General features: G+C 36.4%; 5 protein-coding genes and 1 pseudogene across 8 annotated transcripts; 4 read left to right on the top strand and 2 right to left on the bottom strand.

The window, feature by feature from the left end:
• Positions 1-27,534: 27,534 nt before the first annotated feature.
• On the top strand, positions 27,535-29,850 carry LOC107812515 (transcription factor bHLH30-like). Its single transcript, XM_016637644.2, has 2 exons — positions 27,535-28,197; positions 29,159-29,850. The coding sequence occupies exons 1-2, from the start codon at positions 27,928-27,930 to the stop codon at positions 29,645-29,647; spliced, it is 759 nt and encodes a 252-aa protein (XP_016493130.1). The 5' UTR covers positions 27,535-27,927; the 3' UTR covers positions 29,648-29,850.
• A 5,178-nt stretch (positions 29,851-35,028) lies between these two features.
• LOC107812510 (ABC transporter G family member 10-like) lies at positions 35,029-37,215 on the bottom strand. The gene has a single exon (XM_016637634.2). It carries the CDS (start codon positions 36,871-36,873, stop codon positions 35,062-35,064), a length of 1,812 nt encoding a protein of 603 aa, XP_016493120.1. The 5' UTR covers positions 36,874-37,215; the 3' UTR covers positions 35,029-35,061.
• A 6,215-nt stretch (positions 37,216-43,430) lies between these two features.
• On the top strand, positions 43,431-49,265 carry LOC107812514 (uncharacterized protein At1g03900). Of its 2 annotated transcripts, none has more exons than XM_016637642.2 (9): positions 43,431-43,543; positions 43,627-43,745; positions 45,800-45,831; positions 46,853-46,953; positions 47,273-47,345; positions 47,532-47,563; positions 48,321-48,411; positions 48,573-48,684; positions 48,772-49,265. In XM_016637642.2, the coding sequence occupies exons 2-9, from the start codon at positions 43,641-43,643 to the stop codon at positions 49,087-49,089; spliced, it is 864 nt and encodes a 287-aa protein (XP_016493128.1). In that variant the 5' UTR covers positions 43,431-43,543; positions 43,627-43,640; the 3' UTR covers positions 49,090-49,265. The 2 variants fall into 2 exon arrangements, with proteins under 2 accessions (XP_016493128.1, XP_016493129.1); XM_016637643.2 differs by lacking the exon at positions 43,431-43,543 and adding an exon at positions 45,000-45,145 and having other exon boundaries at positions 43,614-43,745.
• A 3,212-nt stretch (positions 49,266-52,477) lies between these two features.
• Positions 52,478-57,273, top strand: LOC107812513 (uncharacterized). Of its 3 annotated transcripts, XM_075223278.1 has the most exons (8): positions 52,479-52,647; positions 52,954-52,984; positions 54,296-54,555; positions 54,784-55,027; positions 55,119-55,460; positions 55,571-55,672; positions 56,381-56,542; positions 56,955-57,273. In XM_075223278.1, coding segments are annotated over exons 3-8 (939 nt in total). In that variant the 5' UTR covers positions 52,479-52,647; positions 52,954-52,984; positions 54,296-54,468; the 3' UTR covers positions 56,957-57,273. The 3 variants fall into 3 exon arrangements, with proteins under 3 accessions (XP_075079380.1, XP_075079379.1, XP_075079378.1); XM_075223277.1 differs by lacking the exon at positions 52,954-52,984; XM_075223279.1 differs by lacking the exons at positions 52,954-52,984; positions 56,381-56,542 and having other exon boundaries at positions 52,478-52,647.
• Positions 57,274-57,529: 256 nt separating this feature from the next.
• Positions 57,530-60,673, bottom strand: LOC107812512 (protein trichome birefringence-like 28). Its single transcript, XM_016637635.2, has 4 exons — positions 59,768-60,673; positions 59,183-59,357; positions 58,854-59,038; positions 57,530-58,633 (listed from the first exon to the last, which is right to left on the bottom strand). The coding sequence occupies exons 1-4, from the start codon at positions 60,100-60,102 to the stop codon at positions 58,120-58,122; spliced, it is 1,209 nt and encodes a 402-aa protein (XP_016493121.1). The 5' UTR covers positions 60,103-60,673; the 3' UTR covers positions 57,530-58,119.
• A 16,870-nt stretch (positions 60,674-77,543) lies between these two features.
• LOC142165370 (F-box protein At1g30790-like) lies at positions 77,544-111,798 on the top strand (annotated as a pseudogene).
• Positions 111,799-144,179: the final 32,381 nt, after the last annotated feature.

The following is a 144,179-nucleotide window of genomic DNA, read 5'->3' as shown; positions in this document are numbered from 1 at the left end:
TTTGGCCGAAATAAGCTATCAGCAACTCATCCTTGCCGCCTGCCCCTCTCATTTTGCTACAGAATCCCCGCAAATGTGCCATGGGATCACCGTGCCCTTCATATAAATCAAACTTAGGCATCTTGAACCCAGCCGGGAGTTGGACGTCCGGGAAAGGGCATAGATCTTTGTAAGCTACGCTGAATTGGTTTCCCAAACCGTGCAGGTTCCTGAAGGACTGCTCCAGGCTTTTGAACTTTCTCAATACCTCATCCTGTTCATGGGCTTTAACCGGCTTTTCAATCTCTGCCGGTACCTCCAAGTGCGGATTGTAGGCCTGTGGTTCGGGGGCATGGAATGTAGGCTCAGGGGGATAATATTGCGTATCCTGAGCCTGAAACAATGGCTCACTAGTCGTTCTTTGCAGGGTGGCTGATGTGGGTCCCACAAAAGTGGGAATATTTGGTGTTGGGAGAGGTTGATGGGGTGGTGGAGCTTGGGAATCATGAGGGCTTCTTTCTTGATGATAACGGGGATTTGGGAGGCTTGTGGAAGGGCCGGAGTGAGGGTATTCCGGCATGTGCCCCAGTGGCTCAGGGCTCTTTTGTGCTTTGGCTAGAGCTAGCTACATTGCATTCATCTCTAGTCCCATCCTTTCAATCTTTTCCATCGCTTCTTTTAACAACTGGCTCATCGGCCTTTCTTCCTCATTACTATTTTCTGAAGTAGTCATGCTTGTTGCTACCGGTCCTTTGGATCTGGTTTGGTAAGAGTGTGTTGCCAGAATTCTTTAACAACTAACTGTCTGGATTCAGACAACAACAAACTTTGTTAGCGTTAGAGCTTAACAGATTTGATCATAACACATAGAGGATGCAATGCTCCTAGGCAGTTAACCGTTTCTACATGCTTTGCTTCAAACAACATACGTCATCTCGGCTTGCTCATTTGTCCTTTTTTTTAAGTATTTTGGGAAACCCTGTGTTTTATTTTATTGTATTTTCTTTTCTTTCTTTATTAAAAGCGGCTGAATCTTATGGGGATTGCCTACGTATCACGTCCCCGCGCGAATCAGACCAGGCGTAGTTCTGCCTTAAAGTAAAAACACATAAAAATTCTTTTGGAGTCACTTAATTTCATTATCAAAATTTTGCTATTACGCATTACTTCAAACAAGGAACAGCAATAGTACAGACTCCACAGGTCTTAACCTGTTTTGACTAAAAGAAAAGAAAACAACATATGGGAAAGCAACAAAGCCACATAAACAGGACTCGACCAAAGATTAATTCTCCAACTTAGGGGCCCACGAGGCATCATTCGGCCTTTCCGCGGCCCTTGGCGTGAGGTCCCTCTGCAAGCTCTTCAGCTCGTTCATAATCTTGTGGACGCAGCCCATGATAGAAACAAGGAGGGTCTTTCGAGGTATTCGCTCACATGCTAGGCATTTCATGTAGATGTAATGCCCAATCTCGTCAATCCTTCCTCGAACGTTGTCCCTTTCAATGAACAATTGCCTGATTTATCGGTTCTTCAATCCCAATGCCTGAGCATTGTCGGCAAGTTGATCCTGGAACAACTCCATTTGTCTTTCCATACAGGCCATCGCGTCGTAGCAATGTCTTCTGTCGGCCTGGGCGTCTCGTGCTTGTTTGATGATCCGATCATGTAAAGTGGAGTTCGTTTCCCTTAATATCCCGATGCTCATTTCACAATCTCTCATGACTTGTTGCTTTAGCTTTCCGATTTCATCTCGGTAGCCTTCTTCTCTTTTTAACCAGCCCCACTCTGCCTGTGAGGATTCGTCAAAGCCTTGGATGTGAGCTCTCTTAGTTGGTCTCCGATGTTCAAGCTCTCTTCTGTACCACGGGAGGTATTTCGGAGACACTTCGCCCTTAGCCCGATCTCGTACACATGTATTTACCTTCAAAGTTTGGCATTCATTCCAGATCCTCCGAACGAATGCTTCAGGGAACTGCCCACCAGGTCCGATTTCAATCACCTGGCTACTGAGATCTTCTTCCTTCGGGATTATTTGGTATCGTCCCAACTGCCTCAACACCCTGCATGGTGCGTAGGGCTGGATACTTTGGAGACCCATCAACAACAAATAAGATTCGGTGGCTGACATGTGTATAACCTCATCTAGGGGTAGCCACTCGAATGCCCACTCTATCTGGTTTGCTGAAACAGAGCGCAGTAGCGTGACCCATTCGGCGACCCCTTCCAGCAATTTGAACCCGTTGATCCTGGCGGGGAACTCTTCTATACAAGTTTTTTGCGATGACCCATATTTCAGAATTTGAGGGCAACGGCATAGATGATCTATCACCCACATTTGTAGTAGTACATTGCATCCCTCAAAGAAACTTCCTCCGGCCTTGCAGATGGTGAGTGCGCGGAAAATTTCTGCATTTATCATTGGTGCCAGAGTGCTTTTTTCTTGTCTGATCAGCGTATTGACTACCCCAGCGATTTGTATGTTAATTTTTCCATCTTTTCTAGGGAACACCAAAAACTCCAGGAAAGCTATCATAAAAGCAATACATCTATATTTTTCCTATTCTAACCGGCTCTCCCCACTGCAGATCTTACTCTCGGGATTGTTGAACCCTCCCAGGTGACCGTATCTGTCGTACAGAAATGCCAAACTACAAAACCCTTTTGATAACTCCGAATTATGTACCGTTCTGCGGATCTTTACGATATCCAGGAACTTGTGTATAGTTACGGTCCTTGGTGCAATGAGGTACTGTTCTTTCATAGGGACATTAGGTCGTCCAATATACCCTGCTAATTCCTCTAGTGTTGGAGTGAGCTCGAAGTCTGAGAGGTGAAACACATTGTGTGCCGGGTCCCAGAACGAAATTAAAGCCCTGATAACGTCTCATCGTGGCTCGATGTCCAGTAATCCAACCAAGTTTCCCAAGTATACTTTGACCGTATCTTGCCGTGATCCTCCCAAGTTGTTCCACCATGTGCGCAAGCCCAGAGGAACTTTGTTTATAATGGCCTCAGACGAACTCCTACTTGTGCTCATTCTGCACATTTATTAAGGTGATTTATTAAGGTGAAAGAAATAACATATGTATATACATACATGGGCGTATATATATAATATTTTGGTAAAACAAAATCGGGGAGTTGGACCCGATAAGGGTTGCCTACGTATCCCACATCCGGTGGGAATCAAACCGACGTAGTTCGGGTAATTTAAATGAACAAGCATCTCTTCTTCATTTTTTATTGCAAGACGAACCATTTTTGGAAACAAGGTAAAATAACTCTTTATTTTTCAAAAAGATAAAATAACCTATTTTTCAAAAAGACTCATTTTTTCATTTTCTTTTCGACAAACGATTTTCCAAAATAAAGATAAAATAACCTATTTTTCAAACTAAAATAAAATAACTCATTTTTTCCTTTTTTTTTCTATTTTTCCTTTTCTAAAATAATCAATTAGCACCTTAACTGTTATGTCTCTTTTTGTTTCCTTTTTTCCTCTTTTTCTCAACATTCCCAAGGTTCAGAAACCAGTCAACATGCAGGTTTGAAACAAATATGTGTACGCAGCAAGTAAGATGCATCAGGATGGTCTTTTCTGTTTCAGGTTGCTATTCCTAGACGGACCCAACCCCTGTGTTGAGTCCCCTAAGTCAAAATGCACATGATGCAGACAAGCGTTCCTACTAGGGATCCGGCATGAAGTCTCGTTATTCTATGTTCAAAACCTGGGTCAGTGTTCTAGACAGTGTACCCGAGCAGACAACTCGAGTCGAGGAGGGGGCTACGTACTAGGGACCCGCGGGGTCGTCCGACTTTGTAACTTGTCCGGCCTCTTTCTTATTTCAAGGTATGACACTAACAGAATAGGGAGTCTCGGCCGGAGAGCTTCTCCTCGGAGGAAAGAAGAGAAGGGTTTTGGCATAGTTTATATATAGTTCAAATAATATCAAAGCGGTAAAAGCATCATTTAGCACATTGAGTTAAAACATGTAATAAAATCAGATAATAAATAAAGCCAAACAATAACAATTATTCTGAGCTCGAATTCTTAACCCTGAACCAGTGGTTCTGGGTCATTGAGTCTCTATGTGGATGATCTACTTGTCACACCTCCTTTTTCCGCACCCGCGAGGGCGCAAGGGAGTTTTTCCAATTAAAGGACAATCGAAACGGGATTGGTTTATTTATTTCAGAGTCGCCACTTGGGAGATTTAGGGTGTCCCAAGTCACCAATTTTAATCCCGAATCGAGGAAAAGAATGACTCTATATTATAGTCTGCGTACCAGAAATCCGGATAAGGAATTCTGTTAACCCGGGAGAAGGTGTTAGGCATTCCCGAGTTCCGTGGTTCTAGCACGGTCGCTCAACTGTTATATTTGGCTTATTTATCTGATTTTGTACAAATGTGAACTTATGTGCAAATTTTATCTTTTAACCGTTTTCACAATTATTATTATTAAGAATGTGAACATCGCTTAAAAACATGTCTTTGGACTGCGTCACATGAAATGCACCCACAATCCGGAACATATTTTATTCGACGTTTTGGGATTTTGGATTTGGGTCGCATGAAATGCACACCTGAGTTTAAGAAGATAGATTATTAAAGGCGCGCCTAAAACAACTAGCGTCTTGTTATTTTGGGGAAGGCCGTAAAATTCGCTAAATGGCACGTCCCGAATTCTAAATATTTTAATATATATATACATTTAGAGGGCCCTGCAGCTTTGTACATTTTTGTTTGTCGAGGCTCGTCTCATTCTTATTTTTAAAAGGAATTTGCAACGTCATGGACACACATCTCAAACCACATCACAATCAATGTACCCGTGATTAGAAACACATTTCGACTCCGTTGAGATTTGGATTTAGGTCACATAAATGAGCACCCGAGTTTAAGAAGGTAAGATTATTAAATACGCGCTTAAAGAGACTATCGCATTATTATTCCGGGAGGGTCGTGAGATTTGCTAAACGACCCGCCTTGGAAACTGAATGCTTCGATATATACATTCAATGAGGGCCCCGCAGCTTGTGCATTTTTATCTGTCGAGGCTCATCTCGTCCTTATTTTAAAAGGATATCCTATAGCAACTACGTTTCTTGTCGCGTTTGTCTCTACTAATTGAAAACAGAGATAGTCCTAGTTAATTACATGCTTGCAGATTATTTATAGCAGGATTCAAAATGCTTTTACACGATCAGAATCACGGCCGCCTACACAGGCTGCATCCCGAATATTATGGGCCCAAACCCAGCCCACACAGTATCGGCTGGGCCTGGGCCACTGCCTTTCTGATGAAAGCCTGCCGAGTTCATTCGATTCGGGCTCGACCCTCGTGAGGTCGAGAAGTGCAGGCTTGCACTGTTTGCTTTTAAAGCAATGGTTTGCCAATTATAAGGAGACAATTTATCAAAAGGGAGCTGAAATCAACTAACATAGATAGTTTGATGCAGTTAAGGATATGCTGAACATAATTAGATGAAGTCTAAGCTACAACCTACTGCATTGGGAATACTTTTATTTATCAGCCTACTTATACAAACTAACATTCAACTACTCTACATCGATATTTACTAGGCATGCAAGCTACTTCCAGTATCGAAACAGGGATGAAAACTATTAGACATTACATGATATCCAATATAACAGTCTATATATATAAAAAAAACATCTTCAGATCTTCTCTTTTGTATTCATGCTCAACTTTCAAATTACATTGATAGTGTATTAGTCGTGTACCTGGTATAGAAAGCAAAAGAAGAAGGAGAGTGATCAGCTGAGTAGTATACAAACAACAGCAACAACAGACAAACAGCAACAACACAGCACCAACACAGCAATAATGCAGTAATAGTCCACAGGCAAATAGCAGCAGTTTCCACCACAAGGAAAAACCCAATAGTTGGTCGAGCAACAATTAAACAATCCCAGAAAACCCAGAATGGTGACCCCGCAGAAACACAGAGTATTTAATGTAACAACACCAGCAGTTCACCAATCACAAGCAGCTCAACAGATAACCAACAGCAATTGGCAAAGACAGCTTGACCAGTTTAAATTCTTAGACAGTTTTCAAACAATAGTTGGTTCAATATCCTGAAATTTCTTCTGTTATTCTTCTTTCAGTTTTTTCTCAGTCACAGAATCTCTCTGAAGACTAAAAAATGTCCCCGCCCTTTTTAAGTTCTGAAACAACTCTATTTATAAGCTGAATGCAAGACCCTAGGGGCTGCCTAAAACTTCACAGCCTAAGTGACTGCCCATCCCCTTTATTTCCCATGCCTAAGCATCTTCTTGATGCAAGCCATTTTGTTCCCCACGCCTGGCTTATTCCTCTTGTTCAAGAGTCATGGGTTCATTTAAGTATTCATTTTAATTCCCATGCTCTTATGTCTTGTTCCCCATTGGCATTAATTTAATCCTAATTCAGTACCCTATTTGTCAGCTCACTTAAACTAAGCTTTTTTGTTCTTTTCAAACCCCAGACTACCCCTGTTAATCCTTGGTTATTACTGCACTAACCCTCTGCAACAACGGGGCATTTTGAACTTCTAAAAGTTTAAAATCGAAGCTGCCCTAGACTGAATCTTTCAGTTGTTTTGTAATGCAGTTATAGGCTAAATTCAGGCAATGTCGAGCATCCAATTAACAATCAACAGGTTCGTTCACTTACGTGAAGTTGTATGAATTAGAAAATTTGAACATTCAGTCGTAGGAAACTAATCGACGACATTTATCGAGTCGACTATACTAAATATAACAGGTAATAATCAGTCGTTCATATAAACAACACGTACAGGGTCCCGAATGGCTTTAGACAACTTTTATTTAATTACTGGGAACCTATATGAATTAACTATTTGACGACTAATCTAATTGACGAGCATGTATATCACCAGATGTATTCACATATACAAAAGAACAAACGACCAAATAAAAGGTCTTTGACAGAGATGGAAGAAATTAGAATGAAAATCCCAGAAATACCAAATAATCACAACAGAACATGCTAACAAACTCAATCAGTATTCAAATAAAACAGAAAGGAAAAAAAAGGAAAACTTACTGAAAATGTTCAAACAAAGCCGACCCAAGTCCGACTTAGCTTTTACCATTTGAGGCCGAACAAACTTTAATCGGGGTATTCTCAAACGAGAACACCTTGATTAAGGTCTATTAGACCTCAAACCCCTATTAAGACTGGCCGGATTCCCCAGATTCCGGTGTTCTAAGGTTTGGATTCTCAGATTTGAGATTCTAGGAGTTGTGGGTAGATTCGGACCAAACCAAGCTTGGTCTGGTCACGAGGGAGGTCAGGGGAGTGTCTGGTACGAATATGGTGTGGTTTGGTGTAGATCGAGTTTTGTCTCGAATCTTCAAATCAAGATTCGAGATGATGGAAGGTGATTCGAGGCTAGGGGGTAACAGATTTGGGTTTGGGGTGGTGAGGTGCATCAGGGGTGTTAAGGGGGTGGTCACCGGCGTCCTTGCCGCCGGGTTCTGGTGAAAGGGAAGCCATGACGGCTGCTAGGGTTTCGGGGGTTTGGGATCCCTTCTGAGATAGATGAAGGAACGGGGGTGGGTGTTTGGATAGGGGGCGGGGTAAAAGGGTTAGGTTTATATATGCCTTGGAGGTTTAGATCCTGGCCGTTGGATCAAATGAGATCTATGGCCAGGATCTATTCACTTAGGAAAGACGGTGTCGTTTGGGTGTGATGGTGGGTGAGACCGGGTAAGGCTGGATCGGGTCAAAATTTGACGGGTTTAGGGGAAGGCCTGGGTCCGTTGGATCAAAGGGGTTGGACGGCTCAGATCAACTTGCCTGAAACTGCGTCGTTGAGGTGAAATGAGCAACCTGATCAGGACCGTTCGTTTGAGTCAGATCAACGGCTCCAATAGGGACGCTGATACGACGTCGTTTGAGTCCGTGCTTGGGCAGGCCCAACTTGGACTGGATCTGTGCTTTGGTCATGGGCCTCGTTTCGGGGCCCAATCAGATTTTCCCCACTTTTTTCTTTTTGATTAACAAAATTTTAAAATAAAATTCCTAAATAAATTGTAAAAAAAAAATTAAAATTAAATTAAAAACAAAATTACACACATATTGGTTAACACTTATAACAACTAACACACATTTTAACATTAAATACAAATCACTCAATGACAAGACATATATTTTTTGTTGATTTTCTTTTCTTTTTGGAGTAACTTTCGTGAAGCAAAAATCACGTGCTTACAGCAGCGACGACACAGTAGGGCGTTTGGTCGAAGACGATGACAACGAAGTGAAGCAGAAGCAGTCGAGGCAGCTGGAGGTAGCAGCAACGAGCTGGGATGGTTGTTGGCGGAGCTACTATTCGTATGGAGGAGATGAAGCAACGGCCATGAGAGCTCGCACTCGAGCTCGAAGAAAATGGTGAAGGGTTTGCCATTGTAGGAGCTTGGATGAGGCAGAAGATGGAGCAACGCAGCAGCCATGGGTCCGTTTGAACGTGAAGGAGAAGGTGGTGGAGGGTTGTTGGTGCTGCTGCCATGGACGTCGATATGGAGCTCGAAGGTGGTTGTTGCCATGGATGTCGATATGGTTTCGACGAGGACGGAGGCTGGGCGAGATGGAGCTCGAAGGTGTGTGCGTGTGTGTGTGTGTATCGACGTGGGGGAGGGGGAAAGGGCAGCAGCCATGGCTGGTTTTTTTCTTTGGGAGTGTTGGAGAAGAAGAAGAAGGAGGGGGTGGGGGCGGATAGGTTCTTGGTTTTTTAGGGTTTTTTTGTATCGTTTTGTGTAAGATAGGGGGGTGTTGGGTATTTGGGTTATGGACTGGGTCGACCCGATTTGAAATGGACCGGGTCATAGGGAAGGTTGGGTATTTTTTGGGCTTGTGGCTTGAATTTGAAGAAGAGCCCAATTCCGATTTTCTTTATATTTTTGCTCTCTTTTCTTCTTTTATTTTTCTAAACTAAATTCTAAAAATCCTTAAATTATTATTAAGTTATAAAAGCGCAAATTAACTCCCAATAATAATTAACTCACAATTAAGTAATAATTAAGCATAAAATTGTACATTTGTACATTAAATGCTAAAAATGCAAAAGATGCCTATTTTTGTAATTTTTAATTTTTGTAAAACAAACTTAATTACTAACAATTGTAGAATTAAATCCTACATGCAAAATGTGACATATTTTTTGTATTTTTTATTAATTTAACAAATAAACATGCACAGACAAATACAAATAATTATCCAAAAATGTCACAAAAACTCTCAAAATTGCACACCAAGGAAAATCATTTTATTTTGAATTTTTTGGGAGTAATTCTTTCATAGGGCAAAAATCACGTGCTTACAGCTGCCCCTCTTTGCCCAAAGACACGAAGGGTTTTCGTGCAAAGATAAAGTGAGCGATTTTTGCTCATCCGAGTACTCCGTGTGAAGCATTTTTTTGAAAAAGATTTAACCGAGCATTTGCTTCAAATGTTTCCTACATATCCCTGGCTAAAGGGGAATCAGGTTAATGTAGTTCGGGAAACTTTGGTAGCTGGGACTACCATGGGATTGCGATGCTCGCTGTTACTGCTTTTGCTGTTGCCGCTACTGCTTTACCGACCTCCTTATTACAACCAAAGGAAATTGAAAACTGAACTAACTACTTATGCCTGTCAACCGCTAGTTACAAGATTCCTATCTATAATTCTTTTGCAACTTGATCTTGGGTCTTAGCTGATTCTGCTTGTAGACTTCGATCCGAATCTTAATGCTCGCAAGTTGTAGGCGCTTGTTTATTTCTGCAGTATTGAGTGAAACGGGATTTGCATAAAAATTTCGTGAGTTAATTGCCATAAAAATTTATAGGATTGATGAGGGGATTGGAAAACTCCAGTCTAAAAAGCGCAACTCAGGGATTGGAGCCCTAATGTCGCAAAAGGTAAAAATGCGCAACTCAGGGATTGGAGCCCTAATGCTGGCTAAAGGAAAGTTGCTTAACTCAGGGATTGGAGCCCTAATGTTGGCTTAAAGAAAAATTGTTCAACTCAGGGATTGGAGCTCTAATGTCGGCTAAAAAAAAGTTGCTCAACTCAGGGATTGGAGCCCTAATGCTGGCTTAAAGAAAATTGCTCAACCCAGGGATTGGAGCCCTAATGTCGGCTAAAGGGAAAATGCTCAACTCAGGGATTGGAGCCCTAATGGCGGCTAAAAACAAATTGCTCAACTCAGGGATTGGAGCCCTAATGCTGGCTAAAGGAAAAACACTCAACTCAGGGATTGGAGCCCTAATGTCGGCTAACAGGAAAAATTCTCAACTCAGGGATTGGAGCCCTAATGTTGGCTAAAAGAAAAATGCTCAACTCAGGGATTGAAGCCCTAATGCTTGCTAAAGGAAAAACGCTCAACTCAGAGATTGGAGCCCTAATGTCGGCTAAAGGGAAAAACGCTCAACTCAGGGATTGGAGCCTTAATGCTGGCTAAAGAAAACTGCTCAACTCAGGGATTGGAGCCCTAATGTCGGCTAAAAGAAAAATGCTCAACTCAGGGATTGGAGCCCTAATGCTGGCTAAAGGAAAACGCTCAACTCAGGGATTGGAGCCCTAATGTTGGCTAAAGGAAAGTTGCTCAACTCAGGGATTGGAGCCCTAATGCTGGCTTACAGAAAATTGCTCAACTCAGGGATTGGAGCCCTAATGCTGGCTTAAGGGAAATTCGCTCAACTCAGGGATTGGAGCCCTAATGCTGGCTAAAGGAAAAATGCTCAATTCAGGGATTGGAGCCCTAATGTCGGCTAAAAGAAAGTTGCTCAACTCAGGGATTGGAGCCCTAATGCTGGCTTAAAGGAAAAACGCTCAACTCAGGGATTGGAGCCCTAATGTCGGCTAACAGGAAAAACGCTCAACTCAGGGATTGGAGCCCTAATGCTGGCTAAATGGAAATTGCTCAACTCAGGGATTGGAGCCCTAATGCTGGCTAAATGGAAATTGCTCAACTCAGGGATTGGAGCCCTAATGCTGGCTAAAGGAAAAACGCTCAACTCAGGGATTGGAGCCCTAATGTCGGCTTAAGGGAAATTCGCTCAACTCAGGGATTGGAGCCCTAATGATGGCTAAAGGAAAAATGCTCAACTCAGGGATTGAAGCCCTAATGTCGGCTAAAAGCAAATGTTGGGGATTCTAACTAACCCTCTCTTTTTTGAGTTTTCTTCTTACTTCCTTTTTTGTTTTGTTTTTATTTTTTATTATTTTTTCATTTTTGTTTAGTAAAATGCACGAGAGAATTTTGGGGAAACTTCCCTTTTGGGTTGATTCCTTATTGCAAAGTTGTTTCTTGCATTCACGTATTTCTTTTCCTTTTGGGCGGCACCTGCTTCTTGCACGGTTGCTTTGGATCGCACCTGTTTCAATTTTCTAAACAAAGAACAATTGTCAGTTTGAAAATGGTGGTTGGTTCGATGGCCTTGATTGTTCCAATTGCTCGGTCCCGTCCTTATTCCTGTTGAGAAACTCTGTCGTTGATTGGTTTCACAAGCGATCCCCTTTAAAACTGATCAGACTCGCATTCTCGGATTTTGCGATGATTTTCCCATGTAAGGCTTTGGTTCTTCCATCCCATTCTGCTTGGGGATTTTTACCGAGGCAGGCTCAGTGGAGATTTTTATTGGGGTAGACTCAGTGGGGATATTTACAAGGTAGACTCGTTGGGGATTTGCCGGGGCAGACTCTTTACGTATCCTTTCGGAATCAAGTCAGACGTAGTTCAGGCTCAATCAATGTTGGGTTTTTTTCTTTTTCTTTTTTTTTTCTTTTTTTTTCGGAGCATCAGGGATTTTTTGATCCTCAAACCTAACTGCAATGGCTAATCGCGTGGGACTTAACCTTTCCAACTTTATATTTTTTTTTTCTTTGTAGGCCTTTCTTTTCTGTCTTCTTTCTTCCAACTTCAATTTTAGAGCATTTGGGGGTACCTTGGTTTCTTCGACTTTGCTGAGGCGATTAGCCATGTGAAACTCAACCCTTTCAACTTCAACTGCTTTTATAGGTGCTTTAATTTTATCTTCTCCTTCCAAGAGTGTTGATTCCTGAGCATCAGCCGCCATGGCCAGTCGAGGTCGACTTGATACACCTGCTGAGGCTGGGTGCCTTTTGCACATTAGCGTGTATCAAATGAAAGTCCTGTAAATCAGTCTTGCCATCCTTTCTTTGTCTTGGTTTTGGAAGAGTGTTAGACATAAAAGGATCCAAAAGAGAAACAAATAATTGAATGAAGAATGAGTTTAAAACTAGAAGTGTCCCTTTCGGGGAAAGTAGAGAAGGACTTATCTGGAGTACATGCGGACTTCAATGAACATGACATGCCTTTTGGACTGGATGCATGATCTGTGTAAACCGTCCGACTCTCAAAAATTCATCACCACTTTGCCTTGAATACTGAGGAACCTTGCCAGGACTTTGTTGATGCTGATGGCTGTGAGGATCTTATTTTCGGTCATGGGCGCCCTTTGTGGGTTTTCACGAGCGGGCATTTTTCATCCCATTTCTTACCATCTCCTTATAGTGCCCGTGTGGGTTTTCACTAAAAAGACTCTCATTTGATTTCCTCTGCTTACCGTCACCTTACGGTGCCCGTGTGAGTTTTCACCAATAAGTCTCTCTCATTTTGTTGTATCAGACCCAAATAACTCCATCCTCCCATTTTGAACCGCTTTGCCGATTGATCAGAAGGACTTGAACAAGGTTTGGGGTGAAAAGAATTTGGATTGAACTACAACTTTGGAACCTTTTGGGCGGGATCATTGCCGAACCATTATAACTTCTGCCCCAGTTTCACTTTTGGGGGACTTCTTGGATTTTTGTTTTTGGATTTTTTTGTTTTTCTGATTTGCTTTGTTTTTCACTTCCCTTCCCTTTTTTTCATTTTCATTGTCTTTTCTTTTTTGTATATATATTTTCTCATTTTTCCAATTCTTTCTTCTTCTTTTTTCTTTCTTTTTCATTTCAATTTCTTTCTTCTTTTTTCATTTTATTTTCAATAATAATTTCAGGTTCCAAAGAGGGTAATCAAAGAAGAGTAACCAGCTCAAATGGGTTTGCAAAGGGTTGATAGTGTTTGGGTAGCGAAAATGAAAGCCTTCGTCATCTCAACCGGAAAAGATTTTATTATATAAAGGATCCAACATAGTACCTTTTGACTGCATTTGCATTGACAGTTATTTCAAGGACGTTTCCTTCGATGTGTCCCAAGTACAACGCACTCTTTTGGCAGTACTCTTGTTGCAATGTATGTACCTTTCCAATCTGGACCCAATCTTCTTTCAGCTTTTCCAAATCTTTGTCTTGTTTCCTTAAGCTATTCTTCATTGCGACCCAATTATTGATTCATTATTTCGAGGTCTGACAGAGTTTTAAGATCCGGGCATGAAGTCCGCAAGCATGTCATATTATTGAAATCTGCATTTAATAGAACTAAAGAGAATGAGAAAATTGACAAGATTTAAGAAAAGAGACATTCCGGGAAAATGAAATATCAATTTCATTTGATTTTTTGATTTTTTTTTGTTTTTTTTTAATTTTTGAAGATAGAAGGGTTTACATCGAAAGTAAGACAATAAAGTAAAACATCTGGATCACACCCTGAGACAATCCAGATGCAGAAAAGATAGCAAGACTGGCTACCGAGACTCCCGTCTGATGGGGAACTTTCAGGCTTGGCAATCATTTTTTTGGCTTTTCTTCTGTCTCGGCAATGGCTACAATAGCCTTCAGTGTCGGATCAAATTCCTCAGCTTCACAGATCATTCCGTCTATTGGCCCATTTGTGAGAGTTGGCAGGGGAATGTTCATCATATTAGGAACCTTTTCGTCCCGGAGAACGATTCTTTCAGCTTCAATCAAGTCTTCAACTGCCATTTTGAGGGTTCAAATGACCAACAATTCTTTGTACCGTGTCCCACTTATCCAGAGTGGTATTCACATCTAGTATCAGCTCGATGCGGGGGGGGAGGGGACTTGGTGTTTGGCCGATTTGGGGCCACTAGCTGCAGCAGACTTCGCCTGACTAGCTTTTGGAACAAGCCTAAGTATGATTCACCAATAGGGGTGAACTGATTCCTTTTGAAAGACTCTCTTGGGTGAGGATTGTACTGAGGAACATTTGATTGGGGACTATATGGAGCTTGGTAAGAATGGGCATTTCTGGGAGGTGGAGCTCAGTTTTGTGTATAATGTTGTGGCCGCGTGCAGGGCTGCATGTTCATCACCGCATACACACAAAACCAATCACCTGAACAGAACCTGGTTAATTTACTCACACACACAACCTTGTTAGTTTTGAGGCATTTAACATATGGGAAATCACACGTTGGGATGCAATGCACCTAAACAGTTAAATGCTTTTACCATGTGTTTGAACGGGTTGCATGTTTCATCCCGGCCTTAAACTAGCCCTCTTCACTATGTACCTCTTTTCTTTTATTCCTGCCTCTCTTTAACCACTCTTGATCTTGTTTTTGCCGCTCTTTTATTTTTTGCACCCTCTTTTTTTGTCACTCTTTTTCCTTCTTTTTTTCACTATTTTTTCTTCTCTTTTTCACTCAATTTTCTTTCTCCTTTTCTTTATTTTTTCACTCAATTTATTTTATAGCTATGATCGAATCCGATGGAGATTGCCTACGTATCATGACCCCGCATAAATCAGATCTTGCGTAGCTCGGGACAAACAAGTGCAAAAATAAAGAAACAAGTGTTCATTTTGCATTGTGCTCATCCTGCACATTTATTAAGGTGATTTAAGCAAAAATGATTTGACTATATTTTAGAAAGAAAGATCCGATTTTCGAACACGGCCTTTCAGCACTTCGGGGATGAAGATTTTAAGGCTGTGAGGGTCAACTTGATCAAAACTCTAAAGGATGATCGAAAGTGGCCGTTTATGCAAAGTCAGCCTTCCGCCGTCCCTTTCGGGAACATTTGGCTATTTTTGACAAAAACAGCATCACTTGATTTATTTATGACTCTTTTTTTTTCAGAATGGTGACCCGACATTGGGAACATGGCCTTGCAGAGCCTCGAGGACGAGGATTCTAAGGCTGTTGGGCAAATTGGTCAAAATTCAAAGAATGACCAAAAGCGGCTGTTTACGCAAAGTCAGCCTTCCGGTGCGTCCCTTTCGGGAACATTCGGCTTCATTTGACAAAAGCGGCATCACCCGACTCATTTATAATGAAATTAAAATTCTGACATTTTGGCTATTTCTGAAAAAGGGGAGGTTGGACCCGATGAGGGTTGCCTACGTATCTCACACCCTGTGAGAATCAAACCGGCGTAGTTCGGGCGATCATGAATAGAGTAAGTAAACTAACTCTTTTTTTTCTTTTTGGAATAATTTTTTTAAAAAAAAATACTTTAAAAGAATAAAGGTTTTTTTTTGGATTTTTGTTTCTTTTGGATTTTTCTAAAAAAAAAATCTTTAAAAGAAGAAAAGGATTTATTTTTTTTGGATTTTTGAATTTGACTCTATTTTTATTTTTTGAAAGAAAGACTTCTAAAAATTCATTTTCTTTTGATTGGAACGTTGAGAATTTTAGAAGTAAAAAGAAAATATTTTTGTTTGAATTTTCATTTGTTCTCTCTTTTTCTAAATAAGAAAGAAAATATTTTCTTTGGATTTTGGATGTCGCCTCTTAATTTTCGAAAAGGCACTTTTAAGAAAATATTTTGGATTTTTGAGTTTATTTATTTATTTACAAAAGCACTTCTAAAGAAAAGCGAAAATATTTTTGGATTCATATTTTCAAAGTTTTTATGGATATTTACAAAATAAAGACAGCTAAAGAGCAATTTTTTCTGGATTTTTGTTTCTGATATTTTTTTGGATTTTTTGGAAAAATACTTCAGAATGAAGGAAATCCGTATTTTAGATTTTGATTTTTATTGATTTTTCTTTTTTTTGTATGAAAGATATTAGAAAGAAGGAAACCACTTTTTTTGAGTTTAAGGAAATATTTTCAAAGAAGGGACTGGAAGAAAATATTTTTGGATTATTTTTTGAAAATTGGGGTCGGAACCGATGAGGTTTGCCTATGTATCTCACATCCGGTGAGAATCAGACCCGCGTAGTTCGGTCGATCAGACGTAGAGGAAATAAATTAAACCCCTTCTGAATACAATCTTTTAAAGAAAAGGAGAAAATATTTTTACTGGTTTTTATATTTTGTTTTGTTTTTTTTTTTATTTTTGAAAAGAGATGTAGACTAAAGAAATATTTTTTCTTTGAACTTTTTTTTTTTTTTTACCTTTTTTTTGAAATTTCGAAAAATCTTTTAAGGAAGTATTTGGACTATTAGTCTAAATTTATAAAAGATATACAACAAAAGAAACAACATTTTTTTGAATTTTGAATTTTCCCTTCTTTTTTTTTACTTTTAAATAAATATACATATTTGTTTTGGATTTTGAAAGTGATTAAAAGGATTTTTTTATATATATATATATGTTTTTTTTTAATAAATCAAACTAAAAGACAAATTTTGTTTTCATTTTTTTCTTTTTTTTTAAGAAAATTCCGGCGAGGTTTTGACACTACTTGGACATTGGTTTTATTTTTTCAAAAATAAGTAATTATCTCCCTACGCTGTTATTTCTTCTCTTTTTTTAAAGTTTTTTTTAGAAACCGGTCAGCATGCAGAATTGAAGCAAATAAATGCGCAAAACAAACGGGATGCAACATGATGATCTTTTCATTTCAGGTTGCCTGTCCTAGACGGACCCAACCCCTGTGTTGAGTCCCCTATGTCAAATACAACATGATGCAAATAAATGTTTCTACTAGGGATCCGACATGAGGTTTTGTTATACTAGGTTTATAACCTGGGTATATGTTCTAGACTGTGTACCCGAGCGGACAACTCGAGTCGAGGAGGGGGCTACGTACCGGGGACCCGCGAGATCGTCCGGCTTTGTAACTTGTCCGGCCTCTTTCTTATTTCAGGTATTGACACTAACAGAATAGGGAGTCTCGACCAGCGAGCTTCTCCTCGGAGGTAAGAAGAGAATGGTTTCGGCACAGTTTATATACAATTCAGATAATATCAAAGCTAAAAGATAACATTTAGCACGTTATGCCCAAACATGTAATAAAGATCAAATAATAAAGGCAAATATAATAATTATTCTAAGCTCGAATTCTGAACCCTGAACTAACCTTCTGGGTTCTTTTCCCCAGCAGAGTCGCCAGAGCTGTCACACCTCCTTTTTACGTCCCCGCGAGGGGTGAAGGAGTTTTTCCAATTAAAGGACAATCGAAATGGGATTTGTTTATTTGTTTCAGAGTCGCCACTTGGGAGATTTTAGGGTGTCCCAAGTCACCAATTTAATCCCGAATCGAGGAAAAGAATGACTCCATATTACAGTATGCGAACCAGAAATCCGGATAAGGAATTCTGTTAACCCGAGAGAAGGTCTTAGGCATTCCCGAGTTCCGTGGTTCTAGCACGGTCGCTCAACTGTCATATTCGGCTTGATTATCTGATTTAATACATATTGAACCTATGCGCGAATTTTAACTTTTAACCGCTTTTATCACTATTATTATTTTTATCAAGAATTGCAACATCGTGGAAACACATCTCGAACCATGTCACATCAATGCACCCGTGGTTATTGGCATATTTCAACTCTGTTGAGATTTGGATTTGGGTCACATAAATGTGCACCCGAGTTTAAGAAGATAACATTATTAAATACGCGCCTAAAGCGACTAGCGTATCATTATTTTGGGTAAGGCCGTGAAATTTTCTAAACGGCCCATCCCGAAGTCTAAGCAATTTTAAAGCAAATATCTACTGAAGGCCCCACAATTTTGTATTTTTATTCGGCGAGGCTCATCTCATTCTTATTTTTAAAAGGATAATCTTAGCATGACTACATTTTCTATTTTTCGCTTTCTAAAATAAATGAAGAAAAAGGTCCTACTTTATTTACATACTTTCGAGTTATTATAGTCAAGTTTCGAAAGTGAATCGTTTAAAGAATTTACATGGACAACGGATATAATGTTCTATATACAGACAGTAAAAGAAAGAAAATACTACATTAAATTACAACTTCAAATCTTTCTCATTTTTTTGCATTCATGTCTCGAGTGGCTTACAAAATGAACCAGTGTATCAGTTTGTGTACCTGGTATTTGGGAAAGCAAGGAAAGAAGATGAAGATCAGTAGAAGCAGTAGTAGTGTAAATACACAGCAACAACAGCAACCTAACAACAACAAATTCGAATCAGATTCAAGGCCCAGAAAACTTTGAGGAAAAACCGAACAACTCAATAGAATAAACCCAAAAGTTTGTAAGCAAACTAAACATCAACAAACCACGCGTGTATTAAACCCGAAACTAAACTCGCTTCTCTTTTTTGTTTTTGTTTTCTTTTTTTTTTAAACTCTCTAACACTCTTGAGATTTTCGGAATGTCTTCCTCTCTCAAAATAATCCTCAAAAATCTTTCAAGTTCAGTCTAAGTTTTTTCTCTCAAGTCTTGGTCCCTTTAAAATGTGTCAAATAACTCTATTTATAACAAGACTCTTGTCTTGAATTCCCAACCCCAAATATTTTCCCAATTGCATGCTTTGTCCCCACTACTTAATGTTTTCTTTATTTTAAACCGTTGTCCCCCATGCTTAGCATAAATAATTACATTATTCTCACCCCACTACATTATGTCTTGTCCCCCACTATATTAAACAATTATATCAACCCCAACCCATTACATCTTGTTCCCCATGCTTAACATAAATAATTACATTATTCTCACCCCACTACATTATGTCTTGTCCCCCATTATATTAAATAATTATATCAACCCCATCCCATTACATCTTGTCCCCCATGCTTAACTTAAATAATTGTTCAAATGTTCAATTCCAAAAATACCCCTCCGACCTTACCGCAATTGCCATTTTACCCCTGAACGTACTGAAATTTACCAAACTACCCCCATCAGCTATAACCAAATCACCTAATCAATCTCAACCAAAGTACAGCAAATATGACCAATTTCTAAACAAATTCAACAACAAATCTCATGAACACAGATTGAATCATACAACTTCAAATTAATGGGAATAAGTTAACCATATTGGGAACCAATCCTGGTTAACTTAGACCAAAAATGAATGAGCAAAGAGACAACAATATCAACAACAAAATACATGATTCAAACTAAATCAACAAGTCAAAAACCAAAACATAAACTCACATTAAATCACTGGATTAAAAACGAACTTCAAACAAAGATGAACATGAATTAAATCTATTTTAAACAACAAACATGACGGATTCAAATGATTTAACCAACATTAACAATTTCTGGAAAAAAATAAATACATAACAACACATGAAACAAACTGAAGAAATAATTAATTAAACTTCAATTTGAATCTAGCGACATTAAACTAACAATTTCGCATGAACAAACTGAAAAATTAACAAAACAATGAACACGAACAAAACAAAAATCAAACATTTACCGATTTTAGATTCGAGAATATCAAAAACAAAATACGGACAAAAGTGAAACTCAAACCCACTAACCGGATCGGAAACACGAACAACGACTGACCAACGACGAACTCGAACTGTGTATGGACTGTTTCGACAAACCTCGACCAAAGCTTGAATAAGCGAAATGGTGAGTCTCGTTTTTGGACTGGAGGCGCCGGAAAAAGTGAAGCAGCGTGATTTGGTTTTAAGTCCAGCTATTTGACAAAGCAGCAGTGTCGCAGCCCAAGCAGCTGCTGAACGAGCTAGAGCAGCAGCAACGTAGCGGAAAGGGCATGGTTTTGGGAGTAGCAGCGACGACACAGTAGGGCGTTTGGTCAAAGACAATGACAACGAAGTGAAGCAGAAGCAGTCGAGGCCGCTGGAGGTAGCAGCAACGAGCTGGGATGGTTGTTGGCGGAGCTACTATTCGTATGGAGGAGATGAAGCAACGGCCATGAGAGCTCGCACTCGAGCTCGAAGAAAATGGTGAAGGGTTTTCCATTGTAGGAGCTTGGATGAGGCAGAAGATGGAGCAACGCAACAACCATGGGTCCGTTTGGACGTGAAGGAGAAGGTGGTGGAGGGTTGTTGGTGCTGCTGCCATGGACGTCGATATGGAGCTCGAAGGTGGTTGTTGCCATGGATGTCGATATGGTTTCGACGAGGACGGAAGCTGGGCGAGATGGAGCTCGAAGGTGTGTGCGTGTGTGTGTGTGTATCGACGTGGGGGAGGGGGAAAGGGCAGCAGCCATGGCTGGTTTTTTTCTTTGGGAGTGTTGGAGAAGAAGAAGAAGAAGGAGGGGGTGGGGGCGGATAGGTTTTTGTTTTTTAAGGGTTTTTTTGTTTTGTTTTGGTTAAGATAGGGGGGTATTGGGTATTTGGGTTATGGACCGGGTCGACCCGATTTGAAATGGACCGGGTCATAGGGAAGGTTGGGTATTTTTTGGGCTTGTGGCTTGAATTTGAAGAAGAGCCCAATTCTGATTTTCTTTATATTTTTGCTCTCTTTTCTTCTTTTATTTTTCTAAAACTAAATTCTAAAAATCCTTAAATTATTATTAAGTTATAAAAGCGCAAATTAACTCCCAATAACAATTAACGCACAATTAAGTAATAATTAAGCATAAAATTGTACATTTGGACATTAAATGCTAAAAATGCAAAAGATGCCTATTTTTGTAATTTTTAATTTTTGTAAAACAAACTTAATTACTAACAATTGTAGAATTAAATCCTACATGCAAAATGTGACATATTTTTGTATTTTTTATTAATTTAACAAATAAACATGCACAGACAAATACAAATAATTATCCAAAAATGTCACAAAAACTCTCAAAATTGCACACCAAGGAAAATCATTATATTATGAATTTTTTGGGAGTGATTCTTTCATAGGGAAAAAATCACGTACTTACAGTATGTTTGGGGTTGCCCATCGGAAGCTAGAGTTTATAATCCACAAGAAAAGAAACTAGATTCTCGAACAGTAAGTGGTTACTTTATTGGTTACCCAGAGAAATCTAAAGGGTATGTGTTTTACTGTCCAAACCATAGTTCGAGAATTGTTGAAACTGGTAATGCAAGATTCATTAAGAATGGTGAGGTTAGTGGGAGCGTTGAAAAACAAAGTGTGTAAATAAAAGAGGCGAGGGTTAATATTCTATTACCCACGAATGTGCCTACTTTCACACAAATACCAAATATTGTTCCAGTTATTGAAGAATACTTTGACAAAACCGAGCATTTGGATGAAACACTTCATGAAGAAACTAACTCACAAATATCTGACACAAGTGAACCACAAGAAATGCCATTAAGAAAATCTCAAAGAGTTAGAAAATCGGCTATTTCGGATGATTACGTGGTTTATTTGCAAGAGTCAGATTTTGACATTGATCTTAATAAGGATCCGGTTTCATTTTCACAAGCCATAGAAAGTAATGAGTCTAAAAAATGGATTGATGCCAAGAAGGAAGAGTTAAAATCCATGGAATACAGTAAAGTCTGGGATCTTGTTGAATTGCCAGAAAGTTCTAAAAGAATCGGGTGTAGATGGATCTTTAAGACCAAACGTGATTCAAATGGCAATATTGAACGATACAAAGTCAGACTTGTTGCCAAGGGTTATACTCAGAAAGGAGGCATTGATTATAAAGAGACCTTTTCGCCGGTCTCAAAGAAAGACTTGTTAAGAATTATTATGGCTTTGGTGGCTCATTATGATTTAGAGTTACACCAAATGGATGTGAAAACTGTCTTTCTTAATGGAGATCTCGAGGAAGAGGTTTATATGGACCAACCAGAGGATTTCGGAACTAAAGGAAAAGGTCAAATGGTGTGTAAATTGAAGAAGTCAATATATGGACTTAAACAAGCCTCACGATAATGGTATATAAAGTTTAATGATACCATAACATCTTTTGGATTTGTGAAAAATACCGTTGATCGGTGTATATACCAAGAGATCAGTGGAAGAAGTCAATATATGGACTTAAACAAGCCTCACGACAATGGTATATAAAGTTTAATGATACCATAACATCTTTTGGATTTGTGAAAAATACCGTTGATCGGTGTATATACCAAGAGATCAGTGGGAGCACGTTTATATTTTTAGTCCTATATGTTGATGATATTCTACTTGCTGCTAATGATTTAGGCATATTGCGTGTGACTAAAGATTTTCTCTCCAAGAATTTTGAAATGAAAGATATGGGTGAGGCATCCTATATGATAGGAATAGAAATATTTCGTGATAGATCACAGGGATTATTGGGATTGTCTCAGAAAGGCTATATCGAAAGAACTCTAGAGAGATTTAATATGAACAATTGTTCAGCAGGAATTGTTCCAATTCAAAAAGGGGACAAATTTAGTCTCATGCAATGCCCTAAGAATGATGTAGAACGAAAGGAAATAGAATCAATTCATTACTCTTCTATTGTTGGTAGTCTGATGTATGCTCAGACTTGCACAAGACCGGATATTAGTTTTGCGGTCGGAATGCTAGGAAGATATCAGAGTAACCCAGGAATTGATCACTGGAAAGCTGCAAAGAAAATTTTGAGGTACCTGAAAGGAACGAAGGATTACATGCTCATGTATAGGAGATCCAAGTATTTGGAAGTTGTTGGATACTCGGATTCAGATTTCGCTGGATGTATTGACACTAGAAAATTCACGTTTGGTTATGTGTTCCAATTAGCTGAAGGAGCAATATCGTGGAAGAGTGCCAAACAGTCTGTCATTGCTACATCCACAATGGAAGCAGAATTTGTGGCATGTTTTGAAGCCACAATTCATGCATTATGGCTGCGAAACTTTATTTCAGGACTTGGGGTTGTCAACACCATTACCAAGCCGCTGAAAATTTATTGTGATAATTCTGCAGCAGTATTCTTCTCCAAGAACGATAAGTACTCCAAAGGCGCCAAGCATATGGAATTAAAGCATTTGGCGTTAAAGTACTTTACCGTCAAGGAGGAAGTTCAAAAACAAAGAGTGCCACTTGAGCATATTAGAACAGATCTCATGATTGCAGATCCGTTAACGAAAGGTTTACAACCAAAGATATTTAAAGAACATGTACATAGAATGGGTCTTGGCTGTATTTATGATTGATGTATTTATGATGTTTTGACACTCTGAGCTCATTTATATGTTTCTGATATACATTAATAATTTCCTATTTTTCATAATGATGTACACATTATTGTTTTGAGATATTACAGGATAAGTCTCAATGAGACATTATTGTGGATCATAATATTTTATAGCTTATGGACCTGGTACAATGAGTTGCTAATGTTGTAGTATATGGAAGGGAGTATGTAGACATATTATATATAACCGCCATAACTCACATTTAGTAGTTTATCATATTATGGTATTTATGATGGACATTATAGAAGAGATTTGTTTATGCGCAACTAATGTTCATATATTAAATATTAATATTATGTGATTATTGGGCCAAGTGAGAGAATATAAGTTATTTTCCTACGTGTATGTGGCCCAGTAGGTTAAGACCCATAATTAATATTTAATTAATTATCAAATCTCATCTGTCCGATTGGTTACTTGATGGACGTACCAGATTAAGTGAGAACCTCTATAAATTGGTCATCTCCCCACCCATTAGGGTTACCGTATTTTTTTTCTCTCTTCCATTACTAAAACCGGCGGTAACGTAAAGTTAGGGCAAGGGGCGAGAAATCAATTAACGATTAACGCTTCCACTTCAAGATAATAGATTCCGTATCAGGTATGTTTTCTGTAACGATTTTGTGTAAGATTATCATGTTCAAGATCCTGGTGTGAGTTAAAGTTTATGCTTGGAGAAAAAAGCAATTAAAAGGAAAGGAAATGTATACTGTTATGGTCGATTACATTGCTTAATATATTTATTTTGATTATACACATTCAATATTAAGAGGATATTTAAATTATTTAGCTAGCCGTCAATCTACGCAATTTACCCATACAACTTGAAACTGACTATGTTTTCTACACAAGCAATATAATGTTAAAGGAAAATGAAAAGTATAACCAGCTGCTTAATTCAAAGTATTGTCTATATAGCATAGCTTTTATGGGGTTTTGAACTTACTATTTAATTTTTGATATGAAGCATAAATATACATATAAAAATTATTGAAAATTCAAAAATATATTAACTTCTGAGCCCATTATTTTAAATGTATACTAAGTAATGCTAAAATCCTTGCGAGTTCAACCTTTTTATTTTGAATCCTGAATCTACCTCTAAACTTAAAGCTAGCTATTAAAAGTGTGATACCACTTGATCCTTTACTTGTATAGTTCGGGTGTGAATAAGAGCCCTGTGGTTGGATTGGTGAACATAAAGTTTTACATCAATCTAGGTCAAAAAATCTTCCAAATCTGAATTGAAGATTTAATTGCTCTTTTTTAGGTTGGGATAGATCTGGCCAGATGAGGACAACAGGATGCTAAAACTACAGACATTAGCAAGATCTCTTCTAGATACTAAGATCTAAAAACCACAGCCACATAAAATTCACAGGCAAAGCTATACTATTAATTAATTTCAAAGGCTAAACCTACTTAGACTAAAACTCATAAGGTGCCAAAATCTAAATCTTGGTTCTTGTGTTTTAACTTTATAATAATAATAAAAATTACCATTTTGTAGAAAAATGGTACTATCAAAACAAAGAGGATCAGCCCAAAGTTGGATAAAGACAAGGGAAACTCGAGTACTTAATTAGAGGAAAGTGGTAGATAAGAAAATGTAAATTAACAGGGCACCTGTCCAAGTGGAGCTTAAAATAATTAATAAGAATTAATTTAAATAACTATTCATTTAATCGCTTAAACTAAAAATAATCAACAAATATATATATATATATATATATATATATATATATATATATATATATATTATATTATTTGTGTATCAATTTAAAAAAATAATAATAAATTTGACCGGTTATTTGGGACGAAGATCCCTAATAACGAGTCTTTTTTAGTTGAAGGGTCTCAATATTAGAGTAAAAAATGGAGTTGGTAAGTGAATGATTGGCTCTTTGGCAAAATGATGAGATAAGAGGGGTTAGTCACCCACAGGAAAGTGGCCCCTACCAACTGCATTTGTCTGATGGCCTAACTTGACCATACACACAGATACACACTATGTTATTGCATTTTCATTACTTTGGTAAACAAATTATTTCCTCCAAGCATTTTGTCAAAATATGACCTTATTAAAAAGGACACAACAGGCTAAGACAGTATTCAAAAAAGGTACTGTGCTAAAGAACAAAGAGTACTTAATGGAAGTCCCTTTAGGGAAAAAATATATTCTTTAGCAGCTAGGAAACAATTATAAGTTAATTCCATGAAACTTGTTTTTTCTAGATTATCTTTTGACTAGGAGTTGGAATTGGGAGCCTTAAAGTAACGTAAAATTGTTTTTGTGTGATTTATAGGTTCGAGCCGTAGAAATAGTTATTAGCGCTTGCATTAGACTAAGTTGTCTATATCACACCATTTAAGGTGCGATACTTTTCGGACTTTGCATGAACGTGAGATGCCTTGTGCACCGAACTGTACTCTGTCCTTCTTTGACTAAGAGTTGGATTACGGGGAGATATTCATTTTCTCCAGAGTATAAAAGTGCAGAGATATGGAGAAACTCAAAGAGGAAGCCCTGTGATTTGAGAACATGCCAAGAAACTTCACAGATTCTGGCAATTAAACCTTTTAACATAAGCTTCTATAAGAAAATTATCAATTCACCAATTTTGGTTGCAGTTCTTAATTTTTTTGTTTTTTGACCATCCGATATTCATAGTTCACTGGTTCGATTAGTTCTGCTTTATGCTGGTGCAGGGGATAAAACGCTTTCTACCAAAATATTTTTCGTTTTCCAAAATTTGACTCAAAATTTCTAGTTAAAGATAGAAAGATCTTTATCACCATACGCGTCCCACCATTCAATGGTACAACTCATAGCATCAAATATAGAAAAGACTGATCAACTAGAAGAATCAAATAGTAGTTAAAACTAAGATGTGAGCAAATAACAAAGGTTGAAAATTTTAATGCTAAACAGATAACAAATATTACAGTAGCTTTGTCTTAAAAAAGAATTACTCCTTTTTAGTGGGTAAACGACAAAATAAAGGAAAAAAGAGGACTCCTTTTAATTATAAAGGAAAAAAAGATTTGAACTGAAACAACTCTGAAGCTTCACTCAATCACTGGCACATTCTTTTCACATATAGCACTTTCCCCCCTTTTCTTTTTCCCTCTCACTATATCCAAAAAGAAAGTTAGAGAAAGCCTATAAATATTTGGAAGAGCAGCCTTAACGTAACTGGTAAAGTTGTTGTCATGTAACTAGAACATTATGTGTTTGAGCCGTAGAAATATCCTTTTGCAAAAATACATTGTAAAACTGTGTACAATAGACTCTTGTGCAGGGGCGGACGCAAGATTTTTCGTAAGCGGTGTCGTATTTAAAGAAGTGAACAAATAGATAAATTACTGTCACGATACACATAAAAATAATACAAATTTGAATCTTATTAAAAAAATGAATTCAAGTATAATACTACAACCCTCCTCGACAAGTTTTTATTGTTTGAAATGTATTCAGAATATTCTTGCTAGACATGATAGTAAATGCTACCTTTTCTATATATAATACTAAGCAATCACTTAAAAACTCTTTAATTATTTGACTTTACAATTTGGGTTAGGACCAACTTCATCTTCCCTCAAGAAAAAGATAGAAAGAAAAAAATAGTAAGAAATCTTACCATGCAACATACTTGAAGGAAAAACAAGTTTTTTTTTTCAGAAAACAAGATGCTCAAGTTCGAACCCAGGACCTCTCCTAAAAGAGGAGTGCATGACCAGCACAGCTAGCGTGAAGTATTTGTAAAGTTGTTTCATTTTCTTTATTTAATAAGATATTTTTTGTACATATTAATAATTTACAGCGAATTTTTTCGGTGAAGCAGTGTCGGATGGCACCGCTTACACCAAGGTGCATCCGCCCCTGCCCTTGTGGTCTGGTCAGGGACTGATGTAGTGTTTTAACGCCGGGTTCAATTGAACTCATAATTTTCGATGCGGAGCAAAAAATTATGTGTAAGATTTCAATAAAATTGTAAAAATAATAGATACGAACCCATAACTTTAAATATAATTGGTTCAATGCTAAAAACCTTAAAAGTTGAACCCATAGAGTTTAAATTCTAGATCCGCCTCTGGGTCTGGTCCTTCCCGGACCTCGCGCATAACAGGAGCTTAATGTACCGGGCTGCCCATATCAATATTTGCACCAAGATTTTATATTAAATGTCACAGACAGCTACTGTTCTAAGATTTTAATTTGGAACATTACAAATTTTTTATATGATTCGGTAGTCATTGCTGTCCCTTTAGCCATTTTAATATTATAATGAATTAGACTGTTGTACAGTCAGAGGCAAAAGATTTAGGGTTTAAATAGAGTAATTGCCAAAACCAACTATTATACCGTGACTGTCTTATCAATTAAAGTGTCACTCAGTTTTTCTGTCTACCTCTTCTATTTGAGGGACCCTTCAAAATCTCTCTGTTTATCTTGCAAGTGGAAGTTGGCTTATCACAAATTCTCCAATAATGTTTGAATTCAAGAAAATTTTCAATGTTACATATATTCTTGATCAGAAACTTTGTCAATAACCAAAAAGTTAGTTTTTTTTAGTGATGGAAGTTCCAGTTTGTAGCGGAACTGAAATAATAAGCAAACCTAGTCCAAGAATTTCTGTTTGGTCATCACCAACTAACCGTCCACCTGGTTTTCTTCTTTAACAACAAGCTGTAGACTGTAGTTGGTGTTTTTACACACTTAGTGTGTGTTTTGGAGAAAAAAACAAAGATGGAGTTTTTCAATTCTTTTAATGGGCATTATGAGGACTATGGTTTTCAGGGGATAATGACAAATGGGTCAACTTCATCTTCATCATTGATTTTGGATAATGAAAGAGGAGAGCTAGTTAAGGCAATGGTGAGACCAGGGGAAAAAGGGGTTAATCCAGAAAAAGCTTTGATTGCATTGAAAAATCATAGTGAAGCTGAAAGGCGGCGCAGAGAGAGAATTAATGGTCATTTGGGTACTCTGAGAAACCTTATTCCTGGCACTAATAAGGTAATTTCCTTTATTTAGTTTGTTTTATTTCAAGAATCAAACTTTGTCAGCTGTTTTATTTTCTTATTTTGAAGAGGGATTTCTTGATGTATATTGAAACTTGTGAAGATATTGATAAGCTTAAATTAGTTTGAGCAGAACTAAAAGCAGTCCCAGAGTTGTCTTTAGATTGAATTATAAGTACAAGAGGAGATTATTGTGTTTTTTATGTACTATACTTTAGATGTTAAGTGATTTCTTTGATTGATTGGATTGTTATGCAGCATCCTAAGTTAAGTTCTGTAACTAGAAGGCGAGCCTTAGCGTAACTGGTAAAAGTTGCTGCCTCTTGTGACCAGTCACATGTTCGAGCCGTGGAAATAGCCTATTGCAGAAATGCAGGGTAAGACTGCGTACAATATAACCTTGTGGGTCTATTGGTCCCACCTTTCCCCATACCCTGCATAGCGGGAGCTTAGTGCACCAGGCTGTCTAAGTTCTGTAACTTAAAGCCTCGGGATTTAGGGCTTCCCTATTCTTGGAAAGAGGGGCTGCCACTAGTTTTATGATAAGCAATATTAGATAAATGGTTTTAGAAATCTGGTTTGATTTTGCATGAAACACATTTCTAATTATGCCAGATTACTATACACAGCTGTATTTTAGAAGAAACTTAGATCTTAGCCAAGAGGCCGAGAAAGATATAAGAACAGGACAAGTTTCATCCATCTTATGTCTATCATAAATACCCGTACTGTTAAGTAGGGAAAAAATTCTTTTTCTTGGTATTTAAACTCATTGTTATATGCATTACTTGTATGTTTAAGAGGGGTAAAGGTGGGTGGGTTACTCCTAACTTATTTAAGATTACTTAACCTATTGATAATGACGAAGTTGCAGCAATTTTAGTGCCATTACTATTATAGATACCCTTTGAAGTTTCTTGAGTTTAATTCAAGCTGAATTTCATTTCATATTATAGATGGATAAGGCCGCTTTACTTGCCAAAGTCATCAGTCACATAAAGGATTTGAGAGTGAATGCAGCAGAAGCTACCAAAGGTGTTCTAGTTCCAACAGACATCGATGAAGTATGTGTCGAACAACAAGCAGAGGGATCTGGCGGAGCCACTTATTCTGTCAAAGCATCTCTGTGCTGTGAATATAAGCATGAGCTTATTTCTGATCTGCGACAAGCTCTGGATACTCTCCCCCTAAAAACTGTAAGGGCAGAGATCGCTACGTTAGGGAACAGAATGGTTAGCGTTTTCGTGATTACTGAGGGCGATGAAGGGAATACTAATGAAAGGTGCCAGCTTCTTGTAACTACTGTTCGTCAGGCTTTGAGGTCAGTGCTTGATAAATTTTATGCCTCTGAGGAGTTCTCTTCGAGAAGTACACTGTCAAGCAAGAGACGAAGAGTTTCACTCCTCGATTCTTCGAGCTCATCTTCTTTAGGCGATTTCTGGTGAAAAAGGCATCCTATTTACTGCTTTTTATTATTATTATCAAGTATTAATGTCGCGATCACAGGTTAATTAATAGCATATGTTTTAGCATGCATACCCTCTGATTAAATGGATGTGCATGCTCCTACATATGTCTGCCTTTGTAAATGGTAAATGTGTTGCACTAAGTTGCAACCAGAAAATATATATAAAAAATAATTCTGATGTAATCGGTGATTATAGTTCCTTCTCTTTTCTGATGTCGATGGCCAGAAAATTTATAAACAATATTGTGTAGATTTCTTTAAAAATACAAGTTGCCATGGGTATTGTCATGGTGTATTTTTTGTTTATTTGCTCTAAAATATTCAACCTTATATATATTCCTACTACATTGTCAGAGTCAAAAGAAAGGCTGGTGCTGGATTGATACTCCAACCCAAGTGCTATAATTGTTGGCTTGTGGCATGCCTTGTGGGTTCAGCAGTCTTTTTTTTTTCCCCTTCTTTCCAGTATAACCATCTCGAAGTTTACTGTTCGGACTAATTCACATTCGCATCAAACCTATCGAAAAGGTCAGCCAAATTCACTGCTGCACAATCATCGGCCGAGCTGTGTGTGGGGGATTGTAAATATCCTTGCATTGCATATTTAGGCTTCATGAAAATATTCAAATGCTAGAGGAGCTATCAAAACTTCAAAATTACCTTCTACTACAAATCAGAATTTCTATTATTAATGCATTGTATAATGTCTGGACCTTGAATTAGATTGGAGAGTCTGATAGGAAATCTAAATATTGTGGAAGGGGGCGGAAGATACTTTATTATATACAGAGTAACTCACGAAAATCTCTGAGTGCTCAAGCATCCAGTCAATTGAAATGAGGTTCAACAAAAAAAAGAATAGGACCTATTATTCCTACATGTTCCATTAGTAACATTTCCTCGAGATGTTACTGCAGATTTTGCCGATGTTTAATCTTTCCTGATTAGAAATCATATAGGAATTTCTATAAAATGAGCGAATTTATTGGATTGGTTTATTAATAGTTTTTGATCTTTTTGACTCTGAACCATTGATTCCACTATTATTAGTGAGGAATAACGGAACAATTCCTTTATATTTATAGAGATAGGGGACATAATTCATATGGATATAGTAAGTCGATGGATATAGTAAGTCTTGTTTGGGCTGCTTTAATGGTAGTCTTTACTTTTTCCCTTTCACTCGTAGTAAGGGGGAAGAAGTGGACTCTAAGGGTCCCTACTAATTGAGTTAAGGAAGCAAACTGTATCAATATCAATTGTTTTCTAGATTGTTACAACAGGTTTTGAACAAAATACAAATATCTTCATTTTGAAATTCCATTGGACTCGACTGGAGTAATGTATTATAGGAATCATCCTCTTTCAATCAAAGAGCTAATTCAACGATTCCCATATTTGTAGTTCGAAAGGAAGAGGATCCCATGAAATTTATTCGAACCTAATTCTTCCGAAATTTTCTATTCCAATCAACGGCCTCTTACCAGGTGATATTGAGGAGGGCCGGACCCTTTTTTTTTTTTAATTTATTTGTTTCTCTCTTTACTGTTCAAAGAACAGGTGGTTTTGTTTTGTGTATACGCACTTTGTATGAGAAAGAAAGGATATGTTACAACAACAATAAACCCATTATAATTTCACATGTGAAGTGTGAGGAGAGTAGTGTGTATCTTAGTAGACCTTACCCCTACTTTGAAGGAGGCGAATGTGAACTGTGAAGTAAGATTCAAAATTTCTTTCTTAGTTCATTTTAAGTAAATTAAGATTATGCTGCCAAGCCTCAGAAGGTTAGGTTGTTGAATAACAAGAATCAATGGTGAATCTCCAACTCTTCATCCTACTGTCCATTTGACTTCTGGCTAATAACCACATCTACTGCTCTTAGCTATATTGTGCCAAGTCATATTAGCAGGCAAATTCAATCGAGTTTATGTTCTTTGTACTGATAATTATAGATTGGCAGGTTAAATTTATCCACAATAATAGGTGAGAGTCTATTAGTGTAAAAGCTTTTTTATACACCAGTATATATAACTCACAATTAGCGAATTGATAAGTCGGAATTGGCGAATCGATTTATAAGTTGCATTAGCAAACGCAATTTATAAGTCGCAATTAGGCCCAAGTCGCAATCGAGATGCGGTTTACAAGTTGATTTTATAAGTCGCATTATGTAAATATGATTACATTTGTTAGCTTGTATTGTCAACGACTCCCTTTTATTGTTTCCGTCTATCTTAAGTCGCACCCTATTAATACGTTTTACATAATTCTTGTATTTCCTTAAAAACAATACAGCACTGGAATTAAATTATCCAAAAGTGCACACTTTGGAAAATTGGCCAAGCGTTTTTGTAATTTCAAAGAGGTTGTGCTTTTCCCATCCTTTCTCTTTTTGAATTGTACCCAACTCATAAATAAAATCTGCAAAAGTAGGAAATTCTTTAACTGGTTTCGCTGAAAAATATTAGTAACTGGTTTAGTTGAAAAATATCAAGTGCAAGGTACATGATGCGACATTTCAGCCTTTTGACGTTCAACCAAGTATCTCAATATAGGAACCAAAGCCCAATAATGCCCAACTCTTACCTTCTGAAATTTTTTAAGGACCAAGCTCTTTTCTGCTACGAACATGTTGTAATTTTTACTTTTTCGTTGTATATAACAAGCACAGGTAGAACTTGGATTGAAACTTACCTATATTCTTATAATAATGTGAAAAGAATCAACTTTCGTTACTATATTAAGTAGCACTGCACCGCAGAGGCGGATGCAAAGTATGGGCACCGGCTTCCCAGTACTTTTAGCGTGGAGCATAAATTTATGCGTAAAAATTCATTAATATTGCAATATATAACAATATGAGCTCCTAATTTTAAAAATAAAATGAGTGCAATGCTAAAAACCTTAAAAGTTGAACCCATAAAACGTAAATCTTAGATCCGCCTGCATCCTAACTGCAGTGCTAGTTATCCTTACCGGTCCAGATAGATGCTTATCAAGGCAAAAAACATACCCGTGTTTACACCAAACGAGGCCTTTTATCCTTAAGATTACATATCAAAGTGAGAGTCACATCACTTGACCATAGTTTATAAATTTTTATATAACGGACAAACGCCTTATATTTATTGATTTGATGTAGTTAAATTGTTTCTCTCAGCGAGCCTATTCTACACTAGCACATGCTTGGAAACTAGAGAGTTTGTGGTTCAGTAATACTTCCTTATTAATAGGACCTAACTTATCATACATTAATAATGTAATATAGCAAAATGTACAGTGTTAGTATAGTTTAACCAGATGTATATTACTTACCTCTTTTTTGTGTTACCGACTGACTTTTGTTTTACCAAATTACTCATAATTGACTTTTTCTTATAGTGTATTTTTTTCTTCATGGATATTGTTAATCATTGATGTAAGTTATCTGGCAGAGAAAGCATAAAAGAGCAACTCAGTATACAAAGTATCCAACATTCACGCAGGGACCGGGGGAGGGCCGCACTCTAAGGAGGTGTGATGTAGGTAACCTATCCAAATGCAAGTATCAGTGACTGATTTCATAGCTTGAACCCGCAATCTATAGGTCACATAGAGACAACTTTACCATTATCTGTTGCTCTAAGGTTCCCTTCCAGGTAGAAAAAAAATGAATAAATAAATTATCTTAAGGTTGGCTTCTTGGTTCTATTTTTACCCAATGCAAACTCAAATTGAGGTTTGTCAATCCAAAGGGTTGACAAGAGCAAGTTGGGTGTAAATTTTTTTTCCCTAAAGTATGAGAAGATCATCCACTGTAATTTAGTAAAATTGTTCTTTTTCCTCTTCTTACCATGAATTATTGGACCAAGTACATTGCTTCTTAGAGTGTGACCCAATTGTATTCGAGATGTCGGCAGATTAGGCAGCTCTAAGATTTTTTATATTTCGCGAAAGGCAGGTTGAAACTAATTAGCTTTTGAAGACTTTGTCAAGTCTTTCGCTGCAATGAAGTACCAAAATGTGAAGTGTTCCTTTCCACAACATTAAAAATAATGTTATATGATTAAATTATTTTATGGCTGTTTGACTCAAAAGATTTTAAACTCTTTTTAAGCAAATCAATCAAAGAAGATGAAGGGGTTAATTCTAGTTAAGGATAATTGACTCTAGATCCGAGATGAATAATATGAATTAGAAAATATAGCCGGATATAAATGTTGACGGCGATTATGGCCAGATTTAATAATATAAAGAAAGATGCATTAAGTAACAAAAATGTGAATAAAGGAAAAGATTCACCCGATCTTCAGTGAGACGGATCTTCTTTCATTTAATAAAGGTGAATGATAGATAAATACAAGAACCTTAGGACCCTTTTGGATCTGATGAAGATATGGGATCACAGATCCTCTTCTTTCTTTGGAGAGGAGTGTTTACATATTTTCTAGAAAGAGGAAGAGAGAGAGCCCCCCGTGGGAATTTCCTTTGCTTGTTATATATAGTCGAAATAACCCTCTTACCCCTGCCGCACTTGACGTGTTTGGGTAAGTGGGGTTTCCTTGTCGTGGGAAGGCATTGCCCTCGTTGTTGTGTCGAATGCCTTAAAGGAGGGATGGGGTTAACTCTATTGACCTCTTCTATCCGGTGGCAAGAATGGGGTCGTGCCACCCTGGTCGAAGTGGTCAGATTTTAACCAATACAATGGCTACTATTACTAGACAAGTTGAGTCATCTATTGTATCTTTACCTAGTTCATTGTCATAGGTAGAGGTGGCAACATAGTTAAAAGAAAATAATTATCTATCCATATTATCCATAAAAAAATTGGCTGGATAATGAACCATTTAAGTCGAATATGGATAAAGAACCATATTATCCACTTAGAAAATAGTTAACCAAATGGATAACTAATGTGTTTAATTTTTACATTTGGAAAGCCTCAAATTGGAGTTCCTCGAATTTGGAAGACATGGAATTCTATCATAAGTGATCATATTTAAGAAGCCATGGATAATATGGATATCCATATTATCCGCCGGATAAATCCATTTTTTATCTGTCTTAAATACGGGCCGGATCGGATAATTTATCCGTTTTGACCCGCTCATATCCGACCCGACCCGCCCGGCCTAGTCATAGGAAAGACATTGTCATTTTTCTTTCCATTTAATATCACAAATGATGAGTTTTTGTGCTCTCTTTTTGCGGCTGATAAGCAAGTTGGAGTTGAAAATTAACAACTATTCTTGAATTTGAAGTGGGATGGTGTCATTTGGAATTAGCATTTTGGACTATTTTGCATGAGAAAAAAGACTGAAATATGTTGCAAGAATATGGAAAAGTCTAAAAAAAAAAAAACTAATGTACTGAGATTTTCATAGATGAAAGGAAATTTAGTTAGTCATTTCAACATTTGTTTCTGATAGATCTATACCAGAGAATCACAAAACACAAAAACCTGTAACCAAAGATGAAACTTAACATAATACCTATGTTAATCCACTTCTGTGACTCCTCTAAACCGCGTCGCGCCAATAACTGTTCACCATACATTAAGCAAACTCCATCAACTTTCTGTACACACTTCAGTTTGCCATTCTCTCCTCCATACTCATTGATCAAGAAACACTCAAATGGATACTTAAACAGACTCAAATAGTGCACAAATAGCCAGAAAACTGGAATTGATTCCTTCGATATAAAGTACCCCGAGAACAGGAAAAATGCACCTATTAGGCAACCGATAAATGACATTCCTAGAAGGAAATTTGGCACTAGTGCTGAACATGCTGCAACGAACGAATTCCCCATCGCGAATATCATCCATGACACGAGAGTATAGTATGCGAATGCACTGAATTCGTACCTCAATCCGACTAGCCAGTAAACTGGTATAGCATAGAGAAGAGCAACTATTAGAAGGAAAGGGAGGAAAACTATAGTGTTTGCTATATTGTAGGTGTAAATTCTGTAGGCTCCTCTAGATGTTTCCCTCATTAGAATTCTCCTCTCTTCTAAGAAAATTGGTAAAGCTTCTGTGTTGGATGATAACAAGAATGTGAGACTAAAAGCAAAGAATCCAACTTGAGATTGCAGCTCCAAATTCTTTGTGTTGCTATAAGCATTAAAAAATATTGATCCCAAAATTAGTCCCACAAGTAATGCTTGGATTACCTTAGCCAAGAAAAGTTGTTTGGTTCTGAAAATATTCCTGCAGAATCTCTGACTCAGAATTAGTACTTCCTTCAATGGAGAATTAGAGTAAAGAACTTGCTTTTCTTCAGCATTTTTGTTAGGCATATTATCAGTTTCTGTTTCACATTTTTCAATGTCACTTTCTCCAGAATGTAGGCTTTCTGCTAAACTTTCTGTAATATCAATTGCAAATTCAAGAACATTGACATGCTGAGGAATGAAATGTCCAGTGGATTTAAGCTTCTCTTCAAGTAGATGCAAAGATCCATTGTGAAGGACAAATCCATTTGATAGCAACACAGCTTTATCAAACAGTTCAAGAATCCGAAAACCAGGCTGATGAATGGTTAATATAATTGTCTTACCTTGATTCTTAGCCATGGTTTTTAGCAAATACATTAAATGAAAAGCTGAAGCAGAATCAAGACCTGAAGTTGGTTCGTCGAGTAGAATAACAGCAGGATCATGGACTAATTCAACCCCAATTGCAACTCTACGTTTCTCACCACCCGAAATTGTCCTGCTTGAATCACTCCCAACTTTCATACTACCAACATGTTCTAAACCAAGCTCATTCAACAACTTTGTTACTCTATCTTTGGCCTTATCGTCCCCCTCACAAAGCCTGAATCGTGCACTATACATCAAAGTTTCTTCAACAGTGAGAAGTGGGAAAAGAGCTTCATCTTGTGTAACATAGCCTGATATTCTCCTGAAATTTGCAGGCTTCATTGGTTGGTTATTGACAAGAACATGACCAGAAAATCTCGAGGGACCGACATTTCCTGCTAGAATATCCAACAATGTTGTTTTTCCTGCTCCACTTGGACCGGCAACTGCTGTAATTTCCCCTGGTTTGGCTTCACAACTCACATTCCTTAGAATATAATTACTAGACTTGTTGGTAGCCAACTTTTTGACTAACCATTTAAACTCATTATATTTTGGAGGTAGTTTGTAGGAAAGATTTCTTGCTTCAATTTTGTATCTATCAGAATTTGCTGTCTTCACAGGTAAATCCATGGGGAAAAAAAGATAGAAAAATAGCTTTGGAAAGTGAAAGTAAAGAAGGTAGATGGACTAACTCAACAAAAATGGGCACTTTTATATACTTGTTTGCCAGTAAACTAATGTCAAAATATTTGCATGCATGTACTAAGTATGAGACTTCAGACCTAGACCTATTCTTGGATCATGGGATTATTATAATATAAGCTGGCTATTATATACAGTTTTATAACACAAGAGGGCACATGAATTGTGTTGAGGCATGGAAATGCAAGTCATGAAGTTGGCTAAGTAGTCATTTTTGACAGTTTCAAAAAGAATTTGCAACTGAAATAATGGAGTTTGGTTAATTATTTTGTCTGGTTCAATATTATTGTGAGTTAGGAATTTGGCAATTTTCAGGACTGACAAAAATGGATAGAAGTTATACTTAAATGAATAGACCTTAAATAGAGGAGTTGGTGTTACCAATGATATAGGATAAGGTAAGAGTACTACCATTAAAATCTTCATTTATTTGATATGCTAAAGTCAGCACTGACACTTACATGAAAATTTCTACTTTGTGGTTACGTTCTATTTTACCAAGCAAACATGTATCATGTAGCTATATTGACACAATAGTGTGACTAGTTCGTTTTTAATTTAGATCTGGTGTTTTGTGTGTATATTGTAACTGTTGGACGAGTTGGATATTTATGATGCACATAGCATGTGATTGTGAATCTTTTTCACCTCTTGAACTGTTAGGAAGTATCTAAATTCCAAATAAAATGTGATGAATTAGTTATTATTTTTTTTTTAAAAAAAAAGAATGTGTGAGAGATCATGTGTAGACCTTTTTGGATTAGAATAAAGTACGACAAAAGTTGTATAGAGAAAAGCAAAAGGTGGTCTTATACGATTGATCATTAAAAGTTTGGAAGATTTTATATTCAAGCTCTATATTTCGATCGGTTTAAATCAAAGTGAAGGATAAATATTAATTTGAAAAGGCGAAAAGAAAATTACATTTATCTGAATCAGAAGTATAACATAAAACTTTTTTTTTCTCTTCCTCACATAAGGTAAATATAGAAAGTACTACTCCTGCGACTTATTTGAGTAACTTTTATTGAAATGAAGTAATATCATGGAAGCGGTGCACTCGAATAAATCGGGACAAGAAAAAGCTGCACTTTTTTATTATGAGTATTTATTTCCAGGCTGACATATATGTAGTAAGATAAATTACTAGAAATAAAGTTTTCAGTTACAATATTCTATGGCAACCTTTTTAGTCATCATCAGAAGTAAGTGTCGAGTTGCCATAAGAAGTGATAGTTTCAGCAGCGAACTACTTAAGTAGCACATTTTGTTTACTTTTTGTGGCGATCTTTGTTGCCGCAAAAACTAATTTATTTTGTTGGTAAAGTTTGTGGTAACTAAGCTCGCCAAAAAAAGTAAGTTAATGTACAACAAATATATTTAATGTAGGACGCCACTCAAAACGGCGACCTCCTTTTGATGGCGACTAAATAAAGCCCACAGAAAGTCGTCACTGAAAACCTTATTTTATGTAATAATACTACCAAAAGTTCTATGAAACAACACATATTTAATAGGAGTAATCAATTATATTAATTTAATTTATTGAATATTAAGATCCTCAAGTTGCTTAAGGCGTAGAGGGTCGCGAGGTTTGACTTTTACACCTAAGTAAAGAAAATTTTAAATTAAGCAAGGTGATCAATAATCATATGTAACACGAGATGCAATTTTTTTCTCATTTCTTGTTAGATTAGCTTAGTGTTCTGAACTTCACAACCATTTTAAGTTAAATTGTGAGGGGACGAAGTTGAAGATGTTAAATGATACTCTCTCTTTTACCTTAAAAGAACTATAGTATAATGCAATACCTCTCCGACTTTTCGAACGTCCAAATTACATTCCTATTTTCAACCTGCATGCGCGCAAATGACTGCTTACTCGTGAATATTACACTCTTTTAACTAGTTCATCCCATAATTTAGCACTATATAAAAATAGGGTTTTCAAACTCCTTTGACATAGGATGTTACAACTTAACGACCAACCTTTCCCTAATTGCTGTAGACATCACATCTAGTTGACAATTTGCTGATTAAAATACTAGATAAGTGTAATTAAACTAGTTAAATGTTTTGTACATAAACTAATTCTTATGTTCTCCTAAGATACAACAGTCAATTAATTCGGAGCTGCAGCTGTTCTTGTTAAATAGCCATGCTGTAATTTGTGACAGATGTTTTGAGTTTAATATCTTTGGAAAGTGATTTCGTAACTCCATGTATCATTGCGGCGGCCAGCGCCCGTTTGCTTGACTATGAATAGAGAGAGAAGTTAGTTTATTTGGCAAATTTATTGTTAGGCTAAAGTAAACTTTTTACGGGTGTTTCTGTGTAATTTATAGGTCACAGTTTGAGCCATGAAAGCAGCCACTAATGCATGGTAGACTATCTACATCAATATTCTTTAGGTGCGACCCTTTCCTGGATCCTTTGTGAATACGGGATACTTTGTGCATCAGACTATCCTTTTTTTTTCTTTGCCCTAAACTAATCTTTTTAATTGATGGAAATACATTGATACATATGGATAATATTAATATGCGTATATAGATGGTACATACTCTACACAATGATTGTGGATAGGTTAGATGAAGTCCAAGATTCACCCCTTTAATAAACGGGTTGAAGTTTGAGAAAAATACTTCATTTTATATCAAAATTAAATAATTTAATTTTAAAAATAAAAAAGTTAAAGTAAATATACGTATTACGAGTTTTCATTAAACTGAATAATTTTTCACAAAATTGGCCCTAATCTTCCCAGTTTACCAAGACTCTTTTTTTTATATTTTTAAATTGAAGTATTTCCAGCAATCGTACAATCTAATTAGCTGAGTCTAACTTCTTTTTTATTTGAATGATGGTTTTCAGCAGAACTAGTACTGCTTACTCAACAACTACTGGTTTAGTTGGTGAAATAATATTCTCTTTCTGGATATCTTAGACCATTCCTACTTCTAATTTCTTTATTTCTACGACAAACAAAAAGGAATGGATACATCTTAGGCCTAGGATATTTATATTTAAGACCATTGTGTAAGCAACAAATTTTCTATATATTAGAAGAGAAAGATTTTTGACATGTCTAGTTAGTGTCTTTTTAAAAAAGCTTGAGGATAATTCAGTCATTTAGCATATTTTTATAGGTGGCCCTTTTTTACCTTTCACAAATACTAGGTGTAGTTTTTTGGTTTCTTTCTCAGCCACCCCATCCTTTTCCCATCTTCGGTCCCAATATCTTCTCCATCGTTTTTTCCATGGATTCTAGAGCATTGTTCTCACTCTTTCCCTATTGTAGCCTCTGGAATCACATGAGTTTCCTTCGTTTGTCACTCGATTTTCCGTCGTTTGTCACTTCGAAAGCTTAACCCAAAGCACGAACAAACTGTTGCAATTCAGTCTTACTTTCCCTCTTCGTTATCGCTCTGTGTGCTCTGTTGCTTCTTGGCCACAAGCCCACCTTCATCCTCCGAAATCTCTTTGTTTGTGGAAGAGTTAGGCTTCAAGGCAAAGCTTTTGTTCGCTGCCAAGTCACGCGAGAAAAGAGGAGAAAAATTGTACGTGATTTTTGAGACAAATTCACTCGTTACTAACTCATGTTATATAGATTGATGCAATCTGATAAAAAGAGGACCTTATAACACAAGTCTAATATATGATGCTACAAAAGAATAAAGTGATCAACCAGAGAGAAGAAAAAATCAGCACTCTATACGAGAGAACAAAAAATTGAGCCCTCTTTGGGGAATAATAAATGCAAATATAGATTACCACTTATAAAATTCTCCCTATAATGAGAAGAAGATTCTGCGGTGGATGAAGCGGAGTGTACGTCTTGGTTTATCATGAAAATACCTCTTCCGAGTTTTACTACTTCTTTTACCTTTTTAATGCCTACTAAATGTCACAATTAATTTTATCATAGTACTTCTATCAATTCCATATATTCACCTGCAAATATATATTTTCATAATTGGTTGGTGTTTATTTGATTTCGAAAGCTATATAAGTGGTAATATAGTCTTCTCTTAAGCTGATGTTTTTGAATGACCGATGTTGGCTATTAAGTTGGACAATATAGCATGTTGCTCACAGTTGATGTTTAGGATGTGCTTGTGTTGTGCTTGAAATTACAACAATATCTATGTATTTGGGTATTATCTTCATAATAGTTAATTGTGGTTGGACTGAACAATTCTAGAGCCATACAATATTCTTATGTCATCTTTTTTACATATTTTTGTATAGGAAAGTTTCATATTACTTCCATGTTGTATAGAAAATAATTTTTCTTGTGGATATCCATATTGGTTTCTTTATGGACAACTGTTTTCAATGAGAACCATTACACACTTAAACATAAATTCTTAGGTATATATTTTCATTTTTTTAAAAAAAAAATAGATAATATTTTAATTCCGGTTAGGTTGAAATCGTGCTGGTTTATGTCCAAATGTTGACCATATTTTTTCTGCCTATTTAACTAATTACATAAGTTATGTTAAAGCTCTAAATGACTATTTTCTAATTTGAGTTATTCTCTCAAGGAAAAAACATATGACTTTTCTGGAAGGGTCTGAACTAAGAGAAAAGTTCTTAATCATGATGTATATATCAAAAAGCAAGCACATAATAGCTATTATTTTGCCAAGATTAATCTATTTGAGAAAGGAGAGAAACATAAGATGCTTTAAAGATAAGGAACTTCAGTTCAACATGTGAAATATCCTACTCTTTTTTCATGAGCAAAACTTCAATTCAACATCTGAAATATCCTACTCTTTTATACTTTTGGTGTAAAATGTAAATCTTTGAATATTAATAATATATAACTAATGCTTGATTTCATTAATTTTCTCAATAGCTGGAAGCACTTTTATGCCTTTGGTATTTTGTCATAATGAACATTTTGGTTGATACTGCTGGATCTGCCGGTCTTTGTCTGATCATTGTGAAAAAAAGGTATTAACTTGTTTATTGAGAGAGAAAAGCCTCAATTTTTAACTCATATGTGATTAATTTATTTGAAGACCAAAGTGATTCATTGAGCTTAGGTTTGATAACCCTTTGTGTTATAATTTGTTTTCTGTTTGTGGGGTTGATTTGTAGGATTATGATGGCGAATTTTGTAACTGTACGAGGCATGACGGATTTGGTCCTATACATTATTATTTCTGCTAATGGCTCCTGTTTTCAAATTGGAGTTTAACTTGCCCAATAGGATGTTGTCCAGTATCTAAGAGTTAGAGAAGACTTTACAGAGTGCTGTCATTTGAAACAGTTGGCTCTTCTAACTAAGAGTGCATGGGAATAATAACATTCTAATATATTTCGGCTTCACACTTCATGTACAATTTTTTTCATGGAACAGGGAGAGTTGATGCTTCAGAGATATACAATTATCTGTAATGATTACCAACCTAAAAGATGTAAAATGCACTATATGGAGAAACCCTCCAATGGTAGTGTCTGTGTAATTTTAGTATGGAGTGCTTCATGAGTATTTTTTTAAATATTTGTATCTGAGACTCAAACTTCTGAGTGCGATTGGATGCTTATAGCTGAGGCTCAAAACTCTTTTGAGTCATGACACATGACAGACATCCTATATCATTAACTGATTATTCTAACGCATCCTTGCCCCAAAAAATGAATTTTAAATCTAATATATTGGGCCCGCCTAGTATCACAAGTACTGAATGCTAATAATAAGTGAAGCTAATTACTCAAAAAAATAAATAAGAGAGACATTTTATTGCATCAGGTTTAAATTACGTTGATACTTTAGATATTGGTCATTATATTTGTGTTCCGCAATTGGAGAGGTCATTTTTTAAAAAGAAAGTGTGAACTTTTAAAAAAAGTTAAAAGAAATGCACATGACTAATTAGAACGAAATATAATTGATCGGCACTCCCGAACAATCACTGGAATGTAGAGCCGAAAGCCTTTGATCCTTTGTTATAACAAGATAACCGTACTACAAGTTGCTACTGAATCTCATCTTTTTCATAATGAACTAATGCTAGAAGCACATTTTGATTTAACACTATGTCATACCAAAAAAAAAAAAAAAAAAAAAAAAAAAAAATGGGAGCCATGTCTAAGTTAAACTTGGAGATGAAAGACTTGTTTGCTTTGTCGATAGTGAAGTAACACTAAATTCGTAAAATTATTATCCTAGGTTGAAGTTGGTAAAATTATTATCCTAGGTAGAAACAAGTTAATAGGACCATTTTACTAGTATTAGTTTAACTCTTATATTCTTCATTCATTCTAATTTATTCTTCAGAAAAGTCCACAAAAATCACTTTAAATTGTAATTTTATTTTTTTCTAATCAATTCACTAGTTTTCTATTGCATTTTGTTCAGTCATGTGAAAAAAGAATCTCTATTATAAAAATATTCTACCCAGCTTACACCATCAACAACGACAAAAATGTTTTAAAAAAATTAATTTGACACTTAACAAAGTGAATAATAAAAGAAGAAAAGGAAAATAAAAAGGACATTTGCCCTCTTGGAAAAGAAACGCGAAAATTAATCAAAAATCCCAAACAAGCCCCTTAAGTTTCATAAAAAAACTCTAATACTGGTGAGTTTCCACTTTTACTCTGATCTTGCACTTTCAATTGAATGGAATTGGAATTAAGATTTTGTGCATCAACTGTATAACAGATTAGATTAGATCAATGGAGAAAGAAAAGAAAATAACAGAAGAAGAAGGGAGCCCAGAAATTGAAGAAGAACCCATTGAAGTCCCTCTCTTTCAAGTTCGTGAATGTTATGTTTACTTGGTAATTTATTTTTTCTCTCCCTTTTTCTTTTATTTTTTTACTGTTTCTTGTAAATGTCGTCCTGGGGTTTGGGAACTTTAGCTTCTTGATTCTTTGTTATTCCAATTTATTAATACCCATTTGAGTTGGACTTGGATCAGTTATGGGTATTAGACTATACTTAACATATGTAATCTTTAACCATTTTCCTTTTAAAAAGACACATTATTTGACAGTATTTAGATCAAATGAGTTCGAGTAGAGTGGCATGGATATAGTGGATTCGTATAGCTGACCCAACTAGTTTTGGTTTTGAGGCGTGGTTGATTGATTGATTGAGTCTTTCACTGTTTTATTTGAGATATCTATTACCTTTAAATGGTTCTTGTGATGTGTATTAGATTTTGCAATTTTTATAGTAGCTTTCAAGATGCCTTTCTTTTACTTCTGGCTCAGTGGTAAGGTAATTCTTCGATTGTAATGTGGTTTCTCTTTTGATTGAAAAGTTGTGGCAATTCTTTTGTACACCATTGGATGTATGATGTTATTGGACAGCCTATTTGATTATTGGATTACTGAAAGAAGAATGATTTTCTTGGATAAAGATGACGTCCCTATTTAGGCAGTTAATGGGAAGTCAAATATTGGCTCGTGAGTTTGGGGTGATACTGATGCCTATCACAGATGGGTTTGTAGTGGTGCCATTGCTTGTGCCCTATAGTGGCGTTTTCATCCCGTCTTGTTTATCTTCAACATTGACTTCATATCTTTTACTTGTGTGGCATTAAATGGTTACTTGTGATATTATTAGCTTTTGCAACTTCATCAAGCTGCCATTTTTATAGTTTCTAGCCCTGTGGTAAGATCATTCTTCTATTCGGATAACTGTACTGCTTTGGTGTTGTAGTGGGACTTCTGTTTTGGTAGAAAACTTGTCGCTAAATTTTCTTTCACCATTCAATATATGATGTTTTCGGAGAGCTAGTTTTTATGTTGGATTGGTGAAAAAGGGCTGAATTTTTTTCAAAAGACATTAGTCTTTTAGAAACCTAATGGGGCTGGTTTGAGCAATGGTTGATAGTTCCTATTTAGGCAGTTATTTTGGAAGTCAAATATTGGTCCATGATTTTAGGGTGATCTTGATGAACACACAGGACTTTTAGTGGTGGCATTGCTTGTGCCATAGTCGTCTTTTCATCTGCATTGTTTATCTCCGACATTGACTTCAACCCTTTTTCTAGTGTCTTGATCATTTTTTTTTGAACAATCTTGCAGATATAAAAGAAAATTAAAGAGTGGTCTTTTGCTTGTAGCAAACCTCCAAGTAGTAGTAAATAATTAGATTGGTTTTCTTGTCCTGGAAAATGTTGGTCTTCTCATCCTATGAGCCCATATCCATAAGTAGCATCATAGTGCTCAAGGTAACTTTTCAATATATACTTGGTTTAATGTTGAAAATTTGGAGAAAAGTTTGCTAAAGAAAAGTGACAAGTTATTGAGTCTCATTCCACCTTCTGGATTGACTAAATAGGGAAGTCCTCAAAGTGGTTCCTAAACATCTAACTTCACTTTTGGAATGCGATATGTGGAGTGTGTTATGACCAGTGAAGCCCTATTCCTTTAATCTTTCTCTGGAATAACACTTTATATGTAACTCTTCTGATAGTTGCTGTCTTTTAAAGTGGGTCTTACTGTAGGAGTTTGGGGACCTTGAGCCTCAAAATTTGCTCCTAATAACTGAAATTTGTGTATTTGCATTGTAAACTTATCCTTGATCTGGCTGATAATCCTCATCTATCATTTTATCCTTTTCTATTGACTTTTATAGTTTTCATTCTAACGATAAGAATGGAATCTGTATACACTGTAGTCCTTCTCAACCTATCACAGCTTATGCTAATTATTGAGCTCGCCAACTCTATTGGATAACTTTTGACCCTTGAAGGACCCATTTCATTCATCCGTTGTTTTTCCTTTGCTTGGTGGGATATGTTTGCATTGGCTGCAGTTCTGTCATTGATAGATTAGAAAGGAAAACAACTCAAACTAACATTCATATATTTGCCACTATGCAGATCCCTCCGAGGAAAACTGCAGCTTCATACAGGTTCAACCAATTGAATTCATCGAAAATTCTTGATTCATGCACTTAATGTTTCATTCATCGAAAAGAAAACTTTATTAATTCAATATCTTTTAATGTTGGTCTATTCCTGATGACATTTCCACCTAATTATTTGAGTATATATTTCTGTGATTTAGTCCTCCAAATTTTAGGAGATTCTTGTAAATAATTTAAGTAAAAGCCATTGAATGAAAAATAAAAGAAAAATTCATCAAAATAAAACATATAAAAATAGACAAATAACTGCATAAATAGAAGGTGAATCAATGAGATCATGATAAGCGAAATTGAAATTTACTTCATGAGGAAGTGTTAGTAACATCGGGATAAATGTCATATAGCTGATAAAAAAGATATATGTCATATAGAGAATCTTGATGTAGCTTTTTCCCTAACTCTATGCAGTAACTATTTGATGTAGCTCTTTGCTATTTCTTTCTTACATCCCTGTTTTCATGACACCTATATTCAATTGAAGAAAAATCATCTCTCGCGATACATGTGAAACTTGCTTGTGTGGTGGTTAAACAGAAACAAACATATGGACGGGGTCAAGCATGTGTGAGCAATGTTTCCGCTGTTGGGTTTAATGTCTTCCAGGCACAAGATATGATAACCATTTGATAGTTTCATACTACATGGATTGTCAACAATTTTGTTTTTAGGGAGGTTATGATCATCTTTGTTTGTTATCTTCTGTGAAATCCTGCAAAATTTCTTGGTTGTTCTGTTCGGTCGGAGTAAAAAAATTTTGATCTGAAGAAACAATGAAAAAGAGCTATATATTGTAATTGTATGTGTGATATTATGACTTTCTTCAAGTCCTCTTGATGGAATTCCTATATTGATTTTGTTGGCACAATAGTGATTTGCTCCTTCTTTATGTTGAGCTGCATGTGCACTTCATATAGATCTTTGGTTGAGAGAGACAATGACAACCTTCTTTAATTAGCTGTTTGACATTACAGGCCAGAATATTTCATTGACTTTAAGCTCTTTGTAGGGCTGATGAATGGAATGTTAATAAATGGGCATGGGAAGGTACATTGAAGGTTTTAAGCAAGGGCGAAGAGTGCATCATCAAACTGGAAGACAAGGAAACAGGTCAGTTTACTTGCGGATTAGCTTTTTGGAAAATCTCTAATCAAACAATCAGCGGAAATTCTCAATCTCTTATTTTACACCTCTATCCATGGTGTACATAAATGCACAAAGTGGCTATAAAAGAATTTCTATTATTTGTACTAAAAGCTACTCTAGGAGGAATTACTATTTTATGCGGTGCTAACAATTTAATAACAATCTTTATGGCCCCACAATGTTTCAGTTTATTCTCCTATTAATTGTTACTGTAGAAGTTGGGATAATTAAAATGTTTTTTATTGACTTGTAATCTCCTTTCTTACTTGTACATTGAATGCAGGTGAATTGTATGCTCGGGCATTTCTCAGAGATGGGGAACCACATCCGGTGGAGCCTGTAATCGATAGTAGCAGGTATATATAGCTTCTGATCAATATGATTCACCTCCTTTTGATTCTATTGTCCTGATTTGTAAGCAGTCTAATGACTTCTTAGACTTCTCTGCCAGATTCTAGCTGTTTCTAACGGTGTTATTAGTTTACAAATTCAAATTAACAGTAGCTGCTCCGGTACTCACTGTTTATTTTCTTCTCTTGCAGATACTTTGTTCTTCGGATTGAAGAGAATATTGGTATCTACGATGCTCTCATATTCTTTCAGTTTTGTAATTTTAATTCGTTATAGTAGAACAGGATATCTGTTGTATCATTTTACCTTTAGTTCATGTAGAGCATGCATTGTTTACACTCACACACACGCACACACATGTACATGGAACAAATCTGCTGATACTGCGGCATTAGAGGTTGAATAAACCCAAATTATAGCTCCCTGGGGCAATGGGGGGGAGGGGGATGTAAAAGATCTTACAAGAATCCAGGTCAGATTTTTGCGTAGGTGTGTAGTTGATATTCTGTTATTAGCTTACCAGATTTCTGACACAAGATCTTTATGGGTCCCAAAAGTAGTTGATTCTTTTGTGTCACCTTATACGCTTATCAGGTTATGGGATGCCAGTTCAACTCGAGGTACACATGTCTCAAGTGTAACCTAGGAGCAGTCGAGGTTAATAGTACGGAATTTTCTGTTCTTCTGGGTTTCCAAACATAGCATCTGCTTATGTACCATAACCTGTTTCATAGTCATTACTGCAGTGACGCTATTAGGTCCATCACAAACTTTACACGTTAGAAAATGCTTATGTATATTGCTGTTTGGAGTTGCATGCGTAGGTTTTCAACCATGCTATAATCAACCGTGATCCGTGATGCTTACGACCCTACTTCCGGTGTTCTTCAAGACAAGCTAACCAGAAACTAACATTCTTCTTATACTTTAGCTTCTAATCCTTTACTTCGTACTTTAAGTGTAATCCTTTACTTGTACAGGTGGTCGCCTCAGGCATGCTTTTATTGGCATTGGATTTCGAGAAAGACCTGAAGCCTATGACTTTCAAGCTGCTCTTCACGACCATATGAAGTATGTTGCTTTCTCGTCTTCACTATGCATGTTCCCTTTTGCCTCTCTTTCCATAGTCGTTTTTATTTAGGATCGATAGGAAATAGTCAATTTAATGAGGTGCTTCTTATTTGTTATGTGTTTAATGTCTTTGTTGATCTGATCCAAAAAATGCTAAACAGATACCTGAATAAGAAGAAAACTGCAGAAGAGATGGAGCAACAATACCAGAAATCCTCATCAGTTGACTACAGTTTGAAAGAGGGAGAAACCTTGAAACTTCAAATAAAGAATGTTAGTATTTATGGATCCTGTCTTAACATATTGACCTGTCATTATATTACTCTGCCATCCAGTAACATCGGCTGTTTTTGGCAACAGAAAACTGGTGGCAGCACCATAAGGTCCAAGTTCTTTGAGCAGGGTCTAAATAATCTATCATTGGAGGAAAAGGCCAACCGAAAGGATTCGACAATATTAATCAAGCCACCACCACCTCCTCCAGCACCACTTTCACCTGTTGATACTGCTGCAAAATCTCCCCCAGTATCACCATCCAAATTTAGTCTTGAGCAATCTGCTGAAACCAAGGACTCCGCGTCAGCAAAAGAGCAGCCAATTAAACCAGAATCACTTAAAGATCAAGGTCCCCAAGATGTTGAAGATGATGACTTTGGGGATTTTCAAGCAGCTGGATGAATGTTTTGTTGGAAACTCAGTACAATTGGAAAACTAAAGTTCAAAGTTCAAAGTTCATACTAGATACTGTTGTTGAATGCCTTGGTACATATGATGTGTATTATAGTTTTCACTCCATATCTTTATTGTCTTTCTTATACACCTTTTTGCCTAAAGAGCCTTTCATTTTCTTTAAAGCAACTTTTATCTGGTGGGAGATGCAAGTTCTCTGCTAAAATCAATTGATGTACCCTATGAACTTATTTTTTTAATCATCTGGTGTCCGGAATCTATCAGCCCATTAATCCGAATTTGTACCATGAAAAGTCAACGAAGGCTTGAACTCGATATCTTTGGTTAAATGTCAAGAATTTTTTCCCATTACACCATACTCTTTGGTGATTTATGAACTTTTTATTTTATTTTGTGAAAGGACTTAACGTTGTTGTATTTGAATTATCTTGTGTTTAGTTTCACCAACAATCGAGGTGAAACCTAATCTATACAAAGAATCTTACGGATTATCTACTATAACTAATAAGTAGTACTACTATTTATTTAAATTCATCGTATCAAAACATTCTTTTCCTTATTAAATGTTAAAACAACTGTTATAAAAATATTTCCTTTTGGGCTCCAGTTGACTTTTGAGCAAGTGGATCTTCTAAATTAGTTGATTTGCAAGTGCGCTTTTAAGACGCATTCTTGTTCACCAATTTCAAATGTTTCTTTATTGTTCAAGTGAAGGAATAATTAGTTTTGAATGAATTTATTAATTTAGGAAGATGATAAAATTATTTTTCCCTAAATTTCAAGATTCATGCTTCAATACTTGAATCTTATCCTTAGAATTAGGGGTGTCAATGGTTCGGTTCGGTCGGTTATTTTATAAATTTTACACCATACTAATTTTTCGGTTATTCTATTATGTATAATCAATATTACACTTTTCGAAACCGTCACAATCATATCGGTTTCTCGTCGGTATCGGTACGGCTCGGTTTATTTTCGGTATTTTTTAAAATGTCATATAAAAATCAGTAGTAGAAGTAAAATGCAATAGCATACGTACTTTTATAGAATTTAGCAAAATTCTTTAGATATTTTTAAATTTTTAAGGGTTATGAATTAAGAAAATATGAAAGATGGCTAGAGTATAGATCCATTAACTACTCTACAACAACGTAAAAGAAACTAAACAAATAAATATAAAGAAAATATAAAGCACTAGAGTGGAAAGATATTAACGAAGATGGGTCTGATACTCAAGAATAAAGTCTATACAAGATTAAATATTCAAAAAGATAAATCTAAATCATACGAAATAAAACGTAATCAATACATTGTAGTTTGCTACTCATAATCGATACAAATACCTTGTATCTTGCTAGTGAATATGTTGGAAATGATTTAGTTTCAATGAGAGTAGCATAATAGGTTTGGAAATTATGATTTTGAGTTTATTACTTTTTGACTTGTAATTATTTTCATAATTCTAAGACCCAAGGAAAATTTACTGTTTTATTATTTTTAAACTTAATATATAAAGGGAAAATGCATAAGTACCCCCTGACCTATACTCGAATTTCCAACTACACACTTTTTCTTTGCGGGAATCCTATTACCCCCCTAAACTTATTTTAAATGTAATTATTTGCATCCTTAACGATGACAACCAAACTCTTGGCAAGTGGTGAGATACACGCGCCCCACATATATTTTTAGTACTTTTTTTATTCTTTCTTCTTTTTCTTATCCTTTTTTCTTATTTCTTATTATTCTCATTTTTATTTTGTTATTTCATTCTCTTTATTTTTGTTTTGGTCACCGGCGGCATAAAATGGTAGCCGTCGGAATTTCACAAACACCATTTTTTCCGGCGATTTTTTTTTTCCGACAACAGATTTTTATCCCGATCTAAGTGTGTTTTGTTTTATATATATATATATAATTTTTTTTGAAAGTATAATTTATGTGTGGGAGGAAGAGCAAAAGAAATAAAATTGAATGTAAGCTGAGAAAACTTTTTCCAGCTAAAATTTCAATACATCATTTTTTTTCCGGCGTGGGAAAGTTTTCCGATGATGAATTTTTCCCCCAAATCTGAGTGTATTTTGCTTTGCTTATGAATAGATCTTTTTGAGAGTTTAATTTTTGTGTGAAAAGAAAAAATAGAAGAAAAACCGTTAGACAAAGTCACCGGTGAATGAATATCCGCCGGAATTAGAGAAGAAAGGAAAAAAAAGTAAAAGAAAAAAGACAAAGAAAAAGAAAAAAAAAAGTAAGAAAAAATGGTAATAAAAAATAAAAAATAATCTAAAAAATCGTTTTTTCCTTCTTCTCACTCTCCCAAGGGAGAGTGAAATACACACACTCTGCCACGTCAACATTAAGGGTGCAAATAATTCCATTTAAAATAAGTTTAGGGGGGGGGGGGAGAGTAATGGGATTCCCGCAAAGAAAAAATGTGCAGTTGGGATTTCAGGTATAGGTCATGGGGTACTTATGCATCTTTTCATATATAAATATATTTTTCACATGTAAATTTATTTGGTAAGGTTCGGTTTTTTTCGGTTTATTTTCATAAAATAAAAAACCTACCCTAATTATCGGTACGGTTATAGATTTATATAAAAACCTACGGTTTTATTAAAAGAAACCTAAAAATGAATTCGATACGATACGGTTCGGTCGGTTTAGTCGGTTTTTAAATATCATTTGACACCACTGCTTAGAATAATTATCCCCATTCTACTTGATGTTGATATGGGTGATAGGGCCCCAAAAAAGGCACGAATATAAATAAGCTTTGTCAATATGTCAATAAATTTTCTATTTTGAAAGAAAGGTTTCAAAACGAACTTTGTAGAGTGAAAAAAATCGATTGAATTGGATTAACCAGTAGGATGATCCTTTACCCTTTTTTGCTTCTTTTATTAAATCAATACAAATACAGAAAAATAAATTTTCCTTTCACTATTTATATTTATAGCGTTTGTAAATGTATTAGCAACCTTATGCAATCTTTTCAAAAATTTTAAATTATTTGAATTTGAAAATGATGGGATATTTCTTTCAAATTTACTTCAATATTTCTTTTTTTTTTACAAAATACTAATATCTTATATACTAATCAAGACCTTTCATTTTAATTTATATAGTTTGATTCAGTGCGAAAATCAAGAAAAAAAATTAAAATATACATTAACATTTTAATGTAGATAAAACTTTCGAAATTTGTGTTTGAAACAATATATTATAAAATATACATTAAAACTTCTCATTAAATTAAAATAAAATGTTTGTGATTATATTATTTTTAGATAGAGAAGTGTCATTCATTTTCTTTTTGCGCACACGTGTCAAAAATCCATGTAGAAGAAAACTATGTGAAGTCCGTCTCAACTCAACTCTGTGTACGTTTCAGAATTTTCCTATTCAAGAAAACTCTCTTACCCACTCCGTTTCTCTATCCCACTTCGTATTTTCTACTTTTTGTTCGGAATCCCTTTCTTGTAAAAACTTGATTCTTTTTGTATTCCGCTGAAATAATTGTTGGTTTCTGCTTCTTGCTACTACGTAAGTTCCTCTACTTCAACTCTACTAATCATTTTTCCTTGTTTACCACTACCCCTTTTTGTCTTTCCCTTTTTCCTTTCTTTTTTGTTGATAAAGACCCCCTCTTTTTTGGATTTATTTTTTTAATTAGTACGGCTTTCTCCTTTCTGGGCTGTGCTTCTTGATCGTGGTAAAAATGATTTTTTTTTTTTTTTTTGGTGTTTTTCTCTGAAGAAATTGTGGGAAAAAATAGTTTATTTTTAGTCTATGCTGAGGATTGCTCTGATTTTTTTTGCTTATGCTTATCTTATAAATGGATGGATGCAGCTGTTTTGGATATTGAAATTGTGGGGTTTAGGTAAAGTAGCTTGCTTTCTTCTCTTTTGTGTGTGATTGTTTTCTTAGGTGTTTGGAATGCTTTTCTTGGAAACTTGGTATGAGCCTGGTTTGGCTAATAAGGAAGCTCTTAAACCCTCTTGACTTTGGATGACCAAAATGGCTTTGGAATCTTGAGTTCTGCAGATATTCTATTGCCAAAAAGGTTCATTTAATTAAATGAAAAACGTTTTCCACAAATTTTGCCCATACTAATCTGTTAAGAATAGTTTTCTTAGGGCCATAAAAAAGAAGTCTTTTAGAGCAGTTCTGAGTTTTATATGCTGAAGGCATTGAAAAGCCACTTTGCTAAGTAACCCCTTTGATGCATTTGGCTGTAACATTATACCGTTCCCTTATCTGTTTCTATGAGGAGTTTGGTTTGCTGTTGGATTTGTGAAACAACGGACATAAGTTTTTGAATGTCGGAACATGGGGAATACTTAACAGGTGAGCTTATGAGATAGCTATTAGATGGTTAGTCGTTTAGGACCTATATACGTTCTATTTTAGATGTTTCAATTTGAGTCAATTTGTTAATTTGTCGATCTTCCTACTCCGGATAATGTTTTCAACTTGTCTATATCATAAGATGAAGAAAAAGAATATAATGAATGAAGGGGTTTGTGCTATTTTAATTTTCTGATATAATTAAATGTTTTATTAGAATAATTTCTACCTGTCTGGTGATTCAAATGCATGATGTATGTAATTTTGCTTATGAAAATTTGATCCTATGAGCGTATGGAAAATATGAACTTCATGCTGAAGATTGATATTCAGTTGTATTCTTTTTTATAGTTGGGAATTTGATTTTGTTCTTCTTGGTGATTTTGATGGGGTGGCTCATTGTTAATTTTGAGCGGCCAAACAATCAATTGTAGGAGATAAATTCTGGTCTTATTACTGTTCTTACCTAATCCTTATGTTGCATTCTTAACATGTTGAGAAAGATTAGCGTAGAAAAAGGGTGTGGTTTTCCTTGGAAGGAAGTGCTAATAGAAATCTGTCTTTAAGAGAAAAATTGTGAGGGCTTGTCATGCTTTTAATGTGAAGTCATTAGCAAGTAAGGGTGATACTAAAATAAATATATCTGTTGAAAAGTTTCTTTATTTGTCTTAACTCTTAAATCCTGTATGCTCCTAATATCAAGGAGGCTTAACATATTAAATAGGAGTACTACATTTCCTTATTTTTTTGGGTAATGACGTTTGGTGTCTCGTTAAGAAAGAGGGCAGTTGAGTCGGCTTAAATTAGTCATCATTGATTAACAAATTCATTGTTCTTGAAACAGGTTGAAATTGGTGGCTGACTTAGCTCAAGAGAACTCTATAATTGTGTGCAACTCATAAGAAAGTCCATTCTAATAGTGCAACAACTTGTCTGAAATTTCTGCAGCTGGGAAGCTATAAAACCTTGCGGAACTAACTTGATAGAATCCCTGTAAAGTTGACAACCTATTCCACGATGGACTTGAAAGCTATATCATGGGTTGGAAACATATACCAAAAGTTCGAAACTATGTGTTTGGAGATGGAAGAGGCTATGTACCAGGTGAACTGCACTCTTTCAGTTTCTATTCCCTATTTAATTATTAAATATGTTCGATATTACTTGTTTCCTTGTACTTCCTTGAGTTAATTTGCTTATAGCTGAAATTCTGCATCCTGCATGTTGCTATTTTGGCTGTTGTCTGAAAAATTGTACTATCTGTTATTGACCCTGCTAAGTTTTGACCAAATGGGTTATAATCAGCATAACTAAGAGTGTGATAAATTACAGGACACTGTTAAATATGTCGAAAATCAGGTGAACACTGTTGGTACGAATGTCAAGAGATTCTATTCAGAGGTGCTGCAAGATGTTCATCCTCAATATAACATTGATCCTGTGAAAGTCGCAGCTGCTGACTTGTCTCTGAACCCTTATGCTCACTATGAAATTGACAAGAAGCTGAAAGCAAACCTTAAGGGAAGCACCAGAGGATTCAGTAACAAATTAAATGATGACACTCAAGTGATCAAGGGTACAAAATACAAGTGCTGATTATTCATCATTTACTATTTAATCTCTTTGGTCAGACAGATCTGCTAATATTATTTTTCCTGAGATCTCAGGGAAAAACAAAAGCGGAGGAGTCTATAAACGTCAAAATGATGGAATCAAAGAAATTGTTAGAGACAGCCACCCAACTAAGAAATCTGATGCTATCTGTCTTGCATCAGGCGATGCAATTAAATTAGCTTCAAGTGCTGAGGTTAGAGGCGGTTTTGAAATGGCATCGGACCATGTAACTCTGACTTCAGCTCTGGCCTCAGTTAAAGGATCTGACTATGGAGAAACGGCAAGTAATGTTTGTGACCACACTATAGAAACTAATGTGCCAGCAGCTGGTGCTTCAACTAATTCTGCGGCGTCTGTCAAGGCATCAGTTGAATCCGTTGGGAAGAAGCAAGCAGGTTCCAGCTCTATCTCAGTTGGTGGCTTTTTCACCAGACTCTTGTAGTATAATGTCTAGCAGTTTTCTTCACTTCTTATTTGCTCTCTTTTACTTCTACATTGGCAACAGATACATGTACAAAGGAGCTGGCTTGTAATACAAGATTGGAAATTAGCACAAATACTCGGAACAATGATTTTGCTACTGAGGATATCAATGAGTCCCATGAAGGTATTGACAGATTCTAGTTATCAATTAAAACTGAAGAAATATTGTGTGTGTGTACCTTCCCATTTTGCGGTGTAACACTGAATCAAGAGAGACTGCCGTGTACTACTTCTAGGAAAACTGTATACCAAGTGGTACCTCATCAGATGTTATAATTAATTACCCAAAATCATGTTATTATAGCATAAATATACATTGGATTGCGGGAATGAGTCACACAGAGATTAGATTGAACTAAGTCGGCACACCTGTAGGAGTTAAATCAGCTAACAAAAGTTGGTTCATCTCAGTAAGGCCACACACTGAGACCTCTTGGGACTGCTGGAGGTTAGATGCGCAGTCGTGCTCCTGAAAATGAGGAGTCAGTATGTGCTATTGACCATTTATGGTTTGTCAGCCATTATAAGATTATATAGTTGCACTTCACCTTCTTTCTTGGGAATTTGGAGAAAACTACAGTGTTTGCATCACTCTTCCTTCATCCCAGCAAACAAATGTACTCCCCATCCGCATGTCTCACTCTGTCAAAGAAAATTTAGAAGGTCCTTAGGTCGTCTTCATTTTCCTATTCTATCCACTTTAAGATCAAATGCACCAAAGGGATGTTTGTGAGACTAACCAGCATGTGTCTGCCTTTCAGATTACTTCATTGTATCTAGGATTATCATTTTCTCAAACCTATTTCTATAACAACATTTTACTCTTTTACAGGAAGGTCAGATAATTTGCCTTCTGATTTGTCCAAGTATGACATTAATGAGTCGGAAGTGGAATTTGTTGAGAAATTTGACGAATCCCAGTTGGAGGAAACATGTGTCATGGTCGAAGGGGACAGGATTCATGTTCCACTGGGCCCAGTCAAACAGAAGTCATGCTCTTCCTCATCCCCGTCCTCCCCCCCCCCCCCTCTTTATATATACACGCACACTACTCCCGCCATCCCAATTTATGGGGTGGTGTTTCACTAGGCATGGAGTTTAAGAAAGAAAGACTTTTGGAACTTGTGGTCTAAAACAAGCTGTAAACATTTGTGTGGCTTTAAATCATCTTATTAGGGGTAAAATGGAAAGTTTCAAGTTGAATTATTTGTAAATTAAGGAAGTATGACACTATTTTTGGGATAAACTAAAAAGGAAAGTATGACAAATTGGGACAGAGGGAGTATATTCTTTCTTGTATTTACTCCTTTAATTCATTTTTTGTTTTAGGAGGGGCCGGGGGGTGTCAATATTGTTTGAATGTGTCTTTTAGATCTTTGTTGACTGTTTTTATCATAATTTCTCAGAAGAAGCTTCGGGAGGCATTCTCCACAAGAAAGAGCTTGACAAGGAAAGAGTATGAACAACTTGGAGCACTATATGGAGATCAACTGTTTAACCAAGAAGCTGAAGACAAGGTGATGCCTGTTCTTGCCATGAATTCAAACACTAAGAAGTTATCTGCTAATGATCATCCTGAATCTGAGTGGGAGATTCTGTAGTTATGATGATGCTGTAAATAGTATTGTTGCTTTTCCAATTACTGCATGGCGTGCTTGAGAAACAAACATTGAGAGATGATGCACCAACTGTTTATGTTATAATCCCATTAATTGCTTTATAAAATTGCATACGGTATCTATAATCCGTTCCTCTAGTAGTGTAACCAGTAAATAATACATAGCCTTGGAGAAACCAACCTATATCTGAGGTATGGCCATCTTGTATCCAATCTTGGCATTCTTATAAATTACTAAGATATATGAATACTTTTTAAGTGCTGAATCTGTCCTTGAATTTCCATGTCTGTTGGCTTTACCCTTTCTTAAAAATATGTACGTACTTCAAGTCTTTAGCCGATTCACCAAGGAATATTTTGGTTGCTTTTGTTGGATTGCTTACTACTAGATTGGATTGGATGTCAACAAATGGAGGCACTCTTTGTAGTAAATGGACTAATTTCTCCTTTTGATAACTTCTTGTTCTTTGCCATAACGCACAGAGTTGGAAGGGTATGTTGGTGATTTGTATGCCTATGTAGTAGATTTTCTATTATGTAGTCCTATTTCTTAAGGTCTCAACCCAACCGAGCAGTAGTCATGTGGACTTGCTCGATCATTCCAAATATCACATTGCCAAAGAGTTGCCGAGGGTCTATCGAAAACAACCTTAGGGTAGGGGTAAGGCCTGCATACACACCACCCTCCCTAGACCCCGCTTGTGGGATTATATTGGGTTGTTGGTCATTTCTGGAAGTATGTAGTTTCTCTTCTGGATTCATGTGGACTTGGCCAACTAAATTGTTAGTCAAGGTTTTCCTGTACATTTTAGAACTAGGTAAATGTGCACAATAATAAAATGTTTTCTCTGCAGCACAGTTCAACATAAACGTTACAATTACTGCTATATATGCTCCCTACAGTACTGATATAGCAACTAATATGTAGCTTACTGGTAGTCAATATCTGATTTTCAAGAAACCAAATGCGATAAACTATGGGAATCAGTGGGGTGATCCAAAACCAGAGATGCATATAGTAGCCTGTTCCATGTATCAGGCAGTCCAGGTAGGCACCAATGGCTGCAATCAGCAAAACTCTCCGGTGGCTTTAATTTCCTCTTCACCAATTCTTTTCCTTTCTTTTTGGCGTAGACTGATGGATGTGCATCTACGCGGTGCTCTGAGAGCTCGGTAATGTTTAAGTATCTTACAGGGATTCTCATTTGTGACAATGTTCTTTCAACAATCTCCGTCAGTGACTCAGAAAAATGTGTTGCATGGGACTTGTCAGTGATGAGTTGTGTTTTATTGTAACATCCATTTTGAGCTTTGTGTTCTGGAGAAATGCTTCTGAAGAAAACTGTTGTTTTGTTCAAGTTAACATTCTGATCTATCCAGTCTGCCCAGGTCCTCATTGCTACCTCAAATGCTGATTCTAACTTCAGCTCATTAACTAATCTTCCCTCGTACTCGAAAAAGTCCCACCTGCATGCAATAAGCATCCAATTGCATCATGGACTTGCGGTTTAACTGTATATATAGACTTTGGATTCAAGTCATATACACTGATACTGTTAAGAGTGTTTTAACATGGCTTGTCTTTATTTTCAGGTAATGGTATCTATAATTATCTTTTAAGTGACTTATTGTGTCACTGGAAGTTAAAACTCATAAACTTTTAAAAGAGAGGTCTTTAGTGACTTACGCCTTCAACTTTCCAATATGCACCCACCAGTGACCTGTGTTGAATACCATAATATCAGCTCCTTGCCAAAGCCTAGACGATGGATCGAGTTTCTCCAGCCTCAAAACCTTAGGGGCACCAGGTTTGTTTGATTTGAACTGGACCAAAAATGGGCTCCAGTAGAACTCTACAGTAACATTGTAGTCCTAGAAAAGCAGAAAATTATTGTTTTCTGGTATGAACATAAGAAAGCATGACCTAAATTCACAGGTATTATACCATTAGACATGTCCAAAATTACACTAAGAAGGCACTTGTAGTGAAGGAAAGAAGTCTCTAAGTTGATTTACCTTAGCTTTAAAGACTTTGTAGGAGCCACTCCTAACATCAACATGAGCCCTTGAAGGAGGAATTGTAGAATAAAGAAGACAAGCGAGAGATTCCCACTGGTTTCTGTTTAGTGAATCTCCAACTATTATTACCCTCTTTCCTCTAAGCCTCTCCAACATATATATGCCATTCAAACTGCAAAAGAACCACCAAATTTTGCAAAAGAAAAAAAGAGTTTAACTTCTACGTAGTGATAGTGCAAAAATTCTTCACATTGTCAGTGTAACAACAACCTATGTTGCTTGGACTCTTTGAAAATGTCGGTGGGTGCGTGCCAATCCTCCAAAAGTAGTGCATTTTTGGAGGTTCCGACACAGGTGCGGCACCTGTTTTGGAGAGTCCGAGCAATATAGGTAACAAAACAATAACATACCCAGTATAGTCAAACATGTGGGGTCTGGGGAGGGTAGTGTGTATGCATACCTTACTCTACGTTATGCAGGTAAAGAGGCTGTTTCCAAGAGATCTCTCGGCTCAGGCCACATTGTCAGTGTATATAAGTTAAAGAAACAACAAACAAGAAAATGAACGAACGAATTTTCTACCTTGGGATGACACAGTGATGAGCTTCCCAAGACCAATTTTGATAGTCAAAATCAGGCCTTCCATTCTTTTGGCAGCTCACTTGTTCGCTAAGGAATGGACATTGTTGTGCTTCATAATATGGGCTCTCCTTTGGTTTATAAACCCATCTTCCCTCAAATATATTGCACTTATTCTTGCTGTTTTTCTGGATTATATTCCCTTCATCTTCTCCACTTCTTGCCTTGAAATAACCTGCCTCATTGTGCTTAAGGCATATCAAGAAAATGAAGCAGCTAATGAAACTACCACATGCACATAGCATCCATATCTGACTAATTTTTGAGCTGGTTTCCATTTTGATTGATTTTCTTGTACGAGGAGTAGTAATTAAATAATAATGGAAAAATAAACGAGTGGTTTGCAGGTAAATTGAAGTTTGTTCAAGGTGATAAATTGTGAAGTTACTTAAAATCTAACTGTAATTTGTGAAGCTGGTGAAATAGAAACTGTTGACAAGTTAGTCAACTACCCTAGTTATGCTTTCTTATGTAACTAGTTGTCCTGAAAATGACCTGAAACTAATTTCTGACCATTTTTCCTTCGTGCTAATAGAAACCAGGTGGCACTTACTACAATGCTATGGTATAGACTCTCTGCTCAGAGGTATAATCGATGGCGACAATTCAATTTTTATTATGTATGGAACTATGGAAAATAAATCAAAATACCAAATCACTGTTATATCAAACATTCCTCGTTTTCCCTATGGCATCATTATGTGAGTTGATGTTTTTGCATTCTTGGTACTATAGTCCAATTCCCATGAAAAGGTTCAGTGACTATAAATAGATAAAAACCAAAGATGGCTAGTTGAACATGCAGGAAAATTCAAGAAGAAAGGAAGTTTGAATGACAGAGAGACCAGAACATTTCAAGAAAACATTGCCAATTATATGTTGAATTTACTAAACACGGTTTCATCTTCTTTTGTGATTTGTGTTATGTCCTAAATTTCTAACTTTCCCTCTAACAAATTGAGCAAGCAGTGGACACTACTTCTTTCTCTTTTTTCTCCCTCTTTCGTCTTTCAAAATAATTTTAATGTGACGAAAATAATATTATAATTTCACTGTTATCCATAAATTTAGTGGCTTCTATGTTATAGCGAGTTCAGTTAATTTAATGTGACAAAAAATAATTTCGTAATGTTATTGTTATAGTGAATAAAGTTTAATGATCATACGTGAAATTACTCTTATTTTTTTCATTGTGTCTGATGATGTCACGCCCCGAATCCGGGGAGGCATGGCTAACACCCGGTGCCGTAGTGGCCCGAGCGAACCACTTTGTAACTGATCATTCATTCCTTTTTATAACTATCATGGGCCAATTTGGCCACAACTCGTAATGTAAAATTATAAGTGGGCAAATGTTATATCAATGAACCATCGTTTATAAAATATGAATACATATAGGCCTCGACGGGTCATATGACGTACTTCTCATGCATTGCATTCATGTACATTGACCCATGACCAGATGACGTTATATACGCGTATATATGTAAATATATGTATATGGGATATGGAAAAAGGTTATGGCATTATATACGCACCACCACCTGATCAGCTGGTATACGTTGATGATTTTGCCCACGGTGGCTGAGATGATATGATGGGATACCCTTAGAGGCATGATGAATTTATGAACACATGTACCTATGCACTACATGACATTCATACGTATATGCATAACACTATAAGAATTTCATGATTTACAGAGTCATCCAGACTTACAGGTCTCATCATTTACTCTATATTTCTTCCATGTCTTTAATTAATGTCGACTTATTACTATGTTTCAGTTCTGCTTTAATACTCGGTACATTATTCATACTGGCGTCCTTTTGTTGGGGACGCTGCATTCATGCATCCAGGTATAGACAATCAGTTTGATGAACCCTCATAATAGCCGAGGTTAGCATTCAACGAAGGATCAGTAAGACTCCACCTCATTTGGAGTACAACCATGTCTATAAGTCAACGTGTCAAAGTTTTGCTACAGATTTATGGGTAAGCCGGTATCCTGTCCCATTTTATAATCTTAGAGGCTTTGTAAACACAGGAATGACCCGTCGAGGCCTATATGTATTCATATATAATACTCGTAATGTAAAATTTTATGTCATATCTCATATACATATATTTACATATATACGCGTATATAATGCCATCTGGTCATGAGCCAATGTACATGAATGCAATGCATGAGAAGTACGTCAATAAAATCTCTCGGAACGTCATAAGACCATTATGCCCCGGTATTCCTCTGATTAATATCATCAAATAAACTTTATTAATTTACGTATTTTCTGAGACCCATGAACAGACGATTGAATAATAAAACATATGGAAATTCAAGAACACAGACATCTCTAATACCTCTATGAATAGATTCATTTATGGAATTTGCGCATTTGCTCGTTTCATTCGTGGTGTATAGACCATGGGTCAGTGTAAATGAATGCAATGCATGAAATGCATAAGAAATACGTTAATAAGATTTTCTCGGAATGCCATAAAAATCAACATACCTTTCGGATAAACTTTATCAAATACGTGTTTTTCTTTGGCTCCTTTACCTTGGGCTGTCCAACATTGTCCCTCTGTTGCCTCACTCTCAAACTGATAGATCTCATACGATGTCCCATTAAACTACAAAATTTTAAGGCTGTTGCACGAAATTAGAATTAGATAATGAGAAGAGAAGGCAATCATCATATGCACAGTTTCATGTCGAGAAGTAAGCATTAACATTTTACAAATATAGTGCCCTAAAATCATATTTTTCCTTTCTAAGTAGCATGTAAATACTTTCTATGATATTCGTATATGTAGTATCTCTAATGTCTTTGCTCAAAAAAATACTTTCGAGTATATGCAGAATCAACTGAGCAGAACAATAGAGCTACTGAAAATGCACTAACAGAGGACTGAAGAGTGTGATTAGAACAAAACTCGGTCTTGATCAATTGCAACTCTTATATGAAATGATATCTATTATTATATCTTAACAGAATTTATAAGTTGTTGGCACTAAGGAAATTTCTAGAATTCATTCCTCAACTAGTGTGTTTTCTACTAAACAAACTGCTATCTCATGAGACTCTAACATTTGCACTGTCAATTTCCAATTATGATAAAACAGAATCTCACACATAATCTTTACGAAATCAAACTAACAACTAACACACATACATTCCCGAATTTCAAAGAAGATCAAAGAGAGAGATGATTGTTACAATTTTCCATTTTTGTAAGAATGCCAAGTCCCATATCTATAATTTTGCCACATAATAGTCACTTCTTTTGAAGGTGGCTTGCTGTCATGTAATCCCCTTATTGGGGCATTTAAACTTTATCCAATAATTAATTAGGTAATATCCCGCTACCCGATAATTAATCAATTACCCGCGTAATTAAAAGTTGTCTCAAATTAATTAAAATTCTACTTATTTTTGATACACTTTATGTACCTACCATCATAGTCATGTGGTACTATATAAAATAAATACATACACTATTTATGTATTTTTTTATTAAAATATCCATGTAAAAATACATATATTTTCTCAACTTCAAATTTTCGTAATCTCATCTAAAGAGTACAAGTTTTCGTACGCTTAATTTTTTTGAAATGGTAAAAAGATAACCTTCTTTTCTTGTGAGAAAATAATTTATATCTTTATAATAAAGAAATTCTTTTTGACCTATAAATTTTCAAAACGGAAAAAGGATAACTTTTCTTATGATAAAATACTATCTACTCTTATAATAAATAAAATCTCATTTATAAACTTCCACATGTCATGTATTTAATTTAAAACTTATCACAACCATATAAAATCGTATCTATCAACTTTTACCAAAAATGATTTACTTCAAAGAAAATACATATCAAGCCAATATATAGTAGTTTCAAAATTCTTCAAACTTACAGGGTCTTACATCCATAGCTTCATGTATAACCTTAATCCCTTCCAACTCATATGTTATTACTTCGACGAATCCTAACGTTAAAGTACGGGATGTAACAAATGAGTTTCAAAATCTATTCAATTTACCAACCTGGATCTAGCATACGTCTTATGGGTTTATCCAAGTCCAATGATTTTGGCTCGGACCCTATTTTATATATGTGACAAAGTTTCACTAGATAAGTATAAATGTCAAATCCAATAAATCAAATTCCTTCTGTTAGGATTTCGAACTTGACCCATAATGTTAAAAAGCCTGGATTCGCCTCTGATTAACACAAGGGCATCGTATCTTTTGAAAATTAGTATAAGTAACATTCACAACAAGCCTCTGCTAACCACAAGGTGATTTATTCTGTAAAATATGGGGATATCATAGCCTGCTGGAGTAAGTAGTACTTTGATTCGCAATGAATAGAGATAACAACGTCTGGGCCAATATAGTAAGATGATGCAACTATGTGTCCACGTCTATTATGAAAGGAGGTGCAGCATCAACGAGTTGGTAGTTTGTAATCGACATTATCCCGAGGGTAGTTTGGATCTCAAGTTGGTATGTGATTCCAATTTGAGCCCCCTTAGTTTGTTTGATGGGCTTAAAGTCTTTTAATCTATGTTTTGATGATTTAACAAATTTTTTGTATAGAACCAGCTAAAGGACCTGAAGTATGCCTGATACAATCATTCAAGTTCATCAACTCAAGATAATCTGGGCAGTGTGCCTTCAAATTCATAAGAACCAGATTAGGGACCTGATCCTTTGGTGCTCCCCTGACAGAAGTATAAGTCAACTATACAGCTAGAAAGCAACTGCAGAAAGTGACTGCCTGCAATTGTACACGCGACAGTGCAACAGATAGTGCATCAGTCAATTCCCATTGGGAAGAGGCATGTACCAACCAAGAATTGACATCATCCTTGGGATGTCTTTGGTAGTATAACAACATGGCGTAAGTCACAAGTTATTCACTTGAATTTTTAGTGATATTCTTGCAAGTGCTAGCAACAACCTCTCTCAAGAACAAAGCTGGTGCAACCTCAAGACCAGATCTAAAGATTGAAGATATCATAAGTCCGTAGGTTTGTTGAGTCTTTGTTATTTGTTCTTCATTATAACTCATATCTTGCTTTATTAGAAGCTTTGTTTTAGGAAACTCTAAATCATAAACCATCTGAGTTTGTATTGTGACTAGAGTTAGCCATAGGGTTGAAGTCTTTGTAACTAGTGAGTGACAAAGTGGCTTGTGATAAGTGTATTACAAGTTAGAGTGATTGAAGTCTTTGTAACTAGTGAGTGACAAAGTGGCTTGTGATAAGTGTATTACAAGTTAGAGTGATTGAAGTCTTTGTAATAGAGTCATTACAAAGTGGCTTGTAATAGTGTAGTTACAAGTTAGTGAAGTTGAAATCCTACCAGTGTAGGTCGTGGTTTATGTCCCCTTGAGTTGAGATTTTTCCACGTAAAAATCTTGTGTCTCATTTACACACTGGTTCAGTAGTTAGCACTGTGGGAACTGATATAAGAACAGATTTCTATACAGTTAGTGAACTCATATAAACTAACAATTGGTATCAGAGCGGGTTCTTTTTAAAAGGTTAACACCTAGAAAGGATCTCAATGGCTGCTCCACCTAACTTTGAGGAAGGACAATCAACCTATAGATCTCCTAGATTCAATGGTCAGTACTACGGCTAGTGGAAAACTCGTATGCATGATTTTATAATGGCTGAAGATTCAGAACTGTGGGACGTCATTTGTGATGGTCCATGATCGTAGCGGACTCAACCTAAGGAAGAGTGGGCGCTAATACTTTTACCCAATAGTGGTATCGGGGTCAATTTTCCACAGGGAGCTTCAATTTGGAGTTGAGTGTTTGTATGGTCTAGAACTATGTTTTAGCTCCTAATTGATCTTCTAACATTTTTTTGTTTTCTTTAGATTATCAACTACAATTTATCAACTACAAGTTTAAAGCTAAGTTAGGCTAAGATATTGATTCTAAGTTGTATGCAATATAGAGAAAGGCACTAGGGTCGTGTCATGTACCTAGGTGGTCAACTAACGGGTAGAGATTCCTAATGCAAGAATGATGAATATGAGACTTATGCTATAACCGTTGCACTTTTGCACCCACTCTCACACCTCTCGGTAGAGAGAGCGATTTTGCCCAATTGACTCTCTCGAGACCAATTGGGTAGGCCAATTTGCCCAAGCAACTTATGGTTCAAGTTGGGTAATTACTCTCTCGAGGTTTAACCCGTTAATTGGGACTACCATTCTCATGGGTCCATCCCAATTTCTTGTTGGAATTAATCTTGGGGTCATACACTTTCTTTCTCAAGAAGAGTCAAAACTCACTACGCTACACTTAGTGTTTGCAACCACCAAATCTTAATGAAAACATAAGATTAATCCCAATAACAAATACCCAACATCATTCATGCACTAAACAATCACATCCGTTAATTACCCACACTAGGGTTGAGCCACAACCCTAGCTAATGCGTTTAGCTAGCCATAATAGAAACAGAAATTGAAGAAATAGTAAATGAAATTGACATAATAATTAACTACAATGTTAATCTACTCAAATCCACATTAATACTAGAAGAAATTGCCCAAAATAGGCTAAAACTATGAAGTCTCGAGTTCAGCTGCTATCTGGTAAAAACAAAAAAAAACTCTCCCTCTAAAAAGTAAAATGTCCTATTTATACTACACAGGAAAAACCGGACAAAAATACCCCTGAGGGTCTGGCGCGGACCACGCACAAATGACGTGCGGCCGCGTAGAGGTTTGGGTCTTCATATCTTGCTTCTGACACTGGGGACGCGGACCATACAAATGTGACGCGCGACCGCGTAGGGTGTTTTGGTCCAAATCCACCCTCTCTGAACTTCATCCATGCGGACCGCACTGATTAGGTGTGCGGCCGCGTGGGCTTTTGCCTTGAATGACTAAGTCTCTGACAATCTTAGGCGCGGACCGCGTGGAAAGGAGAGCGGACTGCGCATCTTGACTTGGAAATTGCATGGTCTCTGAACTATCCTGCGCGGCCGCATGGCAAAGCAGTACGGACCGTGCAGGTTGACCTTGAAATAACCCAGCCTCTGAACTCTCCTGTGCGATCGCGTGACACATCAGTGCGGACCGCACATGTCATTTTGTTCCCCACTTCAGTTGTCTTTTGACACTTGGCAGATTTCACTCCTTTTTGAGCCGATCTTTGGTATTTGTCATCTTGTCGCTCAAACCTGCAATCAAGTGCAACTTGTAAGCATTTTGGGACTAATTTATGGCAGTTAATGCACAAAGCTTTGGTAAGAATGTGTATAAAACATGTAGAAATCACAGTTATCAACTCCCCAAACTTAAACCTTTGCTTGTCCTCAAGCAAATAAAATGAGACCTACCCCTCAATGGAAAACACCCAAGTAATTCCTGTTTATCCTAAAGTAACCTCAACAAGCATCAATTGGGACTAACAATTGCCCTCAATGCGAATGCATCATTAACACATATAAACTTTGAAAACTTGTAAATCAAGTGTGACACAAGAGCATCAAGAGTTGACACATTTCATCAAGGAACCTTTCTCAATTTCTTTGGTCATTGTGGAACCCAAACTCACACATCCTCGACTTTCCCTAAGTGAACCTCACCTTTCTAGAATATTTGCACACAAATCGAGGTGAATGGACTTCTTTCTCATCTCTCACAAAGAAAAGGCCCTAAGTTCGGCTCTAAGTACCATATATTTGCCCCTTATGTAAGTATCCACTAATGTAGGCTTCCCTCAACTCAAGATCATATAGGGCTTTTGAGGAGTCATTGTGAAGGCTTTGGGTAAATGTAGGACATGTTTTTGTTCAAATGGGTTCAATCTTCCCTTAAACACTTCTTTTGATTTATTTTGGCACACTTTCTTGACTCAATTGAGTAATTCACTTATTTCAAGGGGTTAGAGAGACACATTATCGCTCTTTCTTTTGCACTTCAAATCCTTTCTCCTTTTTACCACTTTTCCACACCTTTTTCACTTTTTTGTTGTCCTTGGATTTTCTTTTTGGTTCTTATTCATTTTTGTCTTTCATTTTGTCTTTTTCTCTTTTTCATTGCCTTCCTTTTCTTTTTCTTTTGCGCCTTTTTACCACATTGATGCCTTTCTTGTCTCCCCCCCCCCAAACTTAGACATTTGTCATTTACTCAAGGGAAGATTTGGGTGCCAAGAGAGGGTCTCATTAAGAACGAGTATAGGCTTGTAGCTTGGTTCATGAAAGAAAAAGGTTTAAGGCTCAAAAGGGGTGAACTAGGGATTATTTCATTGGTAGGTCATGGAAATTGTTCAAATTTTGCATTTTGGATCAAGGAGAGCCTATAATCACGTCTTAAGTCAAGTTCCACCTATAATTTCGCCTCAACAAACATTCAGGAAAAGTTCTAGGCCATCGGCTCGGTACTTGGGCTCACGATTCGAATTCTCACTACACACACTCAAGGATTGCCAAAGACGGAGTCGAGGGCCCACAACGACCTTAGATATGATTCAAGCACACAATGACCCAAAATGACCACATGATGATTGTTTGGTCAACACAAGAGTCTCAAGGCCACAACTTTCACCATCCTAAACACAACCTAATGTCTTTGACCATAGGATCAAAGGCAAATGTGCTAGGCCCAAGTGAAGCTTTGCCTGAGGTACCCTTAACTACAAAAAAAAAAATCAGAAACGGACTCAAACCAAGGGCTTATTGCAAACGCCAAAACAAAACAAAAAGGCTACGAGCCTAACTTTGCAACTAAAACGAAGAATTTTAACGAAAAATAGAAAACCAAAATGAAAACCGAATGAATATGTACAAAAGGGGAGTAGAATATACAACCAGGGGAAATGAATATATACATAGAGTTTAAGAGCATCTAGAATGAACAGTTATATACAAGCCATCTACAACTACGAATGTGCTGAAAGTAAAAGAATATATACAGTAATCCAACAGTCAATCAAAATAGTAGGGCCACACCCCCACGAATAAAAGCTAGCATTGTCCTCAATGTTAACTATCAAAATAAGCACCAAAATGAAAGAAAGGATATAGCACGGTCCCTCAAGCCTCATCCGTCACCCTGTGCTGGTCAGTGGCTCCTAAGTCCTCTGTACTGGCGGGGACCTCAGACTGGTCCCCAGCCTGCTGCTGCTGTGCTGCTGGGACAGGTGCCTGCTCAAGAACTGACTCATCAACTGGTGGGGCAGTGGAGGGACTCTCCTAAACCGGTGCTACCTCAATCATAACTCCATTAGTGCTAGGGAGTTTCCTCTTTTTCCTCGGCCTCTACTCCTCCTCCTGTACCTGTGCTACTGCTGGCTCTACAGCCGGATCCCCAAATAGTAGGTCAATTGACAACTGATCCGCCATGAGCTTGTCCACATCCACTCTCAACTGTGTCACTGACTCCTTGGAAGCCTTCTGCTTCCTCAGCTTCTTGTGCTCCCAAGCCAATTTCTCCAACGCTTTGCCATGTGCCCCAACCACTTTAGTCAAGGCATCCTGCGTCACCATCATCTTTTCCTGGTTGGCTAGGATCTTCTTCAGTGCAACCTCAATGGAGGAAGGAATCTCAACAGTAACTGGTGCTCCCTGTGCCTGTACAGCAGTGGTCAATGTAGACAACTTGGATGTCGCAGCTGATATCCAGTTGTTCAAACTGGCAAGGGAATGGGTGAGCTGGTTTGTGGTGAACCGGTGAGTCTTTGATGAAGGGACTACCGGGTCAGCTGCACTAGAAGGACCAGCTGCTGACGACGGACCTAGAGGCAATGCCTCATCAGTAGCAGGAATGGTGGAAGGCTCACTGGGCTACTCAATGACCGCTGGCTCCTCAGACTGGCCAGGTGCGGTGGAAGTGGATGCCACATTCTTCTTGCCCCTCTTCGGGTTGTCTGGACCCAACTGACTATACCATGAGTACGGAGCCACCGTAGGTACCTTGACATCATATTTCTTTTTCTTCACTTTCAATTCTTTGAAGTACAAAGAGAGTGTGTTTGGGAAGGGGTAGTTTGTTTGGGTCTCCTGACCAACTGTAGAAATCACTCTCGACATAATATTACCCACATTCAGAGGGAAACCCGCCATGATAGATGCTACCAAGACAGTACGAGGAAGGGGAATGGAGTGATTATGTGTAGACGAGTCAAGTCGACTACACACGAAAGTCAACCACCCTTTGGCTTCAAAGTTCAGGGTATTCCTAAAGATCTTTTCTTGTGCTTTCAACCAGACTGGGACTGTACCCGGGGCTACCAAGTGCTCGGCCAACCAAGGGTGAACCTCCTCTTTCATTGCTAGCTTTTCTAAATATTGCGATTCATCATCTTCTTCGAACCCCAGGAATTCATTCAACGATTTGCCATCAAACACAACTGTCTTGTCCCTCACTTTAGTTGCTTTTGAGTCCCGAACTATATGGTGAACATTTCTGTAGAACTCCTTTACCATATGCCCATTCGCCATCTCAACACATTCTATGAAGAAGCCCCAACCCTCTCTAGTGCGGAATTGTGCTTGCACATGAGGGTTGAGAGGGACAAGATCGGCATCTATGAACTGCCTCTCTGGAATCAGTTTCCTTTTGGGCCATCACTCCCGGAATTTGTGGAAAGCAACCTCACTAACAAACCTGTCTGCCCATGCCTCCGGTTTTCTAGTACGCTCTATCCCCCCGACCTGTGGCTCACCTCCCTCAGCATACCTTCAACTCTCCCCAGATAATGAAGCTGTGGGAGATGTGGAGTATTGCTCTTCTCCTCTTGTTCTACGTCTTCCACATCCTCCACTCCCACATTAATAGCATCTTGTGCGTTTAAAGCCATTGGTACCTGAGTGAATTAACACAAATAGAGTAAGTAAAAAGAAGGAAAAAAAGCAAAACACAAAACTAGCTAACAAATAGTCAAACACCGTAAAGCTCCCCGGCAACGGCGCCAAAAAGTGATCGCAGCGGACTCAACCTAAGGAAGAGTGGGTGCTAATACTTTTACCCAATAGTGGTATCGGGGTCAATTTTCCACAGGGAGAGTGTTTGTATGGTCTAGGACTATGTTTTAGCTCCTAATTGATCTTCTAACATTTTTTTGTTTTCTTTTAATTATCAACTACAAGTTTAAAGCTAAGTTAGGCTAAGATATTGATTCTAAGTTGTATGCAATATAGAGAAAGGCACTAGGGTCGTGGCATGTACCTAGGTGGTCAACTAACGGGTAGAGATTCCTAATGCAAGAATGATGAATATGGGACTTATGCTATAACCGTTGCACTTTTGCACCCACTCTCACACCTCTCGGTAGAGAGAGTGATTTTGCCCAATTGACTCTCTCGAGACCAATTGGGTAGGCCAATTTGCCCAAGCAACTTATGGTTCAAGTTGGGTAATTACTCTCTCGAGGTTTAACCCGTTAATTGGGACTACCATTCTCATGGGTCCATCCCAATTCCTTGTTGGAATTAATCTTGGGGTCATAGACTCTCTTTCTCAAGAAGAGTCAAGACTCACTACGCTAGACTTAGTGTTTGCAACCACCAAATCTTAATGAAAACATAAGATTAATCCCAATAACAAATACCCAAAATCATTCATGCACTAAACAATCACATCCATTAATTATCCACACTAGGGTTGAGCCACAACCCTAGCTAATGGGTTTAGCTAGCCATAATAGAAACAGAAATTGAAGAAATAGTAGATGAAATTGACATAATAATTAACTACAATGTTAATCTACTCAAATCCACGTTAATACTAGAAGAAATTGCCCAAAATAGGCTAAAACCATGAAGTCTCGAGTTCAGCTGCTATCTGATAAAAACCAAAACTGAAAAACTGCACCTAAAAAGTAAAATGTTCTATTTATACTACACAGAAAAAACCGGACAAAAATATCCCTGAGGGTCTGGCGCGGGACCGCGCACAAATGACGCGCGACCGTGTAGGGGTTTGGGTCTTCATATCTTGCTTCTGACACTGGGGACGCGGACCGCACAAATGTGACGCGCGGCCGCGTAGGGTGTTTTTGTCCAAATCCACCCTCTCTGAACTTCATCCACGCGGACCGCACTGATTAGGTGTGCGGCCGCGTGGGCTTTTGCCTTGAATGACTAAGTCTCTGACACTCTTGGGCGCGGACTGCGTGGAAAGGAGAGCGGACTGCGCATCTTGACTTGGAAATTGCATAGTCTCTGAACTATCCTACGCGACCGCATGGCAAAGCAGTGCGGACCGTGCAGGTTGACCTTGAAATAACCCAGCCTCTGAACTCTCCTGTGCGGCCGCGTGACACATCAGTGCGGACCGTACAGGTCATTTTGTTCCCTACTTCAGTTGTCTTTTGACACTTGGCAGATTTCACTCCTTTTTGAGCCGATCTTTGGTATTTGTCATCTTGTCGCTCAAACCTGCAATCAAGCGCAACTTGTAAGCATTTTGGGACTAATTTATGGCAGTTAATGCACAAAGCTTTGGTAAGAATGGGTATAAAACATGTAGAAATCACAGTTATCTGTCCACATGTTCCTATGAAGAAGCTTGGAAAAACTGGACCAATGGTGCCGAAAGACAGAAAATAGTACAGTGATATTGACAGAAAAGTTGTAGAAAAGAACTATCGTGCCAAGAAAATCTTGGTATGTGGTATAGGACCTGATGAGTACAATAGAATCTCAGCTTGTGATTTTGCCAAGAAAATATGGGAAGCATTGCAAACCGCGCACGAAGGAACTACACAGGTTAAACAGTCCAAGATTGACATGCTCACCACTGAGTATGAGCTCTTCAGGATAAAGGATGATGAGTCTATACAAGATATGCACACTAGATTCACATCCATCATAAATAAGCTTCATTCACTTGGAGATGTTATTTCCAAAAACAAGCTTATAAGGATGGTCCTTAGTGTTCTACCTAGATCATGGGAGAGTAAGGTAAATGTTATCACTGAAACTAAAGACTTACAAACTCTAACCATGGATGAGCTGATTAGAAATCTGAAGACATACGAGATAAAAAGAAAGAAAGACAGTGAAAGAAGAGAGTCGAAGAAGGAGAAGAACCTAGTGCTCAAGGCTGAAAACAATGACTCAAGTGAAGAAGATAGTGATATGGCCTATCTCACTAAAAGATTTCAAAAGATGGTTCGAAGGAATGATAGTATACCTAAGAGAGGCAGTTTAAGCAAACAAAGAAACTATGATCTCTGTCACAAGTGCGGAAAGCCAGGGCATTTCATCAAAGACTGCCCACTTCTGAAACAAGAGCATTACAAACACAACTCTGACACAACAACAAAAAAGAACCCGGTTCCTGACAAACGTTTTAGTTGGAAAAGTGCAGCTGACAATGTTGTGAAGCAATCTCTTGCTGCATGGGGAGACTCGTCCAGTGAATCAGAAGGGGAACCAGATGCAGAAAACAGTTCCATGATGGCAGTGGAAAATGAAGCAAAGGAATATGATTCACTGTTTGCATTAATGGCTCAGTTCGATGATGATGAAAGGGATGATAATGATGAGGTAAATTTTAGGGATGTTCAGGGAAATCTGAAGTCCTACTCTTCTAAGAAATTGATGTCATTAGCAAATGTTCTAATTGATGCATATTATAATCTTAATAATGATAGGGATGTCCTGACCATAGAGCTAGGAGATGCTGAACAATCTAGAGATGATCTGGTGGTTTGTGTAGTTGATTTAAATAAGACCATAAGCAATTTTGAAAAAGAAATATAAGTTCTAACTGAAAAAATAAATATTGTAGAAAATGAGAAAAATGACTTGATGGTAGTGGTTGTTGACTTGAAAGAAACCATAGAAAACCTTAGCAAAGAAAAGAACACTCTAGAAGAGAAAATTGCAGCTACTGAGCAAGAAAGGGATGACATTTTGGTGGGAATCACAAACCTAGAGGAAACCATTGGGGGACTCAAATCATAACATAGGATTGTAAGTATTGGAAAAGGGAAGGAAGTAGCTAGTGAGACACACATCAAGATTGAGAAGGAATTAAATGATATGGAAACTAGTCTATGTGGTGAACTTGAGAAAAATAAGCAACTTCAAGCTGAATTGGAGAAAGTAAAAATTGATCTTGAGAAATCTCTGAAGTGGACCTGATCCTCAGATGTTGTTACTGCCATGTACTTCAACAATAGTGGAAACAGGTAGGAAATCGGGTTTCAAAAGGAGAAAATTCCTTACAACCCCCACAACAAGTACACCACTGTTCCTGATAACTGGCTTTATACCCACTGTGGGAACAACATGCACTTTAAAAAAAAACTGCCAGGCCAGGGTTCAATCTGTTCATAAAAATAAAGTGTTTGCTGAAAAAGTGACTACTAAAGGGGGACCAAGTACCACTCACAAAAATCGCATCTTGCCTGCATAGACTAGAAAAGCTCTTATCCACCCTTTTCCTCACCACAAGGGACCCAAACTCGTTTGGGTTCCTAAATCTAACCCATAATTTATATGTGCAGGAAACAGTGAGAGGAAACAGACTGCAATAGAACATGGACAATGGATGCTCAAAGCACATGAATGGAAACACCATAAATTTCCTCTCACTGAAAGCCCTGCAAGGAGGGAATCTATCATTTGGAAATAAAAAAAGGGTACATTCTCGGAGTCAGAAAGGTTGGAAAGTCTCTTTCACACTCAATTGAGAACGTGTACTATGTGGATGGCCCGAAGTATAGTCTCTTAAGTGTCTCTCAAATCTGTGATATAGGGAACAAAGTGGAGTTCTGGTCTAAATTGTGCACAGTTACTAATCTTGTAACTGGCGAAGTGGTCTTAGTAGCCAAAAGATACAAGAACATCTACGTTGCTGACTTTGAATCTCTGCAAGTTGGTGATATGAGCTGCTTGAAGGCAACTAAAAATGATGTAGAACTTTGGCATAGAAGATTGGGGCATGCAAGCTTCTCGCTTCTGAATAAACTGATACAGAAGGACCTGGTTCGTGGTCTTTCAAATTCAAAGTTCAAGGAGCACAGAGTGTGTGATGCATGTGCAAGAGGAAAATATGTGAAATCATCCTTTAAGCCAAAGAAGGATGTTAGCACATCAAAACCACTCGAACTCCTTCATATGGATCTGTGTGGTCCTATGAGAATACTAAGCAGAGGTGGAAAGAAGTATATTTTTGTGATTGTGGACGACTATTCAAGATTTACTTGGACACTGTTTCTTAGAACAAAGGATGCAGACTGGATTACGAGAATGTAAGAGGAACTACATCAATTTGAAAGAAACAAGATATGGAACCTGGTACCTAGACCCTCATACAGGACCATCATAAGGACCAGGTGGGTATTAAGGAATAAGCTGGATGAACATGAAAATACTACAAGGAACAAAGCAAGGCTTGTTGTCCAAGGATATAATCAAGAGGAAGGGATCGATTATGATGAGAATTGTGCCCTAACAGCTCGCATGGAAGCTATTTGGATCATCATTGCCTTTGAATCACATATGGGATTCACCTTATTCTAAATGGATGTGAAGAGTGCCTTTCTGAATGGTTTTTTCAAGGAAGAAGTCTATGTCAAGCAACCTCCAGGTTTTGAATGTCATGTACATCCTGAACATGTTTTCAAATTGGATAAAGAACTGTACAGATTGAAGAATGCCCCTAAAGCCTGGTATGAGAGACTATACAAGTTTCTCTTGGAAAATGGCTTCACAAGAGGAAAGATTGACAATACATTATTTTTGAAGAAATGGGGAAAAAACCTGCTCATTGTTCAGGTTTACATGGATGACATCATATTTGGGGCTACAACTGACTCATTATGTGAAATATTTGCTAAACTCATGGGAAGTGGGTTTGAAATGAGTATGATAGGGGAATCATTGGATCTCTACTCTACCTTACTTCCAGCAGGCCAGACAATGTATTTAGTGTGGGATTATGTGCAAGCTTCCAATAAAATCCTAAGAAATCTCATCTGAAGACTGCTAATAGAATTCTGAGATATCTTAAGGGCACACAGGTCCTGGTTCTGTACTATCATTCAGGTGACAATTTCAACCTTATTGGTTATGCTGACGCTGATTATGCAGGCTATCTGGTGGACAGGAAAAGCACATCTGGAATGACTCATTTCCTTGTATCATGTTTTATCTCATGGGGTACAAGGAAACAAAACTCAGTAGCTCTCTCAACAGCTGAAGCAGAATATGTTACATCTACCTCGTGCTATGCTCAATTAGTGTGGATCAAGCAATAATTGAAAGATTTTGGTGTATACATTGATTGTGTACCGCTTCTATGTGACAACACCAGTGTTCTCAACATGGAAAAAACCTGGTTCAACACAAGAGAACCAAGCACATTGATGTCTGACACCATTTTCTCAGGGACAATGTGGAAAAGGTCTTATTTGTATGAGATTTTGTTGCCCAGAAGATCAAATTGCAGATATCTTCACCAAAGCTCTGAGTAGGGAACACTTTGAGAGAAACAGGATGGCACTGGGGTTAGTTAAACCTACGTAAGAACCTGGTTCTGCTCACATGACCATGAAAGTCTCATTCAGGTAAAATTGGCTAAAGTGTTTTCTGACTAGGCCTAACTCACATCTATACCATTGCAAGTAAACACGCATAATGATCATAAAAGCTGAAGGTACAGTGTTGAACTACGGAGGAGAACTGCAAAACCCTTTTACAAAAATAGGTCAGGAACCTGGTTCATGTACCACAGGTTAGTAATAATGTGTTTTTCGCATGCTTTTTCAAAAAGATAGAAAAATTGATTCAACTGCCACATCATCACTTTTCAGAGTCTGCATAACATGTTTTGTCTCTCAAATCCTTTCACTTCCTCTGCACGTATTCCTACAAACCTACTATCATTTCAAAACTCTTCAAAACCCGTTCCTCTCCCCTCTCATAATTAGCTCTTTCTTCCATAAAACACTCACACTCCCAGCAGTTCTGAACAATTATCTCTATTTGCATCTCTTTAATTTTTCCTTTAGAACTCTCTACCACTTTTCTCACCATGGCCAACGAACAATCATCTCCTTCTCCTACCATCAACACCACTCCCACATCCCACTTCTTCACTATCCCTGATACTACTGTACCCATACCGGTTTCTTCTTCATCTCCAGTCACCTCTACTCCTCCGTCAAATCCTGTCTCACTTCCATGTGTTGCAAACCCTACTTCTCCTCCTTTTTCTGAACAAACCAAAAGTGCTACTCGTCAGGCGTCAGAGGTCTCTGAGGAAGATCCCGATCAGTACTTGAACTCCTCTATTCTAAACTCAGTGGCTCCCACAGAGTCACTAGAAAAGGAAGCGGCACAAAATATCATGGCTATCGCTGATGAGAGTCTTATGAATGAAGGAGCCTCCCCTCTGCTTGAATCTCAGGGGGAAGAAACTCCATTCTTAGGGGATGAAAGGACTCTGATGCTTTTTGAGTCTCCGTTTCATGACACCGTCATAGAAAAATCTGTTGGAGAACCTGATTCTCCTTTAGCTAAAACAAACCAGGAGGTTGCAGAAGAAAGAGGCTTTTGAGTCTGCCATGCAGAAGAGTAAGTAGAGTATTAAGAAGAAGAAGAAGAAGAGGTTGATGAAATAGGGGAAAGTTGTGGATGAAAAACACATTCCAGTAGTTGAGGTTGATGAAGATGATGTGGAGGAACATAGTTCCTTAGTGAAAAGATCTACAAAAGTCTAAAAGTATATGGTTGAGGCTTCAGAGGAAGCTGTGGAAAACAAAGAAGAACATCTGGGAAGAGTGGTGGTAAATCCAAGAAGGTTGTGGTTGATAAAGATTTGTTTGAAGGTGATACCATGGTTGTTGCAAGCAGGAAGGAAGTCTGTTAAAATGTCTAGAAAACGAAAGCGGGAAACTATGGGAGGACCTGGTTCAAAGAAGACCATTCCAAGTGACAGTGGCCTTGGGCAGGAGAGAATGAGAACTCAGAAAGTCTTGTGGGGTCGCATGTTTAACCCAGAAATCTCGGAGATGGCAGGTATGAGACAAGTTCTTGACTTAGGCAACAGGTGGAGAACCTACGGGAGAAACTGCTTGGGGAACAACTGTTTGCAAATTCCCGCATGGACCTGGTTCTCAAAACCATTGTTGCCTCATCCTCCTAGACTTCTCTTCTTGTACAATGCTTGTTTTCCTTTTTGCTTCTCTTTTCTATCATGTTGTGTGCACATATGTGGCATGAGTTGGCTTTGTTAGACATCTTCACGTCGTTTTGTCTGACTGTGACTTTTTGTTGATGCCAAAAGGGGGAAGAATTGATTAAATTGAAATTGTAGCAAGTAATTAAGGGGGAAGCATAGAGTTAGGGGGAACATATGCGGTTCATGGTACCTTATCTGGTTAAGTCAAATAGTCATCAATTAAAAGGTTGTAATCATCAAATAGGGGGAAATTGATGGGCTTAAGGTCTTTTAATCTATGTTTTGATGATCTAACAAACTTTCTGTATAGAACTAGATAAAGGACCTGAAGCATGCCTGGTACAATCATTCAAGTTAATCAACTCAAGATAATCTGGGCAGTGTGCCTTTAGATTCACAAGAACCTGATTAGGGACCTGATCCCTTGGTGTTCCCCTGATAGGAGGATGTGACGACTCGGCCGGTCTTCTTAAGAATTAACGCCCCGATCCCCTATTAACTGGTTTTCCCAAGTTTATTTATGCTATTTTGATTTACCGTGATGTTCGGTTTTGAGTTTCGGAAAGTTTTGGGACACTTAGTCCCTAAATGAGAGCTTAAGTGTTGGAAAGCTGGCTGTAGTCAGAACAGTGCAAAGACGGCCTTAGAATGGAAATCTAATAGTTTCGTTAGCTCCATTAGGTAATTTCAGGCTTAGGGGCGTATTCAGATTGTGTTTTAGAGGTCCGTAGCTAATTTAGGCTTGAAATACCCAAAGATCGAATTTTGAAGTTTCCGGTTCGATAGTGAGATTTTTATCCGAGGGTCGAAATGGAATTTTAGAAGTTCGAGTAGCTCCGTAGTGTTGAATGTGACGCGTGTGCAAAATTTCAGGTCATTTGGACGAGGTTTGATAGACATTTTGATCGAAAGCGTATTTTTAGAGTTTTTGGAATTCTTAGGCTTAAATCCGATGAAAAATAGGTGTTTTGATGTCGTGTTGAGCGTTCCGAAGATTGGAACAAGTTTGAATGATGTTTTAGAATTGGTTGGCATGTTTGGTTGAGGTCCCGGGGGCCTCGGGATGAATTCGGATGGTTGATGGAAAGATTTTTGGAGTTAGAGTTGTAGCTTCAGCTGGTGGTTCTGTCATAACCGCACCTGCGGTTTGGATTCCACAGGTGTGGCACCGCAGAAGCGGCTCAGTGGCCGCATAAGCGGAATTTGGGAATTTCTTCAGTAACCGCAGAAGCGGTACCACATCTGCGGATTTAGAAGTCGCAGATGCGGAACCTGGACATTAAGTGAAAAGTTGCAGGTTCGACCTTTGGTCCGCAAAAGCGGGACCGCAGATGCGGAAATCGCTGGGCAGAACATATAAATTCTTGCCTTCATGAAATTTAGCTATTTTTCATCTTTTTCCATACGGGAAGAAGCTTGGGGAGCACTTTTCAAGAGATATTTTCAGAGGAGTTCATTGGGGGTAAGGTCTTTGGTCCCTAAACTCGTTATTGGAATGATTTTTATCAATTTAAGCATGAAAATTTTAGGAAAATCAGTGGTAATTGGGGGGTTAGGTCTTGTCTCATTCAAAACCTTTGAGAAGATTTGAGGGACAAATTGAGGTCCGATTTTGGTAATTTTAATATGACTAAACTCATGAGAGTGCGAGGTTTCTGGGAATATAAATTTTACATGATTTCGAGATGTGGGACCGAGGGGCGTTTTGATCATTTTATATAATTTCGCGTATTAGTTTAGAATATAATTGTAAAATCAGTTACTTGAAGTGTTATTTACATTATGCAATTGAATTGAATAGATTTGGGCCATTTGGAGTCGAGTAATCGTGTCAAGAGCGTGGTTTTAGATTGATTTTGAGCCGGTTCGAGGTAAGTGGATTGTCTAACCTTGTGTGGGGGACCTTCCCCTTAAGATTGGTATATTTGGTAATAGAAATGCCTTGTATGTAAGGTGATAAGTGCGTACTTGTGCTAATTGTTGGAAATTCGGTCTTCATTATGTAATCACTAGTATGTTTCCTTTCCTATATATTTTTATTTACTTGCACTATTAAGCCTGTTGTTAGCTTGGGAAAGCATGTCTAAGTGACTTAATTGCTTTATTTGTTCAACCTGCCTTACTTGAATTCTGTGCAACATGCTAGGCTAGAGTCACTTGTTGCCTTAATATGAGATTTTGCCATTTCTGTATATTTTTCTGTTGCTGCCGTGTAATTATTTTGGGACTACAGATGTGGGATTGCGGTAGCTCCCCCCCCCCACCTTGCCTGTTTATTTGGGACTACGGATGTGGGATTTCGGTAGATTCCCCTTGTCTGTTTATTTGGGACTACGAATGTGAGATTCCGGTAGATCCCCCTGCACAGTATATGGAACTACGGGACTGCACCTAGTAGATTTTTCCAATACTGGGTATTTACATTTGGGGACTACGAAACGGGATTCTGGTAGATCCTCGATGCATTATGAGTTGGACTACGGGATGACACCCGGGAGATCCACTAGACATTTACATTTGGGGGCTACAGGATGGTATCCTGGTAGATCCCCGGTTGCTATCTTTGTGTTGAGATGTGTTCCTTCAGTGAGTATTTTTGCCTCTGTGCTAGTTGTTGTTGCTCTTTCTATTCTATGCTATTTCTTACTGTTGCACTTAATTATACTATCTTGTTCTACACTGTTATACTTTGTATTTTATTTGACCTCAGTAGGGCCCTGACCTTCCTCGTCACTATCCGACCGAGGTTAGGTTTGACACTTACTAAGTACCGCTGTGGTGTACTCATTCCCCTTCTGCGCATGTTTTTCATGTGCAGATCCATGTACTTTCACTCTGTCTTATCATCCTTGAGGCGAGGCGCTTCTGTAGAGACTTCGAGGTATATCTACTGCGTCCGCAGACCTAGGAGTCCCTTTCTATCTTTCTATAATAGCATAGCCCTTCAGTACTTTCCTTTTGTTAGACATTTCTGGAGTTAGAGCTTCTTATGTATCTCTTAGCTTGTGATTCATGGGTTTCCGGGTCTTGGAAGTATGTATTGGTTTGAGAGTTAAATATTATGTATGTTGAGCGGCACTTTTAAATACTGTTTTAGCATTCTTCATTCTGTTTTAACTTGTTTTTATTCCGCACTTGGTTTATCTTCCGCAATTTAGGCTTACCTAGTCATAGAGGACTAGGTGTCGTCACGATGGTTCATGGAGGGAGAACTGGGGTAGTGACAAGTTGGTATCAGAGCTCTAGGTTCATAGGAGTCATGGATTACAAGCCGGTTTATTAGAGTCTTGTTGATCGGTACGGAGATGTCTGTACTTATCTACGAGAGGCTATGTAGCTATTAGGAAAATTTCACTTCATATGATTTCCTTGTCGTGCGATATTTTGACATCATAATTCTTAACCTCTGTCTTCCATTCTCTCACAGATGGTAAGGACTCGTGCTACCAGAGAATGATCAGACACCCGCGTCCCCTACGAGAGCCGTCGGAGGTCGGGGCCGGGGTAGAGGCCGAGGATGCACATGTGGTGCAGCCAGAGCACCTACGCAAGCTGCTATTGAGGAGCCACCAGCAGTTCCAGCCAGAGCCCAGGCACCATATGCGCATACTGCTACTACTACTCCAGCACTTCATGAGACATTAGCATAGTTCCTGAGCATATTTGGTACATTAGTTTAGGCGGGGTTGATTCAGGTTGTACCAACTACTTCACATATCGGGGAAGGGACCCAGACTTCCGCCACCCCCACTCCAGAGCAGCGAGTTCTCGTTAGTCGAGTTCCAGATGTCATAGCGACACAGCTGGTGGTCCCAGTTCAGCGGGTGGTGAGGACCTCTCGCTGAGTAGAGGACATGTGGGTCCAGGAGAAAGATGACAAACGAGGTCAGGATAGAGAGTATAGGTAAGTAGGGAGACCTCGTAGACTAGAGAGATCCGCTGGTCCTTATTTTGGAGGAAGAGTACAGCATGGTAGAGGTTTTGTAGGTCAGCCAGCTTAGTTTGCATCTCAAATTTCATATAGTGTTTCAGGTGTTCAGGGGTCTTGGAGTACTCGTACCGCACAGTTTCCACTGCCACGTCAGCCGCGAGGTTGCTTTGGGTGTGGTGACATATGCAATGTGGTAAGGTATTGCCCTAGACATGGGAGGAGTGCACCTCCACAGACTTCTCAGCCACAGCGTGCCCCGCAGAGTTCTCAGGCTATGGTTACAGCTCCAGTTGCTACCCCACCTGCTCAGCCAGTGTGACGACCCGACCCGTCGTCTCATGAGTAACTGCCCCGTTTTCCCCATTTCCTATTTCTTTATGCTTCATTATCAGTGTTGGGTTTGAACGAGTTGATTTGGATTGGTTTTAGTAGGAAATGAGACACTTAGTCTCTTTAAGGTAGGTTTGTTTTGGAAAAGTCAACCGGACGTTGACTTATATGTTAGAGGGCTCGGATTTGAATCCCGATGATTCGGTTAGCTTCGGGGGATGATTTGTGACTTAGGAGTGTGATCGAAAGTAATTTTGGAGGTCCGGTGTAGAATTAGGCTTGAATTGGCGAAGTTAGTATTTTGGCGAATTCCGGTTGATAGGTGAGATTTTGATCTGAGGGTCGGAATGGAATTCCAAGAGTTGTTGTAGCTTCAATATGTCATTTGTGAAGTGTGTGCAAAATTTCAGGTCATTCGGACGTGGTTTGGTTGGGTTTTTGATCGAATGCGTGTTTTGGAAGTTTTAAAAGAACTTAGGCTTGAATTCGATGTAATTCGATGATTTTAGTGTTAGTTGAGGTGTTTTGATGATTGGAGCAAGTTTGGATGATGTTTTAAGACATGTTGGCATATTTGGTTAGAGTCCCGAGGGGCTCAGGTGAGTTTCAAAATGGTTTCGGGCCATTTTTAGGCCAATTTAACTTGCTGGATTTTTGACAGCAAGGTTCGAAAATTTTGATGCGAGGAGCATAATTTGGAAGCTTATATCTCGTAATCAATAAGGAATCGAAAAATGTATAAAACATGAAAGTTGTAAACCTTGTATTCTAGTTTCCAGAAATATAAACCATTCATCATTTGGATATTTGTACAGAAAGTTATAATCGATTGGATAAGGGCTAGTAAAGTTGTTTTGAAATTTTCCAGAAATTTCGGATGCGAGGAGGCTAATTTGGAAGCTTATATCGCAAAATATATATGGAATCGGAAAATATATAAAACATGAGAGTTGTAGCCATTGTATTCTAGTTTCCAGAAATATAAACCTTTTATCATTTGGATATTTGTACAGAAAGTTATAATAGATTGAATAAGGGCTTGTAAAGCTGTTTTGAAATTTCCCAGAAATTTCTGATGCGAGGAGGCTAATTTGGAAGCTTATATCTCGAAATATATATGGAATCGGAAAATAAATAAAACATGAAAGTTGTAGCCCTTGTATTCTAGTTTCCAGAAATTTAAACCAGTTGTCTTACCGACTTTTGTACAGAAAGTTACGATCAATTGAATATGGCTGGTAAAGTTGTCTCTGGTGGACTTTTAGTGACGAAACTGGACTTTTAGTGACGGGCGGACAGAAACTTAAGGACCAAAAATGCTGATTTCTTCATTTTCGTTTTGGGATTTTTGGAGCTCGGTTCTTGGGCGATTTTGAGGTGTTCTTCACGATTTCAACTCAAGTAAGTGTCCTATACTCGAAAGTGTTTATATTACATAAATCCATGGTTATTTTCATCGTTTAATTCGGATTTAAATGGAAGAAATCAAGATTTTTGCAAAATCTTCCAAAAATGAAAAATTAAGATTTGGAGGTCGAGTTGTTGTCGGAATTTGATAATTTTGGTATGGTTGAACTCGTATCGGAATGGGTTGTTGGATTTTATAAGTTTCGCTGGATTCCGAGACGCGGGCCCCACAGGCGAATTTTGAGTGCAATTTCGGATTTTTAATGGAAAGTGTAGAATTCCATATGGAATTAATTCCTATAATTTTTATTGATTGAATCGAATTATTGTGGCTAGATTCGAGGCATTCGGAGGTCGATTTGAGAGGAAAAGGCATTGTGGAGTAGTATTTTGCTCGGGTTTTTGTTAATTTCGAGAATTTTGGTATTTTTCGATTGTTTTGATTGGGCTTTGTTCCCTTATCATATTATGACATATTCGTTCTGATTTTGGATAGATTCGACGCACGTTGAGGCCAATTCGAGGGGCAAAGGCGTCGCGAGCTAAAGAAGTAGCCGGTTCGAGTTGAGTAATTGATGTAAATGATGTCCTGAGGGTTTGAAACCCCGGAATTTCACATCGTAACGCTATATTGAGGTGACTTGCACGCCGGATAACGGGCGTGGGGTAGAGCACCATTGGGGATTGTGACTTGGTCCGTCCCGAGAGATGTTTTTACCATGTTTTCTACTTGAACTAAATTGAGAATCATCCTTACTTGGATTTTACTGTTACATTTGGGCTTCTTGCCAATTATTCGAATCCTTCAGGGATTGATATCACTGTTTTCGCATACATGCATATCATTTGATCTCAGTCCAAGGTTTTTAAATATTGTTTTGCAAACTCAGCCATCTTTCTAAGATTTGAAAACTTAAATGGTATTTTTAAATGATATTTTGGGCTAAGAACTACTGTTTTACAAATTCCCAAGGGGCTTATGATGGTTTCTGGACTGAGCATGGAACGGGTTGCGCGCCGCAGCAGTATTACATTGATATTTAGGCCGAGAGCCTGGTTGAGTACATTGATATTGAGGCCGAGAGCCTCGTTGATTATACTGAGATTGATATGAGACCGATGGCCTAGATTTGATGCCACGAGATGGCTTGATATTGCGCTTGGGCTGTAGGAGCCCCTACAGAGTCTGCACACACCCCTAGTGAGCGCTATCGACGATAAATAAATGGATGGCTCGGGCTGCACGCCGCAGTGGGTACTAGAGTGTACCATCATATGCATTGCATTGCACTCATGCATTTGTTTTTTTATCTGTTATACCTGTCTCAGTATTTGGTACTCTGACTTAATTGACTTGTTGCTTCACTATTTGTTGTTTTAAACTGCCAGTTATAGTTTACTTTGTAATTTTTTCATGATTTATTATTCTCAGCCTTTATTTATGTTTATTACTTACTGGATCGGAGTACTCACATTACTCCCTGCACCTTGCGTGCAGTTCCAGGTACACCACAGGCTAAGTGAGGAATTGTTTAGTTGAGCAGGCAGTATCGGGGAGTATTAAAGTAGTTGCATGGCGTTCGTAGCCTTGATCTCTCCCCTCTATCTCTATCTTTTATTCCGTATTTTTCCTAGATAAACTTGTAATAGGTGGATATTCTGTATTAGAGGCTCATATTCGTGACACCGGATTCTGTTGGGCTATGGTGTGGTATTTTAATCGAACTTTCGCAGATTTTATTATTAATTATACACTTGAATGAAATGACTTAGAAAATTCTCTATGATATTTATCTATAATGTGAATAAGAATTTGGGATAATGTTGTTGAATGGTCGGGCTTGCCTCCAGTTGCTACCCCACCTGCTCAGCCAGCTAGAGGTAGAGGTCGGGGAGGTAGAGGTCGCCCTAGAGGGGGAGGCCAGGCCTGATACTATGCCCTTCCTGCCCGTACCGAGGCTGTTGCCTCCGATTTTGTCATCACAGGTATTATACTGGTTTGTCACAGAGATGCATCGGTTCTATTCGATCCAAGCTCCACTTATTCTTATGTATCTTCTTATTTTGCCCCGCATTTGGGTGTATCTCGGGATTCTTTGAGTTCCCCTGTTTATATTTCTACTCCTATGGAAGATTCTCTTGTTGTGGACCGCGTCTATCGGTTTTGTTTGGTTGCTCTTAGTGGTTTTGAGACCAGAGCCGATTTATTGTTGCTCAACATGGTAGATTTTGATATTATCTTGGGCATGGACTGGTTGTCGCCCCATTATGCTATTCTTGATTGTCACACCAAAAACCCTGACGCTGGCTATGCCAGGTGTACCGTGTGTTGAGTGGAAGGGTACTTTAGATCACACTCCCAGTAGAGTTGTTTCTTTTCTTAAAGCTCAGCGTATGGTTGAGAAAGGGTGTGACGTGTATTTAGCTTATGTGAGAGATGTCAGTATTGATACCCCTTCAGTTGATTCAGTCCCAGTAGTACAAGATTTTTCCGATGTGTTTCCAGCTGATCTTCCAGGCATGCCGCCTGATAGAGATATCGATTTTGGCATTGATCTATTGCCGGGCACTCAGCCCATTTCTATTCCTCTATATTATATGGCTCCTCCTGAGTTGAAGGAGTTGAAGGATCAGTTACAAGAATTGCTTGATAAGGGTTTTATTTGGCCTAGTATATCACCTTGGGGTGCTTCCGTCTTGTTTGTGAAGAAATAGGATGGTTCTATATGTATGTGTGTTGATTATCGCTGTCGCACCTCCTTTTTCCGCGCCTGAGAGGGTGCAAGGGAGTTTTCTCCAATTAAAGGACAGTCGAAACGGGATTTGTTTGTTTGTTTCAGAGTCGCCACCTGGGAATTTTAAGGCGTCCCAAGTCACCAATTTTAATCCCTGAATCGAGGAGAATATGACTCTGTTTATTATTCTGCGAACCAAAAATCCGGATAAGGAATTCTGTTAACCCGGGAGAAGGTGTTAGGCATTCCCGAGTTCCGTGGTTCTAGCACGGTCGCTCAACAGTTATATTTGGCTTGATTATTTTGATTTATTAAATACATTTTTATTGCATGATTTTATTGTTACCACTTCTATTTAAATTGTTTATAATTAAAGACTCTTCTTCGAATCGAATCACGCGTACGTGTATTCGTTTTTAATATTTTTTAACGTGAAAATCGTGTCACGCGTACGTATACACAATGATATTGATAATATAATTTATTTATTTTTTTTTCGAAATTTTTATTTATTTATAAATAGACTTAAGTTCGAAATTGTGCTTAAAATAAAATTAAGAATGTCCGTCGCTCTTGTATCATTAAATATTGAACCGCACATCTCGAGTTATATGAAATTAATAATGATATTCTCCGAGAAATTCCTTTTATTAAATATTCGATCGAAGTTGCGCGAACGCATAATCCGAATTGCCTTTAGAAATATAATTAGGTTACGCGAACGTATCCCTAATTACAAAAATATTCTTGATGGTAGTATAAATTTGTTTACAAATTGTTTATTATATCCACTTATTTTTATATGAAAGCCATAGAGAAACATTGATTTAGACGTCTCTATATTTCTTGAAAAAAACATTCAAAAGTTATTATGTGTTCACTGCAAATCTTATTTTACGCATATGAATTATATTCCTCCAAGCCATTCAAATTATAAAGAATTAATGATATGAAAAAGAAACAAACAACAGGTAACTAAAAAATACTATCATTTTTTATCGTGGATACAACATTAATATATCAAAAAATCGAATCGCATATAAAAATGGAAAAAGAATTAATTTGATAAACAAATTAATAGTTCCTGAAGAATTTTCATTGTTTCATTTAAGGCGAACTCTTCTTCTATATATCTTTTACATAAAATGCCACGATTCGTTTATAAATCCTATGTCCTTCTTATGTATTTGTTTTAGTCCAAAGTTGCAATGGTTTGGTTAATGTTTGCAATGGAAGATAAGAGTCAAGTTGATAAGAAAGAGAACTATTATACAAATTGATTCAATAAAATTACATCACATGCAATATAGTTATACGTTTGAACCATTCCTAATATTGTATCAACTCACCTTCCACATATGATTATATATATACTCATCATCATGCTATATATGAACATACAACTTTTATCAATCTAAAAAAATCAGATTTTTTTTACAAGATATACTAATAATGTAATTTATTGATACTTCCATTCTACTTTGCATTTAGCTAACAATATTACGGGATGTAATTAATGGCCCATTTTATGCCATGTTCGCTACCTTGATATTTTAATCATGACTTCACTTAATGAAAATTCCGAAATAGATGATATTATTACAACACTTAAACGAATTTTAAGAGGTAACAATTATCTTATATTCATTACGCCAAACGTACTACTATATTAATCAACTGAAACAAAACCAAATTTTTAACTACTAAACTTGAATGAATGGAAAACAGAATTATAATTCCCGAACTTCATTAATTTGTCATGTTGAAGCTTTTCGTGACATGAATTTACAGATATGTACCTGATATTGGAAGCAAAAGAAAATGATGATGAGAATCAGCAGCAATAATAACAGTACAATAGCAACAACTGCCCAACAATAGTAACAACCCAGTAACAGACCGGTGGAGTAGTAATCCCAAAAACAAAAGCTTTAAGCTTTAAATGAAACAACAACCATTAATACTAATTTCAAACAAAGAAAGAAAGCAGTAGATTTTTTAGCTTTTATTTTTATTTTTGAAAGCTTAAATATTTTTCGGAATTTTTCTCTCTTCTATTCTCTGTCCGTTTTTTTCTCTCTATCTGTATTCTTCTTCTCTCTATCTAGTTTTTCCTCTCTTTTTTTCCACCCTTCTTCCTAAATTTTCTCTTCTATTTATAGCAAAATTTTCGAAATTTTCAGATTTGTTTTTTATTATTTTATTATTTTTTTAATTAAAAGAAATCCCACTTACAAATTGCTTTTATTTTTTTAGAAAAAGAAATCCCACCTTTATTTACTTTTATTTTTAAAATTCCAACTTTAATTACTTTATCTTATTTAAAATCCCACTTTTTATTTTTTTAAAAGAGAATCTCACTTTATTTAACTTTTCTTTAAAAAATAAACCACTATCTTTTCTTTTTCTTTTAAAAATGCTACTTTCAATTACTTTAAATTTTTTAAATTTTCAGATATCTTTATATTTATTTTTTAATTCCAACCTTCTTTTACTTTTAAATTTTTTAAAACTTTTTACTTTTTTTTAAAAATTTTCTACATTCTTTTACATTTTTTTATTTTTTTATTTTTTTATTTTTTATTTTTTTAAAATCATTTCCGAAATTACTATATATATATATTTTTTTTAAAATAAAAATAATAAATAAAATAAAATATTTTCGGATTTTTTTTATATATATAAAAAACAAAAAATAAAACTATTAATAGTGATAATTCACTTTTTTTTTTTTGGTTTTGTTTTGTGTTGGACAAAAATGAAGAAGGGGTGTTGGGTTAATGGACTGGGTCGACCCAGTTCGAAATGGACTGGGTCATAGGGAAGATTGGGCCATTTTTTGGGCCTATAGCTTGAAATTGAAGAAGAGGCCCAATTCCGACTTTCTTTATATTTTCGCTCTCTTTTCTTCTTTTATTTTTCTAAAACTAAATTATAAAAATACTTAAACTATTATTAAGAACTAAATTAAGTTATAAAGGCGCAAATTAACTCCCAATAACAATTAACGCACAATTAAGTATTAATTAAGCATAAAATTGTATATTTGGACATTAAATGCTAAAAATGCAAACGATGCCTATTTTTGTAATTTTTAATTTTTGTAAAACAATTTTAATTACTAACAATTGTAGAATTAAATCCTACATGCAAAGTGCGACATATTTTTGTATTTTTTATTAATTTAGCGAATAAACACGCACAGACAAATACAAATAATTCTTCAAAATATCACAAAATTGTACACCAAAGAAAAATCATTTTATTTTTGAATTTTTTGGGAGTAATTCTCATATAGGGCAAAAATCACGTGCTTACAGCTGCCCCTCTTTGCCCGGAGACACGAAGGGTTTTCGTGCAAAGATAAAGCGAGCGATTTTTGCCCATCCGAGTACTCCGTTGAAGCTTTTTTTTGAAAAAGATTTGACCGAACCTTTGCTTCAAAGGTTTCCTACATATCCTGGGCTAAACAGGAATCAGGTCAATGTAGTTCGAGAAATTTTGGTAGCTGGGACTACCGTTGGACTGCAATGTTACTGTTGTTGCATGTTATTACTACTGCTTACCGATCTCCTTGTTACACCGTGCTTAAAAAAACAAGAAGCTAGGCTAGAGTACAATTTGTTTTTGTTGCCTTGCTTCCTTGTCTGCTTGCATTTCTTTCGGTGTTTTACTTCTTTTGACACATGTACTTGAGTTTGTACTGTGACCTCTTGTTGCAACCTTCTGTTTCCCGGTGCCGGGGAATTTTATTGTTTCCTGCTGGGAATTCCTATTGTAACCCTCTGTTTTATTGTCCTTTGACTTGATTTTGAAATGTATGCCTCTGTTATCTGGGCGGGCTCCCAATTTTAATACTTGAAAATTAAAGACTTGAAATGTATGCCTCTGTTATCTGGGCGGGCTCCCAAGTTCAATGCTTGAAAATTAAAGACTGAAATGTATGCCTCTGTTCTATGGGCGGGCTCCCAACTTCAACAACAACTTTAAAAATGAATGTCATTCCTCTCTTCAACCAATACATCGCCATTCTGTTCTTCAGAGGGGGCTCCTGATTTCAACAACTTTAAAAAATAAAATCCTATTCGAGGGCGGATGAACCCGAAATATCCTATTCGAGGGCGGATGAACCCAAAATATCCTATTCGAGGGCGGATGAACCCAAATATCCTATTCGAGGGTGGATGAACCCAAAATATCCTATTCGAGGGCGGATGAACCCAAAATATCCTATTCGAGGGCGGATGAACCCAAAATATCCTATTCGAGGGCGGATGAACCCAAAATATCCTATTCGAGGGCGGATGAACCCAAAATATCCTATTCGAGGGCGGATGAACCCAAATATCCTATTCGAGGGCGGATGAACCCAAAATATCCTATTCGAGGGCGGATGAACCCAACAATATCCTATTCGAGGGCGGATGAACCCAAATATCCTATTCGAGGGCGGATGAACCCAAAATATCCTATTCGAGGGCGGATGAACCCATAATATCCTATTCGAGGGCGGATGAACCCAAAATATCCTATTCGAGGGCGGATGAACCCAAAATATCCTATTCGAGGGCGGATGAACCCAAAATATCCTATTCGAGGGCGGATGAACCCAAAATATCCTATTCGAGGGCGGATGAACCCAAAAATATCCTATTCGAGGGCGGATGAACCCAAAATATCCTATTCGAGGGCGGATGAACCCAAAATATCCTATTCGAGGGCGGATGAACCCATAATATCCTATTCGAGGGCGGATGAACCCAAAATATCCTATTCGAGGGCGGATGAACCCAAAATATCCTATTCGAGGGCGGATGAACCCAAAATATCCTATTCGAGGGCGGATGAACCCAAAATATCCTATTCGAGGGCGGATGAACCCAAAAATATCCTATTCGAGGGCGGATGAACCCAAATATCCTATTCGAGGGCGGATGAACCCAAAATATCCTATTCGAGGGCGGATGAACCCATAATATCCTATTCGAGGGCGGATGAACCCAAAATATCCTATTCGAGGGCGGATGAACCCAAAATATCCTATTCGAGGGCGGATGAACCCAAAATATCCTATTCGAGGGCGGATGAACCCAAAATATCCTATTCGAGGGTGGATGAACCCAAATATCCTATTCGAGGGCGGATGATCCCATTTTCAACATCTTGGAATTGTCTTACCTCCGACTGTTTTTCTCCAAATCTTGTTGTCTTGCTATCTCTTAAAACTTGAATTGATTTTCTCGTTCTTCCGAGAAAATTTTCGACCATGGCAGAAAATCTTCTGCCCTAGTTTTGATGCTTTTCCTTGTTCTCCAGGTGGACGCCTGACTTCTGATATTTCAACTCTTCTTCTTTGTTCTCCAGGTGGATTCCTGATTGCTATTTCAACTGTCCTTCCTTGTTCTCCAGGTGAACGCCTGATTTCTGATAATTCAACTGTTTTCCCTTGTTCTCCAGGTGGGCGCCTGATTTCTTCTTCGATTTTTCATCCTCATTCTCCAGGTGGACGCCTGACTTCTTTTCCAATTTTTTCATTTTTTTTTTATTTATTATTATCCTAGGAAAATTCATCAGACTAGGATTTGATATCTTATCTTAGGAGAAAGATTCATCTTACTAAGATTTTATCTTGGGAGAAAAATTTCATCAAACCAAGATTTTGACTCTAGGAGATAAATCGTCAGACTAGGTCCATTTGTTGTGATCTTAGGAGAAAGATTCATCCGACTAAGATTTTATCTTGGGAGAACAATTTCATCAGACCAAGATTTTGACTCTAGGAGATAAATCGTCAGACTAGGTCCATTTTGTTGTGATCTTAGGAGAAAGATTCATCCGACTAAGATTTTATCTTGGGAGAACAATTTCATCAGACCAAGATTTTGACTCTAGGAGATAAATCGTCAGACTAGGTCCATTTTGTTGTGATCTTAGGAGAAAGATTCATCCGACTAAGATTTTATCTTGGGAGAACAATTTCATCAGACCAAGATTTTGACCCTAGGAGATAAATCGTCAGACTAGGTCCATTTTGTTGTGATCTTAGGAGAAAGATTCATCCAACTAAGATTTTATCTTGGGAGAACAATTTCATCAGACCAAGATTTTGACTCTAGGAGATAAATCGTCAGACTAGGTCCATTTGTTGTAATCTTAGGAGAAAGATTCATCCGACTAAGATTTTATCTTGGGAGAACAATTTTATCAGACCAAGATTTTGACTCTAGGAGATAAATCGTCAGACTAGGTCCATTTGTTGTGATCTTAGGAGAAAGATTCATCCGACTAAGATTTTATCTTATCTTGGGAGAAAAATTTCATCGGACCAAGATTGTATCGGGAGGTAAATTCATCAGACTAGGACTTTTTATCCTAGGAGAAAAATGTAGTAAAGATTAATGATTTGAGAAACTTACCTTCGTAATTTCTTCTTTTCTTTTCTTTTTCCTTTGCGCTGCTTTGTTCTTGCTTGTTGGGGATAATACCACTGCGGGAGTCTTCTTTCTTCCCCTCCTTCAAATTCAAATTGTTTTTTTTTTAACATTGTTGGGGATATAAGTGTTATCTTTTGAGATAACGTTGTTGAGGATGACGCTGCTGGGGAATTTTATCCCTTCAAATCGATGCTTCATTCTTCTGGAAGTTGTTGGGGATGACAATGGCTTTTGCTTTTTTCTATACACCAATTTCATCTCTTTGGTTCTGTCTACTGGGGATCAATTTCCTCCATTGGTAACTTATTATGTTGGGCGAAACCCTGGTTCAAAGACCACTTCCTTGGTGCTATCTTTATTCTTCCCCAAATGGGTACCTGATTTTCCAGAAAATTTTCTAACTGAAAAGAAAATTTTCTGCCCCAGTTTGACAATCTTTCTTGTGGCATGCATTTCCGACATCAATGCCATTTCCTTTACCTGTTTTAAACAAAATTTGTTAGTTTAAAACGTGGTAGTTGGTTGTGATACTCCATTGGGATGGCTTTTCCCTTTATCCTTCCTTGCTCTGCATTCCACCAGGGATGATATTATTTGCTGGGGATAATCCTTTTCTGTTAGGGATATCCCTCTTCTTTCGTGACATGGCTCGGAGACTTGCATTTTTCCGACCTTTTAGTCTCGCATGAATTTTCCAAGTCATGCTTATTGCTCTCCTTGATTTGTCCACGGGCTTTGAGGTTTAATAACCTTTGATTTCGGCAAGGATATCCCTCTTGACACTCGTCAATCCTTTTGTCAATTCCCTTTTGCTGGGGATATCTTTCTTGACACTGGCCTTGTGCTTGTTCCTTGCTGACTATACCACTTGGATGTACTAGCCAGATCTTATCTTGGAAAGCTGATGGCCTATTTTGAAGTCATTTCCCACTGGTTCTGACCAAACAGACTCTACTGGGGAAATTTCTATGAAAGGAAAAGATAAAAGGAAACAGAATAAAAGACAACGGAAAAAGATGACTCTTTAATAAAAGAAACTATAAATAAAAACCTATCAAACGCAAATACCGACTCTAATGGTCATGACATGCACATGTGGCCTATCCTCTGCCATCAATCATTTTTCAAGACCTTCAATTGGCAATTCCCCATCTGATTCTCAATCTTATTCGACTTGTAGTGCCCAAAAGGTTTTCACTATCAAGTCTCTCTCATTTTGGTTTTTCTCTCAGCTTTCATCGCCTTATGGTGCCTGTGAAGGTTTTCACCGATAAGACTCTCTCATTTATATCACTTTCCAGCTGGGGATTTGGAATGTTGTCGGTATGACTCTCTCTGCTGGAGATTAGAGTCCTTTCTGCTATGGAACAGAATGTTATGTTCGCCGGTAAGACTCTCATTTGTCTGACTTGGCATCTTTTGCAGACTGGTCAGAAGGTCTTTCTTTGGACCGTAATGTTGGTTTTTTGGATAGGTTTAGAAAGAAAGGGTATTAAAGGCTCAAAAAACAAAATAAATTTGGGGTTTTAAAATTACAACCTTCGGAACCAATTTTGCTTACCACGAGCGCAACCCTTGCCCCAGTTTCTTGCTTGGGGATTATTTATTTATAAATTATTTTTTTTATTTATTACACCATGCATACCATGCACATTATGCACACTATGCACCCTATGACCGAGCCGTGAAGCGCCTACGTATCCTCTTTGAGGAATCAGGTCAAACGTAGTTCCCAATTCCTCTTTTTCATTTGACTTTCTTTTGTTTTTTTTTCATTTTTCTTTTTCTTTTTTCGTTGTTTTTTTTTTTTTGATTTTTTCTTTACCTTCCAGGCTCGTATTTCCTAGTCATTGCTATTGATTCCGAACGAGGGGTATGAAAGAAAATAAATAAGGCTCAAAAGGGGTAACGAAGGATAAAGTATTTAGGTAGCAGAACAAAATGCCTTCGTCATTCCAGTCTTCAAAACATGCCGAGTGCAAACAACACTATTGAACATAGATTTATAGTCTCTTCCGATGGTGCTGGATTTGACAATTATGTTAAACACTTGCTTTTTCATTTGTCATTTCTAAAGCACCGTTGGGCGACACTCTCATTCTCATGAACGACTCTCATGCCAATTTGGCGAATCTTGTATTTAACGGTTTTCTTTAAGTTTTACTTGCCCCAGTTCCACATGACTCGGGCTTCAAATAATCTCAAACCGTTCTTATTTCCCTTAAATGCTTTGATCACCTCTCCAGGGTTTTATGATTAACTTTAAAGACTAGGCCCAAACTGTGTGCGCATGTCATGTCCCTAGAATCGGCATTGAACGAAAATGACAAAAGGACTAAATAAAAAGATGACTGGAAATAATAAAAGACCGGCTTTTGTATTAGACTTCCGGCGAAATGGTTAGAAAAACAAACAAAACAACCAGAATAAAATCTTAACACAACATCAACGAGACTTAAACAAACTGATACGACAAAAATGGAAAGATAAGAAGGTTTGACACAAGACAATATTCGGATTACAACCCTAAGAATAATCCGGACAACAGAAATGACAACAAAATAAGCCACCACAAGCTTCTCTCTTGTTAACCAAGGAACGGAGTGTCCTCCCATTTTATCAAAGTTGGCATCTTTAGCCACTGAGCTTTGCAGTATTGTCCAGACCATTTCCAACTTCGATATCATTATCATCGGTTAGCGGCTTTTCGGGATGACTCTAAAATCCCATGTTACCAGGCATCCTCCCCATAAAGTGTGCATCATGATGTGCAGGTAAAGGATTCTGCGCGATATTCTGGGTGTCATTACCTTGGATTACAATCAGATTTTCCTGGATCATCCTTTCTATTTCTTTTTTCAAATCCCGACAACTTTCAACATTGTGCCCCTGGGCATTGGAATGGTATTCACACCTTTTAGAAGGGTCAAAGCTTCTTGCACGTGTGTCCAGATGATTTGGAGGAATAGATGCAATCATGTCGTGATGCTTTAACCTCTCAAATAAGCTTTCATAGGACTCTCCTATTGGTGTAAAATTATCTTTCAACCTTCGTTCCCCTTTATACTTCTGGCTTGGATGTGGGTTATAGGGCACCTGAAAGTTATGTGGAGGCTTCTGGAGATTTTGTGATGCTCGTGCTCGCCTTATGGGGCGTTTTTGTGGCCGGGCAACATACTGAGGTGGAACAATAGAGTGTTGTGGGTTCTGAGGGTGATAATATTGCTCAGGGGATTCATAGATAACTTTAGGAGGCTGCTCATACCTTCGAGATGTTCTCCTAGGACCTCTTCTTGACCCTGATGTCATCATGATTTCTTCAATCTTCTCATTTGTGTCGCAAAAATTATCAGACTCAACCCGGACAGCATGAGTTGCAGCTTTAAAAACTGCTTGACTTATAATTTTTCCTGTCTTAAGACCATTCTCTATTATTTCTCCCATTTTGATTGCTTCTGAAAAGGATTTTCCAACTGCGGACATCATGTTCTGAAAGTAATCTGGCTCTTGCGCTTGAAGGAAGACAGTTATTAGCTCGTGGTCATCCATGGGTGGCTTAACTCGAGCTGCTTGCTCTCTCCATTTAATGGCATATTCCCTGAAACTTTCACTTGGTTTCTTCTTCAGGTTTGAAAGGGAAATGCGGTCTGGGGCAATGTCGATGTTGTATTGGAACTGTTTGACAAATGCTTGTGCCATGTCGTCCCAGACATACCAGCGAGACGTGTCTTGATCCATAAACCATTCGGAAGCTACTCCCGTAAGGCTTTCCACAAAATAAGCCATCAACAATTCTTCATTTCTTCCCGCACCTCTCATTTGATTGCAATACATTTTCAGGTGGGCAATGGGATCTCCATGTCCATCGTACTTTTCAAATTTGGGAGTCTTGAAACCAGGCGGAAAGTGGACATCGGGGAACATACATAGATCTTTGAAGGCAACACTCTTTTGGCCAGACAACCCTTGCCTGTTTTTCAACCATTGTTCTAAGTTTTTCACCCTTTGGGTTAATTCTTCTTGTACCATCTTTCGGGCAGGCTCTTCAATCTTTGAAGGAAGATCTAACGAGTACGGGTGGTACTTAGGAGAGTGGTACTGCTCTTGTTGTGTCGCAAATTGTGACTCATGACGAGGCTGTCCTTGCCCACAGGCCCATGCTTGACACACTCCGGTCATTTGCTGTTTCAGTATTCTATTTTTTTCCGGCACAGTAGACTCTTGTTGAACCCTCTGAACAAACCGACCAACTCAACTTTCTTCACAATTCAAAATAAAACATGTTAGAATGGACTCAGCCGGTTCTTATTACTAGCAACATCTTTTTTTTTCTTTTTTTTTCCGATTTTTTTTCATTCATTTTTTCATTATTTGTTGTGGTCGAATATTATGTAGATTGCCTACGTATCATGACCCCGCATGAATCAGACCTTGCGTAGTTCGGACCAATAAAAGATAAACAATATTAATCATTTTTTTTCAATTTTCATATTAAAATAAACTGGGTTTTAAAGGTTTGAAGATGACCTACAAACTCGAAAATCAAACAACCCACATATTCTAATTAAAGATTTATAACCTCGAAACAAAAAGGTCAGCTTCCTTTCCCCGTTTGACAAATGCAACCAAATGGCTATTTTTGCAAATGTGGCCCCTTCCAAATCTCACATGAATTTTAAGGCCGGGGAGGATTATTTTGACACTTTACAAACTTGTTCGTTCTTTTACGAAAATAGCCTTTCGACAACTGAAAGATACTCTAAGGCTATTTTGGCAAGAACGGTTTAAGACACTGTCGAAGCTAGCTCGGCTTATTTTTGACTAAAAAAAATTCACCTGACCGTTGACTCTTTTTTTTTTTTCAAATTACAATAAAAACCAGGTGTTGCAACACGGCCTTTCAGCGCCTCGGGGACGAAGATTTTTTAAGGCTGTGTGGGTCAACTGAACCAAATTTTAAAAAATGACCCAAAGGTGGCTGTTTATGCAAAGTCAGCCTTCCGGCGTCCCTTTCGGGAACATTCGGCTATGTCTTGATAAAACAGCGTCACCCGACTTCTTTATGACAAAACTAAAATTTGACATATATTTTTTTTTGGCTATTTTGTTTTAGCAAAAAGTGGAGGCTGGACACTACCCGACTTATTTATGAAAAAATTAAAATTTTGACATGTTTTTTATTTATTTATTGGTTTTTGGCTATTTTAGCAAAAATGGGGGTTGGACCCGATGAGGGTTGCCTACGTATCTCACATCCGGTGAGAATCAAACCGGCGTAGTTCGGGCATCGTGAATAAGTAAATGAACTAATATTTTTTTTTATTGGAACTGTGAAAGAACTGCTCAAAGGAAGTATATATATATTTTTTTGATTGATTTCTTTTTGAAAGAAAAACTCGTAAAAATTCCTTTTCTTTTGATTTGAACTTTGAGAATTTCAAAAGGAAGTTTTTTTTTTTTTTTGAATTTCCATTTGTCTTTTTTTTTATTCTAAAAAAAATATTTTTGGAATTTTTCTTTTGATAAAAGAAATGCTTCTAAAAAATATTTTTTGAATTTTGAATTTTCTTTTCAATTTTGAAAGAGGAATCAAAATATTTTCGGATTTTTTTTCTTAAAAGAAAACATTTTTATTATTTTTGTTTTATCAACAATGGAAAATAAAGATATTTATATTATTTTTTGCAAGACATATTTTTTGGAATTTTATTTTAAATTTTCTTGGCAAGAAAAATACTCTTTGCAACAAATAAAGATATATATATCTTTTGGAAATAAAAAAAAACTTTTCGGATTTATATATATATATATATATATATATATATATATATATATATATATATATATATATATATTTGCGACAAATAATGAAAGACCTTTTTTTTTTTTTGCATTTTCATAAGCAAATAAAATAAAATAAAAACCATTTTAAAAATAAGACTCTTTTTTTTATTTTCATTTTCTATTTTTCCTTTGCTTTTAATAAAACAAACTAATAAAACATTTTTTTTTCATTTTCTCAAAATTTCGGCAGAGTTTTGACAGTTATTTGGGCATTGGCTTTTTTTCAAAAATAAACAGTCAATTCCCTAACAGCTATTTTTTTTTTCAATTTTAAAATATTATTCATCATATTCAAAAGTCAGTCAACACACAAATCCGGATCAAATAAATGCGCAAGTAGCAGCAAGTAAGATGCATCAGGATGGTCATTTTTTTTTGGTACACCTGTCCTAGACAGACCCAACCCCTGTGTTGAGTCTCCAAAGTCAAATGCACGTGATGCAAATAATCGCTCCTACTAGGGATCCGGCATGAAGCTGAGTTATTCTAAGTGAAAAACCTGAGGCATATTGATCTAGCCCTGGCTTACCCAAACGGACAGTTTGAGCCGAAGCGGGGGCAACGTACCGGGAGCACGAAAGTCTACCCGGCCTAGTTACTTGTCCCAACTTCGTCTTATTTGGTATGACTTTAACAGAAAGGTGGGCCACGCGCACGTGTGCACCATAAATTTAGAAGACTCAGAAAGAAGGGGGTTTCGTAACAGTTGTATATATTCATAATTCAAATAATATTAAAGCGGTAAAAGTGTCATTTAGCACATTGGGTATATATAAAAAAAATCAGATAATAAATAAAGCCAACTATAACAGTTATTTTAAGCTCGAATTCTTAAACCCTGAACCAGTGGTTCTGGGTTTTATTCCCCAGCAGAGTCGCCAGAGCTGTCGCACCTCCTTTTTCCGCGCCTGAGAGGGTGCAAGGGAGTTTTCTCCAATTAAAGGACAGTCGAAACGGGATTTGTTTGTTTGTTTCAGAGTCGCCACCTGAGAATTTTAAGGCGTCCCAAGTCACCAATTTTAATCCCTGAATCGAGGAGAATATGACTCTGTTTATTATTCTGCGAACCAAAAATCCGGATAAGGAATTCTGTTAACCCGGGAGAAGGTGTTAGGCATTCCCGAGTTCCGTGGTTCTAGCACGGTCGCTCAACAGTTATATTTGGCTTGATTATTTTGATTTATTAAATACATTTTTATTGCATGATTTTATTGTTACCACTTCTATTTAAATTGTTTATAATTAAAGACTCTTCTTCGAATCGAATCACGCGTACGTGTATTCGTTTATATATTAATATTTTTTAACGTGAAAATCGTGTCACGCGTACGTATACACAATGATATTGATAATATAATTTATTTATTTTTTTTCGAAATTTTTATTTATTTATAAAAATAGACTTAAGTTCGAAATTGTGCTTAAAATAAAATTAAGAATGTCCGTCGCTCTTGTATCATTAAATATTGAACCGCACATCTCGAGTTATATGAAATTAATAATGATATTCTCCGAGAAATTCCTTTTATTAAATATTCGATCGAAGTTGCGCGAACGCATAATCCGAATTGCCTTTAGAAATATAATTAGGTTACGCGAACGTATCCCTAATTACAAAAATATTCTTGATGGTAGTATAAATTTGTTTACAAATTGTTTATTATATCCACTTATTTTTATATGAAAGCCATAGAGAAACATTGATTTAGACGTCTCTATATTTCTTGAAAAAAACATTCAAAAGTTATTATGTGTTCACTGCAAATCTTATTTTACGCATATGAATTATATTCCTCCAAGCCATTCAAATTATAAAGAATTAATGATATGAAAAAGAAACAAACAACAGGTAACTAAAAAATACTATCATTTTTTATCGTGGATACAACATTAATATATCAAAAAATCGAATCGCATATAAAAATGGAAAAAGAATTAATTTGATAAACAAATTAATAGTTCCTGAAGAATTTTCATTGTTTCATTTAAGGCGAACTCTTCTTCTATATATCTTTTACATAAAATGCCACGATTCGTTTATAAATCCTATGTCCTTCTTATGTATTTGTTTTAGTCCAAAGTTGCAATGGTTTGGTTAATGTTTGCAATGGAAGATAAGAGTCAAGTTGATAAGAAAGAGAACTATTATACAAATTGATTCAATAAAATTACATCACATGCAATATAGTTATACGTTTGAACCATTCCTAATATTGTATCAACTCACCTTCCACATATGATTATATATATACTCATCATCATGCTATATATGAACATACAACTTTTATCAATCTAAAAAAATCAGATTTTTTTTACAAGATATACTAATAATGTAATTTATTGATACTTCCATTCTACTTTGCATTTAGCTAACAATATTACGGGATGTAATTAATGGCCCATTTTATGCCATGTTCGCTACCTTGATATTTTAATCATGACTTCACTTAATGAAAATTCCGAAATAGATGATATTATTACAACACTTAAACGAATTTTAAGAGGTAACAATTATCTTATATTCATTACGCCAAACGTACTACTATATTAATCAACTGAAACAAAACCAAATTTTTAACTACTAAACTTGAATGAATGGAAAACAGAATTATAATTCCCGAACTTCATTAATTTGTCATGTTGAAGCTTTTCGTGACATGAATTTACAGATATGTACCTGATATTGGAAGCAAAAGAAAATGATGATGAGAATCAGCAGCAATAATAACAGTACAATAGCAACAACTGCCCAACAATAGTAACAACCCAGTAACAGACCGGTGGAGTAGTAATCCCAAAAACAAAAGCTTTAAGCTTTAAATGAAACAACAACCATTAATACTAATTTCAAACAAAGAAAGAAAGCAGTAGATTTTTTAGCTTTTATTTTTATTTTTGAAAGCTTAAATATTTTTCGGAATTTTTCTCTCTTCTATTCTCTGTCCGTTTTTTTCTCTCTATCTGTATTCTTCTTCTCTCTATCTAGTTTTTCCTCTCTTTTTTTCCACCCTTCTTCCTAAATTTTCTCTTCTATTTATAGCAAAATTTTCGAAATTTTCAGATTTGTTTTTTATTATTTTATTATTTTTTTAATTAAAAGAAATCTCACTTACAAATTGCTTTTATTTTTTTAGAAAAAGAAATCCCACCTTTATTTACTTTTATTTTTAAAATTCCAACTTTAATTACTTTATCTTATTTAAAATCCCACTTTTTATTTTTTTAAAAGAGAATCTCACTTTATTTAACTTTTCTTTAAAAAATAAACCACTATCTTTTCTTTTTCTTTTAAAAATGCTACTTTCAATTACTTTAAATTTTTTAAATTTTCAGATATCTTTATATTTATTTTTTAATTCCAACCTTCTTTTACTTTTAAATTTTTTAAAACTTTTTACTTTTTTTAAAAAAAAATTCTACATTCTTTTACATTTTTTTTTTATTTTTTTTTTATTTTTTTAAAATCATTTCCGAAATTACTATATATATATATATATATTTTTTTTAAAATAAAAATAATAAATAAAATAAAATATTTTCGGATTTTTTTTATATATATAAAAAACAAAAAATAAAACTATTAATAGTGATAATTCACTTTTTTTTTTTTTTTTGGTTTTGTTTTGTGTTGGACAAAAATGAAGAAGGGGTGTTGGGTTAATGGACTGGGTCGACCCAGTTCGAAATGGACTGGGCCGTAGGGAAGATTGGGCCATTTTTTGGGCCTATAGCTTGAAATTGAAGAAGAGGCCCAATTCCGACTTTCTTTATATTTTCGCTCTCTTTTCTTCTTTTATTTTTCTAAAACTAAATTATAAAAATACTTAAACTATTATTAAGAACTAAATTAAGTTATAAAGGCGCAAATTAACTCCCAATAACAATTAACGCACAATTAAGTATTAATTAAGCATAAAATTGTATATTTGGACATTAAATGCTAAAAATGCAAACGATGCCTATTTTTGTAATTTTTAATTTTTGTAAAACAATTTTAATTACTAACAATTGTAGAATTAAATCCTACATGCAAAGTGCGACATATTTTTGTATTTTTTATTAATTTAGCGAATAAACACGCACAGACAAATACAAATAATTCTTCAAAATATCACAAAATTGTACACCAAAGAAAAATCATTTTATTTTTGAATTTTTTGGGAGTAATTCTCATATAGGGCAAAAATCACGTGCTTACAATCGCCAGTTAAACAAGGTTATAGTGAAGAACCATTATCATTTGCCTCATATTGATGATCTGTTTGACCAGCTTCAGGGCGCACGAGTGTTTTCTAAGATTGATTTGCGCTCAGGTTACCATTAGTTGAAGATTCGGGAGCCAAATATCTCAAAGACTACTTTTAGGACTCGGTATGGTCATTACGAGTTCCTTGTTGTGTCATTTGGGCTGACCAATGCCCCAACAGCCTTTATGCATTTGATGACAGTGTGTTCCGACCGTATCTTGACTCGTTCATTATTGTATTTACTGATGATATTCTGGTGTATTCCCGAAGTCGGGAAGATCATGAGCAGCACCTGAGGACTGTGCTTCAGACTCTGAGAGAGAAGAAGTTATATGCTAAGTTCTCGAAATGTGAGTTTTGGTTGGATTCAATGGCATTCTTAGGCCACGTGGTATCGAGTGAGGGTATTCAGGTGGATCCGAAGAAGATAAAGGTCGTGCAGGGTTGGCCCAGCCCATCCTCAGCTACCGAGATCCGGTTTCCTTGGCCCGGCGGGTTACTATCGTCCTTTTGGGAAGGGGTTTTCATCGATTGCATCCCCTATGACTAGGTTGACCCAGAAGGGTGCTCTATTTCAGTGGACGGAGGAGTGTAAGGCGAGCTTTCAGAAGCTCAAGACAGCTTTGACTACAGCCCCAGTTTTGATATTGCCTACAGGTTTGGGGTCTTATACGGTCTATTGTGATGCCTCGAGAATTGGCGTCGGAGCGATATTGATGCAGGACAGTAGGGTGATTGCCTACGCATCCAGACAATTGAAGATACATGAGAAGAACTACCCTGTTCACGACCTTGAGTTAGCTGCCATTGTTCACGCCCTGAAGATTTGGCGCCATAATTTATACGGGATTCCCTATGAGATTTATATGGACCATCGGAGCTTGTAGCACTTGTTCAAGTAAAAGGATCTAAATTTGCACCAGAGGAGGTGGTTAGAGTTGCTGAAGGACTATGACATCACTATTTTGTATCACCCGGGCAAGGCCAATGCGGTGGTCGATGCTTTGAGTCGCCGGGCAAAGAGTTTGGGGAGTTTGGCTTATTTACCAGTATCGGAGAGGCCTATGGCGATGGATATTCAGGCCTTAGCCAGCCAGTTTGTGAGATTGGATCTTTCGGAGCCCAATCGGGTTCTAGCTTGCGTGGTTTCTCGGTCTTCCTTATTTGATCGTATCGAGGAGCGGCAGTATGATGACCCTTATTTGCTTGTCCTCAAGGACAAAGTTCAGCACAGTGATGCCAGAGATGTGACTATTGGTGATGATGGAGTATTGAGGATGCAGGGTCGAATTTGTGTACCCAATGTTGATGGGCTTCGAGAGTTGATTCTAGAGGAGGCCCATAGTTCACGGTATTCCATCCATCCGGGTGCCGCGAAGATGTATATGGATTTTAGACAGCACTATTGGTGGAGGCGGATGAAGAAAGATATAGTTGGATTCGTTTCTCGGTGTCTCAACTGTCAGCAGGTGAATTATGAGCACCAGAGACCGAGTGGGTTGCTTCAGCAGATAGAGATTCCGGAGTGAAAGTGGGAGCGGATCACTATGGACTTTGTGGTTGGGCTCCTACGGACCTTGAGAAAGCTCGATGCTATTTGAGTGATTTTGGATTGGCTGACCAAGTCCGCTCACTTTATTCCTGTGTGTACTACTTATTCCTCGGAGTAGTTGGTGGAGATCTATATCCTAGAGATTGTTCGTCTGCATGGTATTCCAGTGTCCATCATTTCAGATAGAGGTACTCAGTTCACATCACGATTCTGGAGGGTCGTTCAGCATGAGTTGGGTACTCGGGTGGAGTTGAGTACAACATTTCACTCTTAGACGGACGAACAGTTCGAGCACACTATTCAGATTCTTGAGGATATGCTTCATGCGTGTGTGATTGAGTTTGGAGGGTCTTGGGATCAGTTCTTTCCATTGGTGGAGTTTTCTTACAACAACAACTATCTGTCCAACATTCAGATGGCATCGTATGAGGCTTTATATGAGAGACGGTGTAGATCCCCGGTGGTTGGTTTGAGTAGGGTGAGGCTAGATTGTTGGGCACAGACTTGGTTCAGGATGCTTTGGAGAAGGTTAAGGTGATTCAGGATAGACTCCGTACAGCCCAGTCCAGACAGAAGAATTATGCAGACCGGAAGGTTCGTGATGTTTCCTATATGGTTGGAGAGCGGATTCTGCTTCGGGTTTCGCCTACGAAGGGCGTTATGAGATTCAGGAAGAAAGGAAAGTTGAGTCTGAGATTTATTGGCCCTTTTGAGATATTGAGGCGTGTTGGGGAGGTTGCTTATGAGCTTGCCTTACCTCCCAGCTTGGTCGGAGTTCATCCAATATTCTATGTTTCAATTCTCCGGAGGTATCGCGGCGATCCGTCGCACATGTTGGATTTCAGTTCAGTCCAGTTGGACAAGGATCTATCTTATGTTGAGGAGCCAGTGGCAATATTGGACAGGCAGGTTAGAAAGCTGAGGCCAAAGAACATTGCATTAGTAAAGGTTCAGTGGCAGGTCCAACCGGTCGAGGAGGCGACCTGGGAGACCGAGCAGGATATGCGCAGCCGTTATCCTCATCTTTTCACTACTTCGGGTATGTCTTTATGCTCGTTCGAGGATGAACGATTGTTTAAGTGTAGGAGGATGTGACGACCCGGCCGGTCGTCTTAAGAATTAACGCCTCGATCCCCTATTGATTATTTTCCCCAAGTTTATTTCTACTATTTTGATTTGCTGGGATGTTCGGTTTTGAGTTTCGGAAAGTTTTGGGACACTTAGTCCCTAAATGAGAGCTTAAGTGTTGGAAAGTTGGTCGTAGTCGGAACAGTTCAAAGACAACCTCGGAATGGAAATCTGATGGTTCCATTAGCTCCGTTGGGTAATTTCGGGCTTAGGGGCGTGTTCAGATTGTGTTTTGGAGGTCCGTAGCTAATTTAGTCTTGAAATGCCGAAAGGTCGAATTTTGAAGTTTTTGGTTCGATAGTGAGATTTTTATCCGAGGGTCGGAATGGAATTCCAGAAGTTGGAGTAGCTTCGTAGTGTTGAATGTGACGCGTGTGCAAAATTTCCGGTCATTCGGACGAGGTTTGATAGACTTTTTGATCGAAAGCGTATTTTTAGAGTTTTTGGAATTCTTAGGCTTGAATCCGATGAAAAATAGGTGTTTTGACGTTGTTTTGAGCGTTCCGAAGGTTGGAACAAGTTTGAATGATGTTTTAGGATTAGTTGGCATGTTTGGTTGAGGTCCTAGGGGCCTCGGGATGAATTCGGATGGTTGACGGAAAGATTTTTGGAGTTAGAGTTGCAGCTTCAGCTGCTGGTTCTGACATAACCGCGCCTGTGGTTTGGCTTCCATAGGTGCGGCACCATAGAAACGACTCAATGGCCGCAGAAGCGGAATTTGGGAATTTCTTTAGGAACCATAGAAGCAGTACCGCATCTGCGGATTTGGAAGTCGCAGATGCGGAACCTAGCCATTAAGTGAAAAGTCGCAGGTGCGACCTTTGGTCCACAAAAGCGGGACCGCAGATGCGGTCCCTTGACCGTAGATGCGGAAATCCCTGGGCAGAACATATAAATTCTTGCCTTCACGAAATTTAGCCATTTTTCATCTTTTTCAAAACGGGAAGAAGCTTGGGGAGCACTTTTCAAGAGAGATTTTCAGAGGAGTTCATTGGGGTAAGGCCTTTGGTCCCTAAAATCGTTATTGGAATGATTTTTATCAATTTAAGCATGAAAAATTAAGGAAAATCAGTGGTAATTGGGGGGTTAGGGCTTGTCTCATTGGAAACTTTTGAGTGATGATTTGAGGGACAAATTGAGGTACGATTTTGGTACTTTTAATATGAATGAACTCGTGAGAGTGCGAGGTTTCTAGGAATATAAATTTTACCTGATTCCGAGACGTGGGCCCGAGGGGCATTTTGGTCATTTTACATAATTTCGCGTATTAGTTTAGAATTTAATTATAGAATCAGTTACTTGAAGTGTTATTTACATTATGCGATTGAATTGAATAGATTTGGGTCATTTGGAGTCGATTACTGGTGGCAAGAGCGTGGTTTCAGATTGATTTTGAGCTGGTTCTAGGCAAGTGGCTTGTCTAACCTTGTGTGGGGGACCTTCCCCTTAGGATTGGTATATTTGGTAATTGAAATGCCTTGTACGTAAGGTGACGAGTGCATACTTGTGCTAATTGTTGGAAATCCAATTTTCATTAAGTAATCACCCGTATGTTTCCTTTCCTGTTTTTTTATTTACCTGCACTATTAAGCCTGTTGTTAGCTTAGGAAAGCATGTCTAAGTGACTTTATTGCTTTATTTTCTCAAACTTGCCTTACCTGAATTCTGTGCAGCATGCTAGGCTAGAGTTACTTGTTGCCTTAATATGAGATTTTGCCATTTCTGTATATTTTCCTGTTGCTGCCGTGTAATTATTTTGGGATTACGGATGTGGATTCCGGTAGCTCCCCCTTGCTTGTTTATTTGGGACTATGGATGTGGGATTCCGGTAGATCTCCCTTGTCTGTTTATTTGAGACTACAGATGAGGGATTTCGGTAGATCCCCCTGCACAGTATATGGAACTACGAGATTGCACCCGGTAGATTACCCTAGCACTGGGTATTTACATTTGGGGACTACGGAACGGGATTCCGGTAGATCCCCGACGCATTATGAGTTGGATTACGGGACGACACCCGGGAGATCCACTGGACATTTACATTTGGGGGCTACATGACGATATCCTGGTAGATCCCTGGTTGCTATCTCTGTGTTGAGTTGTATTCCCTCGGTGAGTATTTTTGCCTCTATGCTAGTTGTTGTTGCTTTTTCTATTCTATGTTATTTCTTACTGTTGCACTTAATTATATTGTCTTGTTATACACTGTTATACTTTGTATTTTATTTGACCTCAGTAGGGACCTGACCTTCCTCATCACTACCCGACCGAGGTAAAGCTTGGCACTTACTGAGTACCGCTGTGGTGTACTCATGCCCTTTCTGCGCATATTTTTCATGTGCAGATCCGGGTACTTTCATTCTGTCTTATCATCCTTGAGGCGAGGCACTTATGTGGAGACTTCGAGGTATATCTGCCGCATCCGCAAACCTAGGAGTCCCTTTCTATCATTCTGTAATAGCATAGCCCTTCAGTACTTCCCTTTTGTTAGATATTTCTGGAGTTAGAGCTTCTTATGTATCTCTTAGCTTGTGATTCATGGGTTTCCGGGTCTTGGAAGTATGTATTGGTTTGAGAGTTAAATATTGTGTATGCCGAGTGGCACTTTTAAACACTATTTTAGCATTCTTCATTCTATTTTAACTTGTTTTTATTCGGCGGTTGGTTTATCTTCCGCAATTTAGGCTTACCTAGTCGTAGAGGACTAGGTGTCGTCACGATGGTTCATGGAGGGCGAACCAGGGTCGTGATAGTATAAGTCAACTATACAACTGGAAAGCAACTACAGAAAGTGACTGCCTGCAACTGTACACGCGACAGTGCAGCAGTCACTTCCTATTGGGAAGAGGCGTGTACCAACCAAGAATTGACATCATCCTTGGGATGTCTTTGGTAGTATAATAACATGGTGTAAGGCACAAAATATTCACTTGAATTTTTAGTGATATTCTTTCAAGTGCTAGCAACAACCTCTCTCAAGAATAAAGTTGTTGCAACCTCAAGGACCAGATCCAAAGATTGAAGATATCTTAAGTCCTTAGGTTTGTTGAGTCTTTGTTATTTGTTCTTCATTATAACTCCTATCTTGCTTTATTAGAAGCTTTATTTTAGGAAACTCAAAATCATAAACCATCTCAGTTTGTGTTGTGACTAGAGTTAGTCATAGGTTGAAGTCTTTGTAACTAATGAGTGACAAATTGGCTTGTAATAAGTGTATTACAAGTTAGAGTGATTGAAGTCTTTATAACTAGTGAGTGACAAAGTGGCTTGTGATAAGTGTATTACAAGTTAGAATGATTGAAGTCTTTGTAATAGAGTCATTACAAAGTGGCTTGTAATAGTGTAGTTACAAGTTAGTGAAGTTGAAATCCTACCAGTGTAGATCGTGATTTTTGTTCCCTTGAGATGGAATTTTTCCACGTAAAAATCATATGTCTCATTTACATACTGGTTCAGTAGTTAGCACTGTAAGAACTGATATAGGACCAGATCTCTATACAGTTGGTGGACTCATATAAACTAACATTGTTATACATGAAAATTAAAGAGGAAAAGTCATGCAAAAGTCAGCAAAGCCAACTGAAATCAAAAGAATGTTGTTGTCATATATTAATTAGAAGGGACCAAAAGCAATAAATGTATCAAATTTGTCTTTTATATCAATTTATCACCTAACTATAATTAGTTAATACTATATTATTATGAATTTCCGTCAAAATTTTATCCTTATGAGCAGCTGCTAGTTATAGTTCAAGGAGGTATACAATTGTTTGGCATCATTTCAACTAATGTTCCGTCAATAGTTAAATTATTCATATATGGACCAGATTTTTGAAATGAAAGGAGATTTTTCCATTAAATATTATTGCTGGAGCTTCCAATGATCAAACTTTGAACGGACTAGTATGTTTCCTGGGAAGAAATTGCATCTTTAACCAAGACAGACCAAATACATGTGACAAGTGATACCAGAGCGAGACTCAAGATAAATGTGGGTTTAGTTCTGGCCACAACTTATATCATGTAATCATAATTTTTATCCGAAAATTTTGGCCGAGTGATATTCACGTTGAGATAAATTTTCTGGCAGAGATTTGGAGATGCGACCAATGGAAGGTTATGTGAAGAATGTGGATCAAATTTATTTTGCCAGAAAATTCAAGCTACGGGGAGAAATTGTTAGGTGTTTATCATAATTTTTTTACCATATTTGATTTACCTATTTCTTGAAGGAATAACAACATATTTACCATAATTGATTTTTCCTTTTACCAAAAGAAAATTATAATTTTTTTCATATTTGTCTACTCCTTTTTTTTTTTGGATGAAAAGGTTTTGTCTTCTATAAAATAAGAATTATTCATTCTCATTCAATAGTATCCACAATGTAGTCCCTAAGGGGTTATGAGAATCTTGTTTAGGAGAGAATCTTTTTGACAAGTGTTAGCTTGCTACTTGTTTGTCCCTCTTTGTGAGATTGTTCTCTCAATATTTTTTACTCTCTTTTATATAGTAGATTGTTCATCTCCGCCTGTGTATATAGGTTAATTGACTGAACCACGTTAAGTATTTGTATCTTTTGGTATATTTCTGTTTGATTTATCATTGCTCAATGTATACTTTGTTAGCTTCTGACACTTAATATTTTGATCCTAACTAGCCTAGAACTAAATAATTAATTAACATATAAAAGGGCAAATTAAGTTTTCAAAGTTCCATCAGCAATGCCATGTTAAACTTTGTGGTCATCCACTTGTAATGATTCTTCTATTAGGTTAACCATATGATATAAGTCACCTGCTGGCTTAAATTATACTTTTCTAATATCAAGTCAACTTTACAAGCTGATAGGTTTCTGCTACCAAAAAAAGGTTTAATTTAGAGAACTGAAATGATTTCCTTCATCAATCATAAGAATGATATACATATAACTAGTCTTGAATAAGATAGGAAGAAGAACACGTGAATAAAAGGCTAATTTTTCACGAGATATCTTGATCAATGTATTCTCAAGACTAAGTGTCAAACAACTTTGTCAGCTCAAATGCCTTTCAAAAGAACGGTTTTATACATTTTCCAGTCCCCATTTCAAGAATCACATCACGAGCAATCCAAGAAAAGGCCAACAATCTCTCTAATCAACTCTTCCAAAAGTAATCGCTCGTTCAGGTCCCAACTCATTCATTTTTCTTCAGTAAGCTCCTCTTATGAACTGGTTCATGAATATGAAACTATTGCAGAAATTGGAGAGGGGCATTTTGTTTGCACTAGTCGTGGTGTAGACTTGTTATGTTTTTACCAAACTGGCTATGTGGGAAAAATATGGCTATGCAATCCTATGACTAAAAAGACTCTTTCTTTGCCCATTCTTTCCCATTTTGTAGGTCAAGCTTGTTTAGGCTATGTATCTTCCACTAACGAATACAAAATTGTAGCATCGTTTGAAGGAAAATTGGACTGTGCTGAGTGGGAATTCTATGCTGGTTTTGAAGAAATTTTACATTTTAAGATCTTAACTCTTAAGCTAGGGGAAGAATTTAGTGTAGGATCATGGAAAGACTAGTTGAGTTGCACACAATATTCTGGAACATGTTATCAACCAATCATATCAATGGGTTCATTTATTGATTAGTCTATGCAAAAAATAATACCTTAAGCAGTGATGTGAGAAAAATACTTGGAATGAACTTGGAAAATGAGGAATTTAAGACCATATATTGTCCAAATGGATATAATTTTGGGTTTTCACATTTGGCTGAGATAAAGGGACATGTATGTTTGGTGCAGAATAATAGAGATGGTCATATGTTAAATATTTGGATGTTGAATGACCATGAGAGTCAAGAATGGTGTCTAGAGTGTAGTGTTATGTTTATGAGAGTGCTTATAATTTTAGTATTCTTGGGTATTTACCAGACAATAATGAGAATGGAAATGTCTTGATTAGATCCTTTAGGGGTAATCTCTTTTGTTATGAGACTGATACAAAAAGGTTCAAGGAATTGCAAAGTTTAAACACAATAGCATATATGTGGTGTGCTGTTTTTTATGGAAGCTTCTTTTCATAATCTCTTTTGTTACGAGACTGATACAAAAAGGTTCAAGGAATTGCAAAGTTTAAACACAATAGCATATATGTGGTGTGCTGTTTTTTATGGAAGCTTCTTTTCTATAGGCATGCCTAGAAATTAGAATGTGAAGAGTTTGTTTGCTACACCAAATACAAGTAATTATCGCACGAGCTAGCTAGTTTTCGGACTGGTTATTCAAAAATAGCCAGTATTTACAAAGTCATTGAAAAATAACCACTAATTTGCTGCAACAGGAACTGGTCCAGCATAATATACCGGAGATCGGTGCATCTGTGTATGAACTTCCAGCATATTATGCTGAAACTCCAACACGCGAAAAGTTCTAGCATAATATACTGGAGATTGGAGCACTTGTGTATGAACTTCCAGGATATTATACTGGAACGGTATATTATACTGGAACTCCAGTATATTATGCTGGAGTTCTAGTATACTTATGCTGGACCTCCATTATAATATGCTGGAGTTCCAGTGTACTTATGCTGGAACTCCAATATATTATGCTGGAGTATTTTTCGGATTTTAAAATGTATTTTCGTTCAAATTTATCTTTACATAAAAAGTGACTAAATTTCGATTACTTTTGAAACTGTGGCTATTTTTGAATGACCGCCTATAAATCTGACTATTTTTGAATTTCTCCCCAAATACAACTGAGCTACTTTAAAGTTGGGATGGGCTGTCCATTCCAAGTCAGACTCCAGAACCCATTGATGGCCCAATCCCACTGATCTAGGGATGGCAACGGTGCGGGGTGGTGCGGGTGCGGGGTGGGTCCTGTTTCAACCCGTCCCGTCTCGCCCCGCATACGACTTTCACCCGCGTTCACCTGCCCCATATCTATACCCGCATCCACCCGCCCCGCTGATTTTTTTTTTCTTTTCATTTGTTAGTTTCTGTTTAAGCTATTGACTGGAATTTTCATTGTGAACAGGATTTAAACTTGGGCTGGAAATGTCGAGGTGTTTTTTTTTTCTAATTTCACAATGGTATACAGTATAAAATCTTTTTGTAATAGAAACCAAAAGCCATAAATAACTGACTGGAAACATTGTGTCTATTTCGATTCTATTTACTTCGATTTAAATTGTAAGCTGTCACGTATGCAGAGGAATTTGAAGTGCTAAAAGTATTTTCAATTAAACTTGGACAAAAGTTGATTATGATAAGAATTAAAAAATCTAGTCAAAAGTTTTTTTTATAAACTACAAGACTAGAGAGCTTCAGTCATCATAGATTAGAACAAAGAGAGGAAGGTCACCTTCCGAAGGTGAAAGCCGAAGAAAATATGGATAGCCGGAAAAATTATAATTTTGTAAGAAATTTTAATCTTAACTCGCACCCTCCCCCGCCCCGCACAGAACTGCAAAAAAAATTATTTCAACTCGCCCTGCCCCGCCCTGCCCAGTCCTGCTCCGCATATATCTAACCCGCACCGCGCTGTATATGCCTAAACCTGCACCGCCCCGCACCCGCATCTGCATCGTCCCATTGCCATCCCTACAGTGATCTACATATTTACCTTGGAAGTTGAATGTAAAAGGAAATTTTACCTCCTATAGCAAAAATATACACCCTATTTATTATAAACCAAAATTATTTTAAAATATTATTTTCAATACCTACATTTTATATTTTATAGTAAAATAAGTATTTATGGTATATACTACCATTGAGGCATGAAATACGCTATTTATGTTTTTCCTCTCTTAGACAGCTGGACATACCTATTTTTAAGGTGATTGACGTTACTGTATTCAAGAATACATGGCGTGAATACATGCGCGTACAGCTGGACTGCCCTGATTTTTAGGTGCTTTTTGCTGCAGTATTCATGAATACAACAGCGCGAATACAGCGAATATACTACCGTAATAACTGAATAGTAGTTATATGAAGTAATTATGTATATGGTAGCTATAGGAAGTTAATAGCCACTAAAAAATAGTGATTTCTGAAAATTTCTCAATGTAAAAATGTCAAATTTGCAACTGCTTTTTGTGTTCTTTTTTTAGGGATTATTTCATTCCTATACACTATTAGAAACCTTATTACGAAAAATGTTCATATTTTGGTATTTACCCTACTTAAACACATTTTAGTTACAAAATATATACAATCCATTTTAAAAAGCTCACAATCCATTATTTATGTATTCAATTAAGGAATTTAGTTATACTATTTTTCTTTTCTTTTTTTTCTTCTCTCTCCCCTCTTCTCTCTCCCCTCTTCTCTCTGGATTAAGAATGCTTTTTAGTGCTTTCCCATCTTTCGGTTTAGTCCCGTGATAAAGTAAATAAATATTTGAAAATTACGTTCTTCAATGCACCTTATTTTGACCAACTATATTTCCTAGCCTTAAGTTTAAGTTTGTTCAAAAAGCTAACGCTAAAGAGGAAGGAGGCGATGTGAGAGTTTATCTCTCTAGAAAACCAAACACACCTTATTCAAACAAACTTCCATCAACATTTAAAATCTTTTCCGTTGATTACTAGACTCTGCAACATCCATGGAAAACTTCACAGAAACAAATAATTATGACTTAGCATCTACAGAACCACCAGATATAGGAGCTATGCAAATAAAAGATAAAAAACAAACTTCTCCAAAACCGTCTTTTCTACAAACTATAACTTCAAACAAACATCCACCAGAAATTCCTTTTATACAACAGAGCATAGAGCTACAACTTGACTTATCGGATGAAAGCCTCCACTGCAGTACAGACGATGACATATTTATACCTATTGTCGTCTATATACTCCCTGGAAGTAAAAGTATTTGGTAAGAAAATACTGCACCAAATACTCCAAAATAAATTGCTGGCTTTATGGAATCCATCTGAGGACATTCATCTTATTGATCTAGGCTCTGATTTCTTCCTCATAAAGTTTCAAAAGGAAGAAAACATGCTTAAGGCATTACATGGAGGGCCATGGTTCGTTTTGAATCATTTCCTATCCGTTAGGCAATGGGAGCCAAAGTTCATAGCTTCAGCAACCAACTCACATGCTCAGCAATATGGGTCCGCCTACCAGAGCTCCCTACTGAGTTTTACGATGAACAAATCTTATATAAGGTGGGTTCAAGCTGTTAAAGGTGGATGCTTGCACGTCTTCTACAACTAGGGGCAAGTATGTAAGAATATGTATAGAGGTACCGTTAGAGAAGTCGTTAAAGTCGCATGTTCTTATAGGCCACCATGGACAGAGCTTGTTATATGAAGGACCGAACATACTATGCACAAGCTGTGGTCGATTTGGACATACGACTATAAGCTGTCTCTTTACACCACATACAACAAAGAATAATCTAAATCTAAACACTGCTACTACTCCACAGAAAGATACGGCCCAACAAACGGAGTGGAAAACAGTTAGTTTCCCAAAAAAATCGACGCAGCATAACAACAATGGTAGAAACGCGACCAACTTTAGGGCGGAGCTGGGAACGGTGGAGCAAGGGCAACACTGAAAAGCAGGCTCGTCGACTATCAAAATTGGGCCTCTAAAAACCCACAAACAAGCAAGAGACAAGGTTGAACCAAACGTACTCAATAACAAGTTTCACAAGTTAGAGGACTTAGACAACATAGATTTGGACAATATTAAATTGAAAGGCCCAACCGAGGAAGACATTGACAATAAATTGCCTACTACATCTAACCAGCCCAATAGAAACATCCCTTCCCCACTAAAGTCCAAAGCAAATCAGATAATCTCAAACCAAATAATATCTCCAACACCAAGTACCAATACTTACCCCCTAGAACTCTACTCAACTCTCATGATCAACTCTGGCTAAATACAAAAAACACGTCAACACAACTACCTACACCCCATCATGAGCTAACCAAACCAATTCATAATACCTATAACCAGCCATTAGAAGAGAACTCGACTCCAGTGCATGGCCAACAGGACTCAGCAGCAACCCACGTCAGTGGCAGCAACAGTGTATTGCATGCCACAGTAGCCTATAATCCTAGCCAACCCCAACTCCAACAAAAACCAAATAATGACTTTTCATGTGATAACCTTAAGGGCCTTTTACTACAAACAAATCAGATTCCTACTCAGTTAAATAAAGACCCTTTATTGCTATCCATCATAGAACAACAACCCTCTTCTCTTGACCTTACTAAATCTGCACCTTCTACTGCACAACTAAACAAAGATTCAGAGACCAACACTCCCACAAAACACAAACCCTGTTGTGCTGAGAAACTAGAACAACAATTAACTCTTTTTTCTTCCTCGACTGCGTATGCAGGGACCTCAGCTTCCACATATCAACACCCCACTGATATACACATCTCAGGCAAACACAATGGATCTTCCTCTAGAGTCTTGGCTAGAGATGAGATTACAGGGGTATGCTCTTGTGTTTACAATGGAATTGAACAATCAGGAGATTGTCCTTCTTGTGCAGAACCCATCACATCTGGCAAAGATAGTTACAGAGGGAATGAGACTAGGGATTGAGGGGTATGCTCAACACCAATGGTACAACACACAAACACCCCTCCTACTGGATCATCGGGCTTCAAGTTCGAATCCCCAGCAATGGAGTTACCCCATGTACTAACAGATACCAGTTCCAGCCACGATAAACCTACTGCCTTTTTACCCACTACATCACATGGGGCAGATTTATGCACCATGGTTCCAGCATCTCCACTCTTTCAATCCTCTCTCCCCATATGCCAGTCCAGTGAGTCCTCTTGAGACACAGTATCCCCCAGGCAGTCCACGCAGTCCACCACCACCTCCAACACCATCTCCCAACGAACTAGATGTGCAAACAATGGAGGAGTTAGCAGAAATAATAGCGAAAATAAAGGAGATAAGTACAGAGTTCTTATGGTTAAAAAGGATATATATTTACAATCTAAAGGAGCAATTTGCAAAAAAATTCATCCTAAAGTGTCCACCAAAGATGACCTTATGCAGCATGAACTTCCGTGTCACAACGAATCGAGAGGCAGGGAAATACTCGATGGTGATAATTCCAACTCTTCATCAGCTCCCACCACTGATGGATTCGCAGGACCGGATGTCATCAACGTTTGTCAACCCGTTGATGCCTACTCCAACAGTCACACAACCAATGCCCTATATTATGAATATAATAGTTTGGAACTGTAGGGGATCTCATAATCCGGAGTTCAGGAGGCAGTTTAGATCCCTACGAGACAACTATAGGTCAGTCCTAGAAATACTGCTTGAAAAGCACATGCAGGACTATGAAGGACTTAGACAGGATTTTGGATTCACTAATATGGCGCAAGTGTCTGCAAATGGGCTTGAAGGAGGGTTAGTTGTAGTATGGAATGAGGCTGCAATTGGTGTTGAGGGGCTGAGGGTAACTGAGCAAGAAATTCATTGCCTCATCCAGATAGGTCCCACTAACCCTAAATGGATATTATCTGCTATATATGCTAAGAATTTATGCCATACACGAAATGAACTTTGGGAGAGTCTTATGGATTTGCATGATAATCTTAAGTACCCTTGGCTAATTGGAGGAGACTTTAATGATATTTTATATGCTAATGAAAAATTTGGGGTGCTTCCTGTTAATATTAGTAGGGCTGACAAATTTTCTAATTGTATTAACTACTGTAATTTAATAGATTTAGGGTTTAAAGGTAGTAGATTTACTTGGACTAATAAAAGAAAAAAGGGGCATACAATACTAGAAAGACTAGATAAATTTTTGGCTAATTATGAATGGCTCAATCTGTACCCTAAGGCTACAGTGCAACATTTACCCCATACTTATTCTGATCACTGTCTGTTATTACTTAGCTTAGACAATAGGAAACAGCCACCTAGAAATATTTTCAGATTTGAAACTATTTAGGTATCACACCCACAATTCCATCAATTAGTTCAAACTGCTTGGCATGATAAGTCACCAATCTTAGAAACTATTACAAATTTTAGAAGGTCCTCATAGATTGGAACCATAATACTTTTGGAAATATTTATAGTCGGAAGAGGAAAATACTAGCTAGACTTGCTGGAATCCAGTCTTCTGTACACTACCCCACTAGCTATTTCCTTCAAAATTTAGAAGTACAATTGAATAATGAATTTAGTAATATACTTAGGTTAGAGGAGGACTTTTGGAAGCTTAAGTCAAGAGTGACTTGGCTTAATGAAGGAGACGCTAATTCAAAATTCTTCCATATGTTTACGTTGCAAAGACGTAGGAGAAATAGAATAACCTCTCTTAAAGATTCAGTTGGAAACTGGTTTTATAACCACCAAGCTATTCAGTATCGCATCCTCTCTTGTTACAAAAATCTTTTTACAACTGATCACAATCAGTCTACTAATATTACTTTTAATTCAAATTTTAGTTCAGTTAGTAATATGAATACTCAAATTCTACAAACACCTCTTGAGGATATTGAAATTGATCGTGCTATGTTTAGCTTTGGTCCTTACAAAGCACCGGGCCCAGATGGACTTTATCTTTTATTTTATCAAAAGTTTTGGCCTGATGTCAATAGTAAGGTTAGGCAATTTTGCCATGATATTTTTGAATCAAATGAAATACCTCATTCACTCAATCAGACTTACATATGCCTTGTTCCAAAAGTAAGGCAGGCTCAATCAATTCACCAGTTTAGGCCTATTAGTCTGTTTAACACTACTTATAAACTAATTACAAAAATACTTGTCAATCGTCTTAAATCTATTATTTCTTTGATAATAGGGCCAACACAAACTAGTTTTCAACAAGGAAAACGTGTTGCTGACAATGCAATAATAGTACAAGAAGCAATTAATCAGTTAGCAAAAATAAGAGGAAATAATAGTTACATGTTACTCAAATTAGACCTGGAAAAAGCGTTTGATAGATTGGAATGGACGTTTATTAGGAAAACTCTTCAATATTTCAATATCCCACCAAATACTACTAAGCTTATCATGTCCTGTGTCACTACAACTTCCATTTCAATTCTTATCAATGGATCACATACAGAATTTTTTTGCCCATCGAGGGGCATTAAACAGGGCGATCCTATATCACCATACTTATTTATAATGTGTATGGAGATGTTCTCGCGTAGTATTACTTTGTCTGTAGACTATCTTCAATAGCAACCACTTAAGGTAGCAATAAAGGGTCCACAACTTTCACATCTATTCTTCGCTGATGATATAATTATTTTTTCAAAAATTACTACTAAAAGTTGTAATGCCATCATAGATGTGATTAATCATTTTAGCAAACATTCAGGCCAAAGAATAAATTTTGAGAAATCAAAATTATTCTTTTCAAAAAATAGCACGAATAGTGACAAGATATTAGCTATAGACTGTTTCCATATTAAGGAAGGAACAAATTTTGTATGCTATTTAGGTTTTCCAATGTTTCACACACGTCAAAAAAAGGCGGACTTTCAATATCTGTTAGATAACTTTAAAGTTAAATTAGCAGGATGGAAAACTAAGTTTCTTACAATGGCAGGACGATCTACTCTTATCAAATCTACTCTTAATAACTTGCCAAACCATATTATGCAATATATTCACATTCCAGTGTTAATTATAAAAAAGATGGAACAATATCAATGAAATTTTTTATGGGGATCTACAACAACAAGAAAAAAGATTCACCTCGTTAAATGGGAAACGATAACCCAGCCAATTGAAAAGGGAGGTTTAGGTATTCAAAGTCTTCAGCAAAGAATACTGCTTTGCTAGGTAGTTTAGCATGGAGGGCATTTCATTCGAATCAAAGTCTTTGGGCCAAAGTTTTAATTAATAAATATGTTCCTTTAAGTTCCGCCACCAATCACTCCACTATTTGGCGTAACATAGCAAAAGGTTAGAAATCTTGCCAAATAGGATTGCAGTGGCAAATTGGTACAGGAAAGCATATAAAGTTCTGGGATGATACGTGGTTAAAGTCTGGCCTTACTGTTCGTTCGTTAATAAGTGGCCCTTTACCAAGTTCTCATCTTAATAATAATAATATAAGTTCAATATACAAGGGCAATAGTTGGAACTGGAATAACCTCCCTTTCCAATTCCCGAAGAAATTAAAAAATATAATTGAGACCACTTATATATCTAAGTACAAGTGCGAAGCTGACCATATCTTCTGGGCATTAACTAGGGATGGAAAATTTACGGTAAATTCAATCTATAAAGCCCTTCATAATAATCTTAATAATGACCATAGTACTAATGTCCAATTCAAATGGATTTGGGACCTGCCAATAAATCCGAAAATCAAATATTTTATTTGGTTACTTAACCACAACAGGCTACCAACCTGTCAATACCTACATCATCTTAACATCACTGATAATGCAGATTGTTCTTACTGTCACAAAGGAGAAGAATCCTTAAATCATTTGTTCCTTACATGTATGAATGCAAAAAATTTCTGGAATACGCTAGGCATGGGGAGTTATATAAATAGTTTGTTAACTTATAACACACCCCAGGAGTGGTTAATTCCGCTACTAAATTATAGTCAGAAGAAATTTTCCTATAATTTAAATAAGCGCACTTACCTTCCATTAAGTCTTTGGAATATTTGGATAACTAGAAACAAAAATATGTATGAGGGCATGCATGATCTCATTAATAAAAATTTCACCACGCAACAAGCAACTGAATTCTGTTATCTAGCTGCCTCATCACATAAAATACAAAAAAATATTAGAGTACCACTAAAATGGATACCTCCGGAACCTAACATATACAAATTAAATACGGACGCAACACACTCACCACATACTAATAGAAATGGAATTGGTGGAATAATTAGGGATCATGAGGGGAGTTGGATATTGGGTTTCTCAGGTGCAGTCCTCTCTCAAGCGCCTATTACCACAAAAATACTTGTTTTATTACAGGGACTTATGTTTGCGGTTCAACACAATATAACACCAATTCAAGTGGAAATTGACGCTAAAAAGGTACTTAGCCTACTGAAGAATAATAATATACTACATGCTAATCTACTAAATGATTGCAGGCACCTTCTCAGACAGCTACATGATCCGCCAGTAAGCCATGTATATGGAGAGCAAAATAGATTAGCTGATAGACTAGCAGATGCAGGAAGTTTTTTGACGGAAGGCTCTACTATGCTAATTTTTGCAGAACCACCACTTTTGATTAGTAAGATATGGAATGAAGAAAAGCTTGGAGTAACTACGACACGCTTGCTGCCACAGTGTAGATATGACTTGGAAGTGCAACCTGCAGTGTGTGAAACTAGAAATTATGGCAATAGTCATAAGGTTTTGGAATGTTGTTCTAGTAGCTTGCTTGCTAAAACTACAAACAATATAGCTAGTAGTAGTAATAGTTTACCTTTGGTAGTGCAATCTGAGCACGAAGCACTCTGTTTTAAATATAATATATATCTTTATTACCAAAAAAAAAAAGTTTGTTCAAAAAGCTCCTTAGATTTGATGCTTTGTGGAGCTTTATCAGCTTTGGCCTTTCGCCTTTTAGCTTCCTTTTTTGAAATCTTTGAATTATCAATATGGGAAACCTGCAAAAATATTAAGCACAAGTTAACGTGAACGTACAAAAATTTACTTGGAATATTGTTTATTTTTGTTAGAACCTGACCAACTCAGATTTATACAGTTACAAGTTGTCCGCAGAATCTACACTACAAAACAAGGGGTGCTCCCCCTTTCCGATTTCTACAAAATAATTTTCATATATTATTTCTATCCAGTTATATGCAATTACAATATCATACCACTTGAATGTAATTTTTATACAAAATTTATACAATATGTCTTTTGTATATTTTGTATCTGATTTATACATAGTAAAAATAAATTTAATACAACTAATTATATATTATACAACTTATGTACAACTTATCTTCAACTTATCTACAATTTTCATACATTATTTCTACTCAGTTATATAAACTACAATCATACAACTTAAATATAATTTTTATACAATACTGTTCAACTTTCATACAATAGTTAAATAAAAAAAATTATATAAACAACAGAATACAATTTTCTATAATTTTTCTACAATGTTACTATAATTTCGTAAATATAATGTATATCATGTCTTCTTCTTCTTCTTCTTCTTCTTCTTCTTCTTCTTCTTCTTCTTCTTCTTCTTCTTCTTCTTCTTCTTCTTGTTTCAACCTGAAATTCAGCCAAAATCAAGTCTAAACACCCTCAAAATTGAGATATAGGGTGTGTTTGGTATGAAGGAAAACATCTTTCGGAAAATGTTTTCCAATTTTTCCATGTGTTGGTTGGTTTAAATGTTTTGAAAAACATTTTCCTTATGAACTCATTTTCCTCCAATTGGAGGAAAATGTTTTCCTTATCAAGAGAAGGGAAAATATTTTTCAAAAGTCCTTCTCAACTTTTCCCACCCTCACCAACCCACCTCACCCCCCTCTTCAAAAAAAGGTTTTTTTTTTTTTTAAATTTCGGTTTTTCCGTTACCACCCACCCTACTACCCCATCCACCCCCACCTCCCACTGCAAAAAAATTATTTTTTTTACCTTAATTTTTTTTTTTTGCAATTTTAAATTTTCGTTTTTCTGCACCACCCACCCCAACCCCCTCCCTCCTCGCACAAATTTTTTTTTTTGTAATTTAAATTTCTGTTTTTTTTTCGTTTTACTGTCAAACCCCCCGCCCCCTCCCCCTCCGGAAAAAAATAATTTTTAAATATATTTTTCAGTTTTAATTTTTTTATTTATCGGTTTAAAGGTTCAAAATTTTACAAATTCCAAAAATTATGAGTTCGGAGGTTTATGTCCTTGGAAGTTTACGGGTTCGAAATTCCGTGGTTTTAAAAGTTTAGCGGTTCGAAAGTTTATGAAATTTGTGGGTTCGGAAGGTTGTTGGTTTGAAAGTTTATGGCTTCATGTTTATTATATCTAAATTATTTATGAATAGTCTTGAGAAGTCATTTTCCTTAATTTGCGTATCAAACACCGAAAAATGAATAAGATTACTACTTGTTTTCCAAGAAAATATTTTCCACGGAAAACATTTTTCCTTATACCAAACACACTCATAAACTCCAAATCATATTCTCAATTGTTTGCAATAACACCCAATCCAAACAAATAATGATTTTTTAAAATCCAAATTCGAATTCAAAACTTTAAAGCTTTTTAATGGCCGTTGTCACACCTCTTTTTCGCCACACAACCCTATTACGAGGTTGAGTTAGAAGTGTTTTTCCAATTAAAGTAACTTTTTGAAAAGAAATTATTTATTATTTAGAGTCGCCACTTGGAAATGAGTTTTGGTGTTCCAAGTCACCTTTTATTTGAATCCCCTTTCAAAAGGAAGGTTTGACTCTTATTTCATGGTCTACGAAAGAAGACTGAGTAAGGAATTTTGTTGACCGGGGGAAGGTGTAAGGCGCCCCACGAGTCCCTTTGTTCTAGCACGGTCTTTATTGACTGATCTAAGGCTTAAATCAAAGTTTAGCTATTCTTGTATTTTATTGATTATGGCTTATTTATTACCGCTTAATTAATTATTATATTTTATTAATTATTTTGACCTAGGATACGGTATGCACACAAGGTATTCCTTTGAAGGTAGATGTTAAATCAAGGTACTGAATGTACGCATGGTTAAAACATAATTATTTTTAAATTTAAAGGCATCGAGACATGGGAATGCGCACATGACCCCTGTTTACTTAATCGTATCAATTCAAGGTTCGGGTATGAACACATGAGCTAATATTTAAAGTACATCTAAAGTTTTTCTAGTGTTTTAGAATATTCCAATTATTTTGTCTCTTTCATATTCGATACATATATTTGTATATTTTTATTATTAGTTTACTTATTGCAACATGTCCTCAATTAGTTCGTGATTCATTTTGCTACTACCACTCTTTTTGTTTTATTGTTATCAAATTAATGAACTGATTAAAATGACGTTATTTAACGAAAATTATCACTAAAACAAAAGAAGCTTTAATAAAAACTATTTAAATAAAATTATTGGACAAACAGTAACAAAAGAAAATAATCATTCTTGTATAACACTCAAATTAGTAAGTACGCACATGAAACCTAAAAATAAAAATAAAGTAAATTGGAAACATAGTATTCAACTGACTTTTTAATCATCCGACACATGCTTATTTAACTAAACTAAAAATTAATAGTCTTAAATTTATTTGAGCACAAAAACAGAATGATATAAATATTCAAACATGGACAACACTTAAAATTTAGCTATTATTATTATATATATTAAAGGACTAAAATTCGAATTTATAGATAATTTGAATTTAAGCCAAGTGGCAAGCTAATAAATGTCAATAGTATATGGTAACTTTATTCTATATTTGACTATTTTAGTTAAATACAAATATTTTATATATATATACGAAATATAAATTAAAAGATAATTTTGAATTTGTAGATAAAGTTCTAAAATTCAAATTTAAATTACAAATAAAATTTATCTTTTTTATCATGTTATCAAAGAAATTTATCTTTAGTTATCATGCTATCATACTTAATCCGGTTAATGATAATATGCAATCATGTTAGGAGCTTTTGTTATCTTTTCTAATTATTTAAATACTACTTCGCCTCTGGCAAAAAAAAAACTCCATATAACTATAAAACTCTTTCACATTTAAAACCCTATAATTATAATTCTTTAAAACACTATAGCTAGATTTGAATAAAGCGAATTTCTTTTAAAATAAATGTAATATATAGAGTACATGTATATGTTTATCCAAATAACAAAAAAGAGTTTAAAAATCAAATAAAAGTTTACTTCCATATATAATAAAGTAAACTTACATGCTGGAGAAAGAAACATCACAAAAATTAGTCAATATTTTATTTTATTTTCCTTTTTGAAGAACATTTCTTTGAAGAGTCAATTTGTAAACATGGATATCAAACAAATAACAAAACCTTGTTATATAATTGTTATCATTAATTTCAATTTAGAACCTTCTAAGAATTGAAAGGTATAAGTTGAAACCTCTTCATTTAGCTGCAGCCAATCCAACACTACAAGAGTATAATATTTTTTTCGTTGAAGAATATTAGTTTATCATTAGATTATGTGAAAGATTTTTTTTCTTGAATTCAACAAGAGGGATATTGGTTTCTAATTGATAGTTTCTATAGCTATTTTCAAATGTAACAAAAAGAAATATTTAAAAAAAATGGTATAACGTGAAATATTTTTTTTTAATGTGAACAAATTATTTCGAAATGGGATTATATTTTAAAATATAATATAATTTTAAAAATAAAAAGATAAGACATTTTTGAATTTTAGTAGAGAGTTTTAAAATTATTATAATAGAAGTCATATCACGGATAAAATCAAGAAACCGAAATCTTATGGAAAATTTACATAAATATCTGGCCAGATTTATTGTTTACTTTTTATAGCTAATATACATAGATGATATACCGACAACACATGATTATACATATATTATATATGGATTATATATAAATTACACATCGTTCAATTTTCTTACTTTAAGTGGTTGGGTGAGTATCTATTTAGGTTGATTAGATAAAGCTAAAAGAAAAATACGAAAAAATTTCAACCGACGACTAAAAAATATAAATTTGTGTACCTATTTATTAGAAGAAATAATCCGCATGGGTATCTATTTGTGTGTTGTTTTTAAAAAATCTCTATTGCTAACAAATTGATATCATATTCGAATTTGAATTTAAATACAATTTGAGTAGTTTGCATTGAGGTCTAGTCAAATATGGTGTCGAAAAAAAACTACTTGGCAATTTTAAGAAAATAAATGCAATGTTATATAATAACTATCAACTAATTTAATATTCAATGATTCAAAGAACAAAAAATCTGTATACATAGGGTATTAAAAATTCAAAAATCTGTGGCTAGAGATATTGATAAACTCAAAATGGAATCACACTGAAATAAAGTTTCACCGGCTAAAAAATTCATTTAAATTTTTAGATAGCCGATTAAAATGAATTTTAGATTAAAGATAATATCTTCACTTGCATCATTATAAAGATAATCATTATTGAAATATATATATATATATATATATATATATATATATATGTGTGTGTGTGTGTGTGTGTGTGTGTGTATATAAATTTTAGAAATTAAAATTTTAAATAGAAATATTTTTTGAAAGATAACAACATATCAAATAAGAGTCCAAGTCATAGTAAAAGAGTAACGTCGTAACCAAAGAATCCTTCATATTGTGTCAACCTTTGTGGTTTGCCATAAATACGAATTATTACTTCGCTTTGTGGCTATTTTTAGGTTCCAATGACACCAATGAGAATGGTGCAGAAATAGAATTATCATTATGAGATTTGAGAAAATATTAGTCTTATTTCATGTTAGTTTTTCTTAATTAATATCTAACAATTATAATTATCTAAAAGGTTTAAACTTTAAGGTTATTTACATATAATTCAAATAACTATATATTTAACATGGTTAGCGTCAAATATCAAAATGGAGTCATACTAGGGGAAAAAACCACTGGCTAAAGAATTTTTTCAATTTTTAGATAGCCGACTAAAATGAGTTTTGAATTAAGGATAATATTTTCACTTACATTATTATAAAAATAATTATTATTGAAAAATAAAGTTTTAGAAACTGAAATTTTAAAATAAAAATATTTTTTGAAAGATATCAACACACCAAATAAGAGTGCAAGTAATAGTAAAAGAGTCAAGTCGTATCCAAAGAGTCCTTCATAGTCTCAAACTTTGATTGTTTTGCCATAAATATGAGTTATTATTTTCCTTCCTGACTATTTCTATGATCCAATGACACCAGCGAGAATGATACCAAAAAAGAAAAATAGAATTATAACTAGGAGATTTGAGTGATGTTTAATCTTTTTCATGTGGTATTTCTTAATTAACATCCAATGATTATCTATATTTATCGAGAGAGTTTAAAATTTAATATTATTTACATATATATAATCCAAATAATTCAAATATTTGATATGGTTATTATCCGCGCATCCGCGCGTATCTATATATATATTAAAGGAATAAAGTTACCATATATAATTGGCATTATGGTTAAGCCAAGTGGCAAGCTAATAAATGTCAATAGTATATGGTAAATTTATTCTATATTTGACTATTTTAGTTAAAATACATTTAATAAATGCTAATATATATATATATATATATATATATATATATATATATATATATATATATATATATATATATAAAATTTTGAATTTATAGATAAAGCTTTTAAATTTGAATTAAAACAAAAATAAATTTATCTTTTGTTATTATGCTATCATACTTAATTCGGTTAATGATCATATGCAGTCATGTTAGAAACTTTTGTTATATTTTCTAATTATTTAAATACTAATTTGCCTCTGGCAAAGGAAAAAAAATTACTCCATATAACTATAAAACTCATTTACATTTAAAACCCAATAATTATAGATCTTTAAAATACTATAGCTAGATTTGAATAAAGCGAATTTCTTTTAAAATAAATGTAATATATAGGGTACACGTTTATGTTTATCCAGATAACAAAAAAGAGCTTAAAATCGAATAAAAGGTTACTTACATATAATGAAGTAAACCTACATGTTGGAGAAAGAAACATCACAAAAATCAGTCAATATTCAAAAAAAAAATCTTTTTGAAGAATATTTGTTTGAAGAGTCAATTTGTAAAGATGAACATCAAACAAACAACAAAATTTTGGCTATACAATTCCTATCATTAATTTTAGTTTAGCACCTTCTAAGAATTGAAGGGTATAAGCTAACACATCTTCATTTAACTGCAGTCAAGCCAACATTGCAAAGGTATAATATTTTTTTCGATGAAGAATATTATTTTTGAATCACTAGATTATGTGAAAAGCTTTTTTCTCGAATTCAACAAGAGGGATATTGTTTTCTAATTGATAGTTTTTATATCGATTTTCAAGTGTAACAAAAAGTATATTTAAAAAAAATTGGTATGACGTGATCTATATTTTTTAAAATGTAAATAAATTATTTCGAAATGCGATTATTTTCTAAAGTATAGTGTAATTTTAAAAACAAAAAGATAAGATATTTTTGAATTTTAGTAGAGAGTTTTAAAATTATTATAATAGAATTCATATCATGGATAAAATGAAGAAATCAAAATTTTATACATAGATGATATATCGATAACACACGATTATACACACATTATGTATGAATTGTATATAAATTACACATCTTTCAATTTTCTAATTTAGATGGTTGGGTGAGCACCTATTTAGATTGATTAGATAAATCCAAAAAAAAAAAATATAAAAGACTTTCAACCAAAGACTAAAATCATAAATAAAGTTCTTATGTAGACAATGTCTATTAAAACTCATCCTTTTATGGCAAAAGAAAGAAAGACACAAAAAATAAGATAAAATAAATAATATAGAAAAAAATGTATGAAAAATCTAAAACCAGAAATAAGAGATGACAATGTATTTCTTCTCCTGTTTTATTTTTGTTGAGTATAAAAAATTTGGAAGTTGATCTCATCAATTTCAAATATTTTTTTCAATTCAAATACAAAAATTATAAGATAAAGATATCTTAGAATATTTTTTTTAATTTACATTGTGTGTCATTTAAAAAAAATCACTATTACTAACAAATTGATATGATATTCGAATTTGAATTTAAATGTAATTTGAGTAGTTTGCATTGAGGTTAAGCCAAGAACGGTGTCGAGCAAAAATTACTTGGAAATTTTAAGACAATATATGCAATATTATACAATAACAATCAACTAATTTAACATTTAATGATTCAAAGAACAAAAATTATGTATATATAGGGTATTCAAAATTCAAAATCTGTGGCTAGAGATATCGATAAACTCAAAATGGAGTCATAGTGAAATAAAGTTTCACCGGCTAAATAATTATTTAAATTTTTATATAGCTGATTAAAGTGGATTTTAGATTAAGGATAATATCTTCAGTTGCATCATTATAAAGATAATCATTATTGAAATATATATATATATATTATAATGACCTGACCGGTCGTTTTGAGCTTTTGCACTTTGCTCGCCAGTTCTCGGGCATGACTTGCCCCGTGTGATGTGTTATGACTTATGTAAATCGTTGGTTTTAGTTTTCAGAGTAATCGGAACGAATTTGGAAGAAAACAGTTCTCAATTGAAGCTTGAAATTTGAAAGATTTGACTTGTTTGTATATGATCTCGGATCGGAATTTTTATGATTTGGTTAGCTCCGTTAGGTGATTTGTGACTTAGGAGCGCGATCGGAATGAGTTTTGGAGTTGTAGAGAAGATTTATGCTTGAATTGGCGAAATTGAGATTTCGACGTTTTCGCTGTTGATAGGTGAGATTTTGATATATAGGTCAGAATGGAATTCCAAGAGTTTCAATAGCTTCGTTGTATTATTTGGAATGTGTGCGCAAAATTTCAGGTCATTCGGCTGAGATCTGGTAGACTTTTTGATCGAAAGTATAATTTAAGAGTTCTTGGAGTTCTTAGGCTTGAATCCTATGTTAAATTGATGATTTGATGTTGTTGTGAGCGTTCCGAAGTTTTGAACAAGTTTGAACGATGTTATGGGATGTGTTGGACAATTGGTTTGAAATTTCGGGAGTTTCGGGTAGGTTCCGGGATGTTTTAGGCCAAAATCATAGCTGTAGCAGGTCCAGAAGGGTTGCAGGCCTCGGAACTCACCCGCGCGGTCCGCACAAAAAGAAGTGTGGTCGCGGTATGTGCTGTGCGGACTGCACAAAAATTAGTGTGGCCGCGGTAGATGCTGTGCGAACCGCACAAAATGCTGTGCGGCCGCGGTGGGGAACTTTTCACTGGTCCTACTTCGGAAGCTCATATCTTTTGATCTACAAGGAATTTTGAGATGATTTAAAACGAAAGTTGTAGCCCTTCATATCTAGTTTCTATAAAGATATTGCAATTTGGTCATCTGTAGCGAAAGTTATGGCCAACACACTAAAGCCTGTCACTGCAGAGGAAAGCTGTGCGGCCGCGGTCGTTTTTGTGCGGACCGCACTGGTTTTGTGGGACCGCGGTCGATTTTGTGCAGTCCGTGGAGGTAGAAATATGGGGGTAGTCTATGAATACGAGGTTTTGAGTTTTATTTGATATTTTGGCCTAGAGAGCTCGAATTTTGGCGATTTTACGAAGGTTTTTCAAGAAATTCATCGGGGTAAGTGATTCTAACTCAGATTTGGGCAGAGTACATGAATCTATCATTGAATTCATCCTTTAATTCGTGATTTGGGATGGAATTTGGGAAGAAAATTTGTGGAATCTTCCAAAAATATAAAATGATGATTTGAAGGACCAAATGGTACCGGAATTAGATAATTTTCATATGGTTAGACTCGTGAGAGTATAAGGATTCTAGTTTTGAGAATTTTGTCAAATTCCGAGATGTGGGCCCGGGGGTCGGGTTTGACCCATTTCTGGAATTTTGTGGTAATTCGATTGTTTTCGCTTGGGCTTTATTCCCTTAGCATAATGTGACGTATTCGCTCTGATTTTGGATAGATTCGACGCGCGTGGAGGCCAATTCGAGGGGCAAAGGCATCGCAAGCTAGAGAATTAGCCGGTTTGAGGTGAGTAATGATTGTAAATGATGCTCTGAGGGTTTGAAACTCCGGATTGCACATCGTAGTGCTTTATTTAGGTGAGACACGTGCTTGATGATGAGCGTGGGGTCGTTTACTATTGGGGACTGTGACTTGGTCCGTCCCGATTGATGATTTTACCGCGTATTTTACTGAAACTTATTTGTTATCATCATGATTTGGGCTGATTGCCATATTTGGGTTTCGTGCCAACTATTTGAACCCTTGGGGGATTTTTATCACTATTTCCTCACTGTATTGATTTATTACTTGAACTCAGTCCTGTTGTTTCCTACTGTTTTATAACTCAGTCACTCTTACTCAGTTTTGAGACTTAAAAGATATTTCTAAATGATGTTTTGGGCTGAGAACTACTGTTTTACTAATGCCCGAGGGGCTTGTGATGATTTTCGGACTGAGTGAGGCCGATGGCCATATGTGAAGATATGCTGAGTGATATGAGGCCGAGGGCTTGAGATATTTTTATACGCCACGAGGTGGCTTGAGTGATGTAAGGCCGAGTGCCGAGTGATGTGAGGCCGAGTGCCGAGAGATGATGCCACGAGGTGGGTTGATATAGCGCTTGGGCCGTAAGGGGCCCCTCCGGAGTCTGCACACCCACAGTGAGCGCGAGTACCCATTGTGATCTGAGAGTGAGCCCGAGGGGCTGATATTGTTCTGAGAGTGAGCCCGAGGGGCTGATATTGTTCTGAGAGTGAGCCCGAGGGGCTGGTACTGTTCTGAGAGATTGCCCGAGGGACGAACCTTTATGTGTTCATCATTCACATTTACTTGTCATTTTACCTGTTATACTGTGGTATTTGTGCCCGAGGGGTGGATGTTCTGTGCTTATCGGCACTAACTGTTTTGCATTCATTTGCGTAACTGTTGAAAAAGTCATTTTCAAAAGAGGTTTTAAACTGAGCTAAAATGTTTATAAAGATTTCACAGTTTCATTACTTTTCTCAAAGGTTTTACACTGCTTCTATACAACATGTTGATTTGCATTACATGATTTCTTATTGCTCAGTTGTTATTTACCTTTATTACTCACTGAGTTGGAGTACTCACTTTACTCCCTACACCTTGTGTGCAGATGCCGGTATTTATACACACTATAGCGGGTTTTGGCTAATCGGTGGCAGAGTTATCGGAGTTTAGCAAGGTGGCTGCCAGCGTTCGCAGCACCGCTTTTCTCCCTTTTGCTCATCAGTCCTGTTTTGTATATTTCAGACTTTGTAGTTGTATTTATACTCTAATAGATGCTCGTGACTTGTGACACACCGGTTTGGGCTGTGTCGGGATGGTTCTTCTATTGTTATCTATATTTCCGCGAATTATTGCTATTAAATCATGCTTTAAACTGTTTTATAGTAATTAACTGCTTAAAGAAGTGTACTGTGTTGGTCTGACTGGTCTTGTCTTTACGAGAGGCGCCATCACGACCGGGTTCGGGGTTAGGGTCGTGACATATACATATATTATATATATATATAATTTTTTAGAAATTGGAATTTCAAAATAAAAATACTTTTTGAAAAACAACAGCATTACAAATAAGTGTTCAAGTTGTAGTAAAAGAGTTACGTCGTAACCAAATAATCGTTCATATTGTATCAACCTTTGTGCTTTGCCATAAATACGAGTTATTATTTTGCTTTGTGGCTATTATTAGGTTACAATGACACCAATGATAATGGTGCAAAAATAAAATTATCACTACGGATTTGAAAAAATCTTAGTCTTTTTTCATGTAGTGTTTCTTAATTAATATATAATAATTATATATAATTATCTAGAAGGTTTAAATTTTAAGGTTATTTACATATAATTCAAATAACTCAGATATTTAACATCGTAAATATCAAAATAGAATCATACTGGAAAAAAATTCACTGGCTAAAGAATTTTTTAAAATTTTAGATAGCCGACTAACATGAGTTTTGAATTAAGGATAATATTTTCACTTACATTATTATAGAAATAATTATTATTGAAAAATAAAGTTTTAGAAACTGAAATTTTAAAATAGAAATATTTTTTGAAAGATATCAACACACCAAATAAGAGTTCAAGTAGTAGTAAAAGAATCAAGTCGTATTCTAAGAGTCTGTTATAATATCAACCTTTGTTTGTTTTGTCATAAATATGAGTTATTATTTTGCTTATTGACTATTTTTAGGATCCAATGACACCAGCGAGTGGTACCAAAAAGGACAAATAGAATTATAACTAGGAAACTTGAGAAATGGTTAATCTTTTTCATGTAATATTTCTTAATTTATATCCAATGATTATCTATATTTATTAAGAAGGTTTAAATTATAAGATTATTTACATATAATCCAAATAAGTCAAATATTTGATATTGTTAGTCAAGAGATATGGCAAACAATCACAAAATAATCGAACAAGAACACATAAAAATATGAATCATCAAATACTACAATTATACCATATATAACACCTGCAAATAACTTACATATAAAAAAATATCTGAAGCATACGAATTCAATTATTATACCAGTATCAAACTACATATATCATCACCAAATGACATACATAAATATACATGAAATATTAATATACCATTTTTGAACAAGCAGCGGTAATACTTTTTTCTGTGTGTTCTAATTGTAGTATACAAGGAATATGTTGAATATAATGAATAGGATTATCTTTGATGTTGACGAAGAAAATTCGAACATTACCTTTTTTGTGAAGCTTTTTACAATAAAATCACAATCATAGTCTACTGATTTCCAAAGCTAACAATCCTAACTTTTCTAGAATTTCTAACTCGAAACCGCAAACAAAATCTCGAACTCCGTCTCCAAACTCACTTTCTTTCTTACTTGCACAATTTTTACTCTTTTCTTTTCCGTTCTCTGCCTTCTTCTTCTTTTGTTGTCTTTTTGTTTTCCTGACTTCTTCCTTTCTTTTTTTTCTTTTCGTTCTTTTTTTTCTTCCTGACTTTTAATCCCTTTTTCTTATGTTACTGACCTCTTTTTCTTTTTTTTATCTTTTTTTTTTCTAATCATTCTTTCCTTTCGTTCTTTTATCTTTTTCCTGTTTTTGACTTCCGTTTCTTTTCTTCTCCTTATCTTTTTTTTCTTTTTTCTTCTTTCCTTCTTTCTCTTTTCTGTCTTCTAGCCGTCAGTCTTTTTGTTTTTATTTGTTGTTCTGTTCTCTTTTTTTGTTTCACTTTTTGTTCTCCCCCTCTCCCTTCAATTGTGTGTGTTATTTATAGATTAATGGTGAGATGAGTGAAGTGTGGAAGTGATGGGTGAATATGAGGGAAAGTGGAAGTGAGTGATGTGAATAGTGGGGAGTTAGGCTAGAAAAGTGGGGATAATAGGATTAGTAAAATAAAAATACATAAAAAAATCAGATTTAAAAAAAAATTTATCTATTAAAATTCATTTTTTTGAAAAATAAATTAAATCATAAAGATAAGAAGATTAACCAAAAAATTCTTATATTATAGGAAAATTAAATATTTACATATACTTTAAATGATACTAAGAAAGATTCTCTAGCTTACTTATTAACATTATAATTATATATATATATATATATATATATATATATATATATATATATATATATTTGTGATTTTTTATAAATAGAAATAAAATTTGTACCCTAAGAATGTGAGTATTTATTTATTTTTTTCAAATAAAATCTACTAAGAGTAAGATAAAAGTTTAAAACATCAAGATTAGACCTAAAAACAATATTTACACTAAAATAGTATAATATTTGAGTGTGGTAAAAAATTAGTTGTTCACCGCTGTCAATGGTGAAATTGCTTCTCTCTTTTCCTTTGCTTTACATTACTGAAATTAGGGATTAAGAGATAGAGAGAAACGTAGAGAGAATTCTCAATTCTTTGCAACAACACCCAATTCAAACAAATAATATTTTTTGGGTGAGTTCTATAAGAAACACCCAAATCTGTGGCCATCACTTGTTTTAAAAACGAATTGTGCGTTCCGAGACTTTAAAAACCTCTTTTAGTCTCACCTCGATTTGCGTGCGCAGTTCGGGCACGTAGCCGGAAAGCCAATATGTGAAAATCTATGAAAAATGATAAATTTTGATTATAAAATGAATTAAGTTGACTTCGGTCAACATTTTGGGTAAACGGACTCGGACCTGTGAATTGACGATCCCGGAGGGTCCGTAGGAAACTATAAGACTTGGGCGTATACCCGGAATCGAATTCCGAGGTCCCAAGCCCGAGAAATAAATTTTTGAATGAAATTGTTTTGCTGAATTAATTATGAGTTTTTAAAAGAGAAATGTGTTTGAAACCATTGGTATCGGGCCCGTATTTTGGTCCGGAACCCGGTACATGTCTTATATATGATTTGAGTTGAGCCTGTGAAAATTGGTAAGAAACGGTCTTGAAATAATATGAATCGGACCTTATTTGAGAAATTTGGCAAGTTTGAAGTTCTTAAGAAATTTCACGATTTTGATGCTAAATTCATAGTTGTTGATGTTATTTTAGCGATTTGAATGCACGAGCAAGTCCGTATGATATTTTTAGGTTGGTGTGCATGGTTGGTTTGGAGCCCCGAGGGCTCGGGTGAGTTTTGGATAGGCCATAGAGTGAAATTTTGACTTAGGATGTTGCAGATTTTGAACTGATGTTTTGTAGGCCTGCAGGCTTCGCATTTGCGAAGCCTGGCTCACAAATGCGAGATCGCAAATGCGAGATCGTAAATGCGAGATCGCAAATGCGAGATCGCAAATGCGAGATCGTAAATGCGAGATCGCAAATGCGAGATCGCATTTGTGAAGGCTATGTCGCAAATGCGAACTAGCCCAGGCCAGCGCTATCTCGCAAATGCGAGGTTCCCATCGCAAATGCGATCCCCCCCAGCTACTGCCTTAGTCGCAAATGCGACTCTTGTATCGCAAATGCGAAATCGCATTTGCGAGAGGTCTATCGCAAATGCGAAGAAGGCCGGAAAATCTACTTGGTCGCAAATGTGACATTTTGTTCGCAAATGCGAACATTGCAGAGGTCGGGGTTCGTAATTGCGAACCCTGGTCACAATTCCCATACCTGCAACCTGCAATTTTTATACTTAGCCGAAAATCAACCTTTTTCACATCTTTTCAAAATAAAACACTCTTGGGCGATTTTTCAAAGACACTCTTCTTCCAAATCGATTGTAAGTGAATTTTAACTCGTTTTCTTCAATCATTAACATCTTTTCACATGATTTCAACTCAAAATCAAGGATTTTCATGGGGGAAATTGAGTGTTTTGGGTAGAACCTAGGTTTTTCAAAATTGGGGGTTTGGACCTCGATTTGAGGTTCGATTTATATTTGGGTTCGTGGGGGAATGGATAATTGGGTTTTGGTTCGAACCTCGGGTTTTGACCATGTGGGCCCGGTGGCAATTTTTGACTTTTTGAGTAAAACTTTGGAAAACTCATTTTCATGCATTGTAGTAGATTCATTTAGCGTTTGTTGATGCAATTAAGTAACTTATAGCTAGATACGAGCGAATTTGTGGTAGAATCAAGAGGTAAAGCGATAATTGAGACGTGAATTGTGTCTGTGGCATCAAGGTAAGTGTTTGGTCTAACCCTAGCTTAAGGGATTAGGAGTTGCGTCCTATTTGCTATGTGTTAATTGTTGAGTACGGCGTATAGGCATGGTGACGAGTATCTATGCGTTGGTGTCAAGCATGCCCGTGAATCTTATACTATGATTAATGTGACTTTGTTTGTATTGTTCATGCCTTTTATGAGGATTTCTATTGTTGAGCAAGGCTCGTGGAAGTAATATTGGAATTTGAATATTGAAGAGCGTTGACTCAAATTGTAAAATGAATTGTGGAAGTATAATTGACAATTGAACCCTATAGAGCATCGGCTCAGGTTGTGAAGTAAATGTGAAAAGGAAAAGAGAAGAAGATTTTTGATATTGTTCCCTCGCCGGGATTCGATTGTTGTACTGTTATTCCCTTGTCGGGATTTTATGGTGATTTCATTTATTCCTTGCTCTTATTTCTTGTTAGTATTGTTTTGATAAGAGAGTGTTAACGCACGAAGGGTGATGCCGTGCACTCGTCCTTGATTTTCTTGAATCTTGCTGATAATTGAGTTATGCTGTCCCTTACGTTTATTTACTGATTTTCTGTTGTTACCTAATTTTATTATGATGTTATTGATTCCCTCGCCGGGATATTGTTGTTTCCTTATTGTTCCCTTTGTCGGGCTCCTTTGTGATTGGTGTTGAATTACATATTGGGATCGGGTTGCACGCCGTATTATATTTGGATCGGGTCGCACGCCGCAACAGTATTATATTTGGATCGGGTTGCACGCCGCAACAGTATTATATTTGGATCAGGTTGCAAGGCGCAACAGTATTACATTTGGATCGGGTTGCACGCCGCAACAATAATATAATTTGATTGGGTTGCACGCCACAACAGTGATAAATGATATGGATCGGGTTGCACGCCGCAATAGTGATATATGATATGAATCGGGTTGCACGCCGCAACAATAATATAACTGGATCGGGTTGCATGCCGCAACAGTGATAAATGATATGAATCGGCTTGCATGCCGCAACAGAGTTAGTATGTTTTGGGAACGGGTTGCACGCCGCAATAATTGATAATACGAAGTGTTATTAAATTGGATACGAGTCCTTATTGCTTTGCTGTAAATTCTAAATTGTTCTTATGCTTTCCTCTTAATTTACTATTAGTATCGATATTTCCCCACATCATGTACCCCCTCCCATTTCTACTTGTTTATTCTTGTTTTATTTTCCGCTGCATATTATATAACTGCACATATTTATTTGGTAGTCTGGTCCTAACCTCATCACTACTTCGTCGAGGTTAGGCCAGACACTTACCAGCACATGAGGTCGGTTGTGCTGATGCTACACTCTACACTATGTGCAGATCCCGGAGCAGCTTTTGGACAATAGCATTTGGGTGGCTGCCTTCAGTCCAGCTAGAGATCCCGAGGTAGACCTGTAGGTGTCCGCAGACCTGACGTTCTCGTCTATCTTATTATGTATTCTATTTTCAGTTGTTTCCGAGACAGATTGTACTTTCTTTTCAGACATTTGCTTGTAGTATTCATAGACAGTCTGTGATATTGTGACACCGGATTCCGGGTAGAGACGTATGTTGGCATTGTCGTACTGGCTTTAGTTATTTTATCAGATTAAGTCTTCCGCTTGATTTTTATTTATCGTTAATATTTCAATGTTGATTACCTGTTAATTCAAATTGTTAAAAAGGGCTAAAAATGAAAGAGTTAGTGATTCTTATTTCGCGGATTGGCTAACTTCTACGAGTAGACGCTATCACGACTCCCGATGGTGGAAAATTCGGGCCGTGACAAAATCAAATGTAGGAATATCGACTCCTTTGCCTTTTTTAGGGTTGTTACTTGAAGCTATTTTCTTCTTCATTGAAGAAGAGATTAAAACTGTAGAGGAATTTTTGAAAGAAAAGTGAAAACATGCGTTAATAGTGGGAGATGCTGGGGTATGAAGAGAAAAATGTGGGGGGAGTGGGATACGGAGAGAGAAACGTTGGGGGGGGGGGGGATTTGTACGTTACAGTGATTGTAGGAATTGATTAATTATCTTTAAATTCTAAAAATGTACATAATTGGTAATTTTGTATATAGAAAATAATTAAAGTGAAACTTGAGTAGGGAGGGTAATAAAGTTTTCAATAGTGTATAGGCATGTAAAAATGCCTTTTTTTAATTATAAAACTTATGCAACTATGCAAGAGCATCTTTCTATTATGTAAGTTCTATGCATTCCAAATCTAGTGGACTTTTTTGCTTGATTTGTTACTTCGGTCTAGTAATGTCCGCTTGTTCACTTTTGAGAAATAACCCATTTAGGCTTTTAGAGCTAAAATGCTATCAAAATTAGCCAATTTATTGAATATTACCAATGTTAACCAGATGCTATCAATATTAGTCCTATTGGCTATTTGTTTCCTCTTCACTGTTCCCATCATGTCCACTTGTCCAACAATAAGTATCACTACTATAATATGTTATTTGTGTGAGATTCTCGTCGGTTTTCCCTAATGATTCTCTTTTTATTTCTCTTCTAACTAATGGATTTTTCAACTCACGGTCTAAAAATTCTTTTTGAGCAAACTCAAAATATGAGAAAAAACATGGTCTAAAATTTTGTAAATTACTGAAAATGTTAGACCATATTTTAATATTTTGTGAGCAAACTGAAAATTTTATGAAAAACATTGGACTCGTGTCTAACGTTGTTAATAAGAGTAATTCCTAAGGACTACATTTGCACAACTTTTTTAAAGTCGCTATGATAGTCATTTAATAATTTTTTTAATATTTAGGACTTTAATTAATTCCTAATATTTAGGACTTCTAAATCAGCTAATATTTTATACTGAATTTTTTCTTATTTTAATTAAGTAATATACCATATTTGCAACAAAAAAAGGTAATAACACATAATACATAAAACCACATTTTTAGGTTTAGAAGCTTTAAAAAAATTTGCAAAACACCTTAGTTCCAAGTCACGTAGGAGAAATTCAAAAAAAAAAAAAATTGAGAAAAAAAGACTGATTAAAAAAGGGATATTTCATAACTAACAAACTTAAAAAAACGAATGCTTCACATTAGGATAGTTTCGAGCAATTTGTAATCTTTTTAGGTTTAGGAGTCTTTTCTCTTTTTGTTAACTTTTTTTTTACAGATTAATTCTTTGAAAATTCAGTCTTATAGAAATAATTAACAATTATGTAACGCAATTTAGCATTATGTGCTTTTAATAAGCTACTAAAAAATTAACAAATAATTCAGTACTCTAATTCGTTACTAAAAGAACATTAATTAATATAAATAGGTTAATCACTAACACTATTTAATAAGTAATAAGTTTCATAACCCACATATATGAAAATATTTTTATCAAATGAATAATGTAAAAAATAAGAATGTATCATTTTCAGGAATTTATATTTTTTTAATTTTTATTTTATAATGTAAACATATTATTTATTAATATACACACGATTTTTTAAAAAGTTCTATACTCATTATATGAGTACACACATAAAGCGCGTACCCTAAGACTAGTAATTTAAAAATGGAGAAAAGAAAAACAACCAAAAAAATAGAAAAGAAGAAGAGGAGCTAAGTTTAGCAAAAATTAAGAAAACCCCCAAATCGTCAAATGGAGCCTAGAAGTGCAAAGTCAGAAATAGAATATTCAGAGACAATATAATTCTAACTTTTACTATTTTTTTTTTTTTACTTCCAAAAAAGCCTTATAACTCCAGAGTCTAAAGCAATGGAAATCAAAGTGTCTACTCATTAAAATCCACTATGAGATCCTTTGCGTAAACTTATGACTTCCACCTAATCTATTATTAATTCAGCAGCCAAAAATTTTAAGTGCAAAGTTAGGTAAATGCAGCCAATTCACTTTTTTTTGGGGCTGAATGCATCCGGAGCCACTTAAAGTTGACACGATCTTTTATTTAGACATTTGAACTTAGGGGTATTCCTAATGAGCACGTACATTACATGAACTTTATTCCAATTAGACACTCTTTTGACAATTAGTGCAACTTACAAAGTGTGTGCAATACACTCGCTGCTGATGTGGCAAATGGCGAATACAATGAGGACATATATCTTTTTGAGTTAAAAAAGAGAGGAAAACTATGTTAAATCTATTTAATGTGTGTTCTTGGTGTTCTTCACTATCTTCATGTGTGTTCTTGTTCCATCCAAGATTTTAATCTAAACTTTTAAGAGAAACTCCTCCAAATTTGTTATAACTTCAGCTAAAGATTTTCCACGACGACCCAAAGACAACCCCAACATTAATTTCACAAACTTTCATCACATTAAGTAACCCATTTTAAACCTTAAAGCTTTTTAAAGACCCCATTAATGGAGTTTCGATTTGAAATGAAGAACTCTGACTCATTTAGCTAGTAATTGAAGGTAGCCGATCCAGTTCTTGATCAGATCTATGCATGCCGATTAAACTCCAGTGACTTCAATGACCTGTTGATGAGTGGAGCAGCATTTGCCTCGCCATTTAAGGTAGACGATCCAGTTCTTGATCAGATTGACCATGAACTTCTCCACCACAATCGTGACGAACCAGTGCCAGGTGGATGGTGTTTAGGTAACAGTGAAACTAACAAATGTAGCGTTTGGGGAGATGCTGAAATCCTAAGACTCGGTCCAGGTGACACTGATAAAGAAGAAGAAGGAAATGGTGAAAGTGGAGGAAGCAATGATGGAAATGGTGGTGGACATAAAGAAGAAGAAGAAGGAAATAAAAAAGACAAAAGAAAAAAGAAAAAATCTTTTTTTTGGACTCTTCACGCGCCTATATTGGGTGAAAGTCACTCTATGCGCCAACTCAGCAAGAAGTGACTAATCGGAACAAATTTCATATAATATACGTGCTCATTAGGAACACCCCTAAGTTCAAGTGTCTAAATGAAAAATCGTGCCAACTTTAAGTGTCTCCGTATGTATTCAGCCTTTTTATTGGTAGTACAACCAATTCACTTTAATGAACGAGCGTCATTGTATATTTGTATCACATTTGCTTAAACGCACAAACGCATTGGTCCAAAATATGTACTGTAAAAAGGGTATGCGTGTCCTCGAATTTCAATCGGGGCCGTTCTAATAGCCTGTTTGGCCAAGCTTTTCTTTGGCCAGAAGTGCTTTTTCTTGGCCAAAAGCACTTTTGGCCAAAAATTAAGGTGTTTGGCCAAGCTTTTGGAAGGAAAAAAAGTTCTTTTGAGGAGAAGTAGAAGCAGTTTTGGAGAAGCAGAAAAAAGTAGTTTCTTTCCAAAGCACTTTTTTGAAAAGCACTTTTGAGAAAAATACACTTAGAAGCATTTTTTTAAAGTTTGGCCAAATACTAATTGCTGCTCAAAAGTGCTTTTCAAACTAATTAGCCAAACACAAACTACTTCTCACCAAAAGTACTTTTGAGAAAAGCACTTTTGAAAAAAAGTATTTCTCAAAATAAGCTAATTTTTGCAGCTTGGCCAAACGGGCTATAAGTAGGCCAACCCTTAACAGAATCAGCTCGATAAGATGGCCTACCCAATTTTCAATTCCGTGCCTTTTCTTCTAAGGTTTCACTTTTTCTTTCTTTCTATTTTATTTTTGAAGTTCCCACATTTTCTTTTAAAAAAATTCTATTACTATGAGGGATCAAGGAAGCTGAACCTACATATATCGTATGAGAGACTTTTTGGAAGTGTCATAATTGGATTGATAATTATGAGAACGTGAAGGTCGAGTATTAGGGTAGAAAGTTGTCACGCCCCAAATTTGGGGAGGTGTGACTGGCACTCGGTGCTGTAATGGCCCGAGCGAACCACTTTGTAACTCATTCATTCTTTTTGTAACTATCATGGGCCGACATGACCACAACTCGTAATTTATAGTTGTAAGTGGGCAAATGTTATATCAATGAACCTTCGTTCATAAAATATGAGTACATATGGGCCGTCAAGGCTTCTGACATACTGTACATCATAAACCCGTGTCTACAAAGCGTGATGATCACTTGTTTTACAAGTAAATTCAGTGATCCGAGGTCTTAAAACCTCTTTTTGCCTTACCTCGATTTTCGTGTGTAGTTCAGGCGTGTATCCGGAAAACCATTATGTGAAAATCTATGAAAAATAATAAATTTGACTTTTAAAATGAATTTAAGTTGACTTCGGTCAACATTTTGGGTAAACAGACCGAGATCGTGATTCGACGGTCTCAGAGGGTGCGTAGGAAAATATGGGACTTGGGCATATGTCGGGAATTGAATTCCGAGGTCCCAAGCCCGAGAAATGAATTTTTAAAGAAAATTATTTTCTGGAATATGTTAGAGTTTTTGGAAATGAAAGATGTTTGAAATTAATGGTATTGGGCCCGTATTTTCGTTCCGGAGCCCGGTACAAGTTTAAAATAATAACTAGGTTGAATCTGTAAAATTTAGTAAAGATCGGAATTTGTTTGGTGCAAAATGGACTTAAAGTTAATGAATTGAAATTTTTGGTGTTCTTGAATGATTTCATGAATTTGGGGTTTAATTCTTAGTTGTTGATGTTATTTTGATGATTTGATTGCACGAGCAAGTCTGTATGATGTCTTTCGGTTAGTGTGCATGTTTGGTTTGGAGCCCTGAGGACTCGGGTAAGTTTTGGATAGGTCACGGAGTGGAATTGAACTTAGGAAGTTGCAGGTTTTCAGCCGGTATGTGTTGCAGGCTATGATCTCGCAATTGCGAGATCAGGTGTCGCAATTGCGAGCCTATCAGGCTTGGGAATTGCGAGGGTCACTTCGCAATTGCGAAGTATGCCCTGGCCAACCTTTCTCGCAATTGCGAGCAATTCTTCGCAAATGCGAATAACCCATAAATCCCCAGCTGTCGCAAATGCGACACTCCCTTCGCAAATGCGAGTTCACAATTGCGAACATCTGATCGCAAATGCGATGATAGCAAGTCCTGAAGGGGTTCACAATTGCGAACCTTGGTCGCAATTGCGACATCTGCAACCTGCTAAATCATAACTTAGCCGAAAATTTCTCATTTTTCAAACATTTTCAAAACCTAAACACCTTTAGGCGATTTTTCAAAGACAACTACTCTTCCAAATCGATTGTAAGTCAATTCTAACTCGTTTTCCGTAATCTTTAGCATCTTTGCACATGATTTCAACTAAAAATCAAGGGTTTTCATGGGGGAAATTGAGTGTTTTGGGTAGAACTTAGGTTTTCCAAATCTTGGAGATTTGGACCTTGATTTGAGGTCCGATTTCAAAACAAATTATATATTTAGGTTCGTGGGTGAATGGGTAATCGAGTTTTGGTTGGAACCCCGGGTTTGGGCCATGTGGGCCCAGGGTCGATTTTTGATTTTTGGGGAAATCATTGGAAAACTTATTTTCATGCATTATAATTGATTCATTTAGCATTTATTGATATAATTAAGTAACTTGTGGCTAGATACAAGCGAATTGGTGGTGGAAACAAGAGGTAAAGCGGTAGTTGTGGCTTGAATTATGTTCGTGGCATCGAGGTAAGTGTTAGGTCTAACCTTAGCTTGAGGGATTAGGAGTCGTGTCTTATTTGCTATATGTTAATTGTTGAGTACGACGTATAGGCATGGTGACGAGTATCTATACGTTGGCGTCAAGCATACCCGTAAGTCTTATACTATGAGTAATGTGACTCTGATATTGTTCATGCTTTATATGATGATTTCTTTTGTTGATCAAGGCTTGTGGAAATATTATTAGTAATTGAACATTGAAGAGCGTTGACTCAAGTTTTATAATGATTTGTGGAAGTATTATTGGCAATTGAACATTTTAGAGCATTGACTCAAGTTGTGAATTGAGTTGTAAAGTAAATGTGGAAAAGAGAGGAGGTTTATGATATTGTCTCCCTTGTCGGGATGTTAGTACTTTTGATGTTATCTCCCTTATCGGAATTTTATTGATTCCCTTGCCCTTGTTGCTTTGTGATTGTTGTTTGGGTAAGGAAGAGTGTTAAAGCACGAAAGGTGATGCCGTACATGATATTTGTGAGAGAGTGTTAATGCACGAAGGGTGATGCCGTGCCGCACGATGTACAATTCCGTGCCATGATATGAGTGATAATACATGAAGGATCATTCCGTGCCATGTTTATGTAAGGTAAAAGCACGAAGGGTGATGCCGTGCCGATTTTATTGATTTTATGGTAAGGACGAGAGTAAAAGCACGAAGGGTGATGCCGTGCACTTGTCTTTTA

This window comes from Nicotiana tabacum, chromosome 10 (genome assembly GCF_000715075.1).
Source record: "Nicotiana tabacum cultivar K326 chromosome 10, ASM71507v2, whole genome shotgun sequence".
In the NCBI taxonomy this organism is placed as follows: domain Eukaryota; kingdom Viridiplantae; phylum Streptophyta; class Magnoliopsida; order Solanales; family Solanaceae; genus Nicotiana; species Nicotiana tabacum.
Note: the sequence above shows the minus strand (reverse complement) of the source record. Positions and strands in the feature narration are given on the sequence as shown.

Bases quoted from the DNA above. Each gene is read 5' to 3' on its own strand.
- LOC107812515 (XM_016637644.2), top strand. From the start codon at position 27,928: ATGGAGTTTTTCAATTCTTTTAATGGGCATTATGAGGACTATGGTTTT. The intron at 28,198-29,158 runs GTAATTTCCTTT...TTCATATTATAG, and splicing joins TTATTCCTGGCACTAATAAG to ATGGATAAGGCCGCTTTACT.
- LOC107812510 (XM_016637634.2), bottom strand. From the start codon at position 36,873: ATGGATTTACCTGTGAAGACAGCAAATTCTGATAGATACAAAATTGAA.
- LOC107812514 (XM_016637642.2), top strand. From the start codon at position 43,641: ATGGAGAAAGAAAAGAAAATAACAGAAGAAGAAGGGAGCCCAGAAATT. The intron at 45,832-46,852 runs GTTCAACCAATT...AGCTCTTTGTAG, and splicing joins AAAACTGCAGCTTCATACAG to GGCTGATGAATGGAATGTTA. The intron at 47,346-47,531 runs GTATATATAGCT...CTTCTCTTGCAG, and splicing joins CCTGTAATCGATAGTAGCAG to ATACTTTGTTCTTCGGATTG.
- LOC107812513 (XM_075223277.1), top strand. From the start codon at position 54,469: ATGGACTTGAAAGCTATATCATGGGTTGGAAACATATACCAAAAGTTC. The intron at 54,556-54,783 runs GTGAACTGCACT...GATAAATTACAG, and splicing joins TGGAAGAGGCTATGTACCAG to GACACTGTTAAATATGTCGA. The intron at 55,461-55,570 runs GTTCCAGCTCTA...CATTGGCAACAG, and splicing joins CGTTGGGAAGAAGCAAGCAG to ATACATGTACAAAGGAGCTG.
- LOC107812512 (XM_016637635.2), bottom strand. From the start codon at position 60,102: ATGGAAACCAGCTCAAAAATTAGTCAGATATGGATGCTATGTGCATGT. The intron at 59,039-59,182 runs GTAAATCAACTT...CTGCTTTTCTAG, and splicing joins ACAAAGTCTTTAAAGCTAAG to GACTACAATGTTACTGTAGA. The intron at 58,634-58,853 runs GTAAGTCACTAA...TATTGCATGCAG, and splicing joins CATATTGGAAAGTTGAAGGC to GTGGGACTTTTTCGAGTACG.